This window comes from Drosophila kikkawai, chromosome 2L (genome assembly GCF_030179895.1).
Source record: "Drosophila kikkawai strain 14028-0561.14 chromosome 2L, DkikHiC1v2, whole genome shotgun sequence".
Taxonomy (NCBI): domain Eukaryota; kingdom Metazoa; phylum Arthropoda; class Insecta; order Diptera; family Drosophilidae; genus Drosophila; species Drosophila kikkawai.
In genome coordinates this window covers 7,605,858-7,719,694 of record NC_091728.1, presented here as the reverse complement: position 1 = coordinate 7,719,694, position 113,837 = coordinate 7,605,858, and the positions used below count along the sequence as shown (strand labels likewise).

Genomic DNA, 113,837 nt, shown 5'->3' with positions numbered 1-113,837 from the left:
TGATTTATAATCTGTGGTTTTTTTTATAGGGAAATTTGGAAGCAAAATGGCGACGTTCTACGATTCAGCAAAATGAGAGAACAAGCCCGAATTCTCTTCTTTATTTATATCAATATGTTTATGTGACTTAAATCGTTTAAAAAATACTTTCCATATATGTACATATAACAAACACCCCCATAAACTTACCACAGTTTAAGCGCATTTTAATCTTTTAATGAATTTAAACCGGCAACTGCCGTTTATTTCAATTATTTTGGTTTCAATAACAATTATGGTTACTCTTATCGTGTGATCCATTAAATTTAATGCCCCACCAGAATGTTCCCCAACGAAAAAAAAAAAATTCATATCCACGAATGGCCCCAAGTCAAATTTTGGAACATCGCATATTTGCACTCCTCCCCTCACGATGACCCACCCACCAGTCATGTCCATATCTCTGAGTGAGAAAAACAAAATGAAGATAAAATTGAATGAAATTTGAAATTCAAAGCACGTAAAATGTGCCACGCGTCGTCGTTGGCACGCAGATACGCGTATGTCTGTAATTTATATGGGCAAATATTTGCGTGCCCCAATCGTGCGATGGCCGGATGAGGGTGACTCGCAAACAGCTGCAGTTTGCCAGAAGCCAGGAACCCTTGACTCATTACAACTTCATTAAAATGTCGGATCCAGGTCCCAGTCCGTGTGGAAAATGTTGCACACTCGGCGAAAATTTCGTCCCTCTAGGGAGTACAGTCTCTCTTTATTTGATTCCCTCGCATTTACACGCAAGGACTTAATCGAATTGCAGGACCTTCGAATAACTGGGCCGTGTGTATTTGTGTGTGCAAGTAGGCGGCAGCTGCAGCTTAACGCAATCATTAAAATTTTATTGATGACCAGAAGCATTGGTATGACAAAGTTAATGGAAATCCAAACCGAAAGGCGGCGTGGAAAATATGCAAAGTGACAAAGCGAAAGCAAAATCCCCCACTAATTCTGATGGATAATTAATTTTGTTTGGTTGTACACTTGGAAAAATTGTGAGACTAAATAGATTAAGTATTAAGTTGTAACTCCAAAATATTAATTATGCAAGTTAAAGAGCAAAAGAACTTAATACAGAGCAACTTTCTTTCTTAAAATTTCTTCAAATAATTATAATAATTCAGAAAATCTTGTGAAGGGAGTAAATAATATGTTTTTTATATTTCCAAGATCCATTAAGTTCAATTTTCTTCCTGTATAGTCCATCTGCTGCTTGCCCCACTCACATTGGCATTAATGAATTTTCACAGCCCCGTAATTAGATTGTGCTAAGGCGAAAATGGCCAAGAAAACGAAGCTGACAACGGAGAGGGCAAAAAAGTTGGGCTAAAAATAAAAATTCACACACAAATAGATAGGTCTGGGTCGCTGGCATTATGCAAACGCTGCAAAAGCCAAGGCGATTACCAAGTGAAGGAGAGGAGGAGCCAGGGTCGGGACTCCCCCAGTGCCCGAGAGCTGCTTGGGAGTGCGTTAATGAGTGTCATTACCACGCTGGCCAGCAACAACTTTTGGCCTGACCTCAGCGGGGCTTCCATCTGTCCGCCCGCTCCTCCTCTCATTAGCCAGCTCAGCTTGTTCGCAAAGATATCTTTGTCAGAGTTTGGCCAAGAGCCATTAGGGACACGACCTGGCAGACAGATGCAAAGACCACATATGTGGCAAGGATGGGCTGTCATAAATCCGACTCTGGCTGGCCAGCATCAATCCATCCGTAGCCACTCGAGTCGCACTTCATCTATATATATATATATATATATATATATATATCACGGGGAGAATGCTAATGACTAATGGGTGACAATCAGGGCCAAGTTAAGGTCCTTTGGCCATAAGCTTATTGAGCCGTAACATAATATTTATAAGCTGCAAATGTTATGGCAAAATATGCAAGTCAAGTGTGTGGTAGAACGTTCCGAAAGCACTTCAAGTGGGCTTGGCCAGGATGAGGACTAGGACCTGCCCAGTAGCCAAGAAATCGGCTTAAATGCTGGTGGGCCAGTTGGGAGTGTCGTAAATATAAACAGGCTCATCACTTGAGCAGTTCCCACTTCCAGACACTCAATCTCCATCTCCATCGGAATCTCAGTTTCTGTTTGCGTTTGGTCTAAGCTTTTAGTTCTCCATAATTTGATATTCATGTGTGTCGTGTGTCATCGATGCGAATCCTGTTTATGCAGCGTTTAAATCTCAGCTTTACTCCCCTAATCGAGTTCTTATTTTTCTTATTTTTCTTGCAGGCGACGGACAAAGGCTAAGAGAAAACAAAAAGGTAAGTCCCGACCATCTGATGTCTATTGTGATCGAAAGGAATTTCTTTCTGGGGGGTCAACAAGCCAGCAGACCAAGGCAGACAAACCATTTGCATATTTAACCCGCCTGACGAATGTTTCAGTTTTTGGCCGAATCCGACAAAGGCGTACATAAATATGTATATAAACTGACATCACTTTTCAACGTCAATCTGCATTTGGCATATGGCTATGAGATCGGGGTTTATGTATGTTATTCTCCGAAGCTGTAAGTTTAAATTAAGCTCTATATGACCTTTGAATGGCTGAAAGAAAATCTCTTACATTTTATACAAACAAAAGTTTTACTTTAAAGCCACTAACTAGCTTTCAACTTAAGTCCTGCATTCAATAACCTTAACTTGAGCCCGTCGAGTCTCTATTTTTACACATAAAATTATTAATAGTTTGAGGTTCATGGGAGTTTTGTAATACAAACTTATAAATAGAAATGTATGCACAGAAAATCGATGGCAAATTGGTATGGAAACTCCTACACGCTTATGTCCTTATAATGTTGACAGTTATGTAGGCAAGCATATAAGCTCCTGACCGCATATCTTGTGTGCACTTTTGCTTCGTGTTTGCCATTGATAATTAAAAAAGAATTTCGTAAATTAACATTGCCACGCATGTGATTAATTGTTCCCCATTGTATCAATATTTACCAAGACCCCACCTGGGAGCAGTCAATTATGATTTATGGGCCTCGGCAGGTGATGAGATTTACCCACCGCCCAAAAGCGATTTCCGTTTCGGCAAACACACGCATCGGCAAATTGACTCGGAAATCATAATTAACAAAGACTTGTGTGACGGGTCAAACAAAAGTGCAACAATGACTGCCAATTCGTTATTTGCACAATCATTTCCCTTAAAGCCAAACAGGAGAAGGTTTTAATGGTTTTTGTTGTGGCAGTTGGCAGCCTTTTGGCACTATTATTGGCTGTCACAATTGACAGCTTTATCGGCACATATTTGTGTGTGAATTTCCTGGAAATTTCATTTTATTAATTACAATTACACAACCGGCAGAGAAAGTTAAAAATATCAATTCATTGTTGTTTGTTTTTAATTGGTATCGCTTACACCGATTGGATTTAATTAAAAATTATTATTGTATTTATTGGAAGGAATTGCTTAATGAAACTTATCTGAATATATAATTTACGGGGATTTACAGAAATTGTAAAATAATTTAAAAACTTGATTTTGCATTGTGTATTAAATAAATAATATTTTCATATATATTTTTTCTCTATTATAAACCTTATAAGAAATTAAATTAAGGCTTAATATATGCCAAAACTTAGCTCTTAAATATATACAAAAACCAAAGAGTATTTAAAATTAAAGTTGAGTATATAAAAACAAACTAAACCAAGTTTTAGTTAGCTTTCTTTAATTGCAAATATCACTCCCAAGGCTAATAGCTGAGGGCTATTATAAAGTAAGAGCTATGGGGAAGAGGCATCCATTTCTCCGGCACATTAAACTACAGATTGCGCCATCAGCTCGGTTTCTCCTCTCTGGCAAATGATTAAAGCTGAAGCATTAAATGAAATAATTATTTCTGCATTAAACTTCAGTGCCTGACGGTTTAACGACACAATTCTCTGTTTAAAGCTGGCATATAAAAATGCCTGGCAGGATGGAAGGCTAAAGCCACTTTGCTGGGCGTGGCCATAAAATGAAACCGACAGTCGTGGAAAAACAAGAAGCGAAGTCGACTTTTGGTTTTCCTTGGGTATCCGGGATTCCCCTTCTTCCTGCCTCTGGCTGGTGTTAATTTTGCGCGGCAACAGCGAATCGCAAAAGCTAAATAAGTTATGTCATTTTGGGGCGCATTTCATTTTACTCGGTTGCCATAGAAATTTAATAAAGGAGCGTGGAAAATTATTAGCATATTTAAGGGGCCAAGAGAGCCCTGTATAAACATGGCATGCCTCCGGCAGCTGGAGTGCCAGTGCCAAGGATCATGGCTCCGTTTCAAGTTCTCTAGCCGGATTGCAGCTCTTGTGAGAGCTGCCAAAGGAGCCAAGCAGCGAGCAGTTAATAAAATGAGGCGACCAAGAACTCCTAACTGTCCTAAATTATGCACATTGTGCCTCAGCTGGAAATCCAAGGCGACTAAGTGTGCCGTTGTGTATTTTCTTTCTCCTGACCCGTGAGAAAATCCCCTGCACTTTCCCGCCTGCATTAGCAATGGAAATGCGCACAAATTGAATTGATGAATGGGAAGTATCATCATTCACTCAGCACGGGGTGGCGCTAACTTCATTTAAATATCCAGTTTTAAACCTCTCAGGCTGAGAGTCCTGCTGCTTTATGGGATTGCGCTGACATTTTATCACAGAGTTGGAAAAACTGGCTTTTCATTTGGCAATGCACTTTCATCTTGTGGCTCGTTAAATTATTTTTAAAATTGAATTGGTTAGGCTGTTTTATTATTCTTATTGTTGGAATTTGAGTGACATTTAATATTCAAATTATTTAGATTTTTAAAGGAGAATTGTCTATATATTAGTGTGCTACGTTCTACTTCTTAAATTACTTGAATAATTCTAAAATTACTTAATATTAATGTCATATAACTTGAATTACTTAAAGAATTAACAAGGGTTTATATGTCAAAGCATATTTAAAACAAATTTTCTAATGGAATGAGTAATTTTCGAATTAATCTGTGAAATTCAATTTATTAAAGACCCTAGACCCTAGCTTAATAATTTCCCAATTATAAGTTTATTTAATTTATAAAGACCCTGATACACCAGATATCATAAGCATAAGTCCCATTGTTCAATTAGGCCCACAACAATGGCCATGGCCCGCCCTTAGCTTCGACAAATATATTTTAATTGCATAAATTGCAAACTGACTTGTACCCTAAGGCTTTCGCAAACAAACCTATTTGTCCGAAAGGGGTCAGTGGGAAATTACTGAGGAATATCGATGGGAAAATCTGTGGAAGTTCTGGCTGCCTGAGCGTATTTGCCAAATCCGAAATCCATTAGCCATGCCGATTGTTTATGGAGACCTTGGCCAACTCCATAAATAGAAACTATGCTCGTTTGTTGGGTCAACTATCAGGACTTGACTGTGGGAATATGGGAGCAGATAACGCACAACGGACAGCGGACAACAGATGTTAATGCCTCAGTAGGCAAAGTGCGTTTTGCTGTTGGCCTTTTGTGTGCTATTTGACCAGGTTTCTCCCGTCGCTTTCCTCCCTCTTGGCCTCTCTTTGGTAGCGCCTGTGGTCAGTGGTGGCGTATACGCAATGTGGCCGCAAAATTGTATGGCTTGCCTGGTTTTTATGGCACAGGACTAGCAAGAGGTGGAGATGATGTGCCGCCGCTAAGGGCATTATATCGAATTATGTTATAAATATGAAATATATTTGGGCATTCCCGGGCAATACGTGTGAGCATGTTCACGCTCCTCCGGTCCTGGGGTCCTCCCGGCTCGTGGCCGCATGAAAAGTGCTGTCAATGGCATTTGCCCGGGCTTTTATGGTATTTTATGTGATGTTCGTGGCACGGAAAAAGGGAATCCTTGTTGCATAATTAAGGCATTATCATATTGAGACCCCTCCCTACAGCCTGCTGTCCGGCTGACAGCCATTAAAGCGATGCGCGCGTCCATGAATATTGAAAAATTTTCCAGGACGAAATATTCAGGCATTGACTGGCACAAATTTTAATTATCTGTTAATAAGCAACGCAATTAACAACTGTGTAATTGTGCGCTTTCAACTGTTCCTTATTTAATATTTATTATAATTAAAGATAATACAAGTTTAGGGGAAATTCGTTATATTAAATATGAAAAGTTAAATATATAAATACAGATAAAATTAAATTTAAGGCTTCATCAGATTTATTTCCAGTTAATGTCTAATTACTTTTGATTTAACGAGAACTCAACGCACCAAACACTAAGCCCTTTCATCTACTAATGAGCATTATAGCTCCCCTAGTTTTAGTTTCAGCAAATTTTAATAATAGAAATTGCAGCATTTGCACTGCTAACCCCCATGAATCCTGTATGGCATTTAAGCCTTGTTATCCCCTTTACGAACGATAAATCCTCTTATGCATGTAAATTAGTTATCATGGAAATTTTCAAATAAAAGTCAACCCCGCCCTCGACTGGCTTCTGGTTCCTGGTTGCTGTTGGTTCCTGGAAATGCTCAGCAATTTGCGGTTTTGCAGTAAATGGAAAAACAGGAATAATAAAAGGCCATCAGCCGCAGGAGCGTGCACGCAAGGAATCTATAAAAGCAATTGGTTGTACAACATTATCGTTGCATAATTTCCGCTAATTTGTGCGTCCAATAACCCAAAAGGGCGACGAATGTGGGCCAAGCGGAGTGCAGTCAGCCCGTGTGTCCTTGGGTCACAGGGTTGTTGGGTGGGCGGAAAGTGGGAGGTGGTAGAAGGGATGACTTCCCTGGAACGGCGCCAGCTGTGCGGGTCATTTGCTGGCTAATGCTGACCTGACACCCCTTCGTCCTTCTCGGAGCGTCGCCCTTTACATAATGAGCGCACAATAAGTGACTCCATAAATGTTGTATTAATTTTGTTCCGCCATGGCTAGGATTTCGAAACGTGAACAGGAGAAGTTATGGGAATACATAACACATCCGGTTGGGGGACTTGTTACTTGTCGTTTGTCGCATTAATTAGCTCGCATAACAATAATGCCAACAATTACGGCGAATCAATATTTGGATTGCATTGTATTACATCGAAATCCCCCGAGTGAATTTTCAGGGCGCACTCGACCGGGCCTCGAGGTTGATATAAGTGGACACTCGAGAAACGAGACCGGAGAATCCAAGTCTCCAAGTTTTTCATGGCAGCCGCAGCAGCCTCGACAACATTTTATGCCTGACCATGCTTTAGTTTTATTGATTTATTTCGTTTGCCTCGCCTCAAATGCACATTACAAGTGCCTGTTGCGGTCCACCTTTTTTTTCGCTCTTCTATTTCGGGGAAACTATTTTGATGTACCTTCAAGCCAAGGAAAAAATGATGGAAAGAAAAAATAATCTGGGACAGGTTGAAGTGAATAACTTTTCTGGCTTGCTTTTGATGAAACTTTAGAAGCAGTTAAGGAGAAGAACATTTTCTCAAAGGAATAATTATAGGACAGGATGGTAAGTGTTACTTGGAAATACAACGATTTAGCAAGTAATTAAATAAATATAATTTAGTAATGTATTCACTTTGCTATGTCAGTGGTTTAAGACGGATTTGTATATTAAAGACTAAAGTTATAAATGAGCCTTTCAATGTTCCTTTTATACAGAGTACAATTAAGAGTTTATTTCATATACTTTTAATTTTTAAGCTCATTTTAGTGAGCTATATACTTATGGCTTAATAAATTAAAGATGCTGTTAAACTAAACTATTATTCACCATGTTGTTCTCCATATTTCATGCCTTGGTGCAATATGTTCCTATGTTGCATGTTGTCTGCTCGCATTATTTTTGGCTGCCTCAAGCTCTGGCTTGGCAATTTGTCTTGCACATTTTTCGTGTTTTTCATTTTTCATTTTGTTGTCAGTTTTTTTCCACGCTTTTCGGATTGTTTTGTTTTCGCTTTTTCAGAGCTCTAATTGCTGCGGCTGTCGCTGTTGGGAATGCTGCTCTTGCCCTCGTCCCCATTGTGGCAAATTATAAAAACACGACGAGCAGCACCAGCAGCGGCAGTAACTAAGGGCAGTAACAACAACAAAAGTAATAACAACAATTGTCCCGTCGTCCTTGGCTGACCTTGCGCTGAGCAGGACCTGCGTGAAATCCTCATTATGCGCTGCCATGTGGGCGGTGCTGGGCGGAACCGACGAGTTGCGCTTGCATTTTAATGGTTGCAATCAAAATTTCAATGCATTGTTATGAGAAGAAGCTCGCGGAAAAGTGGTTGAAAAAGCAAAAAAAAAAGCTGGTAAAGGCGGAGAGGCGGTAATAATAACAAGCAGCTGAAAAACTTGATGCCTAGCTTCCCGGTAAAGACTTGAGACTGGCCTACGCTGCGTATACTTAACCTTCTAATTGGAAAGTTTACCGAAAATTATGGCGAGCCCCTAAAAAAGAATTGTTGCAAGCTTCACTTTTACGGCGGCAACAATGAAAAAGTTCTCCAAAGCTGTAATTAGACCACGCCCCTCGAATGGGAAGCTAAGGAGAACCGAACCAAAAAAAAATAAGAAAAGAAATGAAAATGGCCGGAACTCCTCGGCCCCCATTCCGCATCCGCCCCGTGGGCGTGAGCGAAATGATGAGACAAATGAATGAGCGTATAATAGTAAAGGCAAATAAAAGCCGAGCAGCAAGTCAAGTCGAGAGGACCAAGAGCAGTTTAATTTCATCAGGAGACGATGTCCTAGCTCTGTGCTGCTGCTGCTGTTGTAAGCAGCACATCAGCAAATGCCTGATGATAAAATATAATGCCAAATGTGCTCACATTATTCAAATGTCATGATAGTCTAGTGGCATACCCAAGCAGAACCACGCCAGGGCGAGGCAGACGGCGCAGCTTGAGACCGAGGAGGAGGACTTGACTTGACTTGTGGCCAACATGCGGGACTTGATATCCTGCTAGATATATGGCCGGAGTCAACCACAATATTTAACAGAAGAGGGGAGGCAAATTTCAACTATTGTTTAATTTGCCGTGAAATTTGCAATTTAAATGAATTCTTGAGACGAGAGAATATTGTTGAGAGAACCAGACAACCATATATTAAATTGGCAATTGGCAAAGTACTTGAAGGTTCATTGCTTTATATGATAGATTATTCATAAAGCTTAAATAATATATATTTAAACGAAGAATTCTACACTTAATAAAACAGTATCGTAGCCTGCAAATAGTTTAGTAAAAAACCTTAAATACTTGCTTCTAAAAACATTATCTAAGATAGCACTGACTTCACTTGATAGCTTTCTCAAACGTTTATTCTATCATGAAATAGACATTTCCAAAAGATTCCTCGCATCATCATTAATTTATAGTATACTAAAACAGCAATTATAGTTTAATTGTTTTAATTGTGGGATGCTAATATTTCTCCAATTGCCAATGAATATGCATTTAATAGAAATATTCAAAGCCACACACTTAATTATCCTCCTCAAAATATACTCCTTGATAACTTTTTCAATTAGAGTTATGCATATCTTGGCAGACTCATTATTTCACCGAAAATATAACCATCTGCATATAAATGTACAGCCATTTTCGCTTCGGTCGTGGCGGCAGCTGCTCAAATCTCCTTTATGCGACCGCCCCAATAAATGTTTTTATTTGAGCATTTTCGGCAGGCGTTGGGGCGGTTTAAAGGCGGCAAATGCGACAGGACGATGGCGAGGATTGGGTCAAATCCTTTATGGCTAAGCTGGGGGAGACAACGCTCATTCCAAGGATGTCTGCGCGCACTCAGCGCGGAGCATTTGTTTTGTCTTTTACATGCGGATTGCAGACTTCGTGTGACAAGGCATAAATAACTAAACACCTGCAGAATGTTGGGGGAGACAAGGACGACTCCTTAAGTTTTTCAGCTCCCTTTGGTATATGGCTTTCCCAGGCTGTCCTCGCTCGTTTGTCGTGTCTGCATTGGCGTTATAAATTACACACGACTCGTTCGTCGTCTGCCCTTACACGAGGCATTTGTCAATATATCCTTGCTGTCACAGGACTAACCAAAACGATGCCGTCAGATTTTTACCCGCCAAATATTGCCATGATGAACCTGAATTCCATTTTTCTTTGGGGCGCCATCCGGTGGCAGTAGCAGGAAAAATTGTTAAGCTTTTGGTGGTGAAAAGCTTTGGGAGTTAAGAGACAGCGAGAGAAAGTGCCAGAGTCCTGCCATCAGCTGTTGGCGCTGATAAACCAAAAACAGGCAGACAAGAGTTAATCAATAGGAAAACATACAATCAAGGCTATTTTGGCTGATAAGAAATGTGTGAAAAGAGACTGTTTTAACCGAGTTAATCGACTGTGTTGGATTATATAAATTCAAGGGCGAAGACAGGTGTTACCACAAATAAAATTGAACTTGAAAGGTGGTTTTACCTACATTTAATATTATTAAATATAAAAAATGATGTATAAATATTAAAACTTTTCTTAATAGCTTTATAATGTAAAGAAAAACATTATTATAAATCAATTATTCATTGAATGATGTAATCATTAGGAAAAAGGAATTTATATATTTCATAATCTTTTCAAAAGAGTTATACATTTATTTTAGGTTTCCAAAACTCTAAGAGTAAATATTTATTGGGACATTCTGATGCCTAAATATTTGATTTACCAAGGCGTAACTTTGTAATTTGTTTTTTTTTTTAATTCTATAAAACTAAAGTATTTATTATATTTTACTACCTTCACCACAAGAGCCTTTATAAAACCCTTAAAGTAATGTTATATAATTAAGTTTTAAATATATATAGTTAATATAAGTAAGTATATATAGTTTTCTTCAGGGAACTATCTTCGTATTTGCCATATTAACTGTTAGCCAGTTGGTTTTCTTGCCAGGACTCTCTTCCTTCCTGCATTTCCTCTCTTTAGTGCCAACTCAAAGCTCTCATCAGCGCTGATTGCCGCTCTTGCCGGAGAGCTTCCGCTCTTGATACACACTCTTTGCCTCCGAGTGGGGCAGCCAGCTGAAGGCCAGGACATGATTTGCAGCTCGTCAGTTGATTGGCAACACGTTTGCCGGAAGGTAATGCGTCCAGCCCAGAGCAACAGGAAGTGCTTCCGATTCGCGCCTCGCATCCCTTTCCGAGTTGGAGTCTTGCTCTCGTAGTTCTCGTCCTCGGGGCCAGTGTGTATGCGTAGTTCGGGCGCCCCATCAAGTGAAGTTCCGGCTACAAAAAAAAGCAAGAAAAAAAGGCAGTGTTTCAAGTGGCAATTTTAATTACTCAGGAAAATGCTAAAAAGAAAAATAAAAACACGTTCAAGCAGAAGCGTGGGGCTGGGGTATCGGTTGACCAAGTAAACTTGTTGCTTTTGGCCTTCAGTTCAAAACCTGTTGCCCTGTCAATGGGTGGTGGCAGGAATAGAAGCCACAACAAATCGCTGGCTTGCAGCAAATATTTGCTCAGCAATTTGTTTGGCTCTGTCCTGCTCAAACCCCTCGATAAATTAATAGCTTAATGTGCGAATGGTCGAGGGCCAGGGCCCGGCAATTAGCAGCTCGGGGCCAGGACATTGGGACAACTAAATTTGCATTAAACACATTTTAAATTAACAATTATGTAACCCGGACTCAGACTGAGACTCAAACCCTGAAATAAAAGAAATATAAGCAACACGGTAACACCTCGGAAAGCAAAGAAGACACCTGATCCTGCGCCATCCTTCGGGCTGACTCTTGCTGTGTGCCAAACAATAACAAAAGCGGATTAACACTTAACTCGACGGCAATGATATGACCCAGACCAGCCTGAAACAGAAACAAAAGTCCCCTTCCCTTTGGCTCTTCCCCCAAAAACCCTTTAGGCGTTGGCTTGACCCGACCCTTTTGCTCAGTCAATCTAACTGGGGTTAGGAAACCCTTTTCAGGTGTTCTCCGGGTGGTAAAAACTCCAGAAATTACACTAAACAACACAGAAACATGGGGGACTGGCCAGGGTAGTAAAATACAGAAAACACAGGAAACTAAACCAATTTGCATAGGTCTTTGATCGTATTTAGGGAAAGACAACAAGCCGCCGCACAACATTTCTGATTAATTTTCATTAGAAGTTCAAAAGTGGCGGCTGCCACCCGGCTTTTGTTGTCCAGTGCTCGACGGCCAACGGGAAGTGAGCAGCCAATTGTTGTCCTTAAACCGCAAAATTCACCCAAAGTTTATATTTTTGTTGGCCCTTTATTTTTATTTATGTCCGCACATATATATTTCTGGACCGGGCCTCGGCAATTTGCCTGGTAATTTTTTATTTATTTATTTTTTTTTTTGCTGGCTGACCTGCTTGCTGGCTATATCTACTTTTCCGGCAGTTTCCTTAGCAAGAGGGTTTCTTTTTTTCGTTCCTGTTGTTTTTGTTGTTGCGTTTCGCTTTCAGTTTTCAGCGCGAGAATGTTTCCAACTGAGTTGATTATGCTCGGCGCAAATCAAAGGCAGCCCGCCCGAGTATCCCAATATCCATCCTGCCAACCGGTATCCTTAAATTTTCAACATTCTCCTCGGCTTTAGTTTGAGCTCGCTGCCGCTCTTTGTTCAATATATATATATAAACATATATATATACATAGCTCAGTCTTTTATCTGCGAGGAGCTCCCTCGAGCCGTGACCTTGTCAGAGGGGTTGCGTTCGAATCTCGAGCGCGGGCGGCGGGGAATGTGTGTCCGCGGGGGGTTGGGTAGAGCTGGATATTTGCGACCTAAATATTTCAGAATTAATTTACCAAATTAAAGCCGGTCTGCTTATCCAAGCCACTGAGCATCGCAATTTATCTGCAAACATGGCCGCACACACCCACACACCACACACCCACACGCACACGCACACCTATTCATGACGGACGCCCAAAGGTATTAATTAGTATGGCCCAGCGAACAAAAAACCCAGGGAGAAAGAGAACGAGAGCTAGACACAACACGCCACTAAAACTTGTTATAATGCAATAAAGCATAAAACACACGCCCACAAAAATCCATAATCCGAGTCCCAGATTTTCCTATTTTTTTCTTTCGTCGAAATCGAGACATTGAGTCGTCCATCTTTCGGGGTGTTGACATGGCATAAACACAGACAGACAAACACAGGCCAGTCAAAGTGGAACAGATAATAAAACCCGGCGAGTATATATAGGGCAGTAATATTTCCTTTTTTATTTTTATAACCAGCATTTGTGGGGCATAAAGGTATACTACAGCTTTCAGTTACAGTCAGCAAAAACATTTTGGAACAAAGAAACTATTTTTTTATAATACTATATGGAGATAGAGATCTTTTACATGTGGAAAATTAAGCAAAATAGGGAGAAATATACCAGTCTCTGAAAGAAAAATAGCTATATATTTATTTATCATTGTCCAACAGCTCAGGAAAGTATGCTTTCTTTAAGTCTATAGAAGCTTATTATAAATGTTAGTTATTTTCCTAGTAATAGGTAGTTTAAGGTCCAAATTTGTTTAAGAATTAATCCAGGATTAAAGGTAATCCTATGAAAAGCGGATAGACAAAGCCATAGCAGCTGGACAGAAAGTTCGAGTGTTTTTTTTTCCCCCTCAATGGATTATGATTTGTTCACCACAGAAAGTTGGAGCACTGAAGCACCGCGGATTAAAATCCTTTGAAGGCGGCTTAATAGTAGAGAAATAATTGGTGATAATTAAGCTCACTAACAATTCGCATTTCACGGATTGTGACACATCTAGCAACCAAAGCAGAATTTATTATTATTGCCATTGTTTGTTTATACTCTTCTTTCGGCGGTACTTGGATGTGGCAATTCCTGGCGCCTTTTCCGCAGTGCGATAAGCATCCAAACGGCATAACGGGAAAAGCAAAAACAACAACAAAAAAACAAAAACCTCAAATGTATACATTTGAATGCCATTATCACAAAGCGCTGGCTGATAGGCAGCGGGCAGGAACCGGCGGCAATTTAGCCGCAGAAAGCCACTCATTGTCTGGCGGCTATGCCTTGTCCGGGTGTGCGTGTGTGCAGTGAAAAAAAATAGGATAAATATTTCTTAAAATACCATATATACAATTTTCCCAGTGAATATTAATAAATTATTATGCATCCAATATTAGTTTATATCTTCTAATTTTTTCATAACTTTTCTCTAATGAAAAAGGCTCTAAAATATATATTTCAAAACTATTTAAAACCCATTAAATATTATTTAATTTAGCTTCCCTTTCCGCTTTCACAAATACCTCCATTAAAACTGAACAGCGGATGATTTCCATTTATTATAGACTTTATATTTTGCTACCGTGTACTGTTGTATACCTTCTGCTATGGTTGATGCTCCAGTGTACGCTATTATTTCCAAGCAATTTACTTTAATTCGTCGCATTTTAGAGAGCCAGAAATATGCCAGAGACAGAAACACACAGAGGCAAAGTCATCAACCGACTGGCTGAAGTACCGACAAAGTACAAACCCCAAACTCCAACCAGTTAACCCCTCTCCGCATTCACTTAACCTGTGCCAGCCCGGCCAAACGTTGGTTCAGCCCTGGTAATTCCGTTTTTATTGACTGCAATCATCATCTCCATCATTATTATCATTCTCGCACAGCCATACGGCTTTGCTTTTTCGGTGGCCCTCCCATGTGGACACATGTTTTTCCGGATTTCACCAACCCACACTAACAGTTGTAATTGCAATTTTGTTTAAATTTCGGGCACTGGCAAATTGAAACTACGGGCAAATTATAGCAAATTGGGGGGTTGGCCAGATAAATTGATCGACAAAACAGATATAGCTGCAGATACGATGATGTTGACCCAAAAGCACCCGCAGCTGCATAAACACAAATTCCCACAGACACACACAGATATGTAGAGAAAGAGATATACAAATTGCTGAATTGCGGTTCCGGAAATATGGGTACTTATATTTTCGGAATTTAAATTAACTTTGGTAATAAGATATTTGGACATTTTTTATTGACCAATTAAATTTTTCAAATTGAAATTTGGCATGCGTGGGAGGATACCATAGATATTTACTTGCAGTGACAATAGAAAATTAGCTAAATATTTTAATGTAAATGCAATTAAAATGCCCAACATACATTTGTTAGAGATTGGTATTAATTAAAAATTATTCCAGTTTATATAAAAGTGGATTAACAAGCTTTGCTTAATTACCTTTAAACATTTAAATAGAGTCTAAATAAATGGTGTTGATTATATTTTAATATTCCAAAGAAATTTGAATCAAATTATATATAAAAATATTTCCAAAGAGTTTATTTGTGTAATTACTGCAAGCAAAATATGTTCGAATTTCATTCTCTTAACCGTAATTGCAACAAATTGGCTTGGTCAGGTTCCCGCCTCCTCTAACAATTAATTTCGGATGTACAACAGGTGTCCTAAGCTCTAATTGATATCCTGGCCTTTGTTCAGTGTCCAACATCATGAGTGTGATCAAGTGAACTGCCACAGAATAGAAATTGAAGCGCGATTCTAAACGTAAACGGAAACGGAAACGCAACGCAACGCTCGAGTGTGCAAAATGTCAAATTTAAATCCATCGAATGCGCCACGTCGCTTGGCTCCCGGGACGGCCACACCTGTGACCAATCGAGGTCTGGTACCAGGTCAGGCCACCATTCCGGGTGCCGGAGCTGGTGTATGTACCGGCAATAGTCCAGGTGCTAGTGGCCCGGTGCCCGCGGTGCTAACGGCACGACTGACCTCCGCTAACACGGTAACCAGCACTGTAACGACCCTCGAGCAGCATCAGCATCAGGTGTTGCAGCACCAGGTGTCGCAGCCCACTTCCTGCCCGGACTCACCCATTCGCCGGGTATCCTCTAGCTTGAAAAACTCAGCTTTGGATTTTGCCTCGCGGTTTTTCAACAAATGCAAAGCGGCCACATTCACGGTGGATGGAGCCACATATACAATCGGTAAGTAAACCAAGAATGGGAAATCCAGACGAAGTGGAGAAGTATAATGCAACTTGTTTCTTCAAAAACAATAAATATAACATTTTCTTAAAGAGTTATTTACTGGATTTCGTAATTATAGTAAACATTTTATCTTTAAAGTCTCGTAACTATTCTCACACTGAAAATTCAACTTGAAATGTAAATTTACAAACTATTTTTAAAGGTAAAAACTTTCTGAATACTATAACTTTGGCTTAAAACATTATTTTCCTATTCCCTGTTTTATCAAGAGACATTCTGCCCGCAGACCTGTAGAAAACTAACAAAGTTGTATTTTAAATGGAAGCATTTCCAGTTACCTGTGTGCATCGAAGGGGAATAACAATAGCCATTACGAGGTCAACAAGTGTCTGTACAGGGTGGAAGGGAGACCTCATGCATGGGAAATTTTGTTATTTTGGCATTCCTTTCATTGTTTTACATTCTTTCGCCTCCCCGCAATTTCCACCCCTCGCTGCACATTCCACATTTTGTGTGCAAGGTTATCGATTGACATTGGCCAGGTGCTCTTCCTGCGCCCTCGTTTCGATTCTGTTTTCGCTTTCCCTATCGATTTGACGTAGCCGTGACAGTAAAATTGGTAATTCACTGCGAACTGACGATGACGCGTCTCCGCTTCGTCTTGTCGTGTCTTCTGTTCTGGGAAAAGATTGATTGCAATTTAATAAGCTGGTTATGGCCGCTGGCATGACGTGCCTGGGAATGAGCGGAAGGCCAAGATGAAGGTACGCGAATATATTCAAAAGATGCGATATAAATATATGTGAATATTTTACATCTCCGGAAATGAGTGTGCACATATAAAAGGGTCTTGAAAAGTTTAGTTTCAAAGCTAAAAATAAACTTTAAAGAAGTTTAGTTATTTCTTAGATAAAGTTGATTCAGTTACACCTTTTTCAAGTCATAAATACCTAGGAAGTTTATTACTATATGTTTTCTAAAGTTAAAGTAAATGTTTAAAATCTCGAACATATTATTTTCTTTTTAAATATGGTCATTTATTATCAAGGTAAAATAAGTTTCATGTTGAAACATCTCATTATAAAGACTTATAGAAAATACAACAAATACCCAAAGAAAGTATATTTACTTTCACACAACATCCTGTATCCAAAATGTATTCATAGACCTAGACTTAAGTAAGATTCCGCTTATACTCCAGAAACAACGCTTGATGGCAAATATTGATTGGAGACATGCTTCCGTAGCCATTTCTTATTCAATTAAATTCAAGGCTTTACCTGAGCAGACGTGTGTTGGCATAGCAATTGTCGCCGAAATTGGAAACTCACGTGCCGAGGTGTTAAGTGTGTCTTACTGGTCCACCCCGAAGTTTTCCGACCTTCCCCCTGTCCCGCCTCGGTGGAAACACAACCCCGCCAAGTGATATGCCAAAAAGATAACTTTGATACGGCACGCAACTTTGAATCCGGCCCAGTCCCAGGAGGCGAATTCGTAAACAGATTTTGCTGACTGAAGAGGATTTCTCTTCTCTCGACGTTCGTGTGCGTGGGTCCCAAAAATCTGCGTGAAATTGTCGGCTATATGCAAATCGTTTGATATCGAATTGTAACGGTTTTGCCATTGCTGAGCGAAATTTAAATCGAAGGGCTTTTTAATTGATGCAAGACCCCGGCACATCGATTTACACATCTGCATTCTTCACATACTTTTCATCTTTACATATTTTAATGACACCACAGGCCAGTAATATTAATGAACAGCGAGAAATGGGACACCTCTCAAAGGAAATTGCTGGGAAAATCATTTTATTACGACGGCTTCAGCTGTGTCCCTTCAATTAAAACTCGAGAGTGGGAGAGGAGTTAGGCTGTGCATCCTTTGCAATTCCAAAGGGGCGTAATGCAATTAAAAGTGGCACCAGGAGAAGAACTAAAGAAAATTGAAGGAATTCCCAAGTCCGGCCGACTTTGTTCCGCCTGAGCGTGCCTCTCCAGGGTAGGGACTCCTCCACCCACTCCTTGAAAGTTGTTGAAATGTGTCAAAGTATTTGTCGGATTTGCACTTGAAGAAATCCAGTTTGTGGGGGATTGAATATTAAAATACTTTGATCTGAAAGTTTTTCATTGCACAATCTGCAGACAAAATAATTAAACAAATACTAAAGTAATATTTTACTCGTAATTTAGGGTATTTTTAGCTAGAATCTAATTCTTAAATTTAAAACATATTTTTGGTTACTTTTTCGGAACAAAGAACTTAAATTACTTAGAGTTCCTTGCTCAGAATCCTTTTATTAATAAGTTTGCCTGCTGGGGCAACTTTGTCTGTGGCGTTTTAATCTTTAATTGTTGATTATGTATGCACAAGTGGCAGCGACGGAAGCTGCCACACAAGTGAGCAGCAGCCCTTGCAGCCAGGGACAGGAAAGACAGCCCAAGTTGTGTGCCCCGAAACCGATTCCTCGTCCCCGCTCCCACATGCACTTTACGTCGTCCTTAGTCCTTGGTTCTATTTCACATCGTCGTCGATGTCTGCTTGTGTAATTTGCAGTTGGCGGAAATTGCTTTGTCAACGCTGGAGCGAGAGCCAACTGGGCAGGACCAGCGCGTCACCCACAGGGGGGTCCTACCGATGGTCTAAGCCCGTGTCCTGTAGCTTGCCTCTTGGCGGCCACTGACTGATGTCATAGATGCGCAAATTAAAAATAATGACAATGAAGATTTTCCCAGCCAACAAGAAATTCTAGTTGCTTACGCCGGCCTAACCTTTGCAGTCACTTTATCAAACTATCAAAATTGTTTGCAAGCGGAAATTAAATTAAATTGTAGTTTACAAGTGCTGGGAAAATATTTATGCTGAAAGTGATTATTTAATTATACTTTAAGTCACCTTCTAGGGGCATACTTTGAGTGGTTATATTTACAAAAATTTAATATAGAATTAAAATATAAACGCACCTTTCACTAAAGCTGGTAGCGTTTTACTTTTGCACCTTAATTGAAGTTTAAGGCAAGAAAAAATGTTCAGGGAATAGGGAAAAATCCAATTCCGATTCCGCCTTACCTTCACCTACCTTCCCGCCAATCCATTCCGGCGTGCGACATTAATCAAGGCGGTAAACGACGGCAGCGGTGCCATTGGGTCGGGCATGACCAGCGCCCATTACCTCGACAAAGTCGTTGATTTAGTTGCTTTCCACCGCCAATCGCCAGGCACCAGTCACCAGCACCCAGTCGTACCTGTTGCAATCGAGAATTTATCGATTGGCGCCGAAGGATTGGAGCAGAGTCCTGGCGACGAGCAACAAGCAAGAGTGGTAGAAAAATGAAAATCGATTTCACGCTCAAATTGATTTGGTTTTTATTGCTTTGGCCATTTAATTTATGTTTCCCGCGACAAAGGCTGGCTGCTATAAAAGCATGCCGAGGGATAACAATGCACAAGGAGCAGAGTGAACGGAAGGCACAGGAAGGACCCGAGTTGGATTCTTTGTTGCGTTACGCTTTGACAATATTAGCGCTTATAAATTTAAATTGCTTGGACGTCAGACGCGAGGGGGATCCTTGTAGGAAAACAAGGAAACAAGTCGGCTTGTGGGCGGAAAACATTCCTTTGGCATCGAGGTGACGGCCCTGACAAGATGTCGCTGCTCCTGCTTCTGGGTTTGGTCCTCGTCCTGGTTCTGGTCCTGGTTATGGTTCTGGTTCCTCTTGCCAATGTGTTGTTGCTGGCAACATTGATTTTTTGCCTTGCCACCGAATGCCAACAGCAGACTAACCCAACCCACTAAGCAAACCAAACCAAGCCCAGCTTTTGGGACCCACGCACACCCTACTTTATTTTGTTGTGAATGTTTTCTTTTTTTTCGGTTTTATTTTTGGGTGGGAAGTGAACAAGTGGATTTGCCCACTAAACTCCGACCCCACGCTTCCTCTGTCCAAAAATGCTGTTGAGGTTTGCGGGCATATTTTGGCAAAAATGTTTTTGCACCAAGTCAAAACGAACGCTGTTGGGGTATATCGGACTTTCAGGGACTTGTCAGTTAGAGGCCAGAATGGCATTCTAAGCTTGTCTAAGCTGTGACGTCCAAATGCAGTTAAATTGATAAAATAAATTGTGCAAAGTGAGATAGAGAAACATTTAACAAACGATTTGTGTGCTTGATATGTTGACATAATGTCGATTTTGTATATAATTAAATTACAACAGACTGTTCAAATGAGATACGCAATACGAAGAGTTTTTTGTGAGCGAACTTAAGCCCTTTGTTTACATTTTAAATTATTTTCTCTTTCCAAGTACAAGCCTCTTTTTTTGCAGAGTTAAACTAACATTAAACCCAAGAACAATTTAAGCTTTTCTTTATAGAAATACTTATTTGCGAGTTCCATACTTTATTTATAAATTTCTATCTTAAAGAACTTTGTTTAGGGTATCTCTACAGTTCTTAACTCCTCGCTCATTAGTTGCTATATAGCTTTGCTCCGCCATCGTCAGACATCCTGTTGGCATCCTTTACTTCCTGTCACCGTCGTTGGCTGACTGCCGTTGTCACTTTCAACACTCTGCCACCGCCTTTTGCAATTTGTTTCGAATTTGGCATTAATTTTTCACACAGGACCAGCAGGGAAATTGAAATGTTGCCATAACGGAAAATCGTTACGAGAGTGGTGATGTTGCGGGCAGGCGATGTGAGATTTTACAGGTTTTCTAGTCTCAGTGAAGCCTTAGAATTCAATTAAAAGTTTATTAGTCAGGCGTAGACCAAGTTAACTCTGTGGCTAAAACTGTGTTAATCGAATGAAACTACTTAGGCTGAAACTTTTCGAGCTTTACATTCTGTGGCAGCTATGTAGCATGAGCGGTGGCTGGGAAGCTCATAAAACTCCCCTAAGATACCCCAAAACAGGCAGACAGGATACAGGATAAATACTTTGAAAATATCCAAGAATAAATATCCATTTCCATCTCCCCAAGCCACTGCCTGTCCTCATCTTTAATGGCGTCGGCATTCAATTTAATTGCCATCGTTTCCGTAGCTGATTGCTCTCAATTTCCAGCCGGCGACTAGGCAAAGCAACCGCTGGGCCTCCGACTGTTGGTCAGGTGCTACACGGCCAGGTGTTTGGTGAGTCATTTGGCAACTTCAATCAACGGAAATTGAAACGCAAACGTTGGGCATCCATTTCCCCACGAGTTTTTCCGAAACTCTCCCCCTCTAAAAACTGAAACGTGCGAATGATGAAGCTGAAGGCGAAGTCTCAACACGCAGCACTCCCTGGAGTATTTCACAGTCCAACTTCTACATACTACGTGCAACTTATTAGGAAAAATTTAAGTTGGTCTTAGATTCCCAAATAAATAATCAAAGAATTAAATGAGTTTCTCTTCAACCAAACTAACTGACTTTCCTGAACGTTCAAGTGATACAAGCTTCCCTGTAGTACTATCTCTATGTGTAGACTACATGGCCATATCTATTCCGGCAGTTATTGTTTGCCCAATCCATTCCCGACTTCATATTTATTTTACGGCCAGAATTGGGAATGAAAACCAAACCTAGTGCCACTGAGGATAACCAACTTGTTGTTGTTTACTTTCATCGCCCAAACTGTAGGGAACGAAACGAAAAATGTAATTTAAAAAACAAGTAACTCGATTGGCGTGTGAATGCCTGGCTCCATCCCACGTTGGTTGGCATCGAAAAAAAAGGAGAAAATAAAATAAAATAAAAATTGTTTACATTTCATGGCCCAGCGCCGAAGCTTCAGGTCGCCTTCATTGCGGGTGACAACATTTCACTAAAAAAAAGGGACACACTATTTTAAAAGGCAGGTCTATGGTGTTGAAAATACGTTCCGGAATTAAGCTGATAAAAGGGAAAACGCCGAGAGATTGTTTTAATTTGTCAGAGTTAATCAAGGGAAAAACGGACAAAATTAAATATAGAGCTTTTTTTACGAAGCTCTCACAGCTAGGGATTTCCATTGCTTATTTAAGGTCAGTTGAATTTTATATCAAAAAGCCATATTATGTTTCTCAATTCAATCAATTTTCGCCACTTAGGTAACCCAAGTAGAGGATGCGTAAAGGCTGCTCACATTCCAAAAATATTCAATTCATTTACATCACAAATGCACAACCATATATAACCCGTCGTCGATGAGTGGATAAAAATACCGAGTGCTATGGGAGTTCATCTTCCATCGGGCAGACCGCCACCTAATTGAAATTGTGGTCGCATCATCAATCATAGCCACATAACGTATACGCACCGTATGCGCACTCCAGAGCCCTGCCAGCATAAGCAATATTCTTATCAATTTACCAAAAACACTTCACGCCACCTTGTGACCGACCAGCAGCCGACGACGACCGACAGCACACAGCCTCCACGCGGACGGCTATGCTCGATATGAATTATTATGGCAATCATCGGTGACTTTTATTCAGGTCCTGAGCCAGCTGGGGAAAACCCTAAGGAAAATTGGTTCGACTGGAAGAGAGAACAAAATAAAAGAAAAGCAAAATGCGCAAAGAACTGAAAAACAATAACACAGCAGGTTGTAACAAACACACTCACCGAGCGTTGTCCACCTCAACACGCTCTGTCTACTTTTTCTGCTCGGCAGGCTCAGGGAAAATGGGCGTGGGTTTTGTGTTGACATGAACAAGGGTGCTACATAACTAATATTGTAGACAGAGATACTCTAGCTGGGGATATGGTAAATAATATGAATCAGACGAAGGAAGTGTACCTATTGAAGATGAGGCTCCGATGTTATTGGCCTCAATCTAAACCCTCCCAACCTGTGAAGTCCATTCAGGCTCCACCCTTATACAACCAATGCTCTACATCCCCTTAGGTGCCCAACAAGATATCAAATTAGTTCATTTTCAAAGTCATATAATTGCAGGCTGAGATAATATTGAAAGACATTTTCCTAAATCTAATCCTTAAGCCTAAGTTTACGTTATTTACGTTACGAGACCTCTTATTGAGTCAGTTTGTTTTAGATCCAATGAAAGGAAATAAAATTTAAGATAAGAAAGAACGCTTTTTCCTTTTTTACTTTACATTAAATAGATTAACTTATTAATATTCTTTTGAATCAATTAATTAATTAAGATGTGCAAACTATTTCAGAAGTCTTGGCGAAATTATAAGGATGGGTTCAGTTTTATTTTGTTGTTTTGCGGCTAGGCCGTACTCACGCTTTCTCCATCGACGTCAGCAGGCCTGATGACTGGTGATGTGTAGCTGTATGTGTTTTAAGTTATTTGAGGGACAAAACGATATTATAATTGCCAAATCTCCCAAAAAAAAATTGCTAAATTACGACCGAAAAGGTTTATAAGTACGAATTCTTAAATCAAAAGCTCCTATATGCAAAATTAATTATATTTTAGACACTATCATTCATGTTTATCCGCTCCTGGAGCAGAGTGTGGGCCGGATCAGCCACCAGCTCTCAATACGGATATGTAATGCTACTTCCGTCGTTCGCGCTGATGAAGATGACACGCACTATGTGCGACAGGGATGGCCGCAATCCCTTGCGTGAGGCGTGAGCGGAACGAGACCAGCCCGCCAAGGTGTGGATGCGGCAGAGCGCACGCGATGTGGCAAAGATGCACGGCGATGTGGCAAAGAACGATGTGGCCACGAAAAAGACACACGGCGATCCAATAGGTGCGCCGAAGAAAAGCACGGTGATCCAATATGTGCACCGTGTGAGGGAACGGCGATCCAATATGCGCGCCGTGTGAGGGAACGGTGACACGTTAGCGAGGCGGTAAAGAAAATCCAAATCGAGGATCACCGCAATCGGCACGTGTATGGCCGCCGAAATGGGAAGCGCAGCCCCACGCTGTGCGTGCGAATGCTCCGATGACACGTGGCGTTGATCCCGCTGAGAAGCCACAGACAATGCCAACGATGAATGCCACAAATGACTGCCACCTCACGTGGTGGACAATTGCTGGCAAAAACAATGCCGGTCGCTTGGACGACTCTGCCGATACGGCTGACGCTGTTTTGAAAAGGCAAAATTAGCACTCCGGCGATCGATTATTCACACAAGCTTACCAATATACGTTAGAGCACTAAATTTACTTAATATGGGTATGATTCGCTTTAACAAATACTGTCGGATCGACACGATGCTTGCGGATTTAGGATCGACAAAAATTAATCCGAACTCGGGGACGCCTTGTGAGAAAGAGAACGGAAGTGAGGGGATCCAATGTGACCGTGGCTTGCAAAAATCCTGTTCGCGAATTTTTGTGGTCTTTTTTAGGTCCTATCGCATATTAGCGATTTGGCAGGATCGTAACTTTAACAGCCCGGTTGTTTGAAAAATGTGGGCGATAAAACTTATCGAGTTGCCACACTGGCTCGATTCCCACAACCACAGCTTTGATTTTTAGTCCCTGTGATTAACAATAAAAGCTGAAAAAGGAATCAAGAGCAATCACCAGATATCCTTGGCATGAAATCTACCCAGTTCCTTTCCGTTCATGTCCTCTAAGAGGTAAATTGAATGTCCAATTCTTGCCTTCACTCGGGCCTTGATACCTACAGGAGCGAGTTTCGCATTAAAATCCTTTGCTGCGTTGCTAAGTACAAAATTCCTTTTGACTACTTCTTGGCCAACCTCAAAAGAACGGGGTCTTGTTCGAAGATTGTAAGACTTTTGGTTTGCCTCGTAAGCCTTATTCAAATGTTTGCCGATGTTAGAACGAATCCTTTGGAATTCGTCAGTTTTTGTCAGGCTTACTTCGCCTTCTGCAAGAAGGTTTAGTTTACGCAGCAGTTTGTAGTCATGACCGTGGGATATCATGTGTTGACCAAAAACAACATGATAAGGCGATAAACCGATGGATTGGTGAATCGAGTTACGAAGAGAGCAGTTGATGCTACTGAGAAATGTGTCCCATTCGCGTTGGTCGGTGCGAATATATGCTCTTAAAGCAGCATTGATTGAACGGTTGACTCTCTCAGCACTGTTGGATTGTGGAGCATAGGCACCAGTAAACATATGACGAACGCCATATTTCGAAAGGAAGTCAGAGAAATCACGGCTTTTAAATTGAGTTCCGTTATCACTGACGACTGTTTCGGGTACACCAAAGCATGAAAATATTTCATCGCGCAATATATTGATGACCACTTTAGCCGTAAACTTTTTCACTGCTTTTAGAAAGGTGAATTTGGAAAAGTGATCAAGAATAATCAATATTCCAATATTGCCGGAATTGGAGCGCGGAAATGGCCCTATAAAATCGAGATAAAGTCTTTGGAATATCCTTTCACTTTGCACTTGTGCTCCCATTGGTGGTTTTAAAGAATGGGTAGGATATTTTGTGGTCTGGCATGTTTCGCAATTTCGAATGTAATCACGAACGTTGATAACCATGTTTGGCCAATAGAAACGTCGTCTGATACGCTCTAGGCATTTGGCCATTCCACAATGAGCAGATGTTGGTTGGTCGTGAGCCGAACTAATTACACTTTGACGCAACGACTCAGGAACGAAAAGTTTCCAGCAATCGTCTGGTGAAACGTCATAAGAATTGGGGAACGTTGCACGATGATAGATGAACTCATCTATGACTTTGAAATCCGGTGATTTCAGAGATTTGAATTTGTCTCTGAGAGCGGAGTACTCTTCCGATTGAAAAGCGCTTGATGATAGGTCAATTTCGGGATAAATTTCAAGGTCTATTGCAGAGATGTCAATCTCTTCGAACGATCGAGACAAAGCATCTGCCACCACATTTTCGGTTCCTTTGCGATGTTCGATTTGGAAAGAAAAACCCTGTAGCTTGATAGCCCATCTTGCCAATCTACCGCTTAGATCCGATTGGTTCATTAGCCATCGAAGACTTGAGTGATCGGTTACTACCTTAAAGCTATGACCGTCAATGTACATTCTGAACTTTTTAATTGCTAACACTACAGCCATGCATTCGAGTTCCGTAACTGTATAGTTACGCTGGGCTTTGTTTAGCTTTTTGGACATGAACGCTATGGGACGCTCACAACCGGAATCGTCGCATTGAGCTAGAACTGCACCCACTCCATGTAGTGAAGCATCACACTGCAAAATGAATGGTTTGTCGTAATTGGGATGAACAAGGCAAGGAGCAGAGCATAACTTGGCCTTGATGTTTTCGAAAGCTTCTTGGGCATTATCGTTCCAACTTAGTGTTTTGCCACGTAGTTGTTCCGTCAGATGGAAAATGACTGTGGAATAGTTGGATATGAACCGCTGGTACCAACCAGTCATACCAAGAAATCTTCGGAGCTGTTTTTGGGTCTTCGGAACCGGAAATTCGCTCACGGCTGCGATTTTGTTTGGATTTATTTGAAGAGTACCTTCACCCACCAGGTAACCAAGGTAGTCTACAGTTTTCAGGCAGAATTGACTTTTCTGAACGTTTATTGTTAATCCAGCCTTACGCAATTGGGTAGCTACTTCGGATAAATGCAGAAGATGTTCTTCGAAGTTGTTTGACAAAACAAGCAGGTCATCGAGGTAGACTAACACATGCGATTTTAATTGGTAGGGAATAACCAAGTCCATTAATCGGCACATGGTTTGTGGAGCGTTTGACAATCCAAAAGGCATCCTCTTGAATTGATATAGCGGACGATTCGGAACGGTAAAAGCAGTTTTGGCACGAGATTCTTGATCTAAACAGATCTGCCAAAAGGCATCTTTGAGGTCAATTTTGGATATGCAGTGTACGGGTGGAAGTCGACTCAGCAATCCATCCATTATAGGGATGGGGTATGCGTCCTTCACCGTGACTGCATTCAATTTCCTTGCATCGAGACAAAATCGTACCTTGCCAGGCTTGATGTGCAAGATAACTGGAGAAGACCAAGGCGATGAAGGAGCCTCTTCGATGACATCCATTTTAATCATGCGGTCGATTTCTTCACATAAAAGTTTTTCTTTAGCTGGTGAAAGTGGATAGAATCGTTGCTTTATTGCCTTTGCATTGGATGTGTCGATATTGTGCTCTAACAACCTAGTTAATCCTAAGCCCTCGTTCTCGAATGATGGAAAAAAGTCTATTACTTTCTGCAATTTTGATTTTTGTAAATCGGACAATCTCACATTATTCGAGTGTTCTTCCGGTTCACAGTTAATTTCGTTGATCGCAACTGTTTGCTTGATCGAAATGCCAAAATTTTGCCAAAAATCCATTCCGCATATAACTTCATGCTTTATCGAAGGTACTATCAGGAATTCAAAGTTGTCACTAATTGAGTTATAAGTCAGGGGAATGTGTATCGTGCCTGCAACATATTGCGATTGCCCATCAGCGGTTCTCACTACCGATTTAAATTTATTAAACGGCTTAGCTGAAATTATTTGTTTTGCTAGCTCACCACCTATAACGCTTTTGTTGGCGCCACTGTCCAAGAGAGCTAAATACGGTTGACCAAATATTTCTATGTTTGTAAAAGGCCGAATATCGCTTTTGTTTTGTGCGATTGAGGAAATCATAAAACGATTTAATGATCGCTTACGAGTCCAAAATTTACGAATTCGCCGTGAAGATCGCTGTTTGCGACGATAAACAGGATTAGCTTGCAAAATTTGGGATCTACGCTTTGCGTACTCCTGTACCCGCAAATGGTATGGGTTAAAAGGTTTGGTTTCTGATATGTCTGGTTGAAAGGTAGGCAAAATGGAATGAACATCATTTGCCACAAAATCTGGTTCTGTTGGTATTTTCGAAGCTAGCGGCGGACATCCGTTTTCTTCGCGTAACGAATGTCCTTCTTGGGGTTTTCCGAAACCGAATTACATTTTGCACAGTTGGGCTTATACACCTCCGGTGTTCCACAACCATAACAAAAAATACGACGAGGTTTAAGGCAATTGTGGTAACTGTGGCCTGTTTCCTCACAGTTCCAGCACTTAATTTTCTCAGCCGTCTTAACTACACAAATTTCATCCTCGACCTCACGTTCTTCCTCCGACTGAGATTCTGAATCTTCTTCCTGCAGAATTGCGTTAACGAAACGCTTGCTTGGGTTCGAACGTTGAATGGGCTTCATTCGGGTGTTAAGAAAGAATTCTTCGTGCCTGTGACACTCCTTTCGCAATGTTGCTAAGTTTGGGGTGTCAATGTGCAATAATTCGTGCTTGATCTCCGGTCTGAGATTATGACGAACTTCTACCGCAATTTCACTGTCCTGCATTGGTTCACGAAGGGAATCTGCGATGGAAAGCATTGCATCCAAAAAGTCATCAAAATTTTCCGTGTTACCCTGTTTGCGTCTACGCATGGCACATTTAATCTCACGATCAGATCTCTGATCTTGATATCTTTCCTTTAAACGCCTGCAAAGCAAGTTCCAATTCATGTTATCTGCCGATCTATGAACGCGCCAGTAAAAGGCTAATGCAGGGCCTGCGAACAGTAAGTTAGCAAAATGGGAGAGAAGTTCAAAGTTGCCGTTCAGGCATTGTGAAGTGAGGCAATTGACACGGTAAATAAAATCTTCTATAGCAATGTCGTTAGCTGAACCACTAAATTTAATACGCCAATTGGATATAATATTCGAAATTCTGTCTGGTCGATCCAGAGAGAGATCACTTCGATCACTGCGAAAATCTGTTGAATTCCTAGCCTGTTGAATGTTGTTTCGATCTGAGTTGGCATCGGAACCGTCTCGACTGAAATCTCGCTGCGGCTCACCTTGTCCATTATTGGCAAATGTGGACCTATTCAATTGTGTGAACGCCAAAGTTATTTGTTCTGTAACTGACTGCAGCATGTTAGCTTGGAAGGTCTGCATTGACTTCTGAATCAATTTTTCCACGTGATCTTCCGTTACCACCCTCGAGTCTGAGTTACCCTCGCTACGAATTTCCTGCAGTGAATTTTGCTCAGAACCACCGTTTTGCTTTGCCGCATTTCGCGACGCTGAACGTGTCTGTACCTTGTGTCCCTGAGATCTACTAAGAGGAGCCGAATGAGGTCCTACCTCGGGTTGAGAGAAAGTTTGGCCACACCTGGGGCATTTGTCGTTGTTCTTGCTATAATTGTCAAGGCAAAGCTTGTGGAAAGAATGCTTGCAACGGGCTTCAATTAAATCCAGATTACTCACTGGTCCGTTGCAGATGATGCAATTTGCAGACTCATCAGTCTGAAGATCTACTAAATTTTCATTGCTGTGTGTCAACATTTTTGACGCTTTTCGAAATATAAAACAAACAAACGAAATGAGATACGGTAAGATAAGATAAGATACGATATAACGAAAACAAACTGGTCGTTCGAGATGAATACGATATACGATAAATGAGAAATGCAGTTTAGGTCTTACCCTGGGTAGTATAGCAATTGGTTGTGTAATTCAATAGGTACAAATGTTGTAAACGGAATGTAAATAAAGGGTAGTAAAATAAATATCAATTTATTTTGTCTTACCAATTAGAAGAGTAACTAGCCGAATCTATCCAGCCAGATAAAATCTCGATCCTAACTGATAAGAAGGTAGTGTTTGAATATTGAAATCCTGGTATAGAACCGACTTTGAATCAGAACTATAATTCCAAGGAATCAATTACTCAAATTGGAATGTTCTTTTAACTATAATGTTCGATTATTACCGAACTGATAGAAAAAAAACAGTTAAAAGTATTACATTTCCTCCGGTATGGCTCCGAACCTATCCAGATGCCATCAATTCCAGGACAGAATTTGAAATACTAAACGGAAACTAGAAGTGGATGGTTTGAATATTAACGGGAAGCTCGGCTGTCAAACGACAGGTGCCTAATCAGGCATCGGGCTGGCCTTAACGTTTGGGCGCCAATTAATTATGTAACAAACACACTCACCGAGCGTTGTCCACCTCAACACGCTCTGTCTACTTTTTCTGCTCGGCAGGCTCAGGGAAAATGGGCGTGGGTTTTGTGTTGACATGAACAATGGTGCTACATAACTAATATTGTAGACAGAGATACTCTAGCTGGGGATATGGTAAATAATATGAATCAGACGAAGGAAGTGTACCTATTGAAGATGAGGCTCCGATGTTATTGGCCTCAATCTAAACCCTCCCAACCTGTGAAGTCCATTCAGGCTCCACCCTTATACAACCAATGCTCTACATCCCCTTAGGTGCCCAACAAGATATCAAATTAGTTCATTTTCAAAGTCATATAATTGCAGGCTGAGATAATATTGAAAGACATTTTCCTAAATCTAATCCTTAAGCCTAAGTTTACGTTATTTACGTTACGAGACCTCTTATTGAGTCAGTTTGTTTTTAGATCAAATGAAAGGAAATAAAATTTAAGATAAGAAAGAACGCTTTTTCTTTTTTTACTTTACATTAAATAGATTAACTTATTAATATTCTTTTGGATCAATTAATTAATTAAGATGTGCAAACTATTTCAGGAGTCTTGGCGAAATTATAAGTATGGGTTCAGTTTTATTTTGTTGTTTTGCGGCTAGGCCGTACTCACGCTTTCTCCATCGACGTCAGCAGGCCTGATGACTGGTGATGTGTAGCTGTATGTGTTTTAAGTTATTTGAGGGACAAAACGATATTATAATTGCCAAATCTCCCAAAAAAAAATTGCTAAATTACGACCGAAAAGGTTTATAAGTACGAATTCTTAAATCAAAAGCTCCTATATGCAAAATTAATTATATTTTAGACACTATCATTCATGTTTATCCGCTCCTGGAGCAGAGTGTGGGCCGGATCAGCCACCAGCTCTCAATACGGATATGTAATGCTACTTCCGTCGTTCGCGCTGATGAAGATGACACGCACTATGTGCGACAGGGATGGCCGCAATCCCTTGCGTGAGGCGTGAGCGGAACGAGACCAGCCCGCCAAGGTGTGGATGCGGCAGAGCGCACGCGATGTGGCAAAGATGCACGGCGATGTGGCAAAGAACGATGTGGCCACGAAAAAGACACACGGCGATCCAATAGGTGCGCCGAAGAAAAGCACGGTGATCCAATATGTGCACCGTGTGAGGGAACGGCGATCCAATATGCGCGCCGTGTGAGGGAACGGTGACACGTTAGCGAGGCGGTAAAGAAAATCCAAATCGAGGATCACCGCAATCGGCACGTGTATGGCCGCCGAAATGGGAAGCGCAGCCCCACGCTGTGCGTGCGAATGCTCCGATGACACGTGGCGTTGATCCCGCTGAGAAGCCACAGACCATGCCAACGATGAATGCCACAAATGACTGCCACCTCACGTGGTGGGCAATTGCTGGCAAAAACAATGCCGGTCGCTTGGACGACTCTGCCGATACGGCTGACGCTGTTTTGAAAAGGCAAAATTAGCACTCCGGCGATCGATTATTCACACAAGCTTACCAATATACGTTAGAGCACTAAATTTACTTAATATGGGTATGATTCGCTTTAACAAATACTGTCGGATCGACACGATGCTTGCGGATTTAGGATCGACAAAAATTAATCCGAACTCGGGGACGCCTTGTGAGAAAGAGAACGGAAGTGAGGGGATCCAATGTGACCGTGGCTTGCAAAAATCCTGTTCGCGAATTTTTGTGGTCTTTTTTAGGTCCTATCGCATATTAGCGATTTGGCAGGATCGTAACTTTAACAGCCCGGTTGTTTGAAAAATGTGGGCGATAAAACTTATCGAGTTGCCACACTGGCTCGATTCCCACAAGGTGATATTTTTTATGGCCAGCTTTCTCGAATACCTTTTCGGTTCTCTCTTCGTACTTTTTTTATGGCTTTCTCCGGCGGCGCCTTGAACCTGAATGAAACGTGCCAAAGATGTCGGCGGTCCTTGTTATTATTTTCAATGTTTTCGTTCTGGTTGGGCATTCATTAAGCATCCGCTTCTTTTTATACAAGGTGTTTATAAAACGCAGGGGTATATAAGAATTTAATGAAGAAATAAATATATTTTTCAACAGCAGTGACATTTTCCATTCTTATTTTGGATCGTACCAGAATTGGAGTCGGATACTCTTTTAATTTTATATTAAATACTTATTACTCCTCTTTCATTAATATTTCTTCAGAAAAGTGAAGAAAGAAATATCCGAAACCGATCACAATCCGGCTCGAAGGACTAAAATTTAGAGCGTGAGTACAGTGGTAAAAAGTGAGATATATCTGGATAAACTTCTAAGAGACACTGCAGCCTTTTTGGCATAAACACAATGCAAGGTATCACGTAGACGAGGCACTGAAGAATAACTTTCCTTCTTGCTTTCTACTTAACTTCGGGAGTGGTCCTGTAAATTTAATTTAAAGCAAACTTCTGAATAAGGGAATGCAATGCAGAGAAATCTCTCAGCTGCAACGAATGAACCAGGAAAAGTTTACCTCGCACAATGGGGGCGTGACCTGCGGAGCACTTAGCGAAGTGCTTATTGAATTTACCACCTGGACAAAAGGGGCCAGCAAGTGGCCTCCCCCCAATAAGCAGCTTCTGTACGCATTGTATCCGTCGGTGGCTGAGAAAACGAGTTTATCGCCGAGCTTATCTGACTGCGAGAGCTCGCACTTTGCATAATTTGTAGCCCCGGGCAACTTTTGACTGTGCCACCTCCTCCATTCCTCCTTCTCCTTTGGCAATGTCTCTATCGTAGTTTGGTTTATAATGTCCATAGACTATTTTGCTTTTATCAGTTACTCGCAATTTATCTGAAAATCTAAGCAACAAAGAAAAAACTTTCTGCGTTGAATTCGTTCGCATTCTTTTTTTTTTTTGTAATTTTACTCAACCAACTTGTTGTGGCTGAACTAAAAATAAAGGGGACAAAAAAGGGATGCGATCTGGGACTCCAGGGCTTGCTGGCTTTTGCTGGGTGTGTCGCTCCTTGGAGAGCGTCATTGCCGTCGCACACGCTAGAGAATTGTGTTTTAGGGGCGTGCCGGCCAAGTTAGTGCTGTAGTCTTGCCGGGGCTCTAGTTTGTTTATTGCCCTGCCCGCAGTTTTGCTCCACTTTCGCTGCTCTTGTGTGCTGATAAAAATCTACTAAACTCGGCGCGGCGTAATTGAAAGGCACAATGGATAGATGGGAGATGCAGGCAAGTTTTGGTTGTTTTTATTTTTTTGTTCAAACAGGCACAATGTAGTATGGAATGTCTAGAAATATGCTGATTGCAAAACTATGTAGTATGGTTTCGTTGGCCTTCAAGGATTTTATTCTGTCTGTAACCAACCTATTCAACTTAAAATATAAAAGATATTTGTGGCCTTCCTTTTCAACTTAAAATTATGTATCTTCTCAAAAAATTAAATCATATTCATACCCAGTTCCCTTTTGAATTCATAACGTAAACACATTACCATAAAATGTCACATAAAGCAATGTTATTATTCCTGCTAAAGCTCTTGTCTGCAGCCAACTAGAAAAATTAATTACCAACTAAGTGTAAACAGCAGAGAGAGAGACTCGTAAAAAGCCAGACGTTCCCTGCTTTTTATATCTCGTCGCCACCCATTCCATATCGAATCAATCTTCATTTCGCTGTCACACGCTGCGTATACGTAATATTGTTGTTCTTCTTCCTCTCGCTTTTTTATGGAACACAAATCAAATTTATGCGCTGGTCAACGATTTTGATGGCCCCCAGTCCACTATGCCACCACTCCATGCCGCCTTTCAGCCCGTGGCTACGTGTTTGGAAAACTGATTCCAGTGAACGGCGGCTGCCATTGCAGCTGCTGTTGGTGTTATTATTATTGCAAGTACTATTCGTACGATATTTGTTGGGCAAACGTATAGATTTATGTATATACACGCGACCTCTGATGGATCCTATTCCCATTTCCGCAGATGCCGATCCCGATGCACACGTTGGCCGGGGCAAATTGAAATTGAATTGCGAACTTTAAAAAGTTTATGGCCAAAACGAGGCGAGTGCCACAGACACAGCGCACTTAGCGGGCCAAAAGGGGATGGGTAGTGGCTTAGAGGGGATATATTCCTGCATGGCAGCAAAGTTGTCTTCCGTTGGCCGACTCGTTGGCAAGTTTTGTGGCAACTGTTTTGCCCCCAGGACTTTGGCCTCCACTTGGCTCTGGTCCTTTTCCTAGTCCACTCGCATTTTATCCTGTAGCCCGTTCCTCCGTTCTTAGCGGCACTTACATCTGTGTATATTTGTTTGTGTTTCAACTGTAATCAGACTAGGAACAAGCAGATAAACAAAAATTCATTTTTATCGTTGACTGCACTCAATTATTTATTTATTTATTTTTCTCTTTTGCCCCGTACTATCTGGGCGTCCAGTGTGGCAATGATTTTGATTTGATTTGTTTGCAAACTCATTTAGCTTAAAAAGAACGCGTGATGGCCAATGATATGTGGGCGGGTTAAGGCGAAGGATGGACCGAGGGTTCGAATACGGTTTAGGAACGCCAGTTGAGTTTCCCTAATGATATGTGGGTTATTAGGCAGACAAGCACTGACCAATGAAGCGATTAGGGAAAACTTTCGATCAAAAGACCTTCAGCATTTCAGTTATCTTACAATCGTTCAGCTACAGGGTGTTCATTTATTAAGGGGTTTAAGTAGAGCAAATATACATTAAAGTGGGTGCTATAAAAGTCACTATGTTCCTTAATATCCTTTTAAAGATTACTTTAAATATACTTTAAAGTCTTGAATCTTTAAGAAAAAACCAAAAAATATTATTTGTTACTTTACACACAGCTTAAAGAGTTAAAAAATACCTTGTTATGTCTTTCTAATCTCCTGAACATTTCGTTCTTTATCGTAATCATTTCCCTAAAAATCACCCTGTATTTTGAATACAGGCCAAAAGCTTTGATAGTAAATCATGCATGAACAGAAGCTGACCGACTCAATCGCATTTTCAGCCTGCTGGCCTACTGAGCATATTGACCAAAGGCTTGCTGAGAGCCCTACGGAAGCCAGAGGAAGGATATTTACTCAGCTTCCGCCTCAGCATCGCCAGCTCCCTTGCCATCTCCATTCCTCCCTTACCTCCTTATCCTCGCCGTATCCCTGTCATTGATTTCTGTGCTCTGAAGTGCATGGGAATGTTGTTTGCTTTTTAAGCAGGCGACTAACCAATTCCCGTGCTTGGCCAGGGAACGTCTCCGCGATTCCATGATTACATCTGGGCTTTGAATCAGGATCCATCACACACAAACAAATATCTGCAATCCTTCGCGTACACAAAAAAAATACACACGAATCGTACGCATAAATAATCAAAAGGATACCATGAACTCTCGCAGCAAGTCAATAAATTAATGCTGAATGCTATACAAATCGATTTTCATCTGAAATGCAAGCAGGCCGCACACATATGGCATATTTTTTCTGTGATTAATTCACCACCAAGCGACTTCTGTGCCAAAACTGCACTTAATAAGGCCGTAAAAAATGAGCTCATTTCATATGCTGAAAATATGTGAACGCAGGTAGAACCAAAATGAAAACTTTTCGCTGCCAGGTAAATAATTAATTTTTATTTTATAACAAGCAAAACATGGAGGGGAATAAATGTGTGTGTATGTGTGTATATGTGGATTGAGGGTGAACGTTTGAAAGGGCATGGAGAGGGGCACTTGAGGCAAACTAATTAGGAGTAAAAATATAGTACTCTCGAGCTTGTTACTGTTCCAATGGAATGTTTACTCGACGCCGGCAGCAGTTGTGTTTGCTGCTTATTACACGGAAAAACGTTGTGCATTTTTATTAGCACAATTAAAATAATAACTAATAGTAAAATAATATTTAATAATAATTGCAACTCTTTCTCCAAGTCATCATTATCCAAAGGCTTCAACATCAATCAATTTTGAATATTTAATTCAGAAAATCAAGCTAGAACCATAACGTTATAAGATTTAATTGCATTTATTTATTTTATATTTATTCTAGCAAACGCATTTAATATAAATGTTTACAATAAATTCTATTAAATTTTAATAACAACTTAAAAAATGTAACCCCTTTTCCCCCAGTGTGATTACTGTTTCCTGCTTTCACGGCGGTCGCTTTAGAATTAACCCAATAAAGCTTAAAGGCGAGCTACGTGTATACGTATTCCCCCGTGCGTCAGGTGAATTGCTTGCAAGTACCTGGCAGCTCTTTAACACTCTCTTACAGCCAGGACCCTCCACAGCCCAGGACTCGGGCCCAGGACTTTTAAGTGCATTAATACATAAAGTTGCCCTCGCTCTCCCCCACTCCTCGTAAAGTCAAGTGGGACAGGCTGTGATTTAAGAGATGAGTGGAGCGAGCGGGATCTCTGCATTTCTCACGTAGCATCAGCTGGGCACAAGCTGTCACATTCTGTGAGTGTGACTGCGACTGTGTCTGGGTGTTACTGTGACCGGTTCGAAGGCGAAAGCATCAACATAACACTCGGATTGCAGCTGGCAGCTTTACGGGCCATGGTCCTTAATAAAACTTTTATATTGCATGCCAATTCAGCAAAAGGGAAACCAGAGAAATGAGAAAAGAATCCATGGAAGGAAGAGGAGTGCCATCTGGGTGAAGTTTGAATACTCTGGGGAATGTTTCAGGAATAATTTTTAATAGAATCCAATTAAATAAAACTAGAGTTGATTGTGTGAAAGGAGAGAGGAAGAGTGCAGGTTGGTATTTAATATGCAAAAGGATTTATTTTCTCTGAATTCAAATTTCTGTACGAATTAATTTAAATTTGTCTCAGCAATTCATTTATTTTTTAACTAATCAAATATTTACATTCATTTTGTATAATATAGATGTTAATTAAATAAAGCACAACTCATTTCGTAAGTGCTTTTCAATCAAAGCTATTTTTTTAGCGACGTAAAGGCATTTGTGTGAATTCTTGTGGAAGTTAACTTTTCCTTACGGAAAAATCGATTGGATCCGAGGTGTGCATGTGTTGGTTTTCCTTTCTGATATCGGCATCTCCTTGCCGGCAATTCAATTTAGACAATTTTCATGCTAGGATCCGGATTGAAAGTGCAACAAAGTGGCAAAGTGCTGGCCAATTGCCTTTAAATATTCCCCTCGGCAAATATTGATTTATGTGTCTGTGCCAGGATATCTTTCCATGGCCTTCTGCATCTGTCTCTGTGTCTCTGCATAAAATCGAAATATGAAATTCGAAATCCAAAGCAGAATCCGCTCGCTCACCTTTTGCCAGAGTCGATGGCTCGAATTCTTTGCCAGCGATGGCTGCAATGGGATTAGCATTTGTGATTGCAAAGGGGGGCTGATGGCGGAAACAGGATTGCGCTCTCCCAGGACTTTCCTCCTGACTGCAGCCGAGCTTTTCGATTGCCAACGCAGCCATACAATTGGCCGGCAATTGTTGCTTCTTAGCCCTGTCATTGTCGCAACTGTTGTTGTGGGTGTTGCGAGTTGGCAATCGCAGGTGGGCAGGAAGGATGCACCGGAGGCGGTGTCGTGCGGTTTCCTGCTTGCGCCAGGCATCTGGCTAAAGCGAATGCCAGAGATGTTGGCATTGGACAGTTTGCTCATCGCACATGCAATTTGCCGTCGAGTGATGAGCCTCTTAATTGATCCGTTTCAGGATCAAATGGAACACTCGGAACCATCTCACAAGGAAAGTCCATTTATCAACCACAAACTTTGATTTCGCGTACAAATGTTACTTTTACACAATAAGATTAAAGTCCCAACTGCTACCGAAATAGTATTCCTCCCTCGACCACATCGCATGCTTGGCTGCAGTCCGTGCATTAGCCTGATTTATATCCTCGGATAAGCATGCAAATGACCCAACTGTAGCACAAATTGCGGCTTTATTTTTTAATTATTAAACAACGTCGCGGTCTGGCCAAGTTACGCCCCCCACCACAGTGTCAACGAACTTGCTCATTAAGGACCAAAGCGAAGGCAATCAAAACTTTTCGCTTTTTTTTTGGCCCAACTTTTACGGCTGTCAATTACTGTACTTTTGGTAATTCCCGCTAAGTTTGCCGCCAGCTCAGTTCGCCAATGACTTTTACTCTTTAACTGTCATCTGTCCAACAGGATTCCCCTGGGACCGAGAGACATCTCATTAAATAAGGAGGGGGAATGGAAGGAAAGAAGCCCTAAGCCGGGGGACTTTCGTCCGACACTCGTGTCCTTGACATAATTTACAATTTCAATAACATTTCTTGTGTGTTTCGGTGTGTCTAAGCTAGGGAAATGTCGGGCAATTTATTTAAGCATTATCCTTTTGGCACAACTCCTTTGTCGTAAGTCGCAATCATCATTGTCATGATGCTGCTGGGGAAACAAGATGTGGAAGGCGACACGCGCATTTGTCATCATTAAGGACGGTTTGCCGGGGCTAAAAATTAGTCGGCAGTCGCAGGGGATCCTTTGGTCCAGGATACGATTTATGCGTGTGCAGTTCTACTCAAGAGTCACGCCCCGACATTCGTTGTTGCTGCTCATTATGGCTTAAAAAATGTTGAGCACGTCGACGCTTGTTTGCATGGAAATCGTCCAACGGCCGCTTGGCTCCCTCCGTCGTCCTTAGTCCTTGCTTTCATTCTCGTCCTGCCTTGGACAGCACTTGAAGCAGGTCGCTTGGGTCCAAGCAGCCGCACTGTTCACCACTGAAGCCACTTGATAGTCGGCGCTGACATCTCATTATGGCTGTCTGCCCGTCACCAGTGCGTATGCGTGATGTCCTTATGCCTTCGGCGATGGAAGTGCCCCCAACGAGGTGTTTTTTGCTTTTTTTTTGTGTTTTCTCTTGTGCTGGCAAAATGTCTACAACGCGAATTACTTTTATGTGCCATTGAGGACCAATTTCTGTGCGCCACACGGCTTACAGACATATATTTGCCATGAACTGGTAACTTCTTCACATATTGTTACGAGAATAAAGGGGATGTTAGAAAGGGAAAGGGTTTTATTTAAACTGTCTTTCTTAAAGTAACTCCTTTTTCAAGCAATAATATATATTTTAGACTAACCTTAAGACTCTCCTTCAAAAATATTCATAAACATTGCCCTCCTGTTGTACTCAAATGAAGTATAAATCATTGCTTTACCTTTAGAAATTCCATTCTAGCAGTTGTTTACATTGTGTGTGAAGCAAACAAATTCATTGCCATGTCTATTTATTCATTTATAACTTGTGAAGTTTGAAGAAAGATTAAATTATCAAAAGGCAACTCAAATTCAGGTCATTGTTTCACACCAAGAAGTATTGAAGTGTGGCTATAAATAAATTATTTCTCACAAAGCTAAAATTGAAATTGCATAAACAAAGGGTAAATCGGATTGAAGGAAACAAATTGTATTATGGTTGCTGGAATTCAACCAAACATAAAATACACTCCCTGCCCCAGAGTTTTCATTACAAGATTCTCCAAATTCCTGCCTCTAGCCCTGCTTCCACCAAGCATATGTCTTTCGCTTGGCCCTTAATGCAGCCGAGTCAATCATGGCCCACTTGACCACAGGCACTAAATCACTCTGAACGAGCCCCGATTCTCTCTGTGTGTTGGCCAGGCCCGGGCCACTTATCAGATGTTTATCTTGGCAGGGAGTACTCAGTACTCAGGACTGAGGACTCAGGACTGAGGACTCAGGACTGAGGACTCAGGACTGAGGACTCTGCATGTTGACAGCGACATTTACATAGCAGGATCGGAGGCGTGGCAAAATCAATTGCAATGTTGTCCCGGAGGAGGGGCTCTTGCGAGCAGTCGCTGGAGCCATTGACAGCACATTAACCCTCAGACAGACAAAATACACAAGGACGCATGCATTATTTATTAGCATTTTCCGCTCCAAAGACAAGGCAAGAAATAAGCAGGAGAGAAGGCAAAGAACCCGAACAAAGGCAACTTTCGAGGAGCTGCCGAAAAAGTGCTCAATCAGCAGGTCGAATGAATCGCTGACTGACTTCGTTCGTACGCACGAATTGACACTTGAGATGGATTAGCATGACGCCTCAATGGGCCGAGACCGGAGCGAAAGCGACAAGAAAGCCCCAAAAAAAAGATACAAAAATAAAAAAAAAGGAAAGAAGGAGGGACAATAAATCAAAGCGATTGGAAATTTACAATCTCGAGAATGTGGAAAATTTTAATTCTCACTCTCCCGCTTGTGGGAAACATATGAGACACAGACTTTGCATAAGAATATACTAATAGCTGTGGAGTTAAGAAAGGACTTCAGCCACATTCATTCAGGGTTAATAGAGGATGGAGTGGTAGAAGTGTGTGTTCCTTTTAAACACTTTAGTCTTCTGCCTTATATACAAAGTCCCCATTAGAAGTACAGCTAATTTATTTAAAATATTTTCCTTAAATCAAAAAGAAACTCCTCTTATTTCGCACTGCTTTCTTTCTGTTTTCCTCAAGCCTTTGTTATCATTCATTGGCCGGAGAAGTACGAGTGAAAACAAGAATCCATTATGTTGAAAATCCCTTAAAAATGTTGTGTCTTACGGTCGCAGTTGGGGCGTTAAATTGTAACAGCTGTTTTTCAGTTTTCAGTTGTCGACTTTGGCTCATTTGGTCCGGAGATGCGACGATGGAAACTAACCGCTTTTGTTGTCATTTTACCACCCATTTTCCATTTTCCATGGTCTCGGTGCGCCCGTCATGCTATTTCCTGTTTCCGGCAGTTCCGCTCTTGCCTTCTGATATCACAGCAGTGGCAGCAGCAACAACAATTACGCAGCGTTTTCCCATTATTCCGTAAATTATGAATTAGCTTTGAGTGGGTTCCTTTCACCAGTGTTGTCCTCCATGCCCCTTCTTTCTTTGGTTCGATTCAACCCAACCAGTGCTAATCCTAAGTGGGTCTTCTGCAAGCTCCTGTATAATTCATTTAGTGGATCCCTGTCAACGCTGATTTAAAATTAACGAAATTCTTAACCGTAAGTGTGGGTTTTAAAAACGGAAACACTCGAAAAAAATTAAGTTATAAGAACTGAATTTGGATTTAAAATCAATTGGAATCTATTTGACTTTGTCCAACTTTATACTAAATAATATAATACAATTTTATAAAATACTCTTCTTGAATAGCTTATTTTTTTGAGTGTCTGTATTTCAAGGCGCACCTTCAGGTCTTGTCAACTTCACAGGCACGTCTTTCATTTCTTGGCCTGTGGGTTTCCCAAGGCCTATGTTAAATGCTTTGTCGTACATCAGAATTATGTCGGCGCTTATTAATGAACTGTAAATGTGATTGATGCGAGTGTTGTTGGCCTTGTTCATTACTTAACCGTGGTTCCCCCTACACAGCTGCATTTGTGCGGCACTCGACATTAATGTATAGTACGCTTTAAATTATATTGCATGCAATTTGTTTAATTCAGGATGAAGTGAAGCGCAATGAATCAAAACGGAATAGAATGAGGCAGGCTCTGTCCTGACTGCCTATTTGTCTGTCTGAGTGAAAGCCCAAACATTTTTTCAATTTCTCTTCGCTTTTTGCTAGATATTCGTGGATATCTGTGCTCAAAGTTAAAGCATTAAACTTGAAAATAAATATATATTCAGTTTTCTACTTCAATAAGAAAATCCTCAGCAAGCAGACACTATTCCATTGGGTATATAAAAGTCCCTAGCTCTCTTCCTGTTTATGTTTCTTTGGTTGTGTATTTGTATTTGTCCCCCCAGTTTTTATTTCCGACTTCATTTGAATTCCTCTGGCAACTGCAAGAGGTAAGCAACTGAGAACTGAAAGAGGTAAATAAGTAGAGCTTAGTTTGTGAATGGCAAAATCAAAATGCAACTCAACAGAAGTATCTCCCGGTTGCTGCAACATCTGGCCGTTGCCACAATGCCACAATGCTGTCAGTGTCGTAAACAAAGCGTCTAATTTGGCTTAAAAACTCCCTATTCGTTGGCATCCCGTTGATGTCTCTCCTTTCTCCGGCTGCGTAATTACACGTAGTCAATTAGTCAAATCATTAGAGCCCAATCTGGAGAGCTGAGACAACAATGGGCCAGCAGCGAAGAAGGGAAATTAAAATCAAGATTAAGAGGCATCCCGGTCGGTGAGTAAGAGCTGGCCGAAAAACCCCATTTAACCTGAGCAAGAAAATCTCTTAAAGGGTTGCACAAGAGCGGGGATTCGGCCGGATTTCTGGGGTCTGGTGCATTAAAAGTGCATTACGCCAGCTGCAAATAAGGGTGGCTGAGGGAAAAAACAACAGACAGCAAACTAAGTGGAACAGATTGCAGCTGAAGAAACTGAGGCAACTGGAGGACCCTATGTTGTTTTTCCTACACCTCCAGTTCCCCGCACAATTTAAATTAATTAAGCTGGCAGGCCCAAGAGTTACGAGGGCAAGACATTGTATCTGCTTTAAATGCAAGCCGTGTATTCGTTAAGCAAACGCTCTGTGGTGCGAACACTTTTAACCCATTAGGGAACGTTTTTTGGAAAAGCTAGCTAAAAGGAATTTTAAACTTAGCTTAAGATTATAAGAATATATAATTAATTTTATAAAATCTTAAAAGTGAATCTCGAAATATTTGTTTATTAAAGAAACAACTCTTTCCTCCTGAATTACCTTAGATAAAGTAAGCCATAAATAAGTATATATACATTTCTTAAGCTGCAACTTTCCCTTGATAACCCAGAATTTCAAAACCCAAGGCTCCTTGTCCCTGGCTAATCAAGGGGTTAAGCATACGCACTGTGGTGCGACAATTTGTAAGAGAGACGAAGGAAAAAGCTTTAATGTCTTAACCGACGATAATGACATTTTTAGCACCTGACATAATTAAACAATCAAGCCCTGTCGCTCCTCCTGCCAAAGGATTAGGTGTCAGCTTCATAATGCCAGCGCTTGACCTTCGCCGGAGAATGAGAATGAGGAGCAAGAACGTGGAGTGAGCCCAAGAATCAGGCAAGATGTATACGCACACAGCGGGCATTGTGTGCAAGGACCTGGCAAACACGGACGGGGATCCACAAACACACTCACACACACACAGCGATCTACAACATGGAGGGCACTAAAATGCGCTTATGAGTTTTTGCGGCAGCCTCGCCAGCACAACACCAGCAACAACTTAAATATGCAAATATTTGCACAATGGCAATGCAAAGACGAGATAGGAGATACAACAAGGGGGTGTCAAAATGGGGGTGGCACTGGCTTTGGTGATGGTATGGTGTAGAAGCCGTTGATGATGCCACACGACCGCAAAACCCGTCGTCATGTGGCCCAGGCGACACTTGGCAGCGCCAACAGCCCGAACCATCCAACCGTTTATGATTTACTATATACTTATCACCGTCCTTCCGCCCAGCGACTCTATCCCACCCCCTCCGTTTAGTGGCTTAATCTAGCCGAAAGCGAAATTGAAACATTTTTATTAGCATTAGAATATCAATTTTGGTCAGAGCTCGCATAATGGCTGCAATTAAGACGGGTTAGATGATGAGATTTTCTTGTTCCTGCTTCGCTTATGAAATCTGAGGGAAGGGGGGTTCTTATCGTTATCAATGCGATGGGCTAAGAGAGCGAGCAGCTTGGACACGTTAAGAGAACGAGAAAACCTCTTAGCTGACGACGTTCTACAAGTTGACAATTCGGCATCTCTCTTTATCTGGCTAAGAAAAGCTTTTCACCACTGCGAATGCTTTAAACGAAAGCTGCTGCCAAAGCTGGTTAACCTTAAGTTTGCTTTTGATACCAACAGAGGGCACTAACTGGTTGACAGCAAAGCTTGGCCTTGGTAAAATGTTAAATTTAATAAATAAACAGTATAAGCCTTAGAAAATGTGTTTAAAGAAGTCTTTGCCAAGGTAAACCCAAGGCTTATTAATTTTTATAACATTTAAAACTAAAAATACATCTCGTCAAGTGGCTTTGCAGTTTTTAATATAGTTGTTATTATTATTATTATTATTATCTTACACCATAAAACGGCATTTAAAATTTAGACTGACATCTACAGTTATCCAGGTACCAACACTGCCAGTGTCATTAGCTCGCATGCTGCGGCACACCTTTTTGAACGGAAACGCATACAAAAAACCTATTTGAACGGTATTTAACCGCCCGTTGACAATCTGGCGATAAGGAAAAACTAAATAAAATCCGTTAACCTGCTGTCAAGTGCTGTCCGGTGATCGTATCTTTAGGCTTTAGATATATTGGCAACGCTGGAGAGGTAATTCTGGCACCGTCCCCGTTGCTGCTGCTGCTCATTAGGCAAAACATCGAAAGTTGCTGCGATCCACAATTTGTATCGCCCGCTGATCGGTGGCGGCTTATTGAATTAAATTTAATTGGCGCCCAGGTAAACAGTCACTCAGGCAGTCAGTCAGTCAAGCAGTCGGTGGTCGTCGATGGTCGGTTAAGGCTGTCTCCAAACTTCACCCCTCGGCAAACACGCGCGCCGCTTGACCATAAAACTGAGCGATTTTCAGATTGGACACTCCTCGCACCCTCCCAGCCCAAATAGAGATACCGATACCCATGCCGCCCCGATCATGCCCCATCCTTCCGCGGCGATCTGCGCATGCGTGGCGCGCATATTTCATGGCAAGGCGATAATTAATGCAACCAAAAACTGAAAAACAAAGTGTCTCTTGTTGTTGCTGTCCAAAAACTTGCGACGAATAAAAAATCCAAAAATTAGTTTTATTAAATTTGTACGTTTATGGATACGCTACATAAAAGTGATTGAGGCGGCATTGCAGTGGAGTGGCTTTCAAATTATTTTATAAAAAAAAAAAAGTATACCATTATATTCAATTAAAATGTATGCCAAGCGTTCAAAAGATTATTGTTTTTGTAAATTTCTAATACATTTTTTATAAAATCCAAACCAAACCCACTTCGATTATCTCCATATTGACCCCACTTTGTAGGGCAGACAACAAATCGTTTGATTGCAACCAGAAATTGCTTTCATGTCTGTCAACAGGTTTTCGACGTTTAACTCTCTCATGCTGAGCGGGTCGAGGGACAGATCTCAGAGTTATCCAGGCTGCAACGCGACTCAAAAATCTGTGCATGATGATTTATTGCCGGTGGCCCGCTTTTGGCATTTGACGCATTTGTGCAACATGCGTTTTGACATTTAAAGCTGATTTGTGTGAAATTTGAACGAACAGGCAGCCTGTTTTTGTTTTTATTTATTTATTTTTTTTTCATTTTAACTTTGCACCTCGCATTTGACGCTTGTCTAGTTCTAATTTTAATTAGAATTCGTTATTGATTTAGTTGTTGATTTATTAATAGCCGTGATTAAGTGCACGGACGGCTCTGCGGACTGTGGCGCCCGCAGCTTATTTGCCTGGCACGCAATGCCAAGATCCGATCCGATCCAGGCCGAGCCTGTCCAGTTTTGGTCAAGCCCCAAACCAGCTTTCGGGGCAACACGCACCACATGCACATGCACGAGCACTACATGCAACACCAGCACCAACAAACGCACCACTCGATGGCTGCAGAAGTCTAGCGGCGCTTAAAGTGAGCACAAGGCTCCGGATCGGGTCTCGGGTCTGCACCAAATCCATTGATAAAGTTGAACAAGCCAGAATTAGATAGTATAATTAATCAGGAAATCGACTTAAGCTTATGTCGAGGCAAATTTTTGGATAAACCCGAGGTGAGTTGGGAGTCAATTGGATAAGCCACCTGAGTGCAATGTCCAAGATCAAGATAAATAAAAGACACTTAAATTTATGGTCCTATTGTCTGTTGAATAATTTATTTTAATACAAATTTAAAGTGAAATGTGTTTTTATTAGAGTCTGGTAAATTATTATTAAAGGCAAAGCAGAAGTGAAATAATTAATCAAGGCTAAAATTTATGCAAGCTTTACCCTCTACTCAGCCTTATCTTTAGTTGGGCTTCTCGGTTGCACATAACTTTTGGCCCTGTCTTGGCATTTGGCAATTAGCATTTGGATAATTGTTCCAAGACCCGGGCAGGATGCCTATGCTCTTTGCTAATTGCTGCACGTAATTGTACACCATTGCATACCCCATATGCCGTAGAAGACCAAGACGACCAGAAATTGCACTGGCATTCCAAGCGCTCAACGTTGCGTATGAGCAATATTTACATTTGTGCAGCTGTAAATTGCATATCGTCCGGGTCTGCACATATCCGAAATTTAATTACGAGTCATAAACATTGAGTTAGCCAAGCAGCCAAATATTTAATGGATGAAATCATGAACTTAAATTCAATTTTGAATGCAAATGCTACTGGTAAATGAATTTCAAACTAAAGAAATTTGACAGCGTACGTTGATGTGTGTAATGCAATTCATCATGCACTTGATCAGCTTAGGAAATATGTACATATAAATGTTGGTAGTCTAGCTTGGTTATATTCTGGAAAATGTGCCACAAATTATTATTTAAATTAAATCATCTGTATTTGCAAATGTCAGTTTTCTTGTTTTCATGTAAAGTTTCAGCCATAGCTAGTGCTTTATTCACTTAAGGCCAAGTCAATCTTCTACCAAATAAGATAATACACTATTATTTCCTGATAAGGAGGGAATATTTTTGGCAAAGTTAAACGTATTTTTAAATGTATTTCTCATAAGAAAAAAATACTCGTGGTAAATCAAAATAAATAAACTTATACAAACTAAATAACCTTTAATTCTTGTTTTTACATTAAATATTATTCAGAAATTCATAAAATAAATTTATGGAAATTTAAAAATATTAAAAAATAAAACTAGTTCATCTTTTAGGAACGTTAATATGACTTACACAACCTTAAACGTTTTAATAAAAGGAAGCTACCTCTCTTACAGCCTTCCCATTGTTGTAGCTCTGACAGTGCGGTTTCGATGGCATGATAAAAATCCCCCTTAATTATATGTAGGATATGTTCACGCGATATGTTCAGTTATGCTTCGGGCCATCTCATGTCTCCGTCAATTAATGCAGAATAGGATGAAATGAAGCTCTGCCATTTATGGTTGCCCCTAATGAGTCCGCCCCCTGGTCACGTCCTCTCATCGTCGGAGTTCTTCCTTGCCAAATCCTCAATAATGTTACCTCTGCCATAATTATCACATCGCATTACAAGTGTTTTTTTCTAACTGTTTTCTTTTTCATCTGCTTTATTCCAGGTAAGTCGCTGGGATACTTTCTGCTACTTAAAATCTTCGACGGGCTTTGTTTATTTTTGATGCCTGGTAAGTCAGCCCCGAAAAGCAAATAATATGCTAAACAAAAGCGAGAAAGAACGGGCAAAGACAGGGAGCACGAGGAGCAACAGAAGAGCTGGGCAAGGAAGTTGGAAACACTTGTACAACTTAAGGGAAACAAGGAATTTTGTGAATATTTTTATTTCTGGGGCCCCCCTCCCCAATGGGGTATGAGTGTTTGTGTGTGTTAGGGGTTTATTTTGCAAAAGTATCTGTGTATGATTATGCATGTACAAGTGTGTGTGCTTGGCCCTTAGGGTCGTCCTGTTGAAAATGCTTTTCATTTTGTTTTGACTCCCGAACGACAGCAGGGAAAAATCACACCCAAGTGGGTGGCAACCTGTTGAAGGCTCCCATCCGTAAACAACAACAAAGCCAAAAATGAGGAAACAGAGAGTCCTTGATTTTGAGAGAGAGTTAGAGCACAGGAAAAATATTGGGAAATATTAGAAAGGATTCGTGATTTTAATTTTAGGATATTTCTATAGTGAAATAAATACAATATTGTAAGCTCAAAGCTATAAAGGTTAGCTTTTTTAGAGAAAATTTTAAAATAGACCAGTGAATAAAGGAACATTTTTCTTCCAAACTTATGAATATCCTCAGGAGTTTATAAATACTACCAAGATGCCTTGGAAAAAATTCTAAATAATTGTAGAACTAAGAAAAGCAGCTGCATCTTATTTATAAATTGAAATATATTAATACTTTCTAATATTTCCGCTATAAAACTGTCCAAAGTTAAGCGAGAACCATAGCTTTTCCCAACACTTTGGCCAAGCTTTTTGCTTATCCCAAGCTCCCAGTTTGGCCAAGCTTTTGCCAAAAATTTCCGCAAGAAAATAGCGGGAAATGGACAGCAAGCTTTGGCGGTGAACGTGGGGAGCATTCGCTGCCAAAACTCTCTCTCGGTTGGCGAATTTTCATGCGCAGATTTCTTCGCGGGGCCTGAAAGCTTTCGGTGTTGTTGCTGCCTCTGGACGGGTTAGAAGCACACACATAACACACACAGACAGCCGCAAGTGGTGTCTCTGTTTTGGATCTCGGTGTCTCTGTGATTGCGCCGCTGCTATCAACTCCGAAATCCAGTTCCAGTTTATCCCCAGCAGGCAGCATGTGCGGACGTAGCTGCTCCTGCTGCCGCCTCCTCTTATCGCTATCGCAGTCGTGTTCGCGTTCGCGTCTCTGCCACCTGAGCATCTACCGTTAGCCGGCCAAGCTTATCGAAATAATCGCGCTGATATCGCAGTTTATCGAAATTAAAAATATTGAAATCGGATTTGGTTTCAGTGCTCTGAGAGAAATTGTAATAAAAATTAGAAAAATATATAAAACAAGTGCCTAAACAAGTGTCTTTCCCCTCATTTGTTACACATTGCCTTTTTGTTTATAAATTCATTTGGTGGAACTTTTCGATTATCATTATCAGAAAGCGTCCACGCCCTTGCCTATAATTTTGTTTTTTATGCAATTGACTTTTTTTTATCTCATTGTTGACTTTATTACCCCGCACACGCCCATCCAAAAATACAAAAAAAAATGAACAGATAAACATATATCTTGCCTGGAGTTACTTTACCAGATTTATGTCCCATGCAATCAGCAAAATGCAATTTGTCTAAATAACGAAATAAATCGATTGTATCAATTACTCTCTCAATTATCTCCGTCTCTCTCCATGTCGAAATACAATGCAAATAATTTTCCAAATCAAGTGTGAAATATAGCACGACAAGTATTGTTGCTAATCAGATTTTATATTTTTTTGCTACTGTTTCGGTTTCGGTGTGTGGGGGAAATCGGATGCCAGATTTGACGTCATTATATTTGCATAAATAAATACAGCCAACAAGCAAGCACACCATTAAAAAACACTTAAAATAAATAAATAAATGTATACAAATGATTAACGCAAATCCGATTCTCAATATGCTGTTCGGCCCCGTTTATGGTATCATAAAAATCTAGTAAATACAATACGCATTTGAGGGCCTCACATTTATGTGTATTTTATCGCATAATTTGTTGGCTGACCGAAACGGAAACATCACTTCCTTCCATGGCCCATTAAGTCCGGTAGCTTATCCATTATTATGGAGCCAATGAGCACAGCCATCAAAGTCTGTAATAATTGACCATTTTATAGATATTCAAATTAAAAGTTACCAATTTCTTATAACTGAATGCAACTTAGGCCCAAATGTCTCGTCAAACTCACATCTAAATGTTGCAAAATGCGTCGCGGCGCGCAAATTGTTTATACAAATCTCAGATATTGTGGCCACCTCATGTTACACACAAACATACATACGTAGTTCAATGCAAACAAAGTTGAAAAAGTTTTTTTGCCCACACCTCCGCACCGTTTAACCCCCCTCGATTAACCCCACAGTGCCTTCTGATCAAAGCCAACTGCGCACCGGACGCACGCGTCGCTGCTGACGCAGACTGAGACGCAGACGCCGATGTCGTTGTCGAAGTCGAAGTCGGCGTCCAAAATAGTTGTCCGAAAATTCACATCGTTTGCATTCAGCCACACACACCTAACGGATGCAGTATCCACACACAGCACGCACGCCGCTCTAAAGATACGCAGATACAAAAGTATCTAGCACGTTTTCAGCATTGTGCCTACGTCACGCCGCCAAAACCAGACAAATGAAACATACGAATATAAATATCGTATATATAGATATTGTTAATTGCCCACGGCAAGTGTCGCCCCCGAAAAGCGGCACAGTGGTCATCGTAGGCAGGCTCTCAAAATCGATTCCACTGTGCGTGAATTATGAATATATTCGAAATATATTTAAGAAGAATAATTTTAATATTTTCCAATGAAGATATTTTGATTAAAATAGTTTGAAATATACCTGTACTCCTTTCATATTTAGATTACATTATATAAAATATTAAATATCTGAAACAATCTAATATCATTTGGCTCTTGCAATTTAGTATGTTTTTTATAAAGCAAACATTGTATTTCTGAACTAAAATGCATTCCAAAAACTTACATTTTAAGTCTTAAGTACCTCAAATCAAATATATATATATTTATATTCAAGGCATATTCCCAAATGCTGAAGCTTTTAAAGCCAATAACAATTAAAATAGTTTAAAAATAAACAAACTGGGCATTTATCTGTAACAAATTACACATATAAATATACGTATGTAAATGCCTCATAAAAAGTCTGCTTTCAGCCCCTGCTTCTCGCCTCAACAAATATTCAAACGTCAAAATGTAATTACTATTGCATTTGCAAAAATTTGCAATAAGTGAACGCTCACTGAATAAGTCTGTCATAGTCTGGCATTTCGATGTTGTTGTTTTTCTCGTCATCGCCGATGCCTATTTCCAATTTGGACTATTGTTAGACATGGTCAAGATGCCGGCCAGAGCAATCCAGTCCAGACGCAGCTTCGAACTGAGAGTGGCTCTCAAAGGTGTCTCGGCGTGGACAACTTGTCGAGTATTTGCTTTGGGCCAACATGCCAGTTGGCCAGCTAATTGCGCCCATGCCCAGGGGATCAATTAGAGCCACAGCCACAGGTAGTGCACTCGTGATTCGCCAAAGCCTAGCTCTGATCACCAAAAAGTAAGAAATGTATATATATATATATATAGCAAATAGAAATAATACGAATTCTTTGAAATAATACGAATGCAATTCGAACAACGCGTGTACATTGCCCGATTTTGGTTACCCTTTTAGGCCTGGCGACAGGCACTCGAGAAATGCCAAAAATGTTTGACCTACATTCAAAACAAAAAATTAATACAAAAAGTTATGATACAAAAACAGCGGCAACCCAAGAGGCAAGACAAAAATCTCATTAAATTTCATGCAGCATTCGCCGCAGATAAAAAGATACGTACAAAGCGTTACAAGACAGCCGAAGATATTGAAGCGGCCCATCAATTTTCACTGCCCATCAGGCGGAGCGGCCTGAACTTGTTTCGGGCTTACACGCAACGTTGCCAAAAACTACAAGGCAGGACCCGGCCATTCAGGACAGCGAGACGGGCAATTTAATTAAAGGCATTTATGTTTTTTACTGCCACATGCGGTTGACTCTTCAATTTCTGCAGTATTGAGGACACGCAGCGCCAAATGGGTTGGACAAGGCGGAGTCTTCACAGGAGGCAGTGCTGTTATATTTGAAATATTTAATGTGGTACTATGTGGCATATGCCCTTTTCTATATATATTCTAATGTACAACAAAAACTAAGCCTTTTTGGAACGATTGTTCCATGGAAAACTTGTGCAATAAGTTTTCTTTGAAAATGTTAGTGCTCTGCACAACAATAATTGGGTCTGACATTCTGTAAAACGTTTTCTGTAAGACAATAGAGATTATTTCCTTTGAAAAGTTTATAGAAATACAGAATTTCTTATTTAAATTCCAGACTTTTAATTCCTTGCAGAGCATACCCCCTGCGGTGCTGATGAACCACTTTTTTTTTTGTTGTCAGTCCACCAACCACTTCATATTCCGATTGCCCTTTGTCATCGCTTCTGCATTGTCCACTCCGGCATCTTCACATTCCGCGCAATGATCAAGTGCAGGGGTCCAAGCCATAAACGGGTTTTAATCTCGGGGAGACCACTCGCTGTGCGCTTTTCTGAATCTGTCTTAAATGATGTTAACGATGCCCTTTGGGTGTTAATTACGAATACGATTTAATCTGGACAATCGAGTGTCATTAAGTGAAGCGCAAATGATCCGCAGATATGTGCTAATTAAACCGACGGACCTTGACCAGGCCACAAGGGAATAGCGGAAAATTTGGTGCGCCCAAAAATTAAAAACAAAAACTAAAAAGAAGCCCAAAAAATGCAAATTTAAATCAATTAGCCTGTCACAATATTTTCAGTTTCAAACGAACAAGAAAGCAAATATAAATAATGAAAAAAAGTCGACTTGTGGTTCTTGTTTATAGATTAATTTAGATGTCAGCGAGCGACCTCAGAAAAGTTCACAAAAAATAAAGAAAAGCTGACGCCACAAAAATAAAGGGGGAAAAGCGAGCCGAAAATTTGCTCAAAATATTTAATGTGCTGGTTTTCTTGCTGGGCGCTGTTCCCTTCTTTTGTTTCTGCTCGCTTTTATTTTTTTTAATTTTGTGTTTTACTTGGCGGTGTGGAAATGCCAGCGCTTTTGTTTTGTTATTTTCCTACATTGTTTGGCTTTGTTTTGTTTTCTTTTTTTCCTGCCTTTTGTTTTGCTTACGGTAAGTTTTCTTTTTTGGTTTAGCGAGAAGTGAGGCGGAAAAGCGTCTGCTATAAAAATTAAACGCCATTTCGAGCATTTTGATTGACTGACAGGAAGTTTGAAAATGTTGGGCAGGTGTCAACCAAATCAGACATCGCATAAAAATCATTTATGCTGCCTGAGTCTTACTGACATTGATGAGGTTTTATTATCATTTTTGACAAATGGAGGCGGGTTCTTTTAAAAGAAAATAATAAGCTTGGGAAATTTTTTAAATTAAGTTCTTAGTGAATAATTAATATTGAGAAATTAATTTGAATATGCTAAACACTTCAAATCCTTAAGATAAGTAAGCTTACAGCTGAGAATTTCATTAAATTTTAATTGAAATTTTATTAAACTTTGTTGCTTTCAAATATTTTTGAACAAGAATTATTTTAAGCAACTAAAAAAAAACCAAAAAGAAGTCTCTTTAGTAAATTTCAACTGTTGATGACTCCACAAGTTCTAACAACTTGTCTCCCTCTTGAAGTTCCTTAGCTAATCAGGAAGATCTTCTCGCTAACTCAATGTATAGCACACTGGTGGCATTGTCTAATTCTCACCCACTCGGAACTTATCGGGTAGATAAAAGCCAGCAACTTAGTCGCTCCCATTGGCCAAGTTAAGTGACTTAAGTGCCGTCAAGCTCGCTTCTTTTTTTTCTGTATTTTATTTAAGCTTTTACGGCGTCGGCTTTACGCTTCTTTTGTTTCTTTTCTCTGGGGCTTCCCTGTGTGTGTTTTTATCTAATCAATAATCGTACGAAATGTCCGAATAGCAAACGTGCAAAATCTTTGGGGACAACGACAGGGCAAGGACGTGCTTGAAAAAAAAATAAGCGAAAAAGGAAAAATCTAATGCCAGAGCCAAAGAGCAGACAGCGTTGACTTTGGTGTGTGAAAAACTTTTAAGCAAACAATTGCTGGGCGGCCTAATAAAATCAACACACACACACACCGAGACCTTCTCCAAAGGCACTTGTGTATACAGTGTGTGTACTACATACACCCACCACATACACCCACGAGTCGTGGGCCAAACGATAATGGAATATTGGCGAAATTGATGAAGTTATTTCGACGCTGCCGTTGCCGCTTTTTGTAGGATACTCCGCAGCGCAGCCTTGCACCGAAATTCGATCCGCAGAGGCGTTGGCTTAATGGTCCTGGCGTCGCTGAACACACACCGACACGTGCCAATCGCCGCTTGCCGGCGCCTAACTATATGCAACGAATTTCGATCCATCAGGCCATATCGCTGCGGGCCCTTGACGGCTTGCACTTAATGGCATAATGAATTTATGGCGGCCAGCCTAATTATTCCGATGAGCATCAGCAGCCAAGAGGATGTGACAGAGCTTAAAGTGGTCCTTAAGCTGAGAAGTAATCGAGGTTGCCTCTTAAAGACAGTCAGCTGTTTGTATTTAAAATGAACCACAGCTCAAAGTCAATATTATGTTCAAGCTAGCTATATTTTCAGATGCTACTAATTAACATACTGCTTGATATTCAAGGCTCTTCCTAAACTTAAAGCTAAATATAATATCTTGTTTATTATTTTATGGCTGACAGTATGAAAAATGACCGAGACTTGAGGCCAGACAAATTCCCCTCATTAGCATTCATCTCCAATTAGAAATTAGACCACACGACGTATGCTTAATTTATTTTGAATATATATCAAGAACCCACAAGATGACTTTGGCTTCGAGCACAAAACTTTTGGGTAACTTGAGTTTAAATTTGTTGCCACTCGAAATCAGTGTGTAGGCCATAAAACTCCAAATAGAAGGAATCAAACCGGCTGTTGGTGAAATCACAACTTCCAAATAGAGGAGAAACACACTGTGAGAGCTGTGGATGTGAATGTGGATACCAGATTTGAAAACTTTTTGCTGACAATTTGGAACATTTTGTGAGGTTTTGGGACAAATTCGCATTCATAGCCATTCGCTGTTGTTGCATGTTTGTTTGTGTTGTGCGGTGGGTAGACCCAGAGAAATGGTTTCACATTTCAGCGCGCCTAGAACTATGCCGCATTGTCTGACTGTGTGTGTGTTCGTTTCGTATCCATGTGTGCGTGGCGTTTTGGTTGCCTGCCAGCCGCAGGAGCCGCAGAAAACACAACGCAGTCATTTGTAGCGGCGCGCAAAAAGGGTCTCCTGGAAAATGTCTTTTTTGCTCGACGGGTAAACATATTAAAATTTTTTTTTTTTGCCCTGACAGCCGCGACCTGCCCCCGTCTGTGTTATTTCTCCATTGACAATTTTTTTTTTTGGCAGGCATTTTTTCTCGATCTTCAGACAGTTGCGGTTTATTTTGGAAGCCACTTTAATTAGGAAAACTTCGGTTGCCTTGGCCAGCTGTCGCTGTCGTCCTGGGAACTCGGGCAGGTGGAAATCATTCGGCGCATTTGAATTGCTAATCAAGTTGTTGATTCATGAAATGTGACGCAAACTCCAGGCTGAAACGCAAAAAAAAAGCAATGCTAAGAAGTTTTTAATGATGCTGCAGCAAAAGTTCTTTTCTGTTTTCAGTGAAAACAAAGAAACAAGTGTAATTTGCTTTTAATTAATGCTGACAAAGCAGTTGAAAATGGCAGGGCAGGGCAGGCCAGGACTTGCCCGGTTCTTAACTTGGCCCACGGCCAATTGGGCCATTTCAACTCGGTTCGAGCGAAGCGATAAACATGCCAAAAGCGTCAAAAGCCGGCGCTGCACAAACTGCTCAGGAAGTTGCTCAACGAAAAGGGGTTTTGCGGATCGAAAGCGGTATAAATCTGGGTTGGGATATGGGCCAACTTATTGGTTGTTAGTAGTTTTGGCATTTGGGAAGTTCTTTTGGCCTGCTGCATATTCCCGAAAGCCAGAAAGCTGTGCGAAAATGTTGCATAGTTTTCGAGGCTTAGCAAAAGTTTCTTGCACTGCGCAAATAGCAAAAATTTTGCCCAGATGAGAGGCGAAAGACAGTTGGAATTTTGTACGGGATATGCATAATCTTAATTGCACTACCTGGGTTTATGGTTATTATTTTTTGCTGAGGCCAAAGTGTAAAGTAAGTTGCTATTTTATGTTCTTTGTTAGCTGGTTAGTTTTAAGCCTTTTTATATTTTAGAAATTTTTAATTGAAAATTTTTCATTAAACTTATTCACAAAGCTCTTCAAAATAATGAATATTGCAAAAGAGTTTATGGAAAAAGGAGTCTTGAAATTAATCATTATTGATCTGAAGTAAAGTTTGCTAAAGATCTGGCATATAGTCTACTCTCAGTTTCTGTAAAAAATAATCCAAATTAAATCCCGGACTTCATAAAGGCTTTTACAAATATTTAAAAATATAAATAAATCTTTTATTATATTTTCTTTAAACTAAAAATATTAATTTTGTTATGTACACCGACTGTAGCTATTTCCGAACAAAAACCCATCCCTTTGTTAACTAATGCAGCTGCGACTCCTTAATCCTATTCACATAACATATCGCAAGCTCTGTCAAGACCCAATTGGTTTTGTACAACAGGAATTCTTTTCAAAGAAAAAAGAAAATGGTGTGCACATAGAATTTCCCACACCAAGTTTTTTCTGTATCGCCAACTCATTGTATTCACAATCTATATACATTCGTGTGTGACGTACACCATTTATATTCCTCTCAGCCCGGGCATTGCATCATCAAAAGATACATAAATTTATGCAAACACTTGAGTATGCATTTGATGATGTCACTAATGTTTGTACACTCTCCGTGGGCGAGCTCCGAAAATGACGGGCATACGAACTCATAAATCGCATTTAATTGCTTGAATACCTTAACAAATGAATAGACGTTACCCCGGCCGCCACCTCGGCAATTTTGGCTCGCTAATAAACTTGATAAATGACAATGGCCAAAGGCAAAACCCCCCCGGGCGCCATTTTGAATTTCACACCATTACATGTGAGAATGGCGCTGTTACCGAGGCCGAAAAGATTTGAGAAATGGCGCATCATTTGGAAAGGAACAGGCCAAGTGGTGTCGAGTGCCAGGACTCTCCAAGTGATTCGCCAATTCATCCCGAGACACACACTGTGCGTACCCCTGAGTGGGCCCGGTCCGTGTTTATTTACCCAAAAAGTCACAACTCTGTGTGTGCTGTGTGTATGGCAAATACAAATAAGCAAACATCAAAACGAAAATTGCACAAATACACACAAGCTCTTAAGAGGCTAAAGAGGTGGGAGAAAATTGGGTGGAAAGAAGGGGATATAGGCTGGATCGGTGATGTATATATATATCAGTAAATGATGTAAGACAATTTCAGCAGGCCATACTTCAGGCCTAACCCTATCAGAAAGAATAGCTTAGACTTTAAATTAAATATATTTATATAAAATACATCCTACATTTTTTGTTTGTATAACACTATAGTATTTTTAAAGAAAACGATCTGAGTTCTCAAATTTCCTTCAATTTTTACCTTTGAATAACTATCAATCTCTTCAAAATACTACCTAGAATCATTGGACTTTGAAATTAAAGGCCAATTTCCCAAAATGCACAGCCACTTTACTCGAAGAGTGGCCTAGTCAACCATAAACTACAAGTTGCATTTTGCGAAAATCGACTAAATCCATTCCATTTCTGCATTTTTATGCCATTTCCCGGTTGAGTGCAACGAGTCCCACACACAAAGCACACTATTTCGGCCAAAGAATTCCCATAGACCGACCGACTTTTATGGCCAGAGCTGTTAAGAGACTTTGTTGGAGAAGTCCTGGCCAAAGTTGGTTTCCCAATCTGGCACTAATCGAAACTTCCTTTTTGTTCTGGATGGCCAAATGAAGTGTTTGCATTTAACGGCCCAGGCAACACAATTGTGGCCAGCATTCAGTGGTATGTGTGTGTGTATTTTTAGGGGGCATTATGCAAAAACTGTTGCGAAAAGTTTGCACTCCGAGAATGTGCCACAAAAACAGCAACAATGACGTCGCCTTCGCCGCCTTGATTTGTTTCGGGCACCACTCGGATTCAATGAGTTGCACAAGAACCGAATACAACTTCCAGACAATCAACCGAGGATGGGTGGTTCTGGGGGGGCTTAAGGTGGTTTTAGTTTGGTTTCGGGTGAACAGGGTGCAACAGCTGCCAGAGTAAACAGAATGAGGTCAGTTCTGTGTTGCATGTTGCTCGGGCATTAGGGTAAACTGTTGATAGACGTTGGTCGACGACTAATCACCAACTGCAGAACGGGCTCTGGAGATAGGAGGGTCTGCCACGAGAGCCGTATGCAAATGAAGCCACATTAATGACTTTAAAAGCTGCCCCCTGGACTTTGACTACACGTTGTGCTGAACTATATGCTGCACCGAGTGGGAAGATACATATTTTGTATATTGTGGGATGGTTAATTTTATGGTTCATAAATACAGACATGATTCCCCATAGTTACTATTAAATTTTGCAATATTTTGTGCGGTAAAAACGGCACAGTTTGTAGCAAGAATAAAACATCGTAAATTTAAAATAAATAAGTATCTACTGAAAACATATTTACAATCTTCTTTTTACTAATTTAAAAAGGACTTGGTATAGCTTGGAATTAAATTAACTTCATTTTCAAATTAATAAACAATGATTTATTACAATTTGTTTACTATTTTCCTAGTTTCTTTCCCCATAAACATTCCACTAAGCTCAACAGCTTAATGCAAATGCTAAACACTTTTATAAAAGTTAACACGAAGACAGCAGATTTATTGCACCTTTTCCTCCAAGTTAAACTTTCTCCCTGCGGACAGGCACAATCCTTCTACAAACGACAGGAATCCTTTTCACCCTTTTCCCGCCCCGCTCCGCCCTGCACTGCGTATGTCATAAATAATAAATGCGGGGCATATTGCCACCACAGAAGAACTTTTCTGCATTGCGTTGCGAGGCTCCTTTGTGGTTTGCTCGGTGCCAGGCCAGGAACCCTGGGGCAAACTCTTCTCAACCTTCCATTTAATTGACAATTGTCTGCAGCTGAACAGGAATAAAGCCATAAAACATTGACAAAGTCAACAGCGTGAGAAAGTAACCAAGGCGCCGAAAAGGAAAACTTGGAAGGAAGCCTCCAAAAATAAGTTATGTGTACCAAGTTCCCCGGAGCCCATGAAAATTTCTATTTGTCGCCCTGCCGAGTACATAAAGCAAAGCTAAAATGTAAGCACAATAAACGCATCTGAAAGTTAGGAGTAACTCCGGCCAGGACACGGCCCTGCTCCGGCCCCTTTTCCGCTTGCCTGACTCGGCTTCCTTGCGTCTTTTTTTGCGCACATATTTTTTGACAATTTATTTATGCGTTTAATAACGACATCATCAGCATGTAAGCGAACGCAGGCACAACATACTCATATATACATGCACTGGAAAAATAATTATTAGAGAATTATATGAATAACGAAATGTATTAGATTTTATTATATTTAAATTATAAAAGATTCAGTTTATCAAAATTAAAACAATGCTTAATTGTGTAATTAAAATTACATAAAATACTTCGAATATTTCCCAAGAAGTATAAGCATTAATGTCAGTGTACCTACGCATATTTACATATATCAAGCGTGGTATGGAGTGGGCTGGCTTGAAGGGTACAGACTCAGGGTAGCAATAAAAATGTCGCTGATTTGACAATGTTCTTTATGTTCCGAAAGTCTCCCGAAAAAGCTTTCAGCACCCCAGTTTATGCCCCGCCCCCATAGCCCCTCTTGAAAAGGTGACTCAACTCATTATGCAGTAATTTAAAATGACTTGGGTGATGTTAAAAGGGGCTTCAGGGAGCCACCTGGGGAGTGGCTTTAAAGGGTTGGAAAAATCCCGGTTATTCTCCCATTAAATATTTAAAATGTTTCATTAGCAGAGAAAGAGAGAGAGAAGGAGCTCTAAACCCAGCACCATATAGCCAAAATTCGCACTCCAATAAAACAGGAGCCCTCGATTACTCTTTGTTTTTCCCGGGACCAATCAATCTCCCATTACTCATGAAAAATTAATAACAATTCGATGTTCAGTTACATACCCAATTGAGTATGTTTTTTCTCGGCGAAAATCCCCGCCAGAACCAACTGTTGCATGGAGTTTTGCATGGTTGGGTTGGCTGCCAATCTGGGCAATTATGTTGGCTCCGAAAGCGTACTGCCAACTCCCCCTATTATCGTTTTCGCATTGCCTATGCCTCGATGGGAAAACGAGTAAACAAACATGGCCATAAATAAGCGGCTAATAAGGATAATTGCCTGCTTTACAAATTGTCGCAGAGCCCACACAAAAAAAAGCAGAAGGGAAAAGAGAGACTAAGGAGCAAGGACTAACTCGTGCCGCAGATACACTGATAGGGGACTCACACACACTGGCACTGACACTGACGAGGAGGCAACACACACACACACATCTACAAGTCAAAATAGTAATAAATTGCTAAAGAAAATGGCTTGGAGGGCCGGGAGAAAAGCCGAGCCGCAAAACCGGAACATATGGACAAGGATGCGGCTGAGGTCCTTTGAATTTTATGTATGTGCAAAAAAGAGCGGGATGAAGCGGCGGCGGAGCAGGAATCCTGCGAAGACAGACATCCTTATTTATGGTCGTGCGGTGCGGCAAATTAATAATGCGACTTTTCTCATTTGCTTGCCGTTTCGTCTCCGGCCCTTGTCCTTTCTATGTAAATGGGACATTGTGTGAAAGGAACTGCATTTAACCCCCAGCTGGGTGTCCCATGTATGTCGTCCTGGGTGTATAAATAACGCAAAAACCGAAACAAAAAGGAAAATATAAAACAATTTGCAATGGAAATGCCACTGATGATGTGGTTTCCGAAGCTAATAATGACCATGATGAGGTTGTGTGGACAAAGTCAAGTCAGTCCGAGCACTCACATGGCCCGGAGCAGCTCTTCTTCCACTTGCCCCAAAATGCTAATGAGCCGCGTGTGTCAAGAAATTCCCTCTCTCTTATTTTCCGTCAACTTTTCCTTGGAGTGTCGCCCGTCGTCTTGCGAGGCAGTTGGAAAATTTATAGCACACTTCCGTTCTGTCGCTCAGTTTGTTTTCCTGCTCTCCCCTTCAATTACATGCAATTCCTTCTGCCTTTTTATTGCATCTCGCATCGATCGGCCGCAGAATGCGGTGTTGTGCGTGTGATTAACGGGTGTCCTGTCAGAGCACACAGCCAAGCATTCGAGCCACATCCTTTTGCCTAAGGCCTGCTGCTGCCGCCGCTGTCCTGCGCAACATTCTTCGCCCCGAACTATCATACTTTAACTCATCTTTTATTTACACGAGAGTCGAGACAAGCCCGCAACGGCGTCACACTGGCGCCCTGCTATAACAACAATAGCAAGAACCAGAACTTGGGAATTACAACAACCAGGAACATCAACGGGTCATGTCAAGAGGCAGTGACAACAACAATTAAAAGGGGGGAAATCGTAGCACACTCGTGTATGTCTGTGTGTGTTTATGTGCAAACGAGGAGAACTACAATGCAGCTGTATTTAATATACACTGATCGAAGTTCGAAGGACTTAGTTTAGTCACAAAAGAGTATCGACTTTCAACTTTAAAAAATATACCTTTTGCATTTAAACTGTACCTTTTATAGCTCTTAAATGTTGTAAGATTAAATAAAGTCAAAATAGATTTTATATTTTGCCTTTAATGAATATTAAGTGAAATAGTTTTCCCACTGCTATTTTGCACTTGTGTACTGCCAGGCAACATTTTCTTTACCCTTTTTGCCTGACTCACTGGTGTATGCGCTTTTAATTATTGCCATGTGATGCTGTTGCTGCTTCAGTTTTATTATTCTCCTGTTATTTCCCATGTACGCCTTCCCCAAGAATCCCCCGAAGCCCACATGTGTGCCGCCTTAGCTTGGCTTCAACGCCCACATTAACAGCCGCATTGAGCAGTGGCAAGTGACAGCTTTTAATTAAATAATTGACTGTGCTCCGACTATCCGGCTGTGTGTTCATTGTTTGAGTCCCATCTCGCTTTCATCTGTCAGATCAATATGACAAAAGGCAAGGCAAACAAAACAGAACGGAGGCAAATCAGCCAGATAGCCATGTTTACGATGCTGGCTAAAATGTCAGACAGACACGACGAGAAGTTCATTGAAACTTTTTGACTGCTCTGCGTCGCTCTGACTTTTGTCACTCATCAGGGGAAAAGCGAACAGAGGCTCATATAAGCTGATAAACAGATAAACGGAGGATAACAGGGAGAAACTATAGTATGCTGCATTATTTATGCGGGTCGCTAAACTTTCCCCCGAAAAAAAACCAATAATAAATGTGGGCTGAGCCAGATGAATGACCGAAAACAAAAATAAAAGAAAACCCTCTGCGTTTGTGCGCTGCATACAGATTTTAAATTTATTCCCAAAATGGAGTTCCCTGAACTCAAAGTGCCTCTCCTTCTAAGGGTTATCCACCCTCGCTGACCGCAAAGATAAGCGAATTTCTCGATTTATGATGCCACTAACGAAAATTGCAACGCAAAATGTTCTCTCTACCCGGTCATAATTCCATTTATGTGGATTTTCAGGGTAAGAGGAGTGCTGGCATTGATTTCAGTCGAACATCTTTCGTTAATTGAGTCGTAAAGGCGGCGTTATTGATACCTCATTAGGCAAGCTGATAAACACGGCGTATGCGCAATATCCACCATTTTCCTTAAAGGCCGGTGCGACGGCGAACGCAACTTAAAGCCGCCGGCATTGCGCCCAAGTGCTTCTGGGTGATTATATAAGTCCCGTCAGCTGCTCCTGACATTTTCCCTCTCGATTTTGCACCACTCAATCGAGTGGACAAGCCCCGACAATGGCCTTAACCACAAAACGCACAACAAAAGGCAAAGGGCAGGCATTTGGGGCTCTCGCCCAATGCGGGCATTCTCTCGGACAACAACAAAGAGAATTATTTATATGTACATAAAAGCTTAATTAAAATTTTATGATTATCATTTGGAATTCATCTGTTTACCTTGCCGGGGTCAGAGTTGAATTTAAGGAAAAACAATTCTGCTTTGTTTGCTAATTAAAGTCTATAAACTGGCAGCTTGAGCATATTTATGTGTTTTTAAAGCAAAGCCAATTTAGATTGTACTTTGGATTAATTTTAGAAATAGTCTCAAGTGAAAATTGTCTGCCAAAACTAGCTCTAAGTTGATTTCATTTTAATTACACAGACTAAATATATTTTGAACTCATATTTCAAAGCTGCCATTCTGTGCATATTTCTGCGCTCTCATTAAATTCCAGCTCCCAGTAGCGCCATTTGTTCCTCTTTTAATTAGGTGGCTAATGATGATTGAAGTCCCCCTTTTCGCATTGCACAAATAATCCTTTTCAAGCACTATGCCACGACCTGCAACATTACGAAAAGGCAAAGGGCACGTAGCTGCAGCTGTCTCTTTAGCCCAGTCAAGCCGACCGAATCGTTTAGGCCACGTGCCAACAGTAGAAAGAGTTTTTGCCTTGTTTCCTTCGGGGCACATGACGCCTTAAAAGTGTCGCCATTCCGCTTTATTCGCCAAACGTGACCAGGCAAAGGCAGCGCTCGGTACAGATATATATAATACTTCAAATTTGTCTAAATATAAATTTATACAAATAATATTTTGGTTAGACCACACACGAAGCAGGGTAGAAATTTTAAATTTGAACCATAAAAATTGCTTCAAACAATAAAAACAAAGGAGCACACGAAACAGGAAAAGCTGAAAGCCATTTGGCATTGATAGATCTCTCTGATAAATGGACGGGCATTATGACAAACATGCAGAAAAATCCAATGACAAAGTGACCAACGGGAGGCGATAAAATCGAAATCAAATAACGCCAAACAATGTCAGTCAAAACAGCCAAGTGGCGTGGCTGTCGAGAGGGGACATGCAGCAGAAATAATTGACAACAGCATGAACAAAAAGTGCAATTAGATTCTGCACAGGAAAAATTATTTCTTTTCAAAAAACCCCGGAGAATAAATTGCAATTTATTTTGTGAAATAAGTCTCTCAGCAGGGGTTAACCAAAAATGCAAATATTTTATAAAGATGACAGATATTGTATTTATTTTCTTATGATTTATGATAAACACAGTTATCAAGGAATTTATCTTAGTTGAACTGAGTTCGTCAGGTACAAAGCTCGAATTGAATATTCTTCCTTAATACATTTTCTGTTTTATTAATGGAAAACATATATTCATGTATCAATCATTTTCCTTTAATTAATTAATAAATTCTTCATTTCATTGTGCTTAGCTGTACAACCAATTAAATTGAACATTTTCGAGTTACAGTGAAAGAACTACACTGCGTATGCGCAATATTCCAGCATGCCAATCATTCATTTCTCCTGCTTTCACCATCACTATTCAATTTTCATTTATGATTGATTCCGATTTTTATTTAACACAAAAGGCATCATAAAATTCCAAAACAAAATTGTGATTTAAAGTGCAAATTTCAAGAGTGTATATAACAAAATAAATAAATCTAAAAATTCAACTGGCGTACGACATCGACAAGGCAAAAAAAAGAGTTTCCCACGGTTTCGCAAAATGCATTTTGTATTATAATCCACCGATTTACTCCGAGCGCGTGCTAATTCGTAATCCGAATCATATAAAATGGGCGATACTTTGGACGAGACGCCGCCCACGCGACGCGACAAGCCGCACACCTTGAACATTGGCCAGGAGGAGGAGGGTTCAAATGCCGCTCCGAGGGCCACCGCCACCGTCTCCTCCATCGCCATTCCCGCTGCCCGAACTCCACGCAACCGGATGCGTCACGCGGATCGCGACGCGAAACGCGATCACTCCAGCGACGGTCTGGTGTCCAGCGGAAATCGTCGGGACGAGTTTACCGGGCTAGAGGCCCAGCCGCGACGCGAAAGTCTGAATAGTTGCGAGGCCAGCAGTCCGGTGGCCCTGTCCACCAGTCTCGGCAAGGCGGGACGGCTCAGCAGCGCCGGCAGCTCCAGGTACCCGTCCGGCGGAGGTAGCACCTCCGGCTCCGGCATCGGCGTCAGTGTTCTCGGAGGCGTCCTTGGGGGCACCACCACCCGCAAGTGCGTCCTCACGCTGGACGGGTACTCCTATGTCATAGGTAAGTGGCAGCCACACGGGGTTGGCACTGGCTGTGGGAATACGGGCAGGTGGAGTGTCATTTAAGCCAATCCCCGCAAAAAGGTCGAACAAAGGAAGCGCCAAAAGAATATAAAAGGAGTAGAAACCAAGGGAGATGTGGGTCCTTTACAATGAGGAAAACTTGGGAAAAGCGCTCACAATAGGTCTGACCTACTTAGGGAAATGGTTAAAAAGGGGTTTTCTAAGAAAAAAGAGGGTATTATTGATTGCCCAAAAAGTTCAAAACTCTTTAACATTTTAAAATTTATTTTATCTAAAATTCTTTGTAAGAAAATTTAAAATATTTTAAATACTTTTATCACATTAATAAATAATCGCATTGTTTGTAACCTTGAATTAGATGAATAAATTAAACACATACATTTTTAAATGTACTCACTCTTCGTCACTTATTCACGATATCCAACCACTGTGCGGCAAGAGTCACCTTGGCGCCTTGGCCTTTGTTCCCTTCTTTGGTCAGGCCCCCACCTGAACTCCTTGCTGAATGAGAGAGGAAATAAAAAACCAGAGGAGTCTGTAGCTCAAGTTTTAATTTCATACAACTCATTTTTCTTCTTCTCGGGAACGCATAAAATAATACGTGTATATATGTATAAGTCTATAACTTATTTTTCTATCATTTCATTTCAGGTAAGTCAATTCAAATGGCAACAAAAAGGCAGCTCCTCCACAAAAAGGCAGCACATTGAGGGCAATCCATTCCGGAGCGAGTGCGGGTACGTCCGTGGCTCGTTGCAGCATTAAATTGAAAATGAAATTGAATTTCCAACGAGTTGGGCTATTATAAAAGTTAAGTCCCTTGAACGTCCTGGCCCAACCAGGGCCTCCCCTCGGATCGCCGTTCGTTCTCTCTCTATGCCATCATCCGGGTGGCAACAATTCATTTAGAACTCTCTTGTTGGTCCTGGCCTGCGTTGAGGTAAGAATTTATGAGAAACTTTTTATGCCTTCTGCATATGCCACGCAGATTTCCTGGCCTCCGTCGCTTAGATTCTCAGTATAAAGGGTATACGCCGTGTTTTATTGAAAATCTAGGGTATAGTCTTAAAATCGGAAAGGGGATTAATTTTTATAAAATTCTAAAAATATTCTTATGTAAATAAAGGGTTCCAACTGTCTTTTGTCGAAATTAGTTTAAAATTAATTTTAATCCATGTACCAGGTATTTCTGGGTCTTATAAAAACTCCCTTACATTACAATGCCAAGGGTAGGAAACAGAAATTTAAAAGTCTATGGACCAAGTAAACAAGGTTCTGGGGTCCGGTCCCGTTTTGAGTGGCAGCCGTTCTGGCCAAGTTTGATAACCGCCTTCTGCTGGCCATATGTACATATGTTGGTTTTCCTTTAGCCTCCCAGCACCCTTTCTGTTTTGTTTTCTCGCTCGGACCAAGCAACTCCCAACCCCTTTTTTGGCTTAGTTTGCATGGCTGCCGGTCGTCGGTCAGTTGTGTTTTTGGCTAATAAACTGACCGGGACCACAGTGTAAGTAAAGGCAGAGCCCCTGTGTCCATTTGAGATTAAAATTCATGAATTGGATTTCGAAGGAAATGAATTTGGCAGCCACCGTGATGGAGTGCATTAGATATTCGGTGAAACACGCATGCAATTTCGGATTTCATTCAGGCGTCTCTCTTGAGTGGCCCAAATGGGAAATGGGCATGGTGCATTCAGAGAGATTGGTTTGTATTATGGTAGTTCAAGGTTGCTAAAACAGATGGATTTATAAATAAATTATAACTTTCTGATACATATATTTAACCCTTTCCAACATAAAATATAGAAAGGCTTTTTAAAATTTTTAAGAACCCTGCCTATCCTTAAATCTCATCATGACATTAATTTTCATCCTTTTCCGAAATAGTTCCCAGGCTGGAATTAAACATTTTGCCAATTCTTTGGGCCCAAGGTCAGGTCTGTGCCCCCAATCCGACCCTAGTCCGAGTCCGAGTTCCCCTCTTGAATGTCCTGGCATGTCCTGGGGTGGCTCGTTTGTCCGGTCACGTAGCGGCCACAAATCGTGCGGCGATTTTGAGACAAAGCCGGGCCAAGTCTTGTTTGAGCCCACGGCCCCAAAAACCACGCCTCCGATTGGTAACCCCTCAGTGCCTTTTTGGCCAAGTCGCTTGGCGGACGCCGCCTGTCCTTTTGGCTTTCAATTTATGGGCGCTGCAATATTTTGCAAATACCCGTAGCATATCCTGCGGCGACAGCGCAGACAGCGTTGCAATAAATACTCGAGTGTTAGCAAGTGTGTGTTTGTGTGAGCGAGTGTTCGGAGGGAAGTGTCCTTCAATTGACATATTACACTTGTTGTTGGCCCTGTCGCGGCTGTTGTGTCTTTCTCCCCTTTACTGGTTATGACCCTCGATTTGTTTTGCCTCCTTTCTGTGAAAGGAATGGCTGGATGGATAGATGAATGGGTGGAGGGTTTCTTGTCCTGTGGATGGATGGGCGGGAATGAAGTCCTGTCTTGTTTTTGTCTGGCTGAAAGCAGCGCTTGGCTGCTCAAGCGTTTGTCCGACAAGTTGGACGCATCGACAGCATCGACCCATAGGCTGGAGACTAATTGATGTACCGCCAGACAGTAGCAGCAGCAGCTTTTTCCACACCCTTCGCTTTCGCTTTTCCCATTTCCCATTTCCTTTTTCTCCCTCCAAAAAAGAAAAAGCGAAAGGGTTAAGTGGCTCATTTAGTTTGTGGTTCAATGGGTTTTCGTTTGGGCCTTGGCTAATTTTGTGAAAGGAGTTTTAAGTAATTAAATCAAATAAGAATAAGGATAGCAGAAAAGGGAGTCATTAACGAAGATCGATTATAGAAAGCTTTGTGGTATCGATAAATAACCAAGGTTAGGGCTGTCAGGAAAAATAAAAAACAGAACATCCCTTCTTTCTCCCCACTTTCTTTTCATTGTTACCATATAATTTTTAACACTAAAAGCCATAAAAAAAGTTATTTAATTAAAAAGGGACTGGCTCACCCGCTGGGAGTTGAACAATGGAAACTTTTTCAATAATTTAAAAAATATTAACGCCTAACTCTGGCAACTTCCCGGCAGTCTTCCAATCGTGAACTACTACAATCCGTGGCATAGTCTCAGGCGCGGCAATAAACGAGCGCATTGCTCAGATGCCTTGACCTGCCCAGGGCTTTGTACTTCAGCCTTTCTGGCCGAAAGCGACAAGGAAATTTAATCAAATTTGCATAAATTCCGCTCAAACACAAAACGCTCCGAAAAATTCTCCGAATGCTAAGGAATGCGACAAAGGCAGCTACGACTCAGGCGAAGGCAGAGACACACATACGAACATAAAGTTTTATTGCCATGTGGGTGGGCTCCATTGGGGTTATCCTTGCCATACTTTAAAGGATAATATATGCATCTTTACTCCCTTTTTGTCCTTTCTCCCTTTGTCCCCCACCGTGTTTTCTTTTATGGCAATGGCCTCTCAATTGGCAATCAATTTGCCTTAGTCTCTGCGGGCCAACTTTTTCTTTCAAGTGTCAGCGACAGCCATAATAATAAAAGAAAGAAAGAAAGGCTTAAAATCAATTTTCGTTAAACCCTTCGGAAAGCACACAAGGACAGGCACACACACACACACATTCAGACATAAAACTGATTACCAATGGCCGGAACGTTGGAGATTTTTTTAATTAAAAACAGTTAAAACTGGCGCCAACGACTGTCTGCAAAATTTATGTAGCTGGAGGTCCAAAAAAAAGGGAAAGAAAGAGAGTAAAAGAGGGACTCGACTTTGAGATACCTTGTACTAAAAACACTACAAAAAATTAGAGGGAGAAAATATCTTTAAAACATTAAAAATTGTATTGCTTTATTCCATCTTTCCAAGAATTATATAAAAAGTATCTTAATTAAATTTTCCTTAAAAAATACTATTATATTCATATATTCCACTCAAAATACCCTTTCTATTCCACAAATACAGAGTATTAAAAATACATAAAATAAAAGAAAAAGTTCAAAATGGCGGCTGCCAACAGCAGAAACACACGCGCCAAAAGGCTGGCTGAAAATCTGGCGAAAAAGGATGCCCGCAAGGATGCCACTTTTGGCGCACAAAGGTGCACCGCCTCCTGTCAGAGATTTTCGAAAATGTTTGCTACAATTTAGCTAACTAGCACAAAGGCTTAAGCACACACACATACACAAACACACTCGCTTGTAGTCCTTGTTTGCACCCGCCGCTCAAATGTCAGACAACAGAAGCCAGACAGCGCGACGACGCGACGTCGTTGTCCTGGCAATTCGTTGAGGTGTTCTTGCCATAATTTGCAACTCAATTTCTCTCGAATTTTCGAGTCCCCTTGCAGCAAGACGTCGCTGCGTCTGAAGTTTAGAGCAAATGTTTCACTAAGTAAACTTAAATGTAATTTAAATTTTTTAAGCACTCCACAAGCAAGTTGCAAATTACAGTTGCTAAAAAATCTTTCAGAGCTTTTTGCTTGTGCGTTTTGATTGAAGTTTCAGGCTGTGAGTTTAATATTTCAAAGAATAATTTGCTATTTCGAGAGCATCAAGTAGAAATTAAGTACAGATTATATGCGGAATGCAGGACCCTTAGCATGATATTTAATAAAATAGTGAAGGATATTATTTATATACTTTTTACAAGACTTAAGTTAAAATTGAATTTAGATACGAACATTGTGTATTTCAGAACACATTTCCTGGTTGATCTAAGCTCCTATTTCCAAGTCAATCGTTCACTCTCGGCAGTCCTTGCTGTCCTTGCCGTTTTGCGCTCTGGTTAATTTGCAGGCACTTGGCTGTAATTTTATTGGCATATCCGGTAACTGGCTGTGATGTTGTTGCTGCTGCTCCTTCTGCTCATGTTTTTGTCTCTATTTCCCTTGCCAACAACTGAACAGTCATTGGCCCAACTAGTCTGCTCCGGAGGATGCCTCCTGTTCCGAAGCATCAATGCGTTAAACTCGCAACGAAAGCTGCCAACTGCGGCAGTCCTTGGAAATCGCGAAACTATTCGAAAGCGGCAACAAATTGAATAAGAACGATTGTTGACACTTTCCACTTTTCCATTCACTGCCAAAGCCCTTGCCCCGCACTTGAAATACTGTGAGGCGTGGATAACTTATCAAGTTTGTTAGCGTTCGAGTGCAGCTTTTCCGGATCCTGGCTGGGATTTGTAAACTAATATAGACGGATGCAGTTTCCATTGGCAGGATAACACTTACATTTATTTGCCAACGCACAGAGTGTAAAACGTTAAGCAGAACAGATGAGTGTTTTTGCAGACATTGAAAGAGGGGAAAATGGTATTTATTTGGGGGAATGCTTTGCCTGTTTAAATAGTGTCCTAATTAAAGGATAAGTGTAGCTAAGATGACAGAACAAATAATAATTTAAATCGGTTAATTTAAAGCTTACAGATCAATATTATAAATATTATATTCATACAATTCCCTGCCAAGCACTACATTCAATTGAAATTCCAATTATAAAAACTGTTAATAAATATTAACATTACAGCACTTCAACGGAAGCTGTGAAACCACTTGGAAATCCATTTTCCGCCAAAGAAAAACTCATCTATCACCGCCGCCTCCACACCTTTTTTTCTTTTCCCGCCTCTTGACAGATTCGCTGGTGGAGGAAATTAAATTTGCAAATCCCATTGGCCACATTCAGTTCAGTTCAGGAGTCGTTAGTCGCCGCCAACTGTTAATGACATTTAAGCCGATGTTCGTTTTATTAATTAATTAATCAATCAATCAATCAGCGCGAGTACACACACATAGTAGAGAAGAGGGGAAAATCAATCAAAACTGATGCTGATTGAAATTCACTTTGGTCCATTTGTGACGCCACAAGTTGTAGACCAGCAGACCCACCAGCACCACATTGGCCGACTGGATGAGCTGCTTAACCAGGTTGCGTCGCTGTTGGCTGAAAGTAGCGGGAATATAAACTTAATGATTGAGCCAACCGAGACTTGTCTAAAACAGCCAGGCCGGAACTCACCTCATTACCGCCGAACTGCGCTCACTTAACACAATTCCGCCTCCGGGGGGCAGATTAAGTTTGGAGGCCTCGTCGACCGGAATCCTGTCGCTAAATTATTCAGATAGTTTATATTTAATACCGCACTCAACACCAATGGCTGGCTGTTGCGGAAAGAGAGAGAGAGGGGTGGTGATACCTTCTCCGAACGAAATGAAACGCAGCGGGGCATATAGACAGCAATATATAACCGTTAGCCGATGAAAGCCCCCATGCCCCAAATCCCCTTGTTCAACGTGGCGTATTGGCAATGAAATGTTTAAACTTGTGTGAATGGGTTAAGTCTCCAGGGGAATTCTTAATTTGCTAGGAAAAATATTAAAAGCTGTATAAGAGGGACATATATAATGATGAGTCTTAGAAAATAGTTTATATATCCCCTTAAATATTTGAAAAATTATTAAAATATAATAGTACATAATAATAGTTTTTAATAGAGTACCTAAAATATGTCCAACTTATAGAACAAAATCTCCAAATTCCATGGAAAATAAATATATCATACTAAAAAGTACCCTGCTCTCTTATTACAATCACAAACTATTAAATTTCTTATCCAAACAACTGTCATTTGTTGGCAAAATGTTTTTACAAGCATCGGGCGGCAATCAAAAAGTTTCCAACAAGTTATTGAGCATACTCAAAAGTTTTGCGATAGTTGGCATTAACAAACATTTAATTCAGTTATTAAACGTCATTTATAAACTTTCGGCTGGAGAAGATTTCATATTCCCAGCGTTGCGACATTTCAAAAAAATGCAAGAAAAATCTTTCCCAGCTCCATAAATCTTTGCTCTTTTTTCTATGTTTGCTGCTTTCTGTATGTGGAAGCTCTACATCGTCCAAACATGAAAAATTACAGGCGCCAACGAGGAGAGAGAGACTGAAACAAAGTTCCGGGCAAGTTGCCAGGAACAGGCGACGATGTGGCCACTTTTTCCGGTCAGAAGCCGGAACCGGACCCGGTCCCCTAGACTCTCCGGTCCTTCATTAGCACTGGGACAGCGTTAAATTCAATCTGAAAATCGCACAACACACACAGAGAGAGGCCATGGCACGTTGTAGAATCATTAATTTTCGCCCATTTTGTATTCAATCGCGTGACATTTTGAACTGGAAATGCAATTAAAGAGGAAACTTTTGCCGCCATCAGCTGGTAATTCCTCTAATCCCATTCCGGCTAGACGAGCCTGCAGACGAGTCCTTCGCGGGCGGCCAGGGAAAATGCACTTGCGGCCAGGGATTGACTGCAGCGGGAATACACAGAGAGAATAAAATGAAATGTTTGATACTGATATGTGTTTTAAAAAGCAATAATTTATAATACAAAATAATATAGCAGCCAGTGTAAAGCAGGAAATGGAAAAGTGGAATTTAATCTATTCCTTGAAACTTACCCCTCTTCATATTTAGAATCCACTCCGGAAACTTCGACAACCAGTTTCTTGGGACGATTAACGAACTCTGAGAGATCCACCAACTGTTCCCTGTCACTTACATTGATAATGGTAATTATCGTTTCAAAGTTGGGATAGGAGCTGCAAAGTTATTTCCCAGAAGTTGATTGGTTTCCCCTACTTTAGTTTGGTCACCTACCGCTTGAAGGCAAAAACCGAACGTGAAATGGGTTCGATGTTGAAGCGTCCCAGTCGCATTATGGCCGAATGTCTTAGCTCTATAAGGTCCTTGTAGACACTGTAGTGGCTTTTGTTGGCCGCCTTCTGGGCCTCCAAGTTTAGTTCTGGGTAGTTCGGATGAACGGGCAGCCAGGTCTTGGGGGCAGTCGAAAAGCCTTTAGGAAGGGGAATTATTAACATTCCTTTTTGCATTTTTAAGTGCACCATAAATTGTTCCTAGAAACTCACCCGCATTCACCTCGTTACTCCACTGGAATGGCGTTCGCTCTGGATCCCGGGAGACCTCCTTGTAGAGCTTCTTTCCCACATTTCTGGCCGGCGGGTCCACCGTATCCTGCCAGCTGATGTCGCGATAGTCCTCCATGCCCAGCTCCTCGCCCTGAAACGAACCACAAGAGCGATGGACCAAAGACCACATGACGGTAACAGAAGTGCAGAAACTCACGTTATATGTGACTGCCACGCCGGGCAGGGTGAGCAGCAGCATGTTCATGGCATCCACGCTGGACGCACCGAATCTGGAGGCCACCCGGGGGTTGTCGTGGTTGCCCATGACCCAGTTGGCCGCATGCCCGCGCGGCATGTAGATCAGCCACTTCTCCACGTTGTAGACAAAGTCACGCGCATCCGCGTCGCCTTTCACGTCCGTAATGAAGTGGAAGTTGAAGGGCAGATGCGAGCCCCTTACCCCATCGTGGTCCTCGTAGTAGTCTGCCAGCTTGGAGATTCCCGCATACGCCTCCGTCATCATGATGCGTGTGGGTCGTTCCGGGTGCTTGGAACTGAAGTCGTCCAGCAGTCGCCGCCAGTGCTGAATCATTTCCAGGACCTCGGGCAGATCCTTGGTGTAGATGTGTTTACTGTAGTCGTAGGACAGCGGGTCCTGGGTCTTTCCACTCAATGGCTCATCCCTTAGAGACTCATCCTCGAACAAATGATTGACGGCATCGATGCGGAAGCCAGCTACGCCTTTGTTTAGCCAAAAGAGGATCACGTCGTCCATAGCCTGGACCACCTTGGGATTGCGGAAATTCAAATCCGGCTGCTCCTTGGTAAACTGATGCAAATAGAACTGCTGTCGGGCCTCGTGCCATTCCCAGGCAGAGCCGTAGAAGACGGACTGCCAGTTGTTCGGCGGCAATCGGGTGCCATTCTCCTGGAGGATGCCATCCTGCCACACATAAAAGTCCTCGAAGCCCGGCTCCTTGGCTGCCGACTTCTTGAACCATTCGTGCTGGTCCGAGCTGTGATTCGGCACAAAGTCCAAAACGATTTTGATCCCTAAGCCGTACGCTGTGTCTATCAACTCCTCAAAGTCCTGCATTGTGCCATACTCCGGCTGGATCTGCTTGTAGTCCGATATGTCATAGCCAAAATCCACCATGGGCGACTGGAAGATGGGGCTCAGCCAGGCGGCCGTTATGCCCGTTTCCGCCAGATAAGGCAGCTTTGAGGTAATGCCCTGCAAATCCCCAATGCCATCGCCGTTGCTGTCCTTGAAGGACCTTGGGTAGATCTGGTAAAAGACGGTGTGTTGCCACCAGTCGATAAAGTCCTCCGTTTCGCTTTTCACCAAACCAGACATGGCGGATCCCGAATACAGCAGACTAAAAAGAAGGATTTGGATGAGTGGAGGAGCGTACATTTCGGCCAAGATTTTCGATGTGTTCGACTCTTTTCAGCTTGACGGTCACTTTTAAAGCCACGCCAAACGTATGATTAAAATTATTATTGCATTTGCCTTTTTTTTTAATTAACACCGGTCGTATTAATTCTATAATTGAGTGGGGAAGATTTTTATCAGCTCGAATCAACAATAAATTGCACAATAACAAATGGCGAGATGAATTAAATGAGTAAACAAATTGTTTCTCCCAATTTTACGGCACACTGCACTTGACTGTTTGATTTTATAATAAAGCGCCTGATGGGTGGCAGCCGAGTGGCTTTTTATAGATCTCTCCGATCGAAATGATCAGTCTGCTCTCCTCAAAGATTTGTAAATAAAAGTAAACTTTACGTTTGTTTTCGGCACTTTTTTGTGCGCTTTTAGCAGCTGCCGGCGATCGAGTGAAAAGCTTTTGTGCAGGCGATTGATATCAGCTGTTGAATAAAGCTTTCGATCCACAAAGGTGCAAAAAGAGAAGGTGACGAAAAAAAATAATTCCCATATATTGTTAATACATATTAGAATTAGAGGTTTACGCCGATGGTTAAAGGCATCGGCGGCGGCGTAGAGGTCAAAATGACTCGGCGGCGGCGGCGTAGTAGTCAGAAAGAACCGGCGGCGGCGGCGCGTCAAATAAGGCAAAAAGGCCATTTTAATGAGTTATTTATTTTTTTTAAAGTTTTATAAAGAACAATGACACTGAAGGCCGCGCTGAAGCTGCGCCGATGCCGCACCAGCGGCGCGCCGCGGCGCGCCGTTATTTTCATAATTTGGCGGCGGCGCGTCAAATAAGGCAAAAATCGGCGGCGGCGGCGGCGTGGCGCGGCGGCGTATATGTCTAATTTAGAATGCTTTGATATTAGTGATTTTATTTTTAAATATTTTTAAGTAATGAAAAATCAATGAACATAATTTTCAGTTAAAATTATTATATTTTTAAAATAATTATATTATTATTTTAGTACCTTCTCAACTTTGCTCATCTGCTTCTTAGACACTTTAAATTGGCATCGTAAACTTGAAAATCAAAACAATGCCTTCAGTCAACCGCATTTATTTATGCCACCAAAAACACCAAATTTAATTAAATTGCGGCTGGCCATTCATCACAAAAGGGGGGCCAAAAAACCAGACAAGAACGACAATTATGAATTACGACTTTGAATTCAAGTCGAGGAATTAGCCGCGGAGAAAGTGCCAGAATACGGGGGAGTTAAAAGAAGAAGGTCCGCCGGCAAGTACTCTCAATTCAATTAAAATGTAATGTAAACGGAATGAAAATGTGTTTTTTTGCCTCGCAAATGAAATGGAAACTCGAATTAGATTGCCCACCCGAGATACATTTCAAAAAGAAAAGTAGAAAAGTTGTGTGGCCAATGGAAAACTTTCTCATGCTTTAATGCTGAATACTAAATAGTTGTCGCTGATTACTTTCGCTTGTTCAGCTGGATGACCAGGCCCTCATAGGGGGCCAGTTCAATGGCCTCGGCCTTGAGTCGATCTCCCACTCGGTACTGTGACTCCGCTCCGGTCACCAGGACACTTAGTCGGTTGGGTTGATCAATGAAGTCGCCTATGTCCACCACCTCGGTGCCGTTCTTCACGTTCAGGATGGTTAGCAGAGAGTGTTCACCCTTGAGCTCTCTGGGAATTATAATGAAACGTAAAACGTAAAAGTTAGCCAGCAAAATGTAAATTTTAGATAATTACATGACAGAAAAATAGTTATAATTACTGCTAAAAATCTCCTATTATCTCAGTCACACTCCCCATACTCACCGCTTGAAAGCAAATACCCTGCGATTTACCACCTCCGGGACAAAGGACCCATTCCTCAAGACAGGTAACTGCCTGAGCTTCAGCAGAGACTGATAATTCTTGTAGTGACTCCGCCTGGCCACCTGCTGATTGCGTAGATTCAGCTCCCTGTAGTTGGGATTCATTGGCAGCCAGGTGTGGCTGGCATTGGAGAACCCAGCATTGAGTCCATCGTTCCATTGCATGGGAGTACGCTCGGGATCTCTGGAAATCCACTTGTAGTTATCCCGTCCCGCTTCGCAGGCGGGCTGATCGACAGTGTCGCTCCAGCTGATGTCTCTGTAGTCCGTCATGCCCAGCTCCTCACCCTGGAATTAGAAAAATTAGAATATAATCGAAAATATAATATATACTTACATTATAGGTAATTGCAATGCCCGGCAGTGTCATCAGCAGCATATTCATGGCATCCACAGTCTTTGGCCCGAAACGCGAGGCCACTCGAGGATTGTCGTGGTTACCCATCACCCAATTGGCCACATGACCATGCGGCATATAGATGAGCCACCTTTGGATGTAGAACACGAAATCCGCAGCCGTTGAGTTCTCATTCAGTTCGGTGATAAAGTCAAAGTTGAAGGGAAACTCAGGACCCTGAACTCCGTTCGCATCCTCGTAGTATTCCATCAGCTGGGCCACCGAGGCATAGCCCTCGGTCATCATGATCCTAAGGGGTCCATCGTGAGTGGCCGAGTAGTTGTCCAGGAGCTGCCGCCAGTGCTGTAGGAGACCGTAGTCCTCTGGTTGATTCCTGGTGTAGATGTGATCCAAATAGTTCTCCAAATTGGGATCATCGGTGGCTCCGCTGCGAGGCTCATCCCTCAACTGAGCATCCTCGTAGATATAGATAATGGCATCGATGCGGAAACCGGCTATTCCCTTGTTCAGCCAGAAGAGCATCACATCGTCCATGGCTTGGATGACGGCCGGGTTCCGGTAGTTAAGATCCGGCTGGCCGTAGGTAAACTGCCGGAGATAGTACTGCTGTCGTTCGTCGTTCCATTCCCAGGCGGATCCGGAGAAAACCGACAACCAATTGTTGGGCGGAACCCGAGTGCCATTCGCCAGGAGAGTGCCATCCTCCCACACGTAGAAATTCTCGTATTCCGGATCCCTGGCCACTGACTTGATGAACCAGGGATGCTTATTCGAACTGTGATTCGGGACAAAGTCCAGGATAACCTTGACGCCCAGTTCATTGGCGCGGGCTATCAGGGCATCAAAGTCCTCAAGGGTTCCATATTCCGGCTGAATGTTCGTATAGTTGGAAATATCATACCCAAAGTCCACCATGGGCGACTCGTAGATGGGACTGAGCCAAACGGCCGTGATGCCAGTCTCCTTGAAGTACTCCAGCCTGGATGTGATGCCCCGCAGATCCCCTATTCCATCTTGATTGCTGTCCTGAAAGGACCTCGGGTATATTTGATAGAAGACCTCGTGCTGCCACCAATTGTATTTCGCGTCCTGCTCCTTTTGCTGATTGTGATTGTGGCCCAGGACCAGACCCACACTCAGTACTACAGTTAATACTTTTATAATACCCATCTCGTTCAACTGCCGAACGAGTTTTCTATTATCAATTAACTGTGGTGCCCTTTTTATACCTCTGCCGGCTTTTCAATTCCGGTTTGGTTTATTTGCTTTGGCGATTCGCTTAATTATTTGAGCAATTGTCGCATCACTTTGAAAAGTGTTTGAATGAAATTACTCCCCCATTTAGCAATTTACATTTAATATTTTGTTTTGTACTGACCAGTTGGCCAAACAGTGGAAAATGTACTCAATTTGAAGCAGATACAATTAAAATGTATTATCAATGGGAAGGAAGAACGGAAGTAGACTTTGTTCAACTTATTTATTTTTAGATTGAACAATTGTGGAGATCAATGAAGGTTATCATGGGATATGGGAGTAGTCTTAGGTATAACGAATAAATAAAATAAGATATGCTGCATCTTAAAATAGAAATTATAAAAATATTATGCTTACTTGGCTTAATTTAACGGTTTAGACAAAAATTAGGAAAAGGAAATTCACCTTAAATTACTATTATTATTGGTAAATGTATCTATTACACAATGTCATATAAATCTTGTACCCAAATGACAGTTACCACATCCAGAATCATTAACCAAGCCAGCTCACCTTAAAACCATCCCATTTATTATCCTGCAACCCGCGAACTTCCTTGGCATGACCATGACAACCAAACTGGGAACATGATTTCCTTCCAACTCCTTGGAACTTTCAACCAGCACTGAATCTGGCAGCTTAATTAAACATTTTGCCAGCCTGAAAAGACACGAGCGAGCAACAAAAGGGCTGCCAATGTTAATCCTGAGAGTGCTCCTGGCTGTTCTCTGACTTTATTGGAAATTTTACGCGCACAAATATGTGCAGAAATCTTCATGTTGATCACACAGGCCAAAACTCGGCATAATTTTCCCGCTTTTAGCCGGGACATGAAAAGGGTTTGACACGGGGCGTGGCTCACTGCTCACATTGGGATTCCTTTGGCGCCCCGGAATCAAAGCGAAGGAAATTTGCAGTAATTTCCAGGCCGCACCTCCCCTGGGGAAAATGTGAACCGGGCGGAAATGTTTTACGGGGAAGCGTCGGCTAATACGCCGTCTGTCCCGCCAAAACTGTGCCAGCTCACCATTCACCTGTCTCACCTGTCTGTGGGGCGGCGGCGGCGGCTGCTGGCAGGACAACGGGGTTTAGCTTTCATGTCGCGACGCTGATTGAATTGCCTTTGCGAGAAGCCTTTTGTGCCAGGACATATCCTGAGAGGGGCGGATTCAACGTTTTTCTTTTTCATTTTTTGTATTCGGAGCACTTTTCAATTTTGGGCTCTCGGGTTTTTTGGGCTCCCCGAGCACGAATAAATAAATACACGGCCTAAATTTTGTATTATGTAAATATTTAATCATATCAACGAAATTTTCGGCTGCTTGGCATATTAAAAATCGAGCTCCCACTAATCCCAGATATTTACGAATTTGGCACACGCGCCCAAACATATGCTACGCTTTTCCTCTCTGCCGCTTTTCCATTTCCCTTTCGGTGCAACCCTTGACGGGCTCAAGCATGAGCTCTCCCTCATTTTTTGCCTTATTTTTTTTGGGGCCTTCTATTTGATGTTGTCAATACGTTTACGCTTATCAAATACTTGTTATCACAAATCGATTACAACAACGCCAGGTTTGTTGGCATTTGTAGAGATTGTCGGCGTCGTTGTCATAAGTAGGTTCCACATGTAAATTTCCATATACACTCGCTTGTTTTTTTTTTCGTTTATCCATCCGACCTTTGCTATTTTGCCTTTATTGTTATGACTACTGGAGGGGCGGTGGCGGGGCAATCCTCTTTTGACAGAATATTATAATATCATCGGATTGGGGCTCTGATAGATAAACCGTCAGTCAAGGTAATGACTGATACTACTTGCTCGATATTAGCTCGCATTTGCCGCAAATTGGTGATATTTTGCTGGAAAAAGGGGTTTAAGCCCTATCGGGAACATTTTCCTAACCCCATTTCTGGAATTCTCTACTATTTTCGTTTTCAAGAAAATACTCTGTAAGCACATCTCACATCTTATCTTGTTTGTTTCACGGATAATTCATTTGAAGCTTCTGGTTTTCTCCACTCCTGAGATAAAACGCATTTAGTGCCATGATTCAACCCGTTGAACGTTCATTATTATCTTTTTAATAACATTCTGGCGAGCCAAATTCCAGGCACCTGACAGCTTCCGGTAATAAAACGACGAACGGTAGTCGCTCGACCGCACCTCATAAATGTGGCCTATTACCTTTATTAGCCTTGCAGTGGCTCTTGTTATTACTTGGTCGCTTGGAGTGGGCTATGCTCTGGTTTATATGCATCCGACACTTGGATCCTTGTGTCGCACGTCCTGAGATTCAATTAGTCCAAGTCACTGCGTCGAGTTAATAAATCACATTCCTTGCCATCAACCATCGGCAGTTCTCGGGGGAATCGAATCGAAACGTCCGGGGCGAACGATTAATTATGCATAAATTTGATTGATGTGCGTGAGGCGACTGTTTAAACGAGGCCAAAATCCACTTCGATTCACTCAGCCCCAAGTGTCAATGGAAGCGACAGTCCCCCGAAATGATTAACTGAGGTGATGACGCACTCGGCGGAGCTTTTAATTAGCATTGAATGGCGTTATTTGCATACTTACGTTTGTATAATATAATTGAGGTTGTTGAGAAACTGATTTTCTACTAGATAAGAGTCTAAGTCGAACTTATTTTTGTTTGCTAAAACGCAGTAACTAATCTAGATTTTGCAAACTAAGAAAAACAAATAGGCTTTGAACTTTGGGTGAGAAAAACAAAACAATCAGCAAGGAGATATTTGTTCAAAAATGTATAATAAAGATTCTGATTATCTATTACCTTAAAAATTATGCAACAATGCTTAGAACTGTGGGATTTCATCTTGTATATATAAACCTGAACAAAGCTGACTCTTATATTCTGAGAACTCACAAAGACAAACAACAAATGCTTTTAAACAGACTTCATTTATGAGCCAAGATAAACAATACTCGCTTTGGAAAAAAAAGCAATAAGTCAGATGGTTTTTATTTAAATAGAAGATTGTGCTGTTCTCCTATAATGCAATAAACCAAGAACCTAAATATAAATAATTTCTTCATTGTTTCCATTACACAATAATAATTTCACATTATTTATTTCGATTAATAGGTTACATTTGTGGTATAAATTGTTGTGATTTTGATAGGATACGCATTAAATTTGATGAGTATATGTATCTATTTCTGGGTTATCTCACAGCACTATTTTGGGTTATATCTTTTAAAGCGGAAGCATAACTGTTGGCTATATAATTTTCCAAATTGCATTAGCATTGTCCCTCCTTGCGGATACTCAGGATGCGTCCAAGTTTTTTGTGCTCTCGCTGCGTGCACTCGAACTCGCAGCGATTTTTGTAGGTAACGCCATTGGTTCCACAGATCTCCGTTGCTTTGGTCTTGAGGTCGCAGGGACAGTAGCTGGCCTCCGAGGATCCGGTAAGGAGCGTGACCAGGAAAGCCAGGAGGACAACCAGAGCCAGGCTCTTCATTTTGTAGTTCTAATTGAATGAAATTTTTGTATGAAGCAACTTATCGCCGTCGTCGTCGTTTCGCGTCGAGTGTTCGGCTGAGACTGAGTTTCGGTAAAGTCGTTTGTATTTTAGAATGAGCACAAGGCACAGACAAATGCTTGTGTGTGTGTGTGTAAGTTTTGCTAATTAGTCAAACAAGCTGCTGATTATTTGGCACGACGCCCCCGCCTTTCTTCCTCCCGTGTGTGGGTTTCGTTGGCATGCGTCTTGCGGGCCTCCAGTAGCTTGCATGGCTGGCAATTGAGGGCCCTCGTTGCCACTATGGCGAAGAGCAGAAGCAGGAGGCCAAGGAATACACCTCGCATGACGGCTGATACTCCAGAACTGGCTATCTAAAAACTTAGTCAAATTTCCCCAGGGGGCCCGAGCTGCGCTAAGCTAATTGAAATTGAATGGCAATTGAAATTGAATAGCAAGCGCCGTGTGAATTACTTCACAAAACGTCTAGCTTTTCATTAATTACTGGGTCTCGTAAAAAAGCAGACTTATGTACGAGAGTGTACGGCACACCAACATGTTTACATGTATATGTCGGGGAAATTTCTTCAATTACGCTCGCCACCTGATCACTGATAACAAGGGGCAAGAGCACACAATAGCATAAAGCTCTCTCTCTCAAAGAATAGATAAAGTATAGCTTTTGCGAGAAGCTTTTAGGTACTATACAAAATCCCGCATGTTGTTTCTCGCTATAGGTAAATAAATTATTTAAATGAAAGTGCTCTGGCACCCATAAATTATTCAAGTAATTGCTATTGCATTTATTTAACTATCCCAATTCTCGGAATTACGCTTTGCTAATTAAGCAGGTTCTATGCGTTCCGGCAAGTCAAACAAATTATAAAAAAAAAATAAGCGACAGTGACACACCCTGTATTTCATTTCTAGATAAACTAGAAAATAATTTAACTTCGGGAAGCCAAAAATGTATACCTTTTCAAGTTGCAATTGGCTTAATCAAAATCAATCATAACTAAGTCAAAAATAAATGTATTATAATTAAAGAATTGACTCGTCTGTTGATGCTGACCAATAATATATTCCCACACTGCTTTTCTAACTTTTGAATAAAATAAAAATACCCACGATTGTTCGTTAAAAAAAATATATATTTAAAAATAAATTAAAATACAATATATCTCTTACCATTACGGGTACTGGGTATAGAAACTCACACTCAACTCCAAAGCCCAACACTATGGAGATAAGATAAGAGGCCAAATCGAAGGGAACCAAAGCTCTATTGGCTGAAAAACAAAGTTGAATGGCAGTTCCGAGTCAGTATAGCAAGTGGATTAAACTCGACACTATGAAATTCCTAAGCATTCTGTTGGCCCTGTGCCTCTTTTTGGCCCTGGCCATCTCGCCAATTCGCGGCGATTTAACTGAAAAGACGAACTCGGAGGACAAAAAGGACTTCTGTCCCTGTCCCCGGAACTACGAGCCCGTGTGTGGAACCAACAGGATCACCTATCCCAACCGCTGCGAATTCGATTGCCAGAGTCGCTCGGCAGCACGTCAGGGACGCAGCTTGGGACTCCTGAGAACCGGCACCTGCTAACCTGGATAGTCTTCTAAAAACTTAACCATAGAAACCTCTGGAAAATGGAATAAAACTAACTTGAAATTGGAAAAATAAATAATCAAATTAAATACATATATGGGCCCTGTATTAATCATCGAGCTGAAATAAATAGAAATAAACCAGCTTATCAGCCAGAGCATTTGGCATTGCAATTGATAGCACTTCGACATCTTATCGTAACTGCGAATCACAAAAAAAGGGGACACAAATCGCACTGGAAAAAACGACAAAGCGACTTTGAGTGGTGAAGTGATTTGCAAATATATATATTATATATTATGGCTGTCAAAGATAGCTTAGAGCGTGCTACACTTGTGTGAGTCATGCCAAAGTTTTCACTATCTTGAATGCTTTCTTGGCTAAAAGATGAGCTTCAACTTTTTCTAACATCTTTTGGGAAAACTCTACTTTTAAGAAAGGGGATATGTTTTGAATTATTCTTAATTTTTTCCTAACTATTCCATAATATTCTACCGATAAAAACTTCTTTAGCACCGAACCTATGCTATATTTCAGCCCTGGCTTGACTTATTTTATGATTACTTTTTTATTGTCACGAAACACAGTGCCAACATTTGTCCAAATAGAATCCAAGCCAACAAGAAAAGCGGTTTAACAATTGGGTCAATAACAGAAGCCGCAGAAATAAATACACTCACTCTTAAACAAATACGATTCACAATGTACACGTATTTATTTATTTAAATTTTTAACAAAGCATCAAGACACAATAGCATTTGAACAGGAAACCAAACTTAAGAATGTTTTTGAATTGCACAATCGCTTAAAATTAAATTTCATGCTTTATTATAATTTTTAATATCTAAAAATCAGATCAAATTGATTGCAATATGTCTCTATTTTTCCAACTGAAGTGCAGTTAACTTAGTATTTATTTTTAACATTTCATCAAACATAAATCAGTAAGAACAAATTAGAATTTCATGTGTCCATTCAACACTCTCCCTTTTTGGCCACCGTGATGGCACGTCCTGTGCGCCTTGACTCACAATTTAGTTGACATTCGTTGGCGTAGTTTGAGTTATCCGAACCACAGACAGGATCGAAGTTGCGAGGACATGGACAGATTTGCGCCTGGGTCATGGCCAAAAGAGCAAACAGGCAGACGGCGATCAGAGTGAATAAACGCATGACTGTGAATATATAAGTACTTGTATAGCTTTAAAGTCCGAATAAACTAATCGTACGATTGCTGTAACTGGTTAGACAAGACTGAAGCTTACACACCCGGCCGAGCATCATTTATAGATAAGCCAGAATCTAAAACGCAGTTTATAGAAAATATTTTTAAATCAATATACACTTAAATTAATTAACTACTATGCAATTTTTATATTCATTGCTATTTTAATGTCTTAAATAAGCATTCAAGATAAACTGATTCTAACCATCAATTGAGCAGGAGAAGGAAGTAGTAAGAAAATATGTCCAGAAATAAAACAACAATATTTCAAATTAAAATGCATTTATACTGTACATAAAATAGCAAGTCAGCAAATGGAGGTCTCACATTGAAATTTTAGCACACTCCGCTATAGGCTACACGGAGATTACTTCTTTTAACAGCCTCACACTTCAGTATGCACTCATTGCTGTAGGTTACACCATCCGATCCGCAAACAGGTGTATAAATAAAAGGACATATGCAGGATTCCTCAGCAGTCACGATGGCACTCAGGGCTAAAAGTGCAGAGAGCCACAATGCAAACACAATAATGCTACGCATGGCTATAATATATAGTGACTGATACAGAAAACTGAATGTTGGATCACCACAACTGGTTGGAAAAGACTGATGATTCTTGGGCTAATGCTCCTCACATTATACACTCCTGCCCACAATTATACGACACCCTGAAAACTTTAGTTTCGACCCTCGTAGGAAAGTCGGGAAGCATATTACAACAAATTCAAGTATGCAGAATTAAAGCTTAATGAATTCTGCTTAAAATATGATTTTTTTATCTCTGATTGGACCTCCCGTTTTTAAATAGCGTTAAATAAAGCAGAAAAGCCCGATTTTTGCCATGCCTGAAACTGTATCATATCTATACGACATGTTTCAATTATAACGGCTAGAGGTAATTATTTGGTTTCAAATAATTTTTTTTATGTTTCTGGTAACAATTTAATGATTTGGAAATAAAATGTCAAGTGGATGTTTGTTATCCGACGAAAAAAAGGGAAGAATAAGGGCATATAACGATGCTGGCTTTAATGTAAGCGAAATATCGCAGAAAATTGATCAAACACGTTGTTTTATCCAATTTTTTTTTTTAATTCGGATGAATATGGAGTGAAGCAAAGCTCTGGAAGGATCCCAAGTTTCCCGACCGCCATGAACGTCGCATAATTCTTAGATTTAGCTATTCGATTGCTTGGAGCGCCACACTTGCCGCTAGTTGCAGTCAGCCTGTGTCACGAATGACTGTCTGGCGGACACTGAAATCATCGTAGTACATAGTCAGAGTAGTCTTAAAGACGGCTCCGTTCTTAAAAATGAGCTACAAAACAGAACAACTTAAATTTTTAGGAAAAAATCTTGGAGACACTGGGCCTCAGTATGACATTTTAACTTATTTTTGATTATACAGTTTTTTTTCAATATTTTTTAGCTAGATAATTTTTTCTGATGAAAAAAATGTTTATCTTGACGGCCCAGATTGGTTTTGACACTATTGGACAGATTTACATGAGGTTAAACTTATTTTTTCAAAACGATGTTTCGGGGGAGTCTTTCATGCGTCTTAAGTGCTTGATCTGTGCTTCCCAGATCCAAGATGAATAGTGGAGAATACAAAAAAGTATTTCATGATCGTCTTCTAACATTTTTGGAACAACATATGGAAAAATATCATGTTTTTATGCAGTATTCACCAAGATAGAGAGACCCAGCGCTTCATAAATAATCACAATATAAGAGTTTTGGGTTGTCCACCGTGCTCCCCTGGCTTGAATTTAATTTAAAACATTTGCTTTACTTAAGTTAGGCGAGTTTAAGCAAATAACAAGACATTTTAGAGTGTCAAGACCCTTAAAAGTGAAATTTTGGGTCAAAAGTTTCCATTATACCAATATTTACCTAAAAAGTTTGTTAATTCAAAGCCTAAGAGACTTTTTGAGGTTGCCAAGGCTTAAAGTGGCTCTATTAATCATTAAACAATTTTTTATATACCATTATAATTATAAAATATTAAGTAAATCGAAAAAATTGACATGTGTCGTATAGATATGATACAGTTTCAGGCATGGCAAAAATCGGGCTTTTCTGCTTTATTTAACGCTATTTAAAAACGGGAGGTCCAATCAGAGATAAAAAAATCATATTTTAAGCAGAATTCATTAAGCTTTAATTCTGCATACTTGAATTTGTTGTAATATGCTTCCCGACTTTCCTACGAGGGTCGAAACTAAAGTTTTCGGGGTGTCGTATAATTGTGGGCAGGAGTGTATATAGATTGAAAACCCATTCGAGGATTTTTTTCAATATTGCCAAACACAGTTGACAACTGGTATATATGTATATTTTGTTTTAATAAAATATCATTATATCATTATAAATCTAATATTTATTGTTTTGCTTAGGGTAAATGAACATGGGCAATAGCTTTAGTTCTTATACGATAGGCAATAATACTATTTACAAAAGCCGTTGATTAGCTCTTCACGAAAGCCGCAAAATATGCACAAAAATAAAACAGTTGGGACACTGACACGTATTTATTTATATGAAACAAAAAGCCAGTCAAATAATTCAAATATAAGCCCTTGCACTCTCCAGAGTGAGCCAAATCTAAACAATAAAAATAAATCAATTCTGAGCATTCAGTTTCAGTTCTCCATCTGAGATTACCTTTTCCTTCAAAATGTATTCACAAGCAATAATATATTTAAAAATAAAACAACTTGGTTCCAAACTGACAAATATGTATTTATTTTGTACATTAAACAATAAGTCTGTCAGGTAGGGCAAATGTTACTTTCCAGACCTAGCACGGTCCTCCCCTTGCCACCGTAACTGAACCCGGGGAACACCGCAAAGCGCACTCATTGCCGTAGGTTTTTCCATCCGATCCGCAAACAGGAGCATAGTTGAAAGGACATGCGCACAATCTTTGCGCATTCCCGATGGCACTCAGAGTCAGTAACAACAACAGAGCAATAATTACGATGCAACGCATGACTGTAATATACAGATACTGAGACTATGACGAGATTTAGAAAACTAAATGTTCGATCAATACAACTGGTTCGGGGAGACTGACGCTTGCGACCCTGATCTCACTACATTTATAGATAAGCCCCAACCTAGGTGCAGCTTTTAGAATATTCTTATTTTTATTTGCTTCAGAAAGTTGTGAAAAAGCTGTCTGTATAACAATATTTGTGTATTAAATGCAACAAATAATAAAAACAACTCGTCGATTTAAATCTAATAAGTTACTTGTGACAACTCACAACATCTTAAACAATGTTATACCAAATGTGGAAGGTTTGGTTTTTTTTTAATGTACATATTAAATAATTTAAATAGATGAGACTAAATATTTTGGAGAATATTTTTACAAATTTAAATTTTAATAGAGAAGTGCAACGACGATAAATCACATTTAAACTAAAGTATACAAGCCTCCCTTCTCAAATATTAAGCTAAACAGAAACGATAATTTCGTCTCTAAAACCTTCCCATAAATATAACAATGAAATTTTAAAGCTGGCAAGTAATTATTTTTCTCAATTCTTAGGTCCTTCAATACAATTTGGTTTATAAGTCTCCCTCTTAGCAATGTCCCTTCTTGGCCACAGTTATAGTACGTCCTTTTTCTTTAGCGGCGCAGTTCAGGTCACACTGGTTGGAGTAATTCTTGCCATCGGATCCGCAGAGGGGCTGGTAATTACGGGGACAGGCACAGACTGATGATTCGGCAGCAGTCAGGGCCAAAAGAGCGACCAGGCACAGGGCGATCAGAGCGAAGAAACGCATGACTATAAGTGAACGTTGGGTAACGGCAACTGGTTAGACAAGACTGACGTTTCTCCTCCAAATAGCCACTCATTTATAGATAAGGCCAAAGCCAAAGCTTGGAAAACTTAGAAAGCCGCAGTTAGTTGACGAAAGTAAACATTAGAAATGATAAAACGTAGTTTAAAACCTCAACTAAGACTATTGTTGCTAAAATTCGCATTAGCTCAGCCACTGAAAAATATATTTTATTTTACAGTCAAACAAAAGTGATGAGCCTTTTAGTATTTCCCTTTTTTTCTTGGCATTGTTTTGTTAAAAATAAAATAAATAAATACTTTATTTGTTAGTTGCTTACAGTATTATTAATAAATATATATGCATATGTATGTTGCTAGTTGGCTACGTGGCGTATACGCTATATGCTAAATAAACTAAGCAGCATGTGAAATCTTTCTATACATAAATAAACATTTATTGCGCCCCTAGTTTTGACGGTGGCACGCAGCAGCTGTTGCCCTTCGGAACTGCACAAAACAAAACACACAAAAAAAACGTATTAGCTTGGCCTAATAAAATCCTTTTCTGCGCACAAAAAGCAATTTCCATCTAATCTGGTAGTGCCAAAGGAGCTGCCTAAGCCAGGCCAAAGGATAATACAAGATAAAGCATAAGAAAAGCTTAAAGGCAAGGAACATTTTTGCAGACTCGCGGAAATTGATGGAACAATGCTCTTTCCTTAAAAAAATTACACAAACTTGAGTATATAGATTACTACAATTTATTATGTTTAAGGCAATCATAAATGTAAAAGTTTATGCTTAATTCCTTAAATTTTCTCTTTACCCAAAAGTATGCTCCTCGCAGTTTATCTAAGATTAAAATATTTCTCTCTTCCATAGCCAAAAGTGGCAAAAAAGTGTTTCTACCCTTTGGATCAAGAAGTAAACAAAATACACAACACAAATACACTTTGGCTAAGCCCAACAGCATTAGAAAGGGAGGATTCCCAGCAAGTGAAAGACAACAAAAGGATTTGGGACTCGCATAGATGTGTACACAAGCACAGATAGTTTGAATACTGATTGGCAAAGGGAAACCTGTTGGAGCAGTCAGAGGGAAAAAAGTACTCTGGAAAATTATCTTTAAATTCTGCTTAAATTTTAGGGGACTTTAAATTACCTATGGACATAGTCCATGTGCAAAGCACAATAAACTGCAATATTTTCTCTTAAAGTAAACACAATAAATCCACAAGTTCTCGGAAATATCCGACAGATTTCTTTCACACCTTTTGCCAGAGTAAATCCGTCGAACTAAGCACGTTTTGTATCTCATCTTTCAGTTGCCAGCACGCCAGAGAGTTTGCCCAGCAAGCGGGACGAGGCCAGCGTTGGTGCGGGCGCCACCGGCGGTAGCAGTGGTGCGGCATCGGGCAACAGCAGCAGTGGTGCAGCGAGCGGTGCAGCCAGTGGACTAGCTGGATCTGGTTGTGGATCTGGAACCGGAGCCGGAGGAGCAGGTGGCATTAGCACGCCGGGCCAAGAGGCCGCCAGTCCCACAGTTGCTGAGCTCAGTGGCAGCAGTGGGCCGAATGCGACAATAAATGGTCAAGTGGCAAGTAAGTAACGAGCAGCCTTGCATCCTTGCCTCCCTCTCTCTCCTCCCCTGTTGCGTGTATTATTTTTGCATATTTCATCATCTGAGCCGGGGTGGCATTATAATTTCCATTTTATGCAGCGGACAGGACACCGCCATAATCCATCCTGCACCAGCTGTGCAGATTGCGGTGACTAAGTCCGTTTGACATCCCTCGGAAATGGCGGAAATTTAGAAAGGATAGCATTCCTGGGAGATTGAGGCTAATTGAAATGACAAAATCATTTAAAATATGTTACAGACCAAAAACATAGTTTATTTTTTAAATATACAAACCACATTAGCGAGTTTTTTAATCTTGCTGACAAATAAATCATTTTAGCTTAACTCAATAAAGATTACATGTAATACCCACATATCTCTATGACTAACAACATGATTGTGGAATTCCAATCCATATGTGAGATAAATTAAGTTAGATTAGATTAACTTTTTGCTGCAAGACTGGACAAATGACATTTATTTTTGTTTACAAATTAAAACAATCAAGTGCAGTTTTTCGCGGTAGAAAAAGGTGAACCACTAAACGAATTAGTTTACGATTTCAGCAATTTCCCCGATAAAATTCTGGTACAAAAAAAAACTGAAAATAAATAAAATAAAGTGATTAACTATTTAATTGTGATAACTAAGTGCATAAGCAAAGAAAACCCCCTTTTGACGACTACTCAAGCTTTTGAAACAAGATTGATGGCAGACAAGACTATCGATCATATTACCAGTTGCGAAACGCATTTTATCCGGCCATAAGGCCATTTAATTGCCAACAGTTTCCATTATCCACATGGGTCAAGACACCCGGAATCGCGATTAGCCGTAAGCTGATGTCAGGTGGAGCCAGCAAAGCATTTTCCGCGTACTTTTCCCTATAAAGAAAAAAAACATTGTGGGGTAAAATGAAGCGTGGCAAGTCATTAAGGACATGAAGAGTCGCCAGTAAAAGGAGCATAAAACATTTCATCCCGAAACCCGAGTCGATAAAGAGCCCGCGTATCTAGCAGTTAACCAAAGGAATCTCGGGTGTAACATAAATTTAAGTGCAGCATAAAGCGGATTTTATGACTACCCCATCACCTTGCCACCTCCCCCACGCGTCTGTAGGTACTTGCACTTCCAAAATAAATGAAATGCAGTTAAGATTCTCTCCCGGAGTAGGAGGAACTCCACCAAATAGATGGCTTCGAGTGCCAAATCTCCGACGCCTCCTTCTTGCCACTCGTGACAAACACACATAGAGATAAATCCTTTGCACTTTTTCGACACGCCCCGCCAAGACAGCTTAGGGCCAACTTAGTCCTGAGACGAAGCCACTCAGCAATTGCGAGGGAAGGAACTTCTCCAAGGGTTTTCTTTGCTGCTCGTTAAGCATTTTTCCCTTCACTTGGGGTTAAACTAAATAAAGAATTGTGCGCCACAATGGCCTTAAATGATGCGAATAAATTATTGATTTCTTGTCGATTCTATCAAAAGATTTTCGTCTAGAGGAGAAAGTAAACTGTGGAACTTAAATCGTACAAGAAAAACAATTTTGATTTATGTTTTATTAAGTAATAAGTTCTTAAATGAATAAGCAATTCAATTATTTTCAATATTTATTATTTGAATTTGTTTTAGTTGCATAAATTTGATTCCCAAACAACGTTTACTTGTGACATATTAATTTAATTTATTTTGTTGAATTTGTTGATTTGTTAAGTAATGAACAGTTGCATATGTTCTTATATTTTTATTTTCATCAATAAAGGACTTCTTATTTATTTATTCATATTTTTGCCATCCCTTATAGCCCCCCCGAACCCACTGTACCTTTCCAAACCCTTTCCTTTGCGAACTATGCTTCGTTAGATCCCAGTAGGGCCGTAATCAATGTGTCAATAGTGAGAGTTAAGAAACTAAATAAGCAGCCGAAAACTAAACGAGCTTCCCCTTCTGCTTTGCTCTCCGGCCTTTTTGCAGGACACGGATCACTGACGATTATCCGACGCACAAATAGCCGGAATTTCAACCAGAACGACGGCCAGCAACTGGCATCACCCTCAGCAGCCACCGCCTCCGGCACCGTGAACCCGGGCATCAGCTTCGCCCAGACGCCGCTCAGTGAACCACTCGCGGAGCGTTTGAGCTTCCGCGCCGGTAGCAACGGACCAGCGTCCGCCGGCGATAGTCGATCGAGCAATCAGGGTTCCAGCACGGGAGCATCCGCCACCACAGCCGCCGCCGCCAAGATGCAGCCGTCATCGCCGAATTCCACCAACTATGCGGCCGACAACCTTCAGAACTCGTCGGCCAATCTCTCGCAAAGCGAATCCGCGGACCACACCGCCACCCACTCGCTTAATGCCTTGACCACCGGTTCGTTCCTCCGCGGGGATACCGACATTCCGACCACGTCGCAGCAATCGTACGAAACAACCTCGAATCTATCGTTTAATGCCGGGCAATGGGAAACGGAGAGTCTGCCGCCAGTCGATACGCCAGACGCCCTTAACAAAGCGTCCTTGAGGTGAGTTCTCTTGGCAAATTAAATTAATCAATTACTTTAAAATAATATATTTATTAAAATTTCCACAGAATACGCAGTCTTCTCCGACGCATGGATCACGAGACCGTTGCCTACGAGGACATGCAACGCAATCTGCACTATGCGGCTCGTGTACTCGAGGCCGTCTTTATTGACGAATCAAGGTAGGCAAAAGTAGATTGACTTCCCCCTGAACTGTCCCCGAAAAATCAAAAATCTTGCAAGCTTCTTGGCTCCGTCTAACCAAGAGGAGAGCGAACCGACTCGAACCGATCTCTGGACAACTTTGCTTCAGCTTCGGGCTTCCTTGGGGCTCCACATCGAATTGGTTTAGGCTTTATAACATATTTAGAGTAGGATCCATTCGACTAATTGCTGCGTAGTTGCGAAAAATCGAAAACCATTCACCCATTCAACTGATCATAACATACTTCTAAGACTGATTTCTTTCCGTGTATACAAATATCTGAATATTTTTCTTTTTATATCCGTTTCTGTTACAATGTGTGTTGTGTGTTGTTGATCAGAAGCCCCACTTCAGGTAAAACAAGGTTGGGGCAGATTGCGTCCTCATCCGTTGAGAGCGAAGAGTAAGTTTTCCCATCGTGTCAAACTTGTCGCTTTGGTTTTGTCGTTAACTCTGTTGATTTTAACTCTATAACATCTCTCTTTTAAAATAAGACCATATCCAAAATCGCGAATACATCTATCCCGATAACCAGCCCATCCAACCACGATTACTTTACTCCTACTACTACCCACCTCTCTCACCTCTTTCTTCTTCTAACTTTCTAACTCTGTTACCAACTATTTCTATCCTCATTCTTTGTAGTGCTCTCTTCAGTTCATGTATTTCAAGAATCGAGATCTATACTTTGCCTTGCTCTGCCAGTAAAACAGAAACTCTAGCCATCATCCATTGTATCTTTCCAGACTTCTATATCATATATCATTATCATTTAACGTTTGCAGAGATCGCGTATTTCTTAGTTTTAGCCTAGCCTAACGCAAGGTATAACTGTGTACTTATCTACTTTGGATCCCGAGAGTTACTAAGCTATGGTTAAGACCCCAATAAAAACACACACCGTCCCCTAACGAATCGCCGCACCGTAATTTATTGAAGTAATCTCTGTCTCTAACTCACTTTACCTCTTCTCTCTCCTCTGCCTACAAGTCTCGGTGTCTTACTTTTGTGCTCGCCATTTCTCTCGGTGTATCTGCATATTTTCAACTCCGTTCGTTCGTTCTTTGATTCGCCAGATGGAATTCTCTGTGTATCTTCTGAAACTAATTCCGTACTTTTCCTCTCCTGCTCTAACTTCGTGTCCCTCAAGCTTCTCGCTATGAAACTTCAAGTGTTTGTGGTTCGCAGAAAATGTTGGAATATTTTTAGTAAAAGGGTCTTTGTTTTTGAGAATAGAAGTGCAAAGTTATTTTGGTTAGTTTAAGATTATTACAGAATTTTTGTAAGGAAATAAATAAGGAATAGAATTTAAAAGGATTTAAAATATGTATTTAAGCTGCCTAAAAGTATGCCAAGAAAACAATACAAATATAATTTGGCAGTCTTTTAGGCTTCTTTAATAACACTTTCGAATTACTCCTTCTTTCCGTATAAAAAAACCTTGTTGGTTTTTTTCTAGTTTTAACAAATTTGTATAACAATATAGATTGAAATTTTATTCCCAAAGTAAAAAAAATATTATGTGAATTTATCACAAAAGCTTTGCATTTCGCATACCCGATTTTGGTTTTGCTTTTCGGCCGCCAGAGAGAGGGATCTATACAAAAACATCTATGCATTTTTATTATTTACCACACATTCAATAATTCCCTTAACCCCCACCACTCCGATCCCGATCAACTCCCGAATGTCATCTGCATATGAATGGAACGGTGGTATGCGATATCCATTGTTTTCAAGTGTACTCCGTGCCATATAATTTATTAACCATTTCCTACCCAAAACAAGCACACACGACACGATTCTTCGATTTGCATAGTCAAGTGAGGTTGAGTTTGAAAAACAAAGTCTGCTTCCCCCTTTTTAGCCATTTATTTCGTTCCTGTTTTTTGTGGTAACAACACACAAAGTTGCCGAGTTAACTTGGCTTGCCATTACGATGCTGTAAAATCAGGAAAACTTTGTCTCATGCCATTTGAAGTTCGCCCTACAAATTTGAAAATATAAGATTTTTAAAGACCGTGATTATTAAGAGAAAATAGTAATTAAAATTAAAGAAACGTTACTAATTTCCATTCGTTTGTAGAGCGAATTTCATGTTGTTTTAGTAGGTATTTTTAGCCAGCTTCTTTGGGAACAATATAGCCGACCCTCTTACCCCCTACTAAACTTTAAAGCTTTACCACAATCTCTCAACTGATGTTCTATTTATATATTTTTTCTTTCTATTGACAAAAACTATTTATCTAAAAACAAACCAATAAAAATAAATACAAAATTCACAAACACACACATACCAACCGAATGCAATGCAACAACATCGTAATCTAACAATTGCCCCCTTGCACTGGTTCGCTGTTACTCACTGCCAACTGCTGGGCGACGGAACACTTGGCCGCCTGCCTGGGATTCACCTGGAATTCATTTTGAACATCCTGCAGAGAGGGCTGCAATGGGGATTGCAAGAACCTAAGCTGCAGTCGCCATAGTCACGGTCGAGATCCTGACCAGCAGCAGGACAACAACAACTCCAACAGCAGCTGTAGCCTAAAGAAAGTGGAGGAAGAGCAGAAGGGGGAGGTGGCACCTGTTGGAGCTGAGGCCACGACGGGCGACAATCAGGCTAGCATAGAGGGACGCACAAAGGGCGTGTCCCAAGCACCACAGACGCACAGCGGACCCACAGGGCCTCCGGCAACCACGTCCCCGTCGTCGGATCCCAGTGCCAGCACCGCTCCCGCAGCCCCCAAATTGCAGCCAGCTTTGGAGACCGTTAGGGAATCCGTGCTGGAGGAGAATTCATCAAAAGGGGCATCTCCTGCGCCCACCTCCGCCTCAGCATCCGCAACACCATCCGCAGCAGCAGCAACCACAGATCCCAGTGCCAAGGCGGCGGAAAGTGTAACCAGTGGCGGTAGCAGTAGCAGTGGTAATCCAGCGACCGTGCATCGGCAACGACGCCTGCGGACACCCACCTGGGCCAGGTCCATGTCGACGAACAAAACGTACTTGAAATTTGATTTCTAAGCTAACAGTTTATCCGTTATCTGCCTCTTCAGTTTGTTCGTTTTGCGATTTGCAATTTTTGCGATTTTGATTTGACGTTTTGCGTTAACCAACACAGCTCCAGAATGAACTTACCATATACTATCTACGTTCTACAATAACTCTCTAAACTCTGTCTCCTCTATCTCTATTCTCTATCCAACTCTATCTCTGTCTGTCTGCCGACCTGTGGCTACCGATTTCCTCTGCTGTAATCTTCTGTCTAGCCTCTGTCCCCTTTTTCACCCCCAACAACTCTTGCTCGCTTCTGTTGTAAATACCTTTCTTTTAATAGTCGCAAAAAACAAAATAAAAAATAAAATAAAATAACACTTGTTTTGTTTTCCACCTGCGCCTCCTTGTAAATGTTCCTTGCCGCGTCTTTTGTACAGAAACATTTGCAGTAAAATATTAAAACATTAGGCAAATATTGATAAAATATGTTTATCTTCAAGGAAAATAAATATATTATTTAAAGTGTTCGTTTTTTGCCACTAGTTTATTGATGAAATATAGTTTTAAAATATCAAAATTAAGCAAAACTAGACAAATATGCTAAATGGCTATAGTTTTTCCCATTCAACAAATTTAATTAAACCTTGTAATAAATAAAAATTAAATACATTTTTTTTGCGACTTTGAACTATACTTTGATAATAAAAAACTTCTAATTTTCACTTAGTTAATGCTCAAAACTTGTACTCTTGTGACAAAAATATAAAAATATGAACAAAATCGCTTAATAATTCGTCTCAGCAGTGTAATTTTTGTACATAAATGTTTTGAAGTTTGTCTAACACACACAAATCCATGGCATGTTCTTGTCCTACAAGTTATTTCGTTTCTGTTTTCCTAAAAACTAGCTTGCGCATGTGTCTTGTCATTTTGAAAGTTTTAAATTTCGCGCGCTTCTGTGCTATCGATTTATCAAGATCGAAACTGAAAATAAACAGCTGATACAGATTAGAGGTGGGAAAACATCATCACCTTCGATATTTTCGATGTTTTGAAAAATATAATAAAAAATATATATATCTATATTTATAAAAACACCTTAATATTACCGATAAATTGATTGAGACCTTATACTCGATAGTGGCAAGACCAAATATTCGATATATCGATAGTATCGTGAGTGCTCAACCCGATAACTTATTCCATTTTTCCCGCGGAATTGCTATTATTATTATTATTGTTTTGAGCAGCAAAACTAATAATTAAACCTAGTTAATTGCCGTTTCGGTGTCGCAATTTAAACGCTAGCTAACGCTGTGAACGTGCGCGGCCTACAAAATGAACAGTGACAAAGTGAAAAACGGCAACAACGAAGCCGAGGACTCCGACGACTCATGCGGCGTAAGTAACAAACAAAAACCGAATGACAAATGGAGCTGGAAAAAGTGGAATTAATGATCTTTTCGCTGGGACAACAACGCAGGACGAATCGGCCAGCTATACCACCAACAGCACCACGTCGCGCAGCAAGTCGCCCTCGTCCAGCACGCGGAGCAAACGGCGTGGTCGCCGCAGCACCAAATCCAAGCCAAAGAGCCGCGCCGCCTACAAATACGAGTAAGTTGCGAAAAACAGAGAGCATTGAGGAGCAAGCAACTGATTTCCCTTCCATCGAAGCACTTTTGTGAAGGAGAACCATGGAGCCAATATCTTTGGCGTCGCCTTCAACACGCTGCTGGGCAAGGAGGAGCCGCAGGTGTTTGCCACCGCCGGCAGCAACCGGGTGACGGTGTACGAGTGCCCGCGGCAGGGCGGAATGCAGCTGCTCCACTGCTACGCCGATCCGGATGTGAGTTAGCCTTTGGAAGGCGCTTTATCATGGCTTAAGTTAACATATTCCGACTCTGCTTCCCAGCCCGATGAGGTATTTTACACATGCGCCTGGTCCTACGACCTTAAGACCTCAGCCCCTCTATTGGCTGCGGCTGGCTACCGCGGCGTCATCCGAGTGATTGACATTGAACAAAACGAGGCGGTGGGAAACTACATTGGCCACGGCCAGGCCATCAATGAGCTCAAGTTCCATCCGCACAAGCTGCAGCTGTTGCTCTCGGGCAGCAAGGATCATGCCATCAGGTTGTGGAACATTCAAAGTCACGTCTGCATTGCCATCTTGGGCGGCGTGGAGGGACATCGCGACGAAGTGCTGTCCATAGACTTCAATATGCGAGGCGATCGCATTGTATCCAGCGGCATGGATCACTCGCTGAAGCTGTGGTGCCTGAATACACCCGAATTCCACCACAAGATCGAGCTATCGAATACCTTCAGCCAGGAGAAGTCCACCTTGCCCTTTCCCACGGTGACCAAGCACTTTCCCGACTTCTCCACGAGGGACATACATAGGAATTATGTGGACTGCGTCCAGTGGTTCGGCAACTTTGTGCTCTCCAAGTCCTGCGAGAATGCCATCGTTTGCTGGAAACCCGGGCAACTCCACCAGAGCTTCGAACAGGTAAAGCCGAGCGATTCCTCCTGCACAATCATCGCGGAGTTCGAGTACGACGAATGTGAGATTTGGTTTGTGCGCTTCGGGTTCAATCCCTGGCAAAAGGTAATTGCCCTGGGCAACCAGCAGGGCAAGGTGTATGTGTGGGAGCTGGATCCCAGCGACCCGGAGGGTGCGGTCATGACCACACTGAGTAATACGCGCAGCGTATCCACTGTGCGACAGATCGCCTTCTCCCGCGACGCCAGCGTCCTGGTCTACGTGTGCGATGACGCCACTGTGTGGCGCTGGAATCGTAGACAGGCGGCCGCCATCTGATCAAGGGGATATCTTCTCCTATGCTGAACCACACACACCAAATCTCACGTGGCCAAAACTTACAGAATTTTCCCCGATTTAGTTCCTAGTTGCTTAGAGTTAGCGTATAAGTATAGGAGCAGTTCCATGTGTCCCAAACTACTTACTACGTTCCAAATAATCTAATAAATAGTTTCCAAGATTTCAGGAGATGAAATTTACTAAAGCAACTTGTCTTTTGTCTGAAATATCATTCGCCAAAGTGTTCCATTTGAGGCCATGTAGACGCCTTTAAGTTGAGTGCCCCCCAGTTGGCGATTCTAATTGTGGAGCAACAAAGCAAAGCTTCGCATAACAAACGGCTTCCAAATTGCTACGTCATTTATATGCATTGCTGCACTGGCGACGAGCGCTCCAATCCCCCGGAATGTGCAGAATAAAAGCGACGAAATTGAAACTACCAACGGGAATCGGTATGAGTGCGGGTAACCGAGCGGCTGACAGCCATCCCAGGCAGCCATAACAGCTCCCAGCAGACTGATTAAGCGGGGGCCAACGAGTCCCTCAATGATTTGCCCTCGCTGGATTTTTATTGAACGCTCTTTTTTTGGCCTGATGAAAGTGCAGCCATGGCATTCTCTTGGTGTAGGTAATGGAAATTTATGAAAATAGTTTGTTCTTTCATTATTATTAGAGGACCTTTGATGGCTCTCGCATTTCTATTTGAGGAAAATGGACATAAACGGAAATTTACGAAAAAGGTTTTTCGCTTTCATTTGACTTTCGTTGGTGTTTTTTCCCACGTTTTTCTTTATAGCTTGTCTTGACAGTTTTGGGCTGATGATGAGGTGTACTAGAAAACAAATGTTTTCCCAAATTTCTCATACTTTTTCTTGTCGTTTTTAGTACTGTAATTTCTATAAAGAAAATATTGAGCTGTTCATGTTTTTTATGAGATATAAAAGCTGGGAAAATATTGGCATTATAAAGGAAGCATTTTGGGGAAGCTTTTAAAAATAAATATCAATGTTATCCTCAGGTTAAGACCTATGTTTAGTAGTAGGCTAGAAATATTAAGACCAAATAAATTTATTTAAAAATAAACATAATGTAAAACAGTTTTTTCTATTATACATTTTATAGGGTATTCCAACCTTAACTATAGCATACAGCAACCCAATATTTAGCTCACATCGTTCTTGGCTGATTGAGTTTTGCATCTTTCTTTGTCCGTCGTTCGTTGACCGCACACTCCTTTCATCTGCTCCGCACTGTGGAACTCCTCGGGTGTTCCCCTCCCCTGTGAGTAATTAGCTGAAGTTGGCTGGAACGACTTGCCATCGGCATTAAGTTGTCGAAGGGCAATTCCGAGAACTCGTCGAGGGCTTAGCATTGACACGCAAAGTCTTGGAGCTAATCCGGAGCCATTGTTCTAGTTTTGTCTTGTATCGCGGGCTTGGGTTTGGGTTTAGATTGTTGCCCCCTATAAATAATATTGAACATTTAAGCTTGGAGGCAACATGCTCTCTCCCCCTTAGCTGGGGCCAGGCTGCATTGTCTTTGTGTCATTTGTCATTTGTTTTGTCTGTCCCAGATGCAGCTCGGCCCCCTCATCGTCGTCCTCCAGCTCCACATTCGTCCTCAGCTACGCCCGTCGCCACAGTCACATCCATGAGAACGGCTACGGCGATTGCTCCAATAATAAACGACGATTCGTCCGCTTGCGGTTTGTCCTACACCCTTCATCCTGATCTGCACATTCACTTTGTGTGTCTGTCTTGATGTTTTGCACTCGGAAAAATTATTTAGAATATTCACATTAATTTTAAAAGCAGTTTTGTTAATTATTATATAGGAAAACTACTTAAGATGATACAACACCTAATTTTAAAAGATGGGGAATATTTGAAGGATTTTATTTCATATCTTATTGAAAATTTGCTTAATTTTTAATGGTTCAAAATAATATAACAAAATTAACAACTTTAAATGTAATTCTTATAATAACATACATAGTAATTTAATTTGAAAATATGTAAGGTACTATTGGAACAAGTCTTTTGATTCCGTTAATGATTTTATGCTATGGCATTTCACGATTATTAAATATGGTCTTTCGTAGTCCCGTTAACAATAACAATATATTATTCTTAAAGCCACTTAAGACATGTGTAATGCTATATATTATGGTCATAGTTAAGCATTCTGTTATCAACTTTTGTGGTGTATTAATATTTGTTTATTACTGGTACCTTTAGGTATCTTTTAGAAGTAATATATTTGTGTTGAATTCGTGTTTTACAATTTGTTCATTTAAAGCACTTTTAAAAATATTAAAAAAATCCAAAAGATGAGTTTTAAAAAATGACATCTCAATACTATTTTTTTCCGAGTGCATTGGTATGATTGCTTCTGCTGTCTTTTTGTGTGCTCACTCGCAAAATACGCAATTACCCGCACCCTGCATTCAGCAGCACCGCGGCACCACAAGTCGCCCCACGTCGTAGATGATGATTTGCGTCTCCCACTTGTCGGCCCCAAAAATTAATCAAGCCCAACGCCATCGGCTGGGTAGGAAATAATACGGAATAAGGATACGAAATAAGGCAGCAGGAGCACTGCGTCTGCCAAGAGGCTGTCACTTTAATTCGGTTTACATGTGCCGCCGACACCGAAATTAGTTTAGCGTGTCACAGTTCCTGGCAAAGCTCACAAGTCAGCCAGCCGGTTGGGGAACAGTGCCCACTAAAAGCCCCAAATCAGGCCGAGCAAATCCCCGGCTTTCGTTTTAAGCTCTTAAAAGGGGGCCGGGGAGGTCGTGCTTACGCACACTTCCGATTTATGAAGACAAATCGTCAAACGAGGGCCGACGCGTACTAAAGATTTTACAAATAAAAGCTAACAAATTACTTCGATCCGATGGCCTAAAGAGATGTCAAAAAATAAGATGATATAAGGGGAGTCTTATTTTCTTAATGCACTGCACAAAAGTTGTAAAGTCTTTAAGTGTGTGAAGATGTCACCAAAATATTATTGTTTTTGGAAGGTTTAGAGTCAAATAATAATGGATTTTAAAATATAAAAACATTATAAGTAAAATAATAATATAGACTTAAATTTTTAAGAGATGCGTTCGTTTTAATTTAGTTTTTCAGTCAGGTGTACATAACATGATTTTTAAAAGAAACTTTATAGGCTCAATGCACAATCTTGGGTTTTACCAACAACAATATCTTAAATTAGGAATAATTTGTTTATTTCATATAATTTATTCTACCTTTAAATGACATATAGCTGCTTACTTTTATCCGTAATCGATGATTGCCTCTTGAGTCTAGACTCTGGCCCTTCCATAAAAGTTGCCATGTCTTTTTCAATTAGCATAACTTCTCACAGTGTCGTCCCAAAGAAGTACACTCACTGTACACTGAGCAGAAAGTCTCTTATCATTGCCGCTGTCGCTGACGCAACATTCGGCTTTGTTTAATTATGATAAAAACAAATAATAATAAAACCTCAAAAAGAATATATGTGTACGGAAAAGAAATCACATTTTCTGTAAAATTTAAGGTAGATATAAAATGCTGCGTATAGGTATGAGTGCGGTAATCATCGGGGCAGATATCTATTGTTGAAAAAAAATCCACAAATTAAATGCCATTTGCGGCTTCATTCATATGCCGCCGATAAGGTGGAAATAAATTTAATGTGTTTTCAGTTTCGGACTCTGCACACATCGGGCAAACGCGAAAAATAATGCGCGAGAGAAGCGCACAGTGCTAAAATAAATACAAAAAAATATATATGTACATATATTCAATAACTCACAATTACAAAGAAAATTACCAATATTCACAATTATGCTGCAGCAGCAGAAGCCGAAGCAATCCTCGCAAAAGAGGCGTCCGCGGCGCGAGGGTGTGGCAAGCAAGTAATTGGAAACTGTATCATTAATAGTCATTAACTCTGATTGGACAAGTGGCGGATTGTCAGGTTGCGTTAAGTGATGTATGCGCATTATAATTAATGGGTTAGCAGTGAGGTACCTGCAGCCAACCAATTAAAATTGCGAATAATATTCAAATGAGTCAGGAGCAGGCAGGCGGAGAAGAGAAGAGACCCCCATCGACCGACCGCATGGAAATTGGGTCAACAGTACACCGAAAACCCCTACCACGGGGACCAAGTTGAAGGTTACCATACAAGCGTTGTCGACTCCCTCATCAATCATCTTTAGCCGCGGACAATGGGAGTGACCCAAAAAGCAAATAACCCCCGGTACAGGACAGGAGTCGACCCCACCTTGAAGACTAACGGACAGAGCAGCTGATATTGGGTATTACCCAATGCGAAAATCAATAACAAATGATGTTAACTGCCAATTTCTGCCACATAGACAACTTACCGACCTCAAGAGCCATGGGAGTTATGGGCCACTGGATCCTGGCCACTGACCAAGGGATGGAGGGGTGGGACAGAGCTGTGGGTAAATGTTTCCAAAATAGTCGCATCAAATGAAAGGACCTTGGGGCCGTGATGTTGTCCTGCTATTAGGTTTTGTCCTATTCTGTCTTGGCTTCCGCCTTTGCTGGTAATACAAGGCGAATACGCACTTTAATCGCACAAAGCTGTGGGCGTACATGGGTATGCGAGGGTTGCTTAGCGGTTCAGTCATAAAGAATCAAGGAATATATTACCGGAGACGTTCTAGGTTTTCGATTAAATAATAAAATCTTAAAAATTATTTTTTATTTGAGAATTGTTTTTATATTATTAGGGTTAAGATTATAGATAGCACCTAAAATATATTTTAAGCTTTCTCTTTTTGCTTTTAATAACCTCATTCCTTAAATTAACAACAATTCTTGCTGCTGCCCTCGAAACCAAGTTGCCAGGTTTTCAATGTGCCGTTCTCCTGGCCCTTTGTGTTATGTTACACGCTCGTCCTTGCCACATCGTCTCCCAGTCCATAACTACACAGCATAGAGAGGACATGAGGGTAATGGGACATGTGAGCCGACTTCGTGGGTGGTTTTCAAAAAGCCGCCGACAACACAAAATCATTGGCACAAAACAAAGCTGTCAATTTGCCAGCAATTTCCCGTGTGCCGCCGCTGCCGCTGCCCGTCAATGGCGATGACAACCAGGAATGCCACAAACAACCTCGGCGGCAATGGCAAAAACAACGACAAAACGCTTGAGGCACCAAGCACAGGAAATTGCACGCATAACTATTAAGTGGCATGCTTCCAGGGGAAATGGTTTTGACGGAGGTGGTAGGATCAGGGCGCAGGGAGCAGGCACTCATAATCATTGGCCCTTTTATGAGGCAATACTGGCATCATTTTTGCCCCAATTCCTTCCATCAAATGACCCTAAAAACAACAACCAACACCCCTTACAGGACATCAAAGAAAAAATTTAAAGGAAAGTTTAAGGGTTTGCCAATATGCTGGATGATAACTTTTAAATGTGGTAAAAATATGTACCTAAAAAAGTATCAGAAAGTTGAGGAGTGTAAGAAAATGTATCCTTTTGAAATTATCTTTGTCCTTTCCTCCTTGAGCTTCTGTAATTATAAATGGCTTCAGCCGTGGGGCATGTCAAAAACCTGAACCTTTTCTTCCCAAAACAATTTCAATTCTAGGATTCGATATATATTAAAGAAGTATATTTAATTTTCTATTCATTTTAGAAAAGAAAAACCCACACTTTAAAATATGATGGAACCTGTAACAGTTTAGAACTATTATGTAAATTGTTGTTTGAATAAGAACACCAAATACCCAAACTGTTAAGTGATAAAGTTAATTACTTCATAAAAACCACCCATGGCTAAGTAATTAAAATGCATTTGTAAGGTTGCACTTCTGCACATGGCAAATCTCTGGCTAAAAACGAGTGAAATTAATTATTCATGCACTTTGCTAGCATTTTCGTGGCAGTGCAAGAGCTGCAATTTCCACGCAACCTGTTGCAGGCTTTCAGCAGTTTTTCGCAAGATTAAAGCTTGCGTGCTGGCAAAATGCATATCACCGGGTGAGGGGAAGGGTAAGTCCCGGGAATGCTTATAGAGAAATCATGCAAATGTGCCAATAACTGATGCAATTTATTCCAACAAACGCCGCAACACGCAATTTGCCGCACGCTCAAGAAATGAAATTGAATCAAAAGAAAATAAGGAGAGTGCTCACGAATTGAATGCAATTGGCAAAAGAAATTGGGGTATTGTGTTGGCTTCTCTAGCCCGAATTTTATGGCCACCCAAGCCACCACCACCTTGAACCCTTCCTTCCTTGCTTCCCTAGAGCAGAAGGGGGTCGTGGCAAGTCATTAAACAAGAGGCAAACGTCAAGGCCCCCGAAAGGAAGTTACTTTCAGTCACAGATACTTTTGCTGCCTGCTCCGAATTTTGTTATTCTTCTGTTGAAATGAATTCGTGACGTTGTCGTGTTTATCAGGCTCCAGTTATTCCCTTCACGACTGCTAAATATTACAGCGCTCTCCTCCCGGATAGTGCTACTTTGTTGCTATTGTTTTGCGGGATGCCTTTTAGCATTTTGTGTAATTGTTTTGTGGGAAATAGTAGTAAAAATATATATACATGCTTGAGTGGACGCGTTCCAGCTTTGGGAATACACTGAGAGAAGAAAGGATTTATTAATTTTAAATTGAAGAATTAAGCTTATTATATTTCTATTTAGATTTAAAATTTTCTTAATTAGTTTTACAATTTTCCACTTAAAAACTTGTTAAACGAGATCTGAATTATTCTTACTTGAGGCAGTTCATCCTACAAATTAGACTAATAAATATCATGTCCTTCTAGCTAACTTTAAACTTATAATTCCCAAGTTTGAATACAGCTTCAACCTTCTAGAACTTTTAAAATCTTAAATATATTTTCGTATTTACAAACAAAGGTGATAAGAAAAAGAAATTTAATATTTAAGTTATTGTATTATAAAAACATTATATCTAAAACAATTTTTATTAGTGACATCTTATTCTGTACATTTTCTCTCAGTGCCTGCCCTTTTGGTACATAATAGTTGTGCTTCTGGGCTTGGCATGACTCGGCGATGTCTTACTGCTGACATAATTGATATGGGCCACCTAGAACAGTTTTCTCCAAGTTCCTTTTTCCCCATTTTCCCCCCCAAACCGGCGCAATTTTTTCGTTACTTTTTCGTCCTGCAGTTGGCGTGTGCCGAGCTATGTACACGCAATCCTGCTGAGCCAGGGACTCTCCTGCGAACTGCGGACTCCTGGCTCCTGGCTCCTAGTTCGCTCGTCCGTGCTCCATACTCCGGCACGCAAGTGGAGCCCTAGAAATGGCTTCTTGTGGCCAAATAATTTTCGCTAACCACTTGAGGGCTGGTTTTCGCTGGCACTCTCCGGACCGCCAGAGCCCATTCAGTTTAAATTTAACTCGCGGCGGGCCAAGTACACGAAAATCGAGCAAAGAGCTGGCCGAGCGGCAAAAAAGAAAGAACTCCGCTCTGTTCCGTTCCGACCTGAAAAAAAAAAATATATATATACAAAAAAGTGCTGCACAAATATTGGTTGTTGTCCCGTCATTAAAAGCGCATTTTGTTTTGCCAGCTAATTACGAAAAGTGAAGGACGGTGAATGAAGGGGAATACCCCGCTGCGCGAAAAGATGATGTATTAATTTCAAGTGACACAAAAAAAAAACAACAAAAAACCCCGGGCGCGACATTGCCCCAAAGTCAATTCCCCATTTGGGCTCCATGTTGAAACCGGGCGACAACGAGGTGGGTGTTGTTCTATCTGAGCCATCAGGAGTTTACGCAGAGTGCCCGGATCCGGTGCCAACGGAGCCATCGGAGCCAACGGAGAGCCGCTTCAGCCGGCTGACCGTCATTACCATCGTGGTCGTTGCCGCCGTTCGCGCCATGAGTCGTCTGAGGCGTGAAAGCAGCCGACAAAGCGTCATCACCGTCGAACTGATACAGTTCATAATTCAGTATCGCGCCAAGGAGACGCAGGAGAAGAAGAAAAGGTGCAGTCCAAGTGTGTGTTCGGTTTTTAAAAACTAAATTTAAAAAAAGAAAAGCCATGTTTTGTGTCTCTGAAATGCAGCATGCCCTGCTCTCCGAATGGTATTAATTACAAAATAATTCTTTAAAAAAAAACCCCAAGCAAATCCTTACCAAGTAGAACAAAGCCAAGCTTGGTTGGCCAAATAAACATCCCAACCGCAACAATATATACTCTGGCACTGGCTAGGAAATGCACAGAAAATAAATTCACATGACAAATGGTTGCCACAGTTTATGGGGACTGTTATGTAAGGACAATGGTGGTTATGTGGTGGGGGGGGGGAGGAGAGTCCTGCGTTTTGGCAGTGTTGAAATGAAATTATTTGAACAGGAAGTTGACAAAAAATGAGAGGAAAAGGTTATTCAAAGGGCTGGAATTTGATGTGCTTTTTTCTTAACTTGATAACCAAAAATGTTTATTAAATTAAGAGTTATATGTAATTTTTTAGTAATTTTAGTAATATAAAAACATTTCCTTATTCCGTGGTAATTTTTAAAAGATTTCTTTGAGATCATGCTTACATTATAATAAAAGAAATTACGTCGTTTTCTTAAAAACCAACTACAGTTAGTTAATAAAAACAGTTGAATATAATTTCCATAAATAAATAAGAGGTGTTAAGCTCTTACCAAGGAATTCATTTACCTGTAACCTTTTCTTAAGACCCCCTTCTGAGAATAAGATTAATTTCATATAATATTAACTGCAAGAAGCCTTGTCCTTTCAATTGCTAGGAAATACTACAGTTCTAAGACGTTTACTAATTCATTTTGCATTTATTTGCTGAAAATAAAATAGTATTTTCAAGTCAAATATTGCCTAACACAGAGTTCTTTTCCAACGTATCATATTTAATTTTAAAAAATTGTTTAGGTTAACCAAAACACCTAGTTAGTTACGGGACAGCCACTAATTACATCTTGGAATTCCTACCTCTTACTTAACACCGCAAATCTTGTGGCTTGGCATTAATGATGTGGTCACATAACCCGGCACAGTGGTTGGCATCAGCTCGTGTCATACCATAAGACAAGAGCTACTTATCTGCCAGCTTCGTGGCTTAGTTGTGCGCGGATAGGAGGATGAGGCCACTGTCTGAGCTCTGAAGTTGGTCTAATTAACCATAATTGAATCTGCCGCTAATTTGCTCAAGTCAAAAGCGCTTCAGACAGTCTCCTGGCCACGCACTCCGTCTCCATCCGCTTTTTCCAGGCTTCTAAAGAGCGCTTAAGTGCTTTGAAGCTTTGGCAAAGAAGAAAATGTCGAGAGAAATTAGAAGAAAATATTTTTTCCAGGAACAAATTCAAGCTTTGTTTGAAATTTTATAGAAATTGATATTTGATACTTGACATTTTCTTAGCAAAAGGTTGGCTACATTAAAGTTGGTGGAGTATATAAACTAATTCAATTGAAATTTAAATTGTAGGGAAACAGGCAAAATAATTTCGTTTTCTATGAAAACAAATTAAAAAAAAAAAAATTGTTCTGTTTTATTTAAAAAAATGCAAGATTTAAGAAATTATTTGTGAGCTTAAAGAAAAAAAAAATGAAAATAATACTCTCTAATAGATATCATATTTTATATAAATTATTTAATTTACAAATATTATATCAAGGTCATGAAACTATATAAAACCCTGTTATTAAATGTAAATATTTTGAATATAAATTTTATCATTAAGCCTTTCTTAAAACAACTCTACTAATTCTATTTAAATAAATTTTACTCCCAATTTGTTAAACAACATTAATCATAAAGTATATTTACAATCTTATTGGCCTTCTTGTATTTACGGTGTATATATTATTTTTAAACGAAATCTGAGTTGGGGTCAAACAAGATTGAGTGTTGGCATGGAAATCCATTGATTGGGTCTCTGACAAAGAGGAGAACACTCCCGTCCATAATAGACCAATTAGTGGAGATTCAAACATGTGCGTATGAACCAATTAGGAAGTCCTTCGGGTTCGTTTCGATTTTCTTTGGGTACCTTCTATTCCTTTTATTGATTGAAAGTTTACAGAGTGATTTGGTGACAACTTTGGCGAGTACTTGTTGTACCCTCCAGCGCACGAGTACTTCTAGTTGTTGCCGTTGCCGTTGCTGTTCTTGACGTTTTTGATGTTGCACCTACTAAGCACAGAGATACATAACACATACATACATACTTGGCATGCAATTAAGAAATTCCACAACAACCATGCCCACCATAACACCCACCTGCCACACGAAAAGCATGCTGCTGCTGCCTGCCTTTGTTAGCTTTTTGCCAAATAGCAAACTCTTGCACCTTCCCTCCGAACACCGATGAACCCATTCCACCATTCCCAGACCCTCTATAGAGATGTTAACTAGCTAAAGCAACTGTATCTTTGTATCTGTATCTATTATAACTGTTACCTTAATCAAAACCAACTCACTAACTTTAAAGTTTCTACACAAAAAAACTAAACTTTCGTTTCTACCCCGAAGAGAAAACTTTCCTTTTTCCGTGCCAAATTGTAAGCCACACAATGACTTTAATTTTATTTTTAATTTTCTCTTATCTTTTTATTGTATAAACTTGGCTTTCATTTGAGTTGAATTTAACTTGAGCTTATCGAACTCAAAAGCTGATAACCAATTAAAGATTCGGTTTAATTTTTGTACATTTATTGAGTATTGTTTTTTGGTAACTGATTAACCCGGAAAAGGAGTTTCAATGCAATCAAACTAACTAGTGAATTTCTCTTTCCCCGAAAACCCATCTGTGCAGGCGCCTGGCGGACGAGGACGATGAGCTGTCGGAAGTGCAGCCCGATGCAGTGCCGCCGGAGGTGCGCGAGTGGTTGGCCTCGACCTTCACCCGCCAGATGGCCACCAGCCGGCGCAAGAGCGACGAGAAGCCCAAGTTCCGATCGGTGGCCCATGCCATCCGCGCTGGCATCTTTGTGGACCGCATGTACCGACGCGTCTCCAGCTCGGCCCTTACGGCCTTCCCACCGGACGTGGTCAGGATGCTCAAGGTGAGTGCGAAAAGTGTATTCATGCAGGTGACATTAAATGTGGCAACAATTTAAGAGTTTCCTTTCCATTAAATAGCTTTAATTTGGGTTGTGACGTGGGTTTTGATTTGAAGAAAGATAATAGTTACTGACTGTTAAAATGAAACCATGTTAGTTTTGAGTTTTCTTTTAATCATAGTTACATCATAAACATACTATAGGCAACAGTGCGTATGAGTAATAAATATTAAAAAATGTCTTGTTGGAAAAACGTACTTATAATGCGAGTTTTAGCTTTCAAACTAATGAAACAAATATACAAATACCATTAATATCAAGGATATTTATACAACATTGACCCTTCTCCCTTTCACAGAACCTCGACGACTGGACATTTGATGTATTTGCTTTGACGGAGGCAGCCAGCGGACAGGTGGTAAAGTACGTGGCTTATGAGCTGTTCAACCGCTACGGATCGATCCACAAGTTCAAGATCGCGCCGGGAATACTAGAGGCGTTCCTGTACCGCGTGGAGGAGGGTTACTGCCGGTACCGGAATCCGTACCACAACAATCTGCATGCGGTGGACGTGATGCAGACGATCCACTATTGCTTGTGCAACACCGGCCTGATGAACTGGCTGACGGACCTCGAGATCTTTGCCTCGCTGCTGGCGGCCCTGCTGCACGACTACGAGCACACGGGCACCACCAACAACTTCCACGTGATGTCCGGCTCGGAAACGGCACTGCTGTACAACGACCGGGCGGTGCTGGAGAATCACCATGCCAGCGCCAGCTTCCGGCTGCTGCGTGAGGATGAGTATAACATCCTGTCGCATTTGTCGCGCGAAGAGTTCCGCGAACTGCGCTCCCTGGTCATCGAGATGGTGCTTGGCACCGACATGACCAACCACTTCCAGCAGATGAAGGCCATGCGGCAGCTGCTCACGATCCAGGAGGCGACCATCGATAAGCAAAAGGTACTGTCTCTGGTGCTCCACTGCTGTGATATCTCGCATCCGGCGAAGCAGTGGGGCGTCCATCAGCGCTGGACGATGCTGCTGCTGGAGGAGTTCTTCCGCCAGGGCGATCTTGAGAAGGAGCTGGGTCTGCCCTTCAGTCCGCTCTGTGACCGTAACAACACTCTGGTGGCAGAGTCGCAGATCTGTTTCATCGACTTCATTGTAGAGCCCAGCATGGGCGTTATGTCCGACATGCTCGAGTACATTCTAGCCCCCATTGCTCCGATCTCTAAGGGCAAGCCAGCGACCCTGGTCGAGCACGAGGCTTCTCCCTTAGCGACGACCTCCAGCACCGAAGCCAAGACTGGCGAGTTCTTAGCCCGCAAGAGCGGCATGGTTAACAATCCAACCAAGTTTACCATACACAAGCCATGGCTCTCGTGCTTGGTGGAGAACAAGAAGATCTGGAAGGAGCAGGCCGTCAAAGGTAGGTGTTACGATTTTTGTTTTTACTCTAAAATATTATTATATATATATAATATTATATTAGACTAAGCTTTTTGGCTAGGGCTACTAAAAGAGTTGTAGTTGAGGTATATCTCATTAAATCTTTAATTAATTAAGATATATAAAACTAATTAAATGCTAGCCAGCTTTTCCTGTAGTGTAATGCTCCTTTCATTATCATATTAATTGCCTGCTGACTTTGGCCGCTTTTTGTAGTCACATTAGCAGCGCTAATTGGGTTTGACCTGTCCTTCCCTTTGATCTTAGCCTTGGCTACAGCGTTTATTATTCATGCATAAACCTTCTTACGCAGAGCTCGTGGAACGGCGAACGAAAAGTCATTAGAAGATTTAAGAAGAGTCTCCAGGTGCCCAAGACATGCAAAGTCCCATTTAAAACTAAACAATTGATGTGCCGAATGCTGTGAAGATAGGAAAATAATATATTATAAACTTTGAAAATTATATTAAAAATGGGAAAAATAAATCTTTTATAGTATCTCAGATTTCTTAAGACTTGCTTTGTTTAATGAATTGCTTACATTTTTTCTACATATAAATAAATTTCAATTTGATTTTAAAGCACTCAATGCTGTGCTAATTAATTAAATAAATGGAGAAACTGTAAAATAACCCTAGCTTCCCATATTGCTATATTTTCAAAGTCCGTAAGTGCTTCCTTATTTATGTTTAATTAGATAATAAAATGTACGAAAAAATTCTGAAAAATATTTCCATGTTGCAGATGCCGAAGCTCGTGCACTGGCCACCGCGGCAGAGGAAGCAGCAGCCGCAGCAGCAGCGGCGGCGGAAGAGGGAGAGAACAAGCCTGTCGCGGCGGAAACGGAAGCGGGCAGTGGCGGTGGCGATGGCGAGCAAACCGAGTCGGCGGCAGCGGTCGCGGCGGATCCGGCAGGTGTCGCTGCAGCTGCTGGCGAAGAGGCTGCTGCCACTTAAATTACTGAAAATTAAGAGAAACTTGGAAACGGAAACGGATTAGTACAGATGAAAAACAACCGATGGAGAATATTCCCAGAAAGGCAAATAGGCAAATGAATATTGTTTACTAAGCTTAGAAGCAGCATAGAACTCTTAATTAGTAACAAACCGCTTCAGATGCGCTCTCTATGTGAATTGTGGTAGTGTTAGACTTACATCATCTATATAGGCATAAATATCGATATATGTTTATGTACAAATACTGTATACTTTGTTGTTGCAAGCGATAAATAAGCACAAAAGTTTAAAGCAAAAGAAACAAACAAAATGAAACGAGTAAAGTTCCAGTTTGTAAATAGCGAAGGAGTTGAATTTGTTGTGAATTTGTTGGTTCGTTTCGAGCATTTATACTTAGACTTCAGTTGTACGTATACGTATCTGCGTGTCTTTTGTTAGTTTTTAGTGAAATGTGGAATTTACTATATATGATTTCTATAAGTTTGATGTATTTAACTTTCTTTCCGATTAAATATACATATTTTTGTAATCGTTTCCATTTATTTTCTTATCCCTTTTCAGTTTTGAACGTGTGTTTTGCATTTACGAAGGATTCAAATTGCTCAATTTTAGGTTTTGGGGAGCTGGGTAGATCTTAAGTACCTAAAACTAAAAAATTAAACCAAAAAATACCTGACAAACCTAGCTGTATGACTTGTATATATACGCTCTCTCTCCACTAACCACTAACAGACTTTCCTTCGAGCCGAGACAAAGGATTTCGTAACTTTTCCACTCTACAAATGCACATAGCTACCTAAAGGATATTTAATATGTATATTGTTAAGGATATAATAGTCACGTTTCTACAACAAAACATATGTTTATTTTTATACGTGGTGAGGCGAAAGACGAAAGTTGGACAGAGGGAGGTGGGAGGCTTGAGTCGCAGCGGATTTTGATTTCCTTTCGTTCGGATGTTTTTCTTTACTTTAACCAACTTGAAATGTTTTCAAACGTTTTTCAAAATGTCTGATAGCGGGACCATTCTTTTAAGATTTACCACTGCTCTTTACCAGCGTTGTGGGAAAGGAAAACACAGAGGGGAAAACCCGGACGGACAGATGGCGTCAAAGGGCAGTGGTAAAGGTGCTTAGCAGTAAGGTACCAAATTATCAGCTGAAATTGGGATCATAGCTTTATTAAGGTAGTCAATAAATGTACGAACAAGTGGTAAACCGAACATATGCCGACGATGTGTATAGCGGAAGCAGGTCTACTTACTTAGTAGCCACAAAAAAAACTAAAAACTAACACCTAAAAACTAAAAACAAAAACCTAAAATCAAACACAGACCGAAAAAACAGAATAATGTAATCCTAACCACGAAAATATAAATATAGCGCCCAGAATATCTAAATATAACTATGTAATTACGAGCATTGTATGTTATTGTATATCAAACTTGAACGCTCAAAGCGATGCGCATATATATCGTTTATATATAGCATACCCTCTCTCATATAAATCTGTACAAAGTCCTGGTTAAATAGGGTTAACTCTCGGTTCGAGGCAAGCAACCAAAAAACATGCAAAAATTGTTATTTATCTCTGTTGAAAAATCGAAAAGCTAACTACGGGAAAACTAATCGAACTCGTGCATATTTGGATGATATATGTATATGAGGTTTACGATTCAATGTTATTAGCAAAATGTAGCCTAGTAGTAACATAAAGTCACATAAAGAAATGTAAACGACAAACCTATATAATTCCAGCCACATTCCCGAAAAGAAAATCCTTACCCCTAGCCGAAGGATCAATATATGTGGGCTACACACAGGCATAAAAATAAAATAAAAGTAAATAAGTTGAAAGCAATCATTACGTTTAAATAATCTACACTATTTAAATATAAAAAAAAAACCCTTAAAAAATATACATTTTGTGTACAAAAACACAGAATGCAAATAATGTAGACCCGAGCACACTTACTAAAGGTAACAAAAAATAATAATATGAATAATAACACCCGAAATACCCATCCCAAACCAACTCCGAAATCTGTAAATAACTTTATTTCATCTGTTCATTTATTGCCCAGAGTTATTATTATATATCGACTATAAGCCAACTAATTGTGTACTTTACGAGTTTTCGCAAAAACAAAAAAAAAACAAAGGCCTATACTAATGAAGTGTTTTTAATTTTCCTACTATGTTAAATTCAACACTTAATATGCATTAAAAACTAACGGGGCTGGTAAACAACAACAAAATATTTGAGATAAAACAAGAAATATGGCTGAGATGTATGCTTATTACGAAATACTTTCAAGTAAATTATAATAAACACCATATGTCTTTTAATATACTAATAAAAATTCTTATTAAACCTACTTGGAGGAGTGTTTTTTCTGGCAAAAGAGGCTACTAACACAGAAGGTGTTCCGCCACATTTCGAGATATTATTTGAATTATTGGTAAACACGCGCCAAGAGCATGGTTATCGGAAATCTATATCGTTATCGAAACGGAACTTTTTTATCGATAAAAAGCTAAGAGAACTATAGCGTTACGGTCACACTTTTTGTATTTTTTTCTGTACCTAAAACGGTCTGTTTTATGTTTGCTAGTGATGAGCCCTCAAATTAGCTAGCTACAAAAAAAACAACAATTTCCCAAAAACCAAATAACTTCATACTTAAACATTTTTTTTTTTTTTTGTTTAAGGTTTTCACTTTTATTAATATGGAAT

The 113,837-nt window shown here is 40.8% G+C and overlaps 9 protein-coding genes and 1 long non-coding RNA gene across 22 annotated transcripts; 4 read left to right on the top strand and 6 right to left on the bottom strand.

The window, feature by feature from the left end:
• The first annotated feature begins 2,276 nt into the window (after positions 1–2,276).
• On the top strand, positions 2,277–111,630 carry Pde1c (Phosphodiesterase 1c). Of its 10 annotated transcripts, none has more exons than XM_070289187.1 (9): positions 2,277–2,308; positions 88,796–89,071; positions 91,066–91,612; positions 91,681–91,794; positions 92,158–92,220; positions 94,259–94,822; positions 108,446–108,695; positions 109,051–110,125; positions 110,890–111,630. In XM_070289187.1, exons 3-9 carry the CDS (start codon positions 91,335–91,337, stop codon positions 111,099–111,101), a joined length of 2,556 nt encoding a protein of 851 aa, XP_070145288.1. In that variant the 5' UTR covers positions 2,277–2,308; positions 88,796–89,071; positions 91,066–91,334; the 3' UTR covers positions 111,102–111,630. The 10 variants fall into 10 exon arrangements, with proteins under 10 accessions (XP_070145288.1, XP_041631641.1, XP_041631642.1 ...); XM_041775707.2 differs by lacking the exon at positions 2,277–2,308 and adding an exon at positions 15,560–15,956; XM_070289180.1 differs by lacking the exon at positions 2,277–2,308 and adding an exon at positions 63,845–64,506.
• On the bottom strand, positions 30,141–31,654 carry LOC138927886 (uncharacterized). Its single transcript, XR_011444329.1, has 2 exons — positions 31,341–31,654; positions 30,141–31,284 (listed from the first exon to the last, which is right to left on the bottom strand). It is a non-coding gene; the product is annotated as an uncharacterized lncRNA (long non-coding RNA).
• Mal-B2 (Maltase B2) lies at positions 70,094–74,299 on the bottom strand. 4 transcript variants are annotated; one of them, XM_041775713.2, is made up of 7 exons: positions 74,249–74,299; positions 72,674–73,835; positions 72,457–72,607; positions 72,188–72,383; positions 71,989–72,129; positions 70,553–70,642; positions 70,094–70,477 (listed from the first exon to the last, which is right to left on the bottom strand). In XM_041775713.2, exons 2-7 carry the CDS (start codon positions 73,811–73,813, stop codon positions 70,351–70,353), a joined length of 1,845 nt encoding a protein of 614 aa, XP_041631647.1. In that variant the 5' UTR covers positions 73,814–73,835; positions 74,249–74,299; the 3' UTR covers positions 70,094–70,350. The 4 variants fall into 4 exon arrangements, with proteins under 4 accessions (XP_041631647.1, XP_041631646.1, XP_070145217.1 ...); XM_070289116.1 differs by lacking the exon at positions 74,249–74,299 and having other exon boundaries at positions 70,095–70,249; positions 70,326–70,477; positions 72,674–74,220; XM_041775712.2 differs by lacking the exon at positions 74,249–74,299 and having other exon boundaries at positions 72,674–74,220.
• Positions 75,263–77,264, bottom strand: Mal-B1 (Maltase B1). Its single transcript, XM_017177262.1, has 3 exons — positions 76,073–77,264; positions 75,677–76,023; positions 75,263–75,541 (listed from the first exon to the last, which is right to left on the bottom strand). The coding sequence occupies exons 1-3, from the start codon at positions 77,261–77,263 to the stop codon at positions 75,325–75,327; spliced, it is 1,755 nt and encodes a 584-aa protein (XP_017032751.1). The 5' UTR covers position 77,264; the 3' UTR covers positions 75,263–75,324.
• On the bottom strand, positions 80,420–80,936 carry LOC108082010 (uncharacterized). Its single transcript, XM_017177265.3, has one exon. The coding sequence runs from the start codon at positions 80,837–80,839 to the stop codon at positions 80,618–80,620; it is 222 nt and encodes a 73-aa protein (XP_017032754.1). The 5' UTR covers positions 80,840–80,936; the 3' UTR covers positions 80,420–80,617.
• On the bottom strand, positions 81,028–81,217 carry LOC121502359 (uncharacterized). Its single transcript, XM_041775714.2, has one exon. The coding sequence runs from the start codon at positions 81,184–81,186 to the stop codon at positions 81,028–81,030; it is 159 nt and encodes a 52-aa protein (XP_041631648.1). The 5' UTR covers positions 81,187–81,217.
• On the top strand, positions 82,146–82,540 carry LOC108082009 (serine protease inhibitor Kazal-type 1). Its single transcript, XM_017177264.2, has one exon. It carries the CDS (start codon positions 82,146–82,148, stop codon positions 82,440–82,442), a length of 297 nt encoding a protein of 98 aa, XP_017032753.2. The 3' UTR covers positions 82,443–82,540.
• On the bottom strand, positions 86,952–87,514 carry LOC108082011 (ovomucoid-like). The gene has a single exon (XM_017177266.3). The coding sequence runs from the start codon at positions 87,469–87,471 to the stop codon at positions 87,268–87,270; it is 204 nt and encodes a 67-aa protein (XP_017032755.1). The 5' UTR covers positions 87,472–87,514; the 3' UTR covers positions 86,952–87,267.
• On the top strand, positions 95,999–97,849 carry esc (extra sexcombs). The gene is made up of 4 exons (XM_017177263.3): positions 95,999–96,218; positions 96,301–96,434; positions 96,495–96,666; positions 96,733–97,849. Exons 1-4 carry the CDS (start codon positions 96,156–96,158, stop codon positions 97,642–97,644), a joined length of 1,281 nt encoding a protein of 426 aa, XP_017032752.1. The 5' UTR covers positions 95,999–96,155; the 3' UTR covers positions 97,645–97,849.
• LOC138929688 (uncharacterized) lies at positions 101,371–105,812 on the top strand. The gene is made up of 2 exons (XM_070289208.1): positions 101,371–101,554; positions 105,229–105,812. The coding sequence occupies exon 2, from the start codon at positions 105,377–105,379 to the stop codon at positions 105,683–105,685; it is 309 nt and encodes a 102-aa protein (XP_070145309.1). The 5' UTR covers positions 101,371–101,554; positions 105,229–105,376; the 3' UTR covers positions 105,686–105,812.
• Positions 111,631–113,837: the final 2,207 nt, after the last annotated feature.

Bases quoted from the DNA above. Each gene is read 5' to 3' on its own strand.
- esc (XM_017177263.3), top strand. From the start codon at position 96,156: ATGAACAGTGACAAAGTGAAAAACGGCAACAACGAAGCCGAGGACTCC. The intron at 96,219-96,300 runs GTAAGTAACAAA...ACAACAACGCAG, and splicing joins ACTCCGACGACTCATGCGGC to GACGAATCGGCCAGCTATAC. The intron at 96,435-96,494 runs GTAAGTTGCGAA...CTTCCATCGAAG, and splicing joins CGCGCCGCCTACAAATACGA to CACTTTTGTGAAGGAGAACC.
- LOC108082010 (XM_017177265.3), bottom strand. From the start codon at position 80,839: ATGAAGAGCCTGGCTCTGGTTGTCCTCCTGGCTTTCCTGGTCACGCTC.
- Pde1c (XM_070289180.1), top strand. From the start codon at position 64,026: ATGGGCGATACTTTGGACGAGACGCCGCCCACGCGACGCGACAAGCCG. The intron at 91,795-92,157 runs GTAGGCAAAAGT...GTTGTTGATCAG, and splicing joins GTCTTTATTGACGAATCAAG to AAGCCCCACTTCAGGTAAAA. The intron at 94,823-108,445 runs GTACTTGAAATT...CCATCTGTGCAG, and splicing joins TCCATGTCGACGAACAAAAC to GCGCCTGGCGGACGAGGACG.
- Mal-B2 (XM_041775712.2), bottom strand. From the start codon at position 73,873: ATGTACGCTCCTCCACTCATCCAAATCCTTCTTTTTAGTCTGCTGTAT. The intron at 72,130-72,187 runs GTAGGTGACCAA...ATAACTTTGCAG, and splicing joins TCGGTTTTTGCCTTCAAGCG to CTCCTATCCCAACTTTGAAA. The intron at 70,643-71,988 runs GTAAGTTTCAAG...TGAATAATTTAG, and splicing joins GATTCTAAATATGAAGAGGG to CGACAGGATTCCGGTCGACG.
- Mal-B1 (XM_017177262.1), bottom strand. From the start codon at position 77,263: ATGGGTATTATAAAAGTATTAACTGTAGTACTGAGTGTGGGTCTGGTC. The intron at 76,024-76,072 runs GTAAGTATATAT...TTCTAATTCCAG, and splicing joins GCATTGCAATTACCTATAAT to GGTGAGGAGCTGGGCATGAC. The intron at 75,542-75,676 runs GTGAGTATGGGG...TATAATTCCCAG, and splicing joins AGGGTATTTGCTTTCAAGCG to AGAGCTCAAGGGTGAACACT.
- LOC108082011 (XM_017177266.3), bottom strand. From the start codon at position 87,471: ATGCGTTTCTTCGCTCTGATCGCCCTGTGCCTGGTCGCTCTTTTGGCC.
- LOC121502359 (XM_041775714.2), bottom strand. From the start codon at position 81,186: ATGCGAGGTGTATTCCTTGGCCTCCTGCTTCTGCTCTTCGCCATAGTG.
- LOC138929688 (XM_070289208.1), top strand. From the start codon at position 105,377: ATGTTGAAACCGGGCGACAACGAGGTGGGTGTTGTTCTATCTGAGCCA.
- LOC108082009 (XM_017177264.2), top strand. From the start codon at position 82,146: ATGGCAGTTCCGAGTCAGTATAGCAAGTGGATTAAACTCGACACTATG.